General features: G+C 40.2%; 4 protein-coding genes across 7 annotated transcripts; 3 read left to right on the forward strand and 1 right to left on the reverse strand.

The window, feature by feature from the left end:
• Positions 1-1,965: 1,965 nt before the first annotated feature.
• On the forward strand, positions 1,966-60,838 carry PKIB (cAMP-dependent protein kinase inhibitor beta). Its single transcript, XM_068938170.1, has 3 exons — positions 1,966-2,149; positions 55,275-55,449; positions 59,958-60,838. Exons 2-3 carry the CDS (start codon positions 55,302-55,304, stop codon positions 60,041-60,043), a joined length of 234 nt encoding a protein of 77 aa, XP_068794271.1. The 5' UTR covers positions 1,966-2,149; positions 55,275-55,301; the 3' UTR covers positions 60,044-60,838.
• Positions 60,839-75,454: 14,616 nt separating this feature from the next.
• Positions 75,455-79,143, forward strand: FABP7 (fatty acid binding protein 7). The gene is made up of 4 exons (XM_068938171.1): positions 75,455-75,637; positions 76,389-76,561; positions 77,228-77,329; positions 78,875-79,143. Exons 1-4 carry the CDS (start codon positions 75,565-75,567, stop codon positions 78,923-78,925), a joined length of 399 nt encoding a protein of 132 aa, XP_068794272.1. The 5' UTR covers positions 75,455-75,564; the 3' UTR covers positions 78,926-79,143.
• Positions 79,144-81,051: 1,908 nt separating this feature from the next.
• Positions 81,052-108,651, forward strand: SMPDL3A (sphingomyelin phosphodiesterase acid like 3A). Of its 4 annotated transcripts, XR_011140187.1 has the most exons (9): positions 81,857-82,039; positions 83,684-83,897; positions 85,413-85,557; positions 88,372-88,468; positions 89,710-89,888; positions 91,091-91,271; positions 93,155-93,279; positions 98,547-98,687; positions 99,447-108,651. XR_011140187.1 is itself a non-coding variant. In XM_068938173.1 (8 exons), exons 2-8 carry the CDS (start codon positions 83,854-83,856, stop codon positions 94,769-94,771), a joined length of 1,083 nt encoding a protein of 360 aa, XP_068794274.1. In that variant the 5' UTR covers positions 81,052-81,557; positions 83,684-83,853; the 3' UTR covers positions 94,772-94,977. The 4 variants fall into 4 exon arrangements, 3 of the variants coding, with proteins under 3 accessions (XP_068794274.1, XP_068794273.1, XP_009676531.2); XM_068938173.1 differs by lacking the exons at positions 81,857-82,039; positions 98,547-98,687; positions 99,447-108,651 and adding exons at positions 81,052-81,557; positions 94,460-94,977; XM_068938172.1 differs by lacking the exons at positions 98,547-98,687; positions 99,447-108,651 and adding an exon at positions 94,460-94,977 and having other exon boundaries at positions 81,814-82,039.
• An 8,102-nt stretch (positions 108,652-116,753) lies between these two features.
• CCDC185 (coiled-coil domain containing 185) lies at positions 116,754-118,352 on the reverse strand. The gene has a single exon (XM_068936487.1). It carries the CDS (start codon positions 118,350-118,352, stop codon positions 116,754-116,756), a length of 1,599 nt encoding a protein of 532 aa, XP_068792588.1.
• Between the last annotated feature and the right edge of the window lie 25,827 nt (positions 118,353-144,179).

A 144,179-nucleotide genomic window follows, 5' to 3' on the forward strand; every position in this document is an offset into this window, starting at 1 on the left:
CTATGATTCTCCCAGGCATTCATGTTCAGTGTGATTCATAAGAAATGACCAAAGTGCCTTATACCAAAAGCCACACTTTAAATCCAGTATCCACATAAATCCAGTATTTAAATCCACATAGCAAGTGCTGGCTGTGTGAGGAAGGGAGGAGGTGAGCCGTGTCCCGTGCTACCTTGGAAAACGTACTGCACTACGTCAGTCTGAAGCAATACGTAGGTTGGCTTCTCCTCAGCAAATACCCAGATGGGCTAGAAAGGTGTCAAGGCCTTCTAGTATTATTAGCAAACTGAGTTCAGGACTACATTTTGGCACCATATCTGTAGTGGAGATATACACAATCGTTGAGCATATTCTTCTGTTTCCTGATGTGTCCCCACAGAAATCATGCACTGTAAGTAAACAGCATGCTGAATTCCAGTTTCAGCAGGAAAAATGAGCTGAAGAACCCAAATCTATACTATAAATGTTACCCTCATGTGAGAATGATTGCAGGTTCACTCTTCTGAATAAACTTTTTTCAGAATCCAGAAAATGGAAGATATTTGCCATTTGTTTCTCTCATTAGACTAAAAACAGAAGTCATGAAGTTTTTTGAGAAATCAAACCATATGCCCAAATTATAAAATAATTGACAAAGAGAGTAAATATTAAACAAGGAGATACAATATACCATATTCTAAGAAGAAATATTTTAGAGAGAGTTGTAGCATGGCTCCAAACGAGAGCTCTTCTACTTTAAGAGGACATTTGGAAAAGTCTAATAAAAATGCAAGATAATCAACCAATCTAAACCATCATCTGAGTTATTAGGTGTTTAAAGTTTCCATGGCGAACTGTATTACTGTAATAATATGGCTGAAATAGTCTTAGAAATAGATCCTAAGAATTCTAGATGATTCCAGAAAAACGTAAAAAGTGAAAGCAAGGCGTTTTAGGCTTGGGAACCCAAACTTTAGTTTCAAAATAGAATACAATTCTAATCTTCCCTCTCCCTTTATTTATTATCATAAATAAAGACCTTAACTTCTTTTGTAAACACTGAAAAGCCCAAGCATGATACCCAGCTTTAGCTGAATCTGTCCAGTTGTCAGGATATCCGGCATAAATAGAAAACAGCTGTGAGTGTTGCCTTATCATTTGAATATAACTGGATCTAGGTAAACGGTACGATGTCTTGGATAAATCTGCATGAGTTGTAGTGAGATTTTCAAAACAGTCTAAAGGGATTGCAAAGTAAATAGTCTAGAGTCCTGTTGATGCAATGTAAAAAACTATGTTCAAAATCAGTGCCTAACGTTTCTGTCTCATAGAAAGTTTTACAAGGCTGTTACGTATAATACGGCCATACACATCTGGTTGTACAGGATGTGATTGTGCTTCAGTATATTCTCAGATGCCAGACCTTAACTTTTGTGTTTTCCCTGAAACACAATAATTAAACACAGAACTTTCTATATTCCTCACAGGGCATCATTTTAGGAGAAAAACACAGTATCTGCTGATTTCAGGCCCAGACTGGATTTGTCAAGTTCCTGTGTAAAGCACGTCCCAGAGGCCGTAAGTTTTGCTGACAGACTTGTGCAGCTGCACCATGCGGTACAATAAAGCTCGTAGCCAACAGGGGTCACGTATGGCTGCATCCAGGTGCCAACTTTCTGCCTTGTTTTGACACCGGGATTTGCTGGACACTCTTCGGGTCAGGCAGGAGGACGTCCTGCGTTATTTTGCTGATGCGGCTGGGGGTGGAGGGGGAGGGATTGCAGCCAAAAAAAAAAAAAAAAAGTGAAATCTGAGGAGCGGAGATTAAAATGAGCAAGGATGCAGGTAACAGCTATGCTTTTCCACGGCGGGGCTGCGCGCACCGGGGCGGCGCGGGCTCCGTGTGGCGGCCCTGCGCGGGGGGGGGGGGGGGGGGGGAGAGGGGAGGCGGCCCTGCGCGGCGGGCGGCGCGCGGGGGCGGCCCTGCGCCCCGCGTGGGCTCCGCGGGCGGCGGAGGCGGCGGCGGGCAGGGAGCGCGGGCTCGGCGCTCGGGAGTCGGGATTTGCTCAGCCCTGAAAGAAAAGTAAACCCGCAGAGGGGCAGGTCGGGGGTCGGAGAGGCTGCGCCGCTGGGTGCTCTGCGCGTCCCTTCGGGTAGCGTCTAGTGCCAGGTACGTTCACGGGGCAAGGGGCTGGAAAATGCTACCGGAGAGGGAGTCTGGCAGGGGACAGGGGAGGCCGCTGTTAGGGGTGCTCCTGGGGACTTCGGGTCTAATGCCCTGCTGGGTCCCAAAGGTTCTGTATAGGCGGGGATAAATCAGGGAATCGCCGCGCCCCGCTTTCCCTGATAACGACAGTACAACTGATTGCTCAGGTTAATATGTGAAAAGTTTAAGCAGTGCTCAGAGGAAAGGATAATAGGTGTCGTAAACGGGTTACGTCTCATCAGGAAGAAAACTAGAGTGAGTTTTCCTTTGCGCAGAAAAGCATTCATCCGATCAGACGTGCTCCAGACACGGTTTTTACCTGTGTCACCTTTCTCAAATTGTACTTCTGTTGCCAATCCGTTACAAGAACATAGAAAACTAGAGAGTAAAAATGTATACTTTATTTGCAGAGTAGTACAGCTTAGTAACATTAAAATAAATTTCTGAAAAGTAAGTTATGTGCATGAAATCCAGAGTTAAAGTCGCATGGACAGTATAATGAATGAACTAGCATGTAGTTTGCTGATGCAAAAGATGGTCCTGGAAAATCAGTTGAATTACTGAGTTTCATCTTGCCATGATTGCAAGGAGTGTCCTTGTATTTCAGTCATTCACAAGACAGAAATTTTTCTCTCTGATGGCAACAAAATGTTGCCAGGAAGACAGTCTTTTCCCAATTCAGTTGTGATGGATACTCCTCTGGCTCCTCTGCATGTATTAAAAGTTTTTTTGTGGACTTGGAAAAGCAGGCAAGTGCTTTTTATAGAAGGAAGAAGTGAAACAGTATTCAAAATACTCCTGAAATGATACACAAAATGATCTACAGCATGCTATTTGCCTTGTTAGTAGAGATACATCCAATTCTTAAAGGTTTGGCTTGTGAAAAATAACGAGTTCTTAGCCATTCCAAGAAAATCCTGGCCTACTCTGGGGCCATTGCAGTTTTAATATAGGAATAATGAATGTGAAAATGTTCAGGGCATATTGACTTACCCGGTATAACTTTATCACCTTTTGTAGCTAGCAAAAAGCAGTTTGGATGAAACATTTAAGCACACCAGAGACCCTGAAAACAACTAAAGTAACGATCATGATTTTCATTGCTTATCTTTCTTCACTGAAGATGTCTTAAGGATGAAGATGATCTAGTTTTTTTTTTTCTTTTTTGGTTTCAGCTGATAATATTCCTTGTGAAAAAGCGAACCGATTCACTTGAATGTCTGTGCTATGATGTTAATGAAATGTTGCACTGTGGTTGATAAAAACTGCTTGTATGAAAGTAAAATAAGCTGAAACTTCCCCAGAAATGTCCAAAGAACTCCTAAAAGCAATGCCTTTACTGTACCATAAGAAGGAAGGTTTAGTTCTATAGCGTAGTTTGGAAATACACCCTGTTGGACCAGGGTACGTACCCAGTGGACGAGTCCACTTTATTTCAGCTTAGACATGTCACAACACTAACAAGTTCAAGCAAAGAAGCATAACATGCACCAGCATGCTATAAAAATATACATGAGCTTCAAAAATCACGACAAATTTAAAACTACGGATGCAAATTGTAAAACAGATCAAAAAACCCCATCTGGTCATGTTGTCAATCTACCTAGAAGTGCAAAATTGTTCCCTTGTGTCCATTTATTTATCTGTCCAAATTATATTTTCTGTTAGTATAATGAGTGTCATTAACAAATCATTCAGAACCCACCTGTTTTCTCTGATTTGTTTTTTTTAAATCCTGGGGAGAAAAACAGTGAGGCATTGTACGTGTACTTTTCTTATCTCCATCAACTCACAGATGACTCTCATGGGAGACTGTACATTCTCTTAACACCTACAGGGCTTTCTGCTGGACTTTATTGGTTTGTCCTTCTGTTGAAAATGCTCCAGGACCTAACTTAGTTCTCTGGACATGCCTCCGTCTTGACTGGCTTTGGGGGAAAAGTGAAGGAAATTTCTGTGCTCTCTCCATGTCTTTGTGGCTGAAGAGTCTTCGCTCTCTACAAAGTCTTCTTAAGCCATTCCTTACTCTCTTTACTTAAACAACTGTGTGAGCAGCGAAACAACGGAAGATTTACAATTTACAATTTACAGTTAGCTTACAGTGAAATGAGGTATCAGGATATAATTTCAGATTTGTCAAATGCCAGCAATTATCATTGTATCATGTTGACTCAACTCATATTTGAATTATCTCCGGCCGTGACTTATTTTCAGAAGATATGTCATGAAACTGTGGCATTCTAGGGAACAAGGCAGCACAAAAGAGTATCTGATATGCCATGAAGACTGTAGTAATCAGCCTAGTTGCTGATGACTTGATTTAGATGTGGTCATTCAGACCCATGGGATTGTTTTGCTCCCTGCTTGGCTGCCCACGCTGGAAGGGGAGAAGTCTCTTCTGGTACAAGTGTTTGGATAGACAAACATCTGTGTTGAAATGAATGAAGATCTGGCATTTGAATTTTTACAAGGACATGGAAAGCATCCAGATTTTCACTACTACCTATGAATATAGTATAGAATATATATAGTTTACAGTTTAGCATATATAGTATACATACTGTATATAGTGTATATAATAGAGTATATAGTAAATACTATTCCATAGTATTATTATATAGTATTATTATAGTATTATTATATAGTAGATACTATTCTATAGTATTTACTATAGAATAGTAAAAATCCTAGAAAGTCAGGAATGATCTGTTTGTGAAAAGCTGCAAAATCTGGCTTTCCGCACATGAAACAGTCTTTTGTACTTGACTTAACAATAATTCGGCCTTTAGAAATCTTTCCTGTTTGAGATTTCTGTATGTTATTTCATTCCCTCTCTCCTCACTATTTTCTTTTTTGACCTGGTTTCCTAAGGAGATGAAGCTTAAATAATCATGCTGTCTGATAGTTCCCCTCCTTTTTAACTTTTTACCCTAGGGATCAATTTCAACCGATTTAAATAGAAGAGCAGAGACTACAAAGCTCTGAAATTTGTCTCCTCACGCCAGCCTCACGACTGCTGGCGGCCAAGGAGATGAGAGAGATGATGTTGATGTCCCCACTGAGGGAAGAGCTGTAGCAAGCATTCAGCTTATTAGACATCAGAAGACTCATGTGGGTGCTCCATGGGATGCCAAGCTTCATAGCTTCTACTACTCACAAGCTTGGGGATTATATTTTTCAAATTCTCTGCTCCTTGGGCGTGCAGTCTTGGAGGTTTTGATCATGCTTCTTCTCTCCCAGAGTCAGCTCAAAATAAACTCTAATTTGTCAGAGGTGTTTCTGGTAATGTTATTATATAAGTGCTGTTGTTCCTCAGCTTCACAAGCTGACCTGTTGCTTTCCTAGCTCATAATTCAATACTTTGAGATACTGGGTTGATAGCTGACAGCTGCAGTACCTTTTTTTTTTTTTTTTTTAATCTTTGCTCAGCACAAACACTTGATTAGTGGGGTCGCCGTAAAATTTACATTCTTCCACAATGAATTTCTCCATATTATTTACAAGTTTGTGATTTGTCTCTGATTTGTTTTCAGCTGTCATTACTATTTCTTCTAGTTATAGCTGCCTTCCAAACTTCCTCTTCTGCGTTCTCTTCACAAAACAAGGCCGTAACGCTCTGTATGTTGGCGTGGGGGAAAGGGAACGGAGGGGAAATAGGAAAAGGCATTTTGAGTTTATCTAGCCTTTATGGCTTTATGGTTGGGTTTTACTGTCTTTTAAACAGTGGTCATTGTTCTTGGTGTTTGTTCTGTTACATAACTAAGGTTAAGAGCTATATTTATGGGATACTTATGGGTAATTGTCTTTTCTTACTCCTTCCTTGTCTTTTGAACATCAATACCAACGCAGCACTTCCCTTTCTCCTCTCTTGCAATACTTCCCTAGATAACGGCTTTGAGTTTTTTGTTTTTTGCTTTTTAATTTTTTTAGATAGCTTTAATAGTATAATAACCTGACTTCCTAGTTCTCTCCTATTGTAGAAATCGTATCAGCTGGTCACTGGCTGGGCATGAACATACATATATCTATTAAACAAATTTACTGAAGTGGTTAGTGGTTAATAGTGCTTAGTAGTTTCTTTTTATTCGTCTGCGTTAAAGTTGCGTTAAGCTCTGCTTTACATGTTTTAGAAATGGGTTAAATATTAAAATCTGCATTCTGCACTATATACAGGCTATGAGCAGTGCTTATATAGTAATTAAATTTGACTTTATCCTCCTAGTTTACACTAACAAGAGGAGGAATGAGGCCAATAAAAATGTCTTTTTCTCTAGGAACAAGAACATATGCTCATGTAGTATCGTGCCCTGCTTCATCTTTTTGCACTTAGATGGAGATGTACCACCTTCTTTCTCCTTTACGAGGAGCTGGAGCTTCTATCAGTTGTCCGTTTGAGCTGTACAGTGCTCTCCATTCATCCTTTAAGCTGTGACCAGAAATGCTGTTCTGGTTGCATCTCAGCTGGTTTAAGCAGTAACTGCCCACAGCTGTTTTTCACTCTCCTCCCATTGCCAGAAGTTATGGCGCTCTCTGAAACGCACACAGAGCAGCATATGTAGGTGCTCCCCAGTCTGCTTCAGTCAAAATGGATCCAAAGGATCTTAAAAATCCCTGTCAGTAAAAGCGCTTAACTTGAATCCTTTTAACAGATCTGGTAGGGTGTGAAAACACATGCAGTTACGTTGGCAAGTCTGAGAAGGGCAGTAACATCCGGCGGAGAAAGGAAAAAAGGCTGAGGGCAGTAGCCCCGTGTTTGGAGGCCAGGAGGGAGGGCTTGGATGTGAAAGCAAGCAGCTGGGCTGATAGCAATAGCCTTTGACTTGGCTCAGCTGCAGCCAAAGCAGCACGTTTACCTACAGCCTAAAAAAATAGTAGCAGTGAAGGAAGACAATAATTCTGCCAGTTCAGTGAGATTTCCACTGTGCCTGGGAGAACGTATACCCCTAGGGCAATCTTTGTGGAGCTGTGTCAGAGGCACCTTGGCTAAGTCGTTTAGACAGTAGGTATCTGGTCAGGATAGTGCTAGCTAGCTTGCCTTATAAGTGCTGAATATATATACAACCTTGCCATGGCATTAGAAGTGCTGAATGTATACAGCCTTGCCATAGCATTATAAGTGCTGAATATATACAGCAGAAGCTTTTTTACCATGTGCTTTCTTTACTATGTAGGGCAAATTTTTCCTTGCTGACCTCTGAGATACTGGTAATTCTCTGCTAGGCCATGCTGCAAGGACACGGTTCTTAATTAATAAAAAACTATCATTTCGCTGTGCTGCTCTTAGGAGTATCCCAGAGAAGCAATTACAGACTAGCGAGTGCTTCCTTTGTTTCTTCTTTCATCCAGATTAGCAGTATTTGCAGCATACCTAATGTTAGCAACACCTTATTTTTTCTCTCTACTGGTTAAGGCATGACCTTTCCCCTTCCTTCCCATTTATTCCATAGGAAAGAGGAAGATGAAGTGGGTTTGCAGTACACAGTACTGTTTATATTTGCAAATCTAAACACCTGCTGATGCAAAATAGGTGAGTAATTTATGCTGCTTTCTAGCCTGCATAGGCAAATGGGCTGAATCACCTTTTGTTAGTCTTTGAAAACAAACCATTTGACAGAATTCTGTGAGGAAACTACAGATTTGTCAACAGGCTCCCAAGTAACCTGAAAATATGTTTAGCAATGCAACCGTAGGGTTGCAGAAATGCCCTTGGAAGAAAGGCTGCATTCAACTCCTTTTGAGTGGAGGCAACCCCCTCTTGAGTCAAAATCGCTGGCTAGGAGTCAGGCTTGGACTGCCTTAACGTCATGCAGCTATGTTTGTTTCAAGAGAAGCTAGCAGGTCACTGGAAACAAGCATTAAAATTAACATTGCTGGAGTATGCGAGCAAAGCATTTTTACAAGGCAAAACCAAATGCCTTCAGGTTGCTGGACGGAGCAGACTGAATTGTTAAAGGGTAGACCATTGGGTTACTCTTCACAGTATTTTTTGTTAAGTATGAATTCAAAACTTTCAGTGCTGCCTGTGTGACAAGTCTTAAAAGAAAAGGAACTAACAAAAAAGAAAATGAGGAAGACCAGGGAGGAAGTTTCAGTTTGTGTGTCCAGAACCTTAAATAGTATTAGTTCTCTCTATTGTACCTTCAGGACAATATTGTATTAAAGCATGTAAATTTTTGCCGTGACATAACATATGCTGAATAGGAGACCACTTGGAGTCCTTGCAGAGAGTGTTTACCTGGAATCTGCGTGGATCAGAGTATATACATCTACACTACAGAAAATAACCGAAATGTGGTATCTCATGATGTCTGTGTGAAATGTAGTGACTGAAGCTGAGATTGAGGTACCAAACAGGTGTTAATAAAATCCATGCAACTTCACACTCTGTCTGGATGAAGTGTTCCCTTTTGTTCAGGCTTGACACCTCCTTTAGATTCGCTTTTGCCTAGTTTTGAGTCACGTGTTTTTTGTGTGACTAGCTGAGGACCTCACCCTTGGTTTTTAGGGTTTCTTCATTACAGAGTATCTGCTCAAACAGAATCTGAAGTTCTTGCCACTGTCACGTATTTCGTACTAACTAATGAAAGCCCCCTGTGACATACAACTGTGTGATGCCATAAAAATTATCCTTCAGGTGAGTATTCGCCCTCCCTCTGCCCCATCAACAACAGCTTTAATTCTTGGGCAACATGTGGTATGCTTTGTTCATGAGCAATTTTTAACTACGAAGCTGAATCTTATAGTCCTTGAAAGTGTTTCTGTTAAACAGGATTGTTAAAATTTGGCCTGTAAGTATATGGAGTGCTTAGAAGGTCTCCTGTCTGTTGTGGGTAGGCTTTGGGTTGATATGAGGAATAAAGGAAACAGAAGAAAGGAGGATATCTAAAATTCTGTCTGAGTGGACAGGCAGTTCTGAAAATAGTATTGTGAAATGTGGCTAGAATTTCCTCTGTGGTACCAAGTGTGCCTAAAACCTGAAGCCTATCTCTGTATTTCTCAGAGCTTAGCCAGTTGTGAATAGCTGTGTTAGACTTGGCAGATTATATGACATGACATTAAGCAATCATATGGTGCTTCAGTTTAATTTAAATCCAGGATTCAGTGGGAGTGCTGGAGCTTTCCAGCTTCTGTAAGAATAAAAATCTGGAGGATTGGCTTTATAAACTGTTCCATTTTTAGGGAAACCACTCTGGAATTGAGGAACAGAACATAGCCCCGTGTTTCTATTGCCAGATCTTGCAGAGATTAAATGGGATGCCATTACAGAGAATGAAAGATTTATTTGATGAAGGAAATGGAACAAGATTTGAGCATCCATGAGACGGGTGTTTGCTGTTCGGTAGCTTCTGTGTTCGAAGATCTGAATGGTTTATTTTTTGTAGCTATGTTTACCAGTTTTTATTTCTTCCTCTCTCTGTTAGTTTGTCTTTGATTTTGAAAGCTGTTTTGATGCATTTTTTAATTGAGGGAACAAATTAATTATGTGAATTAACTATTTTTTCCCTCATCCCCAACCAAGATTGAGTTAAATGCAAGTGCAAAATGAAAGTTGTAGTGTTAAAAGCTGGATTGAAACATATCCAAAAAAAAATAAAAAAAACCCAGAGATCTTGATACTAGGAGACATGTTGTCCCCTGAGCTGAACAGGGCAGTAGGCTCCTGGATCTCCTTTGGTTCTTCATTTGGCCTTGCTCAGTACCATATCATCCTTTATCCAAATTAATCCCACTTAAAGAAATCAGAGGTGATTGCTAACTAAATTGTACCTATTGTATTGAAAGATTCAAACGCTTAAAATACTTTCAGGTGAATAAAGTCCTATTTTAGCATTTTTTTTTGTTTTGAAATAGAAAAGAAAGAAAGAAAAGAAATCTCAAGAAGCTGTGTTTTTTTAGGCCACATAAGGTCTAGAGGTCAATCTAGTCAATCCACTTGATAATCTGTAAAGTTTTATCCAGCTGGAACATGAGATGACACGCTAGGTTAGCTATATACCTGCCTGCAGAAGACCACAGGAGTGCAGCTCCATCTCTGAAGCAAAGAGCCCACAAGATGCTGTGGAGTTCACAAGGGGTGTCACTTTGATGCACCTTTTTGTCTGTTTCCCTGTAAAATAAAATGCACATTCCTCTAGGGAAGAAACATTTTTCTAGATCATCAAGATCAGGGGCTGGAGCCCTTGTCCCATATGGGGAGGCTGAGGGACCGGGGCTTGCGCAGCTGGAGGGAAAGACGGAGGGCCTTCCCGTGCCTACGGGGAGGTGATGCAGGAGATGAAGCCGTGCTCTTCTCAGCCGTGCTAGGCAGGAGAACAAGAAACGCTAGGCATAAGCTAAAACAAGAGGAGTTTGAACGGGTTATATGGACAAGCCTTTTCCCCGTGAGGACAGGCCAGCAGAGGAGCCGGTTGCCCCGAGGGATTCTGCCAGCAATGTCCGTGGAGGTTTTCCAGACCTGACTGGACACAGCCCTGGGCAGCTGGATCTGACCATGCCGCTGGGCCAGCTTGAGCAGGGGCTGCACCGGAGACCTCCTGAGCTCCCTTCCGGCCTGAATCCTTTTTCATCCTGTGATCCTATGGCGTTAGGTTCAAAGTTGAGCCTCTGAAAAGTTGCTGTTAGGTTCTTGTTGCCGGCTATGCATGAAATATAACAGAGAAGGAGGACTCTTATTGCCCAGACTAAAACAAGGCCAATGACAGTACTTTTAATAATAAATAGTAAATAAATGCTTTCAACAGCATAGTGGTTGGCCATCCCTATCTTAAAAAATACATGCTACTATAATCCATTTTAAAAATGATTGCAAATTCATTAAAAAATTATGTAAAATCATTTATAAGCAGCCCATGTGCTGTTTCAGTCTTCCAGTCTGATTCAGTTAGTTGCAGCTTTTGTTGACCTAAGAAAAGCTTTCTCCAAGGCACAATATAGTAGTATAAACATGCAGAAGGTTGTATAAACATCTGTTTTGCTTCAGTGTTAGCATGTTATATTTGTTCAGTGTTCAGAGATGAAAAGCTAATCTTATATTGCTTTCTTGTAAGCCGGCATCACTTACAATGATATAATGTTGAAGTTTTAAAGAAAAGTCCCTCAGCAGGGATAGGGGTTCTTTATTATGTCTCTTTTGTTTTTCTTCTTGGAAACCTCAAATATTAGAAATTCTGCACCACCGTTGCTATGTTCTCTTTAAAAGTCTGCTTAGAAGAACTGGAGTGCAGTGAAACCTCATGATAATGAAGTCCCCAGAGAAGGCAGTCTTTCACCAATTTGTTTGTTAAGACTATGCCTTACTCCTGTTTTTTTTTCTTTGAAGTAAATTAAAAGCAATTGCTTCTAAAATAGATAGGCTCTCACTTAAGCAAACACCAAGCAAAAAACTCCTCTTACTATTGTCAAAGTTGCTTCACAAGCGATGTTAAACACTTGTTCTCTGAGCAAGGTAAGAGAGAGTTTGCATTAACAAGCCAGTAGTGCTTTCTGCCACCCCCTCACTCTTTCCCATCATTACTCAGAAACTGTCACTAAAAGTGCTTGCTGTTTACCTCAGGAGAGCTTAAAACAGGTTAAGAAGAGGAACATGTGAGGGTTGGAGGAATAATTTTTTTTTCTTTCCCCTTGAACCCTCATTTGTTTGCCGGAAAAGCTGGAGTTATGAAAGGAATTGAACTGAAAAATAAATCAAATCTCCCTCCTGCTTATGACTGGAAACTCTCTTGTATTGATGTGGCTGTAAGCTCTTCACCTGAACATGGAGGGTGCATAGTGTGGAGTCAGAGCACAATGCCTTTATGAAGAGGACTTACCGGAAGGAAGAAGCTAGCTTTCGCTGCTATGAATCCAGTAGTTTTATTTCTTCTTTTTGAAGAGAGTGTACGCACTCCCCATCCAGTTCCTCTTATTAATGGATTAACTCACTTTTACGTGCCCTCTTTACTTCCAGATTCTCCCTACTGTATGAAGCTTGAAATAGCATTTAAAAGGAAAACAGAAAAAATGGGATGATGAGTTTCGGAAACAGATTTTCCAGTAGAGTCAGTTTATTGTTTTTGGAGGTTTCTTTTTCTAGCAAGTTTTGAAAGTTAAATAAATAAATATTAATTCACTAAACTTTACTGATTATTAAAATCACTCCAAATGTTAAACTACTTGCTGTATTCACATTTAAGTAGAGACAGTCACTTGTTTTGAGTGAACTCATGAATCTTATTATGGAAATTGAATCTTATTACAGAAACCTAGCTATTTTGAATGGGAATCATAAAACATTCTACCGTTTATCCGCTACATTAATTAAGTGACTCGCTAACAAGCCAGCCTTTATAAAGAGTTAAATTATATCATAGAAAGGAGTGAACAAATAAATTTGGAGCCCCCTTTAGAGAGAAGTAGTAATTGGTAAAGTGTCTAAAGCCCGTAGAAGAAAGTTGAACAAATTTACCCAGCTGACCTACCTTGCAAGTTCACACTGAGTGATGTCTGCCATATCTGCTTCTCGATTCTGACTTCCAAAAAAATCGATTAAAAATTCACACCCTAATGATCTTAAAAGTTACTTGCTCTTTAAATTTATAGCAAACCTAGAACTTGAAGTTTGATGTCTTAGAATTACATAAAAATGTATAGTGTGGGAGAACTGAAGGATAAGATTCAGAGATGTACTTTTTTTAAAAGAGGGACATTTTAAATATACTTAGTTACTTGATCATTTCTTACTGTAAATGTTCTAATATTCTAACCGTAAGTTTCCTAAGCATGCATTCTGAAATGAAATAGTCATTTGTTTATTTATTTTTGTATCTTGGCCTCATTTCTGTACCTTTTTAAATAATTTTGTTGCCTAAAACTTAGGGAAAAATGTAAGATTGGAGGTGGATCAAAATACATCTTAAAAAAGGTTAATTCAGATTTTTTATTGCACAGCCTCTCTGTCCCCCAGTGTAGTTCTGTGTCTTGGCTCCGTTTTATTTAAACCACTAAAATGCAGGGATTTCCAAGCCAGACCTTTATGTAGACATACAATGAATACATTTTTCTGCACTATAGCTGGTGGGAGAGCTGGAGAACAGAGATAACAGCTGGTATTATATTATCTGGAATGAAGGACATTTCCTGAAATCTCAATTTTCTTGTTAAATCTTTCCAGTGTCAATATTTCATAAAGCAAGAAAAGTGAGACTGTCTGTCTCAACTTCCACCTGATGTGAGACATTTGATGTATAAATGGCAGCTGATTATTTAATTGTACGTATCACAAATGAGGCAGTCCAGCAATTTAAGCTTAGAAAACCAGGAGCTCATCAAAGGTGAGACATAATTAACATTTAACTCCCCTAAAAGGGGGATGTTTGTTCAGATGTCTTACCAGGAACTGGTTCCAATCTATCAGGTCGAAAGAACCCTTACCAAAGAGCAAATAAATACTGATACAGTCAATATATTCCAAAGCTAAGCGGTAGCTCGTGTCATTATTCAGTGTAGATGGAGTAGGACTGAGGTTTAAAGGGAAGGTAAAGGTGGTATTAAAGGAGGGATGAACGTGGGGGAAAGGTATTTAGTCCTATTGTCTTGGTGAGAGGAAAAGCTGTGTTGCTGAAAAGCAAGACTTTCAGCCTCTGTTGATGAGATGCTGGTAAGCTGGTTGGAAAGGCTGTAACTTTGTATTTACACCAGAAGTCACTGTGTATGAAAAAAGGTGTTGAGATTTCCAACAGGTAAAAATTAAAAACAACACAGGAGCTGAGCTAATAGATGGATCTAGTTTCATTCCTTTCTGTTCCTTCCCAAAATACTCCATCAGAAAATTAGCCAGTCTAGACAACTGAACAAAACCTATGCAGAATAAGACCTAGTTCTGATTTTCTGATATCCATGTTGACCATTTTTGGGCAAAGCCTTGCTAGAAGACAGAGACATGCTCTTTTGATAGAGACCTTTCAAAGGCTTGATCTCATGAGAGATAGTGTAGGGGTTCAAAAGCCTAAGTATAGATGCCTCATCGCTAAATGAGATGTGAGAGGGGGAAGACACAAAACCTCAGGCAATGTGGGGTCTAAAAACAGCCTCATGTTTTTGGAACTTGTGCAGTTTCAGCAGGAGTACAACAGCTAGCACAGTGAGTACTCTTATCTTTTAAGTGTTTGGAGTTGTTCTGGGCTTGTTCAGAGACACGAACCTCTGTGGGGGGGGATGCCGTTAAACTGAGGAGGGAATATTACAGTGTGAATGTCTGCTCTCTGTGCAAATTGCAAAAATTATTACCAAAATAAGCATATGGAGTGGAGCGTCTAAAAGGTACATAGGCTTTTTTTGAGTGAGGAACGTAGCAGACACTGTTCTCCATTTTACATCTCTTCAGAAAGTGTCTTTGCACATTTTCTTTGCTATTTGTGTCTCTGAATTTAGGAAGGAAGGGTGAGGAGGAGAGAAAGCTGAGAAGACAGCAATGTTGGGATTTGCAAGAGATTAGCACCATTTTGTTTGCAACTGGAAGATGTGGAAGAACTACAGTAATGTGTTATATTGTTAATTATGTGGAAGGCTGCTGCCTTGGAGAAAAAGTCATTTCCAATAACAGCTTTGGAATTGTAGTTCCAAAGAGAAATGCCACCCTGCATTAACATGGTTCTTAGTATTTGTTGGTGAACTGTGACATCTGAAATGATAGTTCTCTAGATAAAAACAGAGTTAACTGTGATAAACATTCAACAGCCAGTTACTGAGACTCCAAATTGTATGTTTAAACTGTGAAAAAAGTACCCGGAAAAAAGTATCACTAATTCTGTGGCATCTGCTTTCTGGAGGAAATTGTGCCCTCATTTTCTAAATTGGAGGAACAAAAATAACAGCTAATTTTTTTCTCAGATCATGCTGCATTTGGTAACAAATAGTTAGGGAAGTAGCTCATGAACTGCCTGCACTTTTCATTTCAGGAGCCAGGCTCGTGGGATGTGCATTGGAACATTTTCCTGCTGGTTATGGTATGCTAGAAAAATAAACAGCAAGTGGGCAGAATCCATGAGAGTAGGAAACACTGCCGCCGTGACAGGCCAACAAGTTGTTCAGGAAACAAGGTCTGCAGACCATGGAAGGGGCTGGAGAAACACGTGTTTTGTGCTGTTTAGACTTGGGGCTTTGTATGATGGCTTTGACAAGAGGAGTTCGTCATGTAGAGCAGAGAAGTTAAATACAAGGTCAGTTAACATAGATGTTTTTCATAGGTGTTTTGAAAAGAAGTAGTTGTCAGCACATGGAGGCCTAACGGGATGGGAGTGCTTCGCGGTAGCAAAAAGCCCCCAAAACTCAAGTTGGTCCTCTGCGGCCTGGGAACGAATGTGCTTGTCAGAGGGAAACATTGGTGGACGTCTTATGTGCAAGAGTGTTTCCGCCCTGCTTTTGCTCCTGTCACAGGCGGTGTCACTCCCTCAGGAGGTCCTCATGCCGCTCCTGAGCGAGGTGTCTTGGAGAGCCCTGGGGCCACGAGGCACCTTGTTTGGGTGGAAAGGAGGAGAAGGGATGCCAAGGATTTCATCTGCCCCGCGTGCAATGATTGTATTGCTTTATGCTTACTGTCCACTTCACTCTTGCAGGTGTTTTATTTTTCTTCTGTTTATTCTGTCAATATTACTTTGAAGAGGACTAACAGCAAACAGGAGTACTGGGACACGGACAACTATCAAGGCTTGTTTTATAACTAAAATAGGTAGGAGCAATCTAATCAGACCTCGCAAACACTTTCTCTCCTGTCTAATCAGGAGAACTTTGGCTCACTAAGTGAATGTGCCTTCGTGGCAACGGTTGTACCTAATTGTAATCATGTGTTTTGGGAGCCATGGCAAGTGTTCCAATGCAGACTATTTCCTTCTTCAATTTAGAGGACACTTTGAGTAAGTCTTTGAAATCTTGGATTTCCCTCTCCTCTATTAAAAAATGTAGAGATGCTATAAAAATACCAAAGTTAGAACGTTCCCTCTGGGCATAAATTTCCCACAGAAGGATTGCTCCATGTTCAACAGTTTAGTGCTGGGAGTGGTGCAATAGCTTGGATTTAATAAGGTTTATTGAAGTATCTTCACTATTTCAGGAAAAGGCTGAATAAAATTGTTTATTGTCTTTTTTTTGTTGTTGCACTATTTTGTGTTGTAGATGTAGTACTGAATTGTACTATATTAGACTTTTCCCCTTCTGTTTTGGTAGCGAGCACTCTTAATCTCTTCTCCACAATTCAGGAAGAACTCTGATGTTACAGTGTGCCATTTCTGGACAGAATATTTAATAAAATGCTATACATGCAAGGTGGATCTGTATGACCAGAAAAGAAGCCAGTAATGTAACACAGACATCTGGAGGAAAGGTAATTTCAGTTATCAGATGTGCCTGCCCTTTTCCCGTCTACCAGCTTCCCATTGTACTGGTTCTAGGGTGCCACAGATTTGTCATTATTCCTTGCTTTAAATCAGTTGAGATATGTAGGAATTGTTCAAGAATGTAAATTTTCAGATTAAAAAATTAAACAGTTGAAAAGAGTTTTTACTTTTAATTCAGAAATTCATTTAAATCCTTCTTTTTCTCTTTTACCACTTGATTTTGGAAAGGCATTTTTCACAAGTCCTCCAGATTTTTTGATCTGTGCTCTATATTTACTTCTCTAAAATTAGATTAGTGAGAGCAGCCATCCAGTTAATCCAGAACAGTCTTCAGCAAATCCTGGATGTAGACGCTGTTCTTTCTAACCAATGTAAGCAGAACTTTTCTCTTTGGAATACCTTGAATAGGTATTCCAAATACAGGCCTTGAATAGGATGGGTGACCTGGCTATCTAGGCCTAGTCTCTTCTAGAAGGGACCGGTTTAGCTAATTTCCTAACTCATACTCCCTTCATCCTTCCATCCTACCTAACATTGTCTCTTCATGTGAAGATTTCTTTCTTGTAAGGTAAATTTAGATTTAATTTTCCTCTTAGTCCCGAGATGGGTTTTTGGGGGGCAGTGCTGTGACTTGTGTTCTAATTTATTCAGTGTTTTTGTTAGGCCTCCTTTTGTTAACTTTATTGAGACTGCAAAACACCTACCTTTGAGTATAACCCTGATTGAACTGTAAAATGAGGTATTAAAGTGAATAGGAATGGTGCGAGAATCCCACCAAGAGGGATAAAATATCTGTGAGGAGCAGCCTTGAAGAAAGAGATGAGTTGAGCTCAGCCTTACCAGGGCACAGTGCACCTCAGAGACCCACCTTTGACTTGTCACCTTTTGCCTGGCCTCCAGGTGGGCAACAGAGAATAATTTTACTACAGTACTTGGTTTATGGCAGCTGACACTCAATGCAGTTGTGATGTCTCCATGTGTCCTCTCCCCACTGCTCTGTGAGGGCAGTTGCTGGCAGGTGGCACCAGCTGCCTCTGGCCCCCTTGGGCCCAAGGCATTCGGTGGCAGAGGAGAATTCCTCTGTCCCACACTCACAAGCAGAGCTTGCACCTGCAAGAGCTTTTAGTTACTCAAAAATATCTGGATGTTACCTGGCTACAGTAAACAAGTACCTCATTCTCCACATCCAAGAGCATGGGACGTGGGGAGAAAGGTCTGCAACTATTTATCTACCGCTTGTTGTATGTCACCTCTTGAGTATCCACACAGGTGGCTTCAGCCTCACACTCCCTCCTCAGCTTGGTGGTATCTCAGGCGCTGAACGGCACAGAGCTCTCTCAAGCTCTGCCTCGCTGCATCAGTTTTTGACCTGATCTCCAGGCTGCCAATGAGCTACATCTGGCACATGGCTGAGGAAGTCATCTCTGCCATAGTTTAGGTTGTACCACCTCACAGACCTTTCCAAGCTGTGGCTGAGCAGTGGGGGTCCTGCTTGGTATGTGGCATCACGCGCAGGAAGTGTCCCCAAGGGATTAGAGTGTGCGCTCCTGCGCATTGGAAAGCAAGATCCTTTGATTAGAAGTCTGCATTTAGTTGGGGGATCTGTGAAGTGGCAGCAGGTTTTCAATGGATCTCCAGCTTGTTCTTGTTACTGTACTCTTAGCTTTTCTTAGTGCAGCACATGGAGGATAGTGCACCCAGACCTGCAAGACTTTCCTTCACCTGCTTGCCTTGGTTTTTTTTTTTTTTTTCATTTTTTAATGCTGGAGAAGGAAAACAGAGGCCAGCACTACTGTTTCCAATCTCAAGAAAGAACATGTGTGTTCACAAATGCTTTTGCAGACTGGAGATCCTGTAAAGCAGACCACTAATGCATGTACCTACTCACTAAGAAATTTCAGATTGCCATCTATATCCTGTAACACTTCTGAGAATAAAATGGAAAAATGTTACCTTCTAAGTTGTGAAACAAAGCCTTCAAAATGCAGAACACTCAGCAGTGTCACCAAGAAAGATTCTTGAAAGACTGAGGAATTTATTTTCTTTAATGAAGCAAATGAGTGACGTACCCTGGATGCCGTTGTGCCAAGTGGATGATAATGGGAAATCATTGTATTGTAAAGAAGTTTATGATCCCAGAAACATTTTGTGGCACAGAAGTAAAACATTCTGCACAGTGCGAGTGTTCTGCCATCACACCGACAGAGCTCCATTATTCACTTGATTTATTTTTCCCTACAGTCATTTCCGTTGAACTATTTCAGGTCACTTTTAATAAGCAACCTGAAACCACAGTCTAATAAATGCAGCTCTTCTAGATATATAGGTTCAGCATCTTTTCTTGCTGCATAAAATCTCAAGAAGGCTATAGGCATATTCTGTCTTTGATATTTTAATACAGTCATTTACAATTTCAAATACAATTTCTGCTTGCACTGGTAAAAGACTTGGTGTGAATTTTCAGTTCATTGTCCTTCCACGAAGTTATTTATTATGTCCATGCCAATTTTTGATATCTAGTACCAATTTTTTAGCCTCCAGTTCGGTAGCTGAAAGACTGCACTTACAGGCGAGTAGTTTATTTGTAGATGTTGCTTCTTTTTTCTTCATACAGGTGTAATTTGCATATGTACGGTTACGTAGTCGGCTTCCAGATATGTTCAAAATGCTCATCTCTGCAGAAGCAAATGCTAGTTCATGGAATCTGATGAGCACAGAAACTGAGAGGACAGTATAAGACGGGCTGACCAATGCATTCTAAGAAGAATCCATGGTAGAGAGAGCCTCAGTGTTAAGCCTAAAAGTCTGTCTGACCCATGATATTTGTGGAAGAGTAGCTTTTGTACTTTTAGCAGATGTGATACTACTGCTAAACGCCTATTGTCTCCTCTTCTTCACGCTGCCCTAAGAATTCTCTGGAGAAGTAAGTATTTAATAAGGACAAATAGTGAAAGGAAACTCAGCATCTCGAACGAGAAGTTGGCTGTAGAGCTTTCACACGCTTTAGTGGGAATGGGCCTGCTTGAATTCCTGTATATGAAAAATTTTCTTATGTTGAATACAATCCTGAAAAGAATTTGTCTGAATACAGGAAACCTTGAGGACTATGCCATGCACTCCTTCATTTAGGTGAGATCTGTCCTACCCTGTGCAGCAGTATTTCTGTTGTTTTTTTTAACGCATTCCTTTGGAAGCAGTGCATCTTTTGAATAACTTCTTTGCAGCTGTTTCAGGAACAGTTTCATGCCTCAAGAGATGCTTTTAGCTAGCTTAGACCCACAGCTCATCAAGGGCTAAACAACGGACCACCCAGGTCTTGACGGGTGAAGGTTCATATTAGTGCCTGTCTGCCTTTTTGAGCTTGAGGGTAGATAAGGGCCAGTTTAGCTTCTGCCATAATTCAAAGTATCTGCTCTAAATGCTACATTAACCTCCTAAATACAGCACAGTGGTACAATGGCTCTGCTCCTTCTTTGGTGATATTGCCCTCTATATCAAGGGCAATTAGGTGGAATGCGTAGGTCTACCTACCTGTTTCTGTAAAGCTACATGGGTTTCCCTCTTCAGTCCATCTCCAATGTATGCCTTCTACCACATGTATCACTGCTGAATTCTGTGCAAAGGCGTCCTTAGGAATTGCACTAGCTTGCAGTAAGGACCGCGCATTTCCCTTAAGAATCACATCTGCACGGCACATGGCACATGGAGTTACAAGAATGAACATTCCAGCGTTTATAGATGTCTCAGGGTCTTGTCACATATGGTACCTAGATCATCTTACTTGGAAGCAGAAGCTACTCGGTTATCCTTATGACCTTTACAAGAGCGTGCTTCAGCTGGAGTTCTCACTCTTGTTCATTTGAACAGTTCTTCAGCTGAGGAGATGCTCAGTGGACCAGGTTTCTAGAAGCCAAACCCTTTTAGGGCTGTCATCATCCTCCAGATCTGCCACAACTTTCAAATCATATACATTATATATGCATTATATATACATTACACACACACACACACACTCTATATATACCTATTACATATAATATATACAGTGTGTGATGTGTCCCTGGGACCTCCTTCTCCCTCCCTCACCAAATGCCGTTCAGCCTTTGGCAAGCAGCCCTGGTGTGTTAGCCAGTTGCTTCAGCTGAATATTGCTAAGTGACCACAAGGTGCTGCTAATGTGGGTTTGGACTTCCAACGTCCTTTTCCTTCTAATCGAGTTTTTTAAAGAGGTGTTTAGTTTTGGAACTGCTGACTTCAGCTCTCACATCTGTGCTGATAGCTTTATTTATGGCTGGTACAGCACATAAATTGTCATGTCCTGACTGCCCAATGTCAGTGATATCTCTATAGACAGGAAAGCAGGTGGTATTTCTTTGGGGCATTTGACTTTTAAATTTCCTTAGCATCACCTTGCTTTGAAGAGCTGTTTTGGGAATTGATAGCTCCTGCTGCTGCCCTTTCGGAAGGGCAAGCTGCAACACTGCAGGGCTGCCTCTGCAGCCACCAGCAGCAAGTTGAAGCTTTTCAGGGATGATCGGTAGGGAAAAGGCTGTGTGTTCATCTCCTCATACTCTGTGAAACTTTCCATTTTACCATTCAAGCAGAGTTCAGCACAAGTGGAGAGGTCACACAATTTCAACAGGAACATGAAATTGATAATCTTATGCTCTTTTCCTGATTGAGCTTTCTTCAGTCTTTAGAGCTCTTTTTCATTCTCTAATGCTTTGCGATCAAAAGCTAAGCTGAATGAACAGTTAATAGGGTCCTTTCCCATTTTCACTTGAAATGCAGTATTCTATTAACCCAAAATACCCCTGTAATTCTCCACTTCCAGATTCTCCTTTCTGCCTCTCCAAAATCACCAGACCCATTAGACTTCTCTTTGCCACAGGAGGAACTTGTCCTTCCCCACTGAAGGGGTTTTCTGTGGGGCTAGCTGGGGTGAGGTTCTGGAGATGGAAATCAAAACTGAAAATGTTTTTTGACATCATCTCTTCCTTAAAAACTTGATGTTCTGCCTTCTCGTAGCACTGGGCAGCAGGCAGCGAACTAGACACCTCTCTGTGCTGTGGTACGCCACTACTCGGCTGTCCAAAAAGGAATGACAACAGGAGTGCAGCAAATCAATGTTGCATAAATGATTTGGACTCCTCTTTGGTGTGAAAGAGGATGGAAGTTTTCTGTTTGCTTTGAACTGACACAGTGGAGATTTCATTTGTGGGTGGTTTGTGTTTTTTTATTTTTTATTTTTTCTTCCAGAGCGTAAGAACAGTTGTACTGGATCATATTCAGTGGTTGTCTAGTTCATAGTGTCTTGCCTCTGAGAGAAATCAATAAGAAGTGCCTGGGAAAAAGACTATGAACATGTGGTAACATTTCCCCCTCTATATTCTCCCACTGTTCAGTCCTGAGCCAGATGCAGTATCTTTGCGCTTAATAGCTCTTGATAGATTTTGCTTTCCTTCATTTTTTCATGACCTTCTCCACATATTACTTCCCTCCTGGACCCTTCAATCATTTCTGTATATTGAACCCAGTTTTAGATCTGGGGTGGATTTGCAACAAACCTACAAAGATTGTTAGAAGATTGCTCCTTAAAGCCCCCCCGCATGACGTAAGCAAGTTCTGTCTTGGAAATAATCATGATTTGTCATGTACTGATTCTGAGGACATTTGAGGGGCTAAGATAACGTGTAATGGAAAGCAAACTACAAATTTGTGCAGGCGTAGGAATTTGCAGGTATTGCTTTGTGGCAGAGATCCTGGCCAAGCGACATATAATGACATCTAGAATGATAGTCCCAGGCTTTTTGAAGCCAAACCTCATTACTGCCATATTCTCCTTCCTTTGGCATGTCCGTGCTACCTCCTCATCACCCTCTGCCAGCGTCAAAACTGGCCTGTTTGCCTTCTTGTCCCTACCCCAACCGTAGCCATTGCTTTCTCATTCATTTCAGGCACATAGGGATGTTGCCAGTACTTTGCAGGAGAGTCACTTTTGAAGGCAGAAGCATTGCTCATGAGCCTGTCATCACACAAAGAGGTATTTAGGTGAGGAAGGGGTTATGTGCCGTGAACAAGTCATCCAGCTACTCTCTTGCTTTCAGAAGGTATATGCAGAAATATCACAGAGAAAGTAAACAAAACAAGACACAGTACGGAAAGAAACAAATAATCCCGTTGATTTTTAAGACCTGTTGAGAGGAATGCGGAACTCCTTAATGTGGTATTTGAAGATAAGAAGAAACCAGATATTCACAAAAACTTCTGACCTTGAGTAATTAAAATTAAAGCCTAATTAGCAAAGGTGATTTCTACAGTGCGTCATTCGCCCTAAGTTCTTAGAGCCATCTCATATTTCAGAACTAGATATTCACTAGTCCTGAAAATCAGTAAGTAATTCTGCAGGCACTTACAGCCTGGATTTTTAAGGGAAGGACTTAGGGCTCCTTAATGCAATCTGACTTTTTTTTGAAAATCAATTTCCCATTGCTGAAAATAAGCTTTTTTAGAGTGCTCATTCTTGAATCTTTGGAGCAGATTTTAAATATCCCAAGATTCTGAAATATTAATCAATAGGTAATAATAACCCTGGGTATTATAAAGGGGGAGTTTCTCTCTGCAACTGTGAAATTTCTCTTGAAAGGAGTAGAACATTCTTGCTCCCACAAGTAACTGGTAGAAGAAAGCACTACATCCATAAGTAGATATGTCTTAAGCATAAGGTTAACTTACCAATCAGCTATAGACATCTTTTTAAACTTATTAAAAATAGAACTCATGAAATGTCATTTTTTACTTATTTTACTGCAGATATGCCTGACGCAAGTTGCGTTGCTTAATAGTTTACAGCGTGGGATCAGAAATAAAATTAACCTCCTCTATCTGCTGTAATGTAAAGCCCACATATCTCTGTGTCTAGGAGTAGTAAAAATGTGCAAATTGATAAGCTTCATCCATTTTTGAAAGATAAACTTATTGAATGTGGATTTGCAATGTGGAAATCAATATCCTTCATGGTCAGCATGGGCTGGGCTGTATGAGGAGGATTAAGTGGTTGTGCATCCTCTCAAGGTTCAGAGACGCCTCCCTGAAGGCAGAATTCTTCCCTCGTAGTCCAACTCTATAAAAAGTAGACTCTGAGTCCTACCCAGCATCTGAGATCATGGCAAGTCTCCCACTGACTTCAGCATAAGTTGGTTCAATACTCAACCCATGTTCAGTTCACATCTTTATTTCTTTAATAGGAACACCTATTTTTGCTCCGTTGTGAGGGTCTCTACACAGATAAAGTACATCATTTACCACCTTTTATAGGCTATTTATTTCTGTGTGCAGTGAGACAGAGCCGTCTCCTCTGGTTTACTTTTCTGCAGTCCATCCTGCAGACAAGGAACAGATGTACCTGGGTGATAAACGCTTGGAGATGATTTCCCCCCTTATTCCAAAATAAGTGGGAGTTAGGAGTAGTTATGCCTTCCTGGCCTAGTCTGGATTCTGATGTGCTCTGAAACAGGAACGTCACAAAAAATCAAAAGAATAGCCGTAATATGATATTTCTTTCTTTTTGTTGATACGTCAGTAACCTTTTACATTTGTGTTAGGAATAACAGGGAAAGGCAAGTCTACCTTGGGAAAACAGTGGCAGATGAGTGCCTGGAGAGTACACTGATATTTGTCATGACTTCTATGATGCATTAAACAAACATCTGGGTCCTTAAAGCTATGCTCAAAAGTATTTGTCATTTGACAGCTCTCAGTAGAAGTCACATTCAAATCCCCTGAAAGTTTCGTTTTACTTTGAATAGGTCAAATTATTCGAAAAAAGTCAACAATCAGGATGGGGTTGGAGGAGGACTCCTTAACCATGTACCCCGAAGATCTCAAAAAGGAAGCTGGCTGTCCAAAAAGGGGTATCCCCACCACCTTAGAGTGGGCAAAGCAAAATGGGCCAAACATACCCCTTGCTGTCACTTGCCAGCTAGCCAGAGGCTTCTGTAAAATGCTCCTGTCTACATGTTCCTGTAAAACAGGGATTGGGAAGGAGCGCAGGTGAGGGAGGGCTCACGCGCCCTCCTAGCTGCGAGTCTCAGCTGCCGACAGGCAGCCTGTAGGCGCTGGGCAGGGTGTGAGCGCCCTGGCCGCTTGCCCCCCTCCTGTTTTCGGGAGGACGCAGCTGCTGCCAGGGACAAACTGCTGAAATCCTGCACACAGTCCTTCTGCACAAGAGCAGAAGAGGAGTATTGGGCTGTAGCAGGTAGCAGTTGCTTTTACATTTCACAGCTAATAACTAGTCGTCGTTCAGTCTAAACTCCAGGTAAATGAATACCATAAATCCTCTCCTAGGAGATGTGCCTGTGTCTTCAGTTATTTTTGAGTTGGTGCATTCGAGCAACTTCAGGCTGTGCTGCAGCAATGGGCTAAGTCTGTGCCCCTCTTCCTCACTGCTTTGGAGGGAGAATGTGGTTTCTGATGTTTTCAAGTTCAACTGAAAAAAAACCCCAAAATCCCAGTGCAGCATCAGCCTCATTTATCACAGTGTGGAGACAAATCCTGTCAGAGAATCCAGGCTTTATCTTTGCTTTTTGCTCTTTTCTGAGATTGCAGAAAGAGGAAGGAAAAAAGCTGTCAGATGCTTCTAGGTGTTTAGTACTGAGACACTGGAATGAATCTGGGCTGGGGGAATGAAATCTTGAGCATAGGTGTCAGGGATGCAATTTTGAATCTGAAAGAGCATAACTCAGAAGACAGACTTCCTGACTTGTTTTGCTTGTTTGTTCTGCTGTTCTGACTGTGTTTGATTTTATGAGCCAAATTTTTGTCATGCCATTTTTATTTCTTTTGTAGATTTAACACAGTCACTACAATTTCACACAAGTACAAAAGGAAAAATTGCTTTAAAGCACAGTGGTTTTGTGTTCATAGTTGTATAAATAAACCTTTAGCCAGCTATTTATTATAGTTATTTATACTCTACAGGATCAGGGGATAGAGAATGACTCAGAGTGTGAAAGTGCTTACATAAGGAGTGTGTTCCTGAAGGAGCGCGCTTCCTAGAAGTCACATGTGAGGCCCCCAGTCTGCTCTTTGGTATCTGAGGTTCTTATGCAACGGACAGTAGTAAAAGCAGGCAGCCTTAACAGAAAGTACCAGTTTAGCATACATTTCAAAACTGCAGCGGTAAAAGCTTCTACAGTTATGCCAATTCAGCTGCCTAAGAGTGAAAGATCTGGGATCTCAATGTCAGTGAAAGCATATGAAGCTCTGTTAGGGAAGGTAAATGGGAATATTCATAAGGTTTTTGACCTTCACTTGCTATGATGACCCTTGCTGTATAAATGAATATGGAAAACAAATGAATCATCATTTTGATGTGGCAAGTGTATTGCAATCCTCTGTTCCTTGACTGGCGTTTTTGTGTGTTAGGATGCCTTCCAGAATGAACTGCGCAGTTAAGTAGTGATTCATGGCAAAACTCTTCCAAGATAAGGGTAGACTGTCTTTGCGTGTTTCACCATAGGGTACATTACTGTCTTTAAAGTAATGATTTGGGAAGTGTGGGTTTTGTTTTAGTTCTTTCTTACAGGTTGGTAAAAGCACAGGAGGCCACCTGCAGCTTTCTCACGTGTTATAACAACTCACTTGGACTTTCCTGGTCTTCGCTTGCCCCTTACCTTTGCAAAAGGCACCTGAAAAAATCAAAGTATGGTTTCTAATCCTCACCAAAATTAGAGGATCCTATACAGTTTGAAAAGCAAAATTTGGCCCTGGGGTAGTTTGAATCTCAATAAACTTTTAGTAACTTCTTAATTTTGATTCTGAATCATTAAATTGCTATCTATTGGGGTCTGTTGCCCTGTCCAACAGTAATGCCGTTTACTGGGAAATATTTTGTCAGAAGTGCAGCTGAATAAATTTAACTTCCACGCTCTTGGAAAGTAGGTTTAAAGTCCAGCTTCCTTATGCATTATCGAACTTCACGACCGCTAGTTCTGGCTTCTGAAGTGTTATAGAGAGCACAGACACCTGTAACAGCTGTTAGGAGTTATCTGTATTGCATGACAACGTTTCGGGGAACCATTGCAAAACTTCATTTGTAGCAATGAACTGCAATGGTGATGGCTTTGCACCAAATTGGCACTTTAGCTTTAACAATATGTTATTACGCTTTCTGCCACAAATGTTTACATTTAATCAATTCCCTTTATTTTTCTAAATTCAAAACAGCATGCATCTTAGTTCTCTCCTTGTTCCCCCTTTTGCTCCTGGAACACAGCTGTAGGATGGAGGCCAATATTACGCTAAAGTGAGAGGGAACTGGAATTTATTTCTACCCAAGCAAAACAAATATTCTTTCTTTGTTTACGATTTAAATTTTTCACTTGTGATATTTATATGCAAAACGATACAAGTGCTTATCTTCACAGCTGCCTTATATAAGTCATAATCACCCAGTTACTGCACTTTATTATAAAATCACGATAACATTCTTCTTGAAATGAAGGGAGTACTAAGGTACTTGGTTCCAGCTGTTATCTAAGTGGTCATCTAAGATTTAAGATGTTACTCAGTCCTGGATATGACCATCTCTCTGGCAATAAATTGGGGGAGCATTTTCATGATCTATTTCAGTGTACAGTCACGCAGCTTAGCTCGGTTTATCTGCACCTCATCTGTTCCAGTGGGTCAGCAATGAGAGCAAGAGCAAGGGGTGGGCGGGAAACCACTTGAGCAGAAACGGTCATTTTCAAAGGAAAATTAAGAAGCAGTAGAAATTGAAATAATGAAAACAGTGATAATTTGGGATGTGATCAAATAGGAAATACTGAGACTATCGTGGAAATACTTCTGAGACTGGTTGAACATGGGTTCTATGCTGCAATTATTTTCACTGACCTTTAGCAGCGTCCTTGCTAGGATAACGAAAGGTGACAGGTCGTTGAAACAGGTACAGCAGCAGGCATAGCACAGATAGCCCAAAGGCTGCTAGGGATGAGGCTGAAGAAATGAGTTGAGCTGAAAAAAAAAAAAAAAAGAAAAGAAAAGATATCAGCAACTTCATCAGCTGTTTGGCTGCTCCCTGTGTCCGGAGGGTGCGTGACAGAACACACTTCAGAAGGCTGGGTGCGTTGGCAGGGCAGTCTTCCCTCAAAGGCAAATGCATAAATCATTTCCTTAACCATGCTCTTCTCCAGGAATTTTTCCACATATAGAGAAACACAACTCTAATCAATCAAATTTGCCTGAAGATTGGGAAAGAATAAGGGAGAAGGAGGTTGGAAAATTTCTAATTTTTTAAAGTTTGAGAAGAAATCTGGTATCCTGGGAGGGAGAAAAGGCATAAAGGTGGGAAGATTTATTTTTTATTTCAGCAATCAGACTATGACTATATTGTCAGAAGTTACGGTTAATGTTCTGGGGAGAAACGCAGGACATCGTTTACGTGCCAGCTCTACTTTGTTGTCTGTCACTTTTCTGCAAAGAACCCTCTTTATTTTCTATCACTTTTTAAACTGGTAAGTAGAGGATGGGATTGTATGGAGGGAACTTAAAGTGAGAAGATTATAATGCACAATTTCCATTTTTGCTATAAGAAAGAATTTTCTTAGTACCAGAAAGAAGCCTCCCATATTAGAGCCATCTGCAGTTTTCCAGGATGATGTTTCTTTAAAAAGAGGTTTTCCAGATTGATTGGTATCAGGTGTGCAGTGCCACGTGATTTAGGCGTTGCTATGGTGACCACTCTTTTTAGATAGGATGACAGAGACTATAATTACACTTAAAAAGGCCTGTGCACAGTATGATAACCTGCACAGAAAAAAGCTGTAGCCTCACTCAGACTTAGGTCTATCTGTGTGACTTTACAAAATAGCAGCTGTCAGCCACAGAAGATTACCTACTGGTGCTGGGAGGAGATTTTTCTTCCTCTCCTTTTCAGTGTGACATACAGGCAGGGTCAGCTCTACCAATGTAGGATGACAGACTAGATCCTTTCTCCTGTCCTCCCTTGCCCAGCTCCTTTCCCTTATATCCATGTTGTGCATGTGAACAACAAGGTTTGTTTTGCTTCCTTACTAGCATCTTTGTGATTATCCCTGTGGGCAATGCCAAACCCGAACCTCCTTCCCTGCCTTCCACAAATCCCGGAGCAGTGTTTAAAATGAAATTACTTGAAATTGAACTTTGTCTTGAAAATGCTGCTTGCGGACTTTTTGTATTTCATAGGTCCTAACACTGCAGCCACACATTTACCTTTTTACAGTGCAGACAGTAGTAACGTTACATTTGTTCATAAGCATTTGCAGGATTAGAGCCACATATTAATTGGCCCTCTATGCAACGATACTTATGTTGTTTGACCTTGAAATTAGAAAATAAGATTGAATTACCAATAATGGCCTCAGTTGTGCAGCGTGCTTAAGTATGTGCTTTTAAGCATGCAGCTACAAAAGCTGAACACCTGACTGAGCATTCTGATAAACTGAAGCTATGTGGTATAATGGTGTGTAGTAAAGTAGTGCTGCAACTTTGGAGTTAAAGTGTCATTTGATTGTATAGAGCAATGCAATGTATTGATTTGACATTAACCCCTATTGTATTTGAGAAGTCTTTTACTAGGCAACAAGTGGGCTCTACTACAATAAATAAATGCAGCATAGTTAAATAGCTAAAGGTGAGGGCAGTGAGCTGTCTTTTAACTCAGCTTTGTCGTGTCCCCAGTCTATGTATGTGCCCTTTAGCTGTGTTCATATCCTTTCAGAAGCCAGGATTACTGCAGGGGTCAAATTCTCAAACTGATTTTTTCCATTGACTCTTAATGACATTTGTCAATGAATTTGAGATCAGTGAGCTATAAGGAGCATTTCCAAATGTGGAAGCAAAACAGTGCCTAATGCAGGAATCAAAGAGTTGGAAAAATTCCGTATCAAAAGCAAATAAAGACCAACAGAAATCAGATTTGTTCATACAGGGCAGCGTAGAGCACAAATGCTGATATGGATAGCGAATGAAATCTGAGGGGATGGTAAACAAGAGCATCTGTCTTTTCAAAGATTGTGTTTGTTAATAAAGATGGATGTTAATTGGCTGCTTTGCATCTACCTGTGTAAGAGAGACTTGAAAACGCCAGCCAATGCCAGCTACTACAGATAGCAGGGTCAAACACTGAGTTGTTTGGCTTAAAAGGGAGAGTTTCCACAGCTATTTCCTTACTTGAGAAAACTGTGACACAGAAAGTGGTTTAACTTACTAATTATTGCATTATTCTTTGCTTATCTATTCCTGTTATCTTGATTTCTTGCTTCTCTGTGGGGAAAGGTTTTCCTTTCTGATTTAGCTATGTTCCTCTAAGCAGCAGAAACACACAACAAAAAACCCTCTGGAAACCAAACTCAGTGCCAGCCCCATTCAGAGTAACAAGGCCCATTTTTCTGATGCCTCATTTGCAGTACGCATGCTCTACTGTATATGTCTCATAGCCGACAGGAACCTATCGCCATGCCCAGTCTCAAAAAAATAGACATTCTCAGAATAGAGAGTCCTGCTGGTTCGAACACTTGATGGCTCCTCAACTTAAATTTTTAAACCCGTCGGGGTGAGCAGCTCAGCCTGGAAACTCCTAGTAACTGCGACGACCTTCTCTCCCTGCTTTGTGCACTGCCCACAAGAAGCTAAACATGACTTAGCAGAGCGTGCTGACAGCAAGAAAGGTTAACGACATACTGTGCTGTACTTGTTAGACCATGTCTAGAAGGTCGTGTCCAGTTTTGCCCTCTCTGGGCGCCTTCACCCCTCCTGCCCCCCAGTGCAAGAAGGATCTTGTTAAATTGGAGCAGGAGAGCCTCCCAACAGTCAGGGCTGGAGCACTTGTGACATGAGGAGAGGCTGAGGGACTGGGGTTTGCTCAGCTTAGAGAAGTCTTTGGGGCACCTAAAAGCAGGCTTCTGTCGCGGTTCGTTGTGATCTCTCAAAGTTACAGGATAGCGTAGTGCGTGAAACGAAGTTTATTTTCACAAGCTCGTTAGGTGAAAAAACAAGGAAACAAGGCCTTCATCCCTCTCTGTAGACAAGCCTAAATTGTTAATTCTCTAGTTACTTAATTTACTTGTTTGTTCATTCACGCACTTATGAGCAGAACAGTTGCCTAACCAGCAGTGAGAGTACTCATCCTTCCCCCTCTGTCATGATGCGGGTGTCCCCTGAATTACACCAGGAAGCACGAGAGCCTCAGCAGTCCAGCTGTTGGTGGATCCTCTTCAAAGGCTGTTCGGCTGAGCTGATGTGTTTGCTCCTTCCAGCCCAGATATTTGGTCTCTACCATCCCTACTGGTCGTTTCGGTTACTGGGCAAAAACTTGCTTAATTCTGGAGAGTTTTGGTCTTATCAGGTGTTAACAAGCAGTTACTTATAAACTACAGGGATAGCAGATGTTGTTCTTTCTGTTCTTGAGTATCTGGCACGTATGTTGTTCTTGCTTTTGCCTATTGGTGCTGCTCCCAGCACACACCAGGCCTTAGTGTGAGCCACGTGCTATGTCCAAAGCCTGAGCAGGAATTGAGTGAACAGTCACACCTTCCCATACCTACGAGAGGTTACTGGGAAGATGGAGCCGGGCTCTTCATGGAGTTATACGGCAGGAGGACAAGAGACAATGGTCATAAACTAGAGCAGAGCAGGTTCTGACATGACATAAGGAAAAACTTTTTCCCCATGAGGACAGTCAGGCCCTGAAACGGGTTTTCCAGAGAGGCTGTGAAGACTCGATCCTTGGAGATATTCAAAACCCAGCTGGAAGATGCCTTGAGCAACCTGGTCTGAATTCCACGCTGACCCTGCTTTGGGCAGGAGTTTGAAGTAGATGACCTCCTGAGGTCCTTTCCAACCTGAATTATTCTATGATTTTATATCACCGAGTTTTCAGCCCTGCTTCATTATCTGCTTCTAGCTGCATCGCAGACACGTCTCCTGGCTGCATAGCCTGTGCCACCCTCAGAGGCCTATAGGTAATGCACAATATCACTGCTGTTCTCCACCAAGTAAGCCTTGCCATGATGAAAAGTATGGTGGTTTTGAGACGCTGACAGACTTCTATTTGGGGGAAAAAACAAATCTTGTTTTCCTTAGGGAGTTCCTTAACCAGGACTTGTAAGCAACTGTCCAAACAAGAAAATTCTTTATTTCCTTTCATGCTTCCACCTGTTTTCTTTAGCATGGTGTTCTGTTGTCTTGAGCGTTGCTGCTAATCTAGAAGCTAGCTTTAACTTCTTGACATGACGGCTGGCAAGAAGACATAGCAGTAATTAGCAGGAAGGCAGAACTTGCATTCCAACAAACATCTACTGGGTTAGTTTAGTATAACAAAAATGAAGTTTTATTTCCGCTATGAAAAATGAAGAAATAATATTGTCTAGTCTTCTAGCCCCAAAAAAGTTCAAATAACTTGTATTCAGGGCCTAAAATAAATTGGAGCAATTTCTGAGAGCAGAAACAGGAAATCAGCCAAAGACAATGGATACATGTTTGTTTGTACAAAAATCCAGATGGAAAGAAACTTTTAAGCCCCATAGACCAACACTGTAGTCACTGGAAAGACCAATCTGCGTAACTTCCTGCATCAATGAAGCAGCTGTTAATAGGGAAAAAAGTGTTTCTTGCCCAGTCATCACCTCTACGGACTGTATACCAGTATTCACACCTACACTACTCTATCCCTGTGGCCTTGTAAATCTGCAATTTACGATTTACAGACTGTGTGGGGAAGATGATTTTGGTCAATGTTGGAAGTGTAAATGTATTGGTTTCCACTTGGTTGCCTCACCCATTTACTCCTGTCTGAACAGAATTTCATTTTGTTGACCTGTTTTCCCTGTGAGAGAGATGCTTGTTCCGTTCCTCGCTGGCTGACATTAGGATATCCCTCAGTTTATAGGTGTTTGATATTTGGAAGCAAGTATCAGGAGACCATGGCCTGCTGAGAATATCCACCAGAGTCTGCTTCCCTGCCGACCTTTCTTCATGTTTCATTCACCTCATCTGTTTCTCAAAGTCAAGTAGGATTCCTTGTTTTGATTTAATTAGGCTTTTGAGTTGTCCCAGAAGCACTGACCCTAATTCATTTTCATATGCTGAACTCTTTTTGGAACACCTGACAGGATAATGTTGAACTAGTTTTCCTAATTATATTACTTCTTCACTTCCCCTCCTCAGCTAAGTTTGCGAAAAGAATCAGAAAACTTATGTCTAACTTTCTTTGGCAGCACAGTCAGAATCCACGTAGAATGGAAAGATGCACGACACAGTCTAAAAAGTACCCCTGAGTAGCCTGAAAGTTGATTAGTAAAATGATGTGAAATAAAGCTGGGAAAATTGCAGAATTTATTTCCTTCTCTAAAATTAAATGGACACCAAGGTCAGATTTATAATGTGGACTAGTGTCACATAAAGCTTCTCAAATTGTGATAAAGTTGATAAAGTATGTAACAAAGACACTTTGTACTCAGGCCACTGTCAAATTTTTGATAAAGCTTCTTTTCCTCTAAAATGTTAATTTTGGAGCTGAAATTGGCTAGATTGGCTTAGAATAAGGAGAGCAAGGAGTTTCTCCCTGGAAATACAAACCAAGTTGACAATAGGGTAGGATCATCTGTCTTTTCTATAAAAAGTCCCTTCTTATCATCCAGTTACATCTGCCTTGAAAACTGTTCATCAGATCTTCACTGTTTTCTTAGAAATTGCTAAGAGTCTACTAACTTAGAATTGAGAATTTCTCTCCAAAACATTGAAGAGCTTGGGTAAACAAGCATTTGTAGAGCTTGAGTAAATAGGGTTTTTCTACTGGATAAGAGGAACAAAGAAAGGGGCCTTTTTGTTGTATGACAAAGTACTTGTTGACATCAGTTCAGACTTTACAGTATGCTGATCCAACTCTTGAAGTCAGTGTGACTTGTCTGGGGATTGAGATAGGAGATACACAGGTGAGAGAAATGCTAAACACAGGCAGCGATGCTCAGCATTTACAAAGATAAATACCTAATTATCTTCTGTTTATTTTAAACATGTAAGTGATCGACTCTTCTGCGGCACAGTGTGTCTGACGGCTTATGCTGGCTTCTTTTACTTTCTCCAGGACTCTCACTCCAGTGTTCCTGACAAACGTGTGTAAAGCATTTGAAATTCACTGAAGGCTGACATAATGTTTTCCTAGGTTTAGTTGCATAAGAATTATCTAAAAATTCTTCCAGAGTAAGTAATCACTGTTTGATAGGTGCAAATAATACGTATAATTGAAAATTGTCTCTTCAGCTTCCTTTTAATCCCATTCCTTTCTTTGTGGTGACTCTTCACAAACACGGACAAAGTGTAATAAACATCTCCCTAGGGAGATGAGAAAAGACAAGCTGTTAGCTATGGTGAGGTCACAGAGCATGTAGCAAGAAAGGCAATGGTTCCTGTCCTGTAACCGGATTAACAGGTTTGTGTAATGATTGATCTCATCTACTTCCACTTACAAGGACCATGCAGATAAAGTACATTTACTGTTAGGAACTGTTGTTCCTAAGAGAATCTAGACATCTCATTGGGATCCTCTTCAGGGCTTTCTTTATCACTATTTTACTAATGTAATATTAGCAAAGCAAGGAAAATTTTCTTTCGGAGAAATATTCGACACTTTTCTGAGGCATGATCAACGTTTCTAGTGTCAAGTCTGACTTAAACAAACATATAGTGCTTCAGTTGATTTCATTTCAGTTTTAATCATGTTTGCTTTAACCCCTTCCTAACAGCTCAGTGCTGTGAATGCTTTTTAGCCAGCCAGTTGGAAGCTAATTAGAGAAGAGGACAGATAACAGTTCAAGGTTTATGGGAACAAAATGGGCACTGTCATTGAGGTAGTCAGTTGGAAATGTTAAAATTGTGAATGCTGGACTCCAGGGACTGTTTCTTCATTTACATGAAATAGTCATTGCCTAAATTACAGAAGCAGTCTTTAGGTTTCAAGCATAATATTTTTCCTCTGGATTTCAAGTGGTGGCCTGACTGCTGCTAGTCCTGCCCCCAACTCTTGTGACATAGTTTTTTTCCTTTTTTCCTCGAAAAACACATTGCATTAGAGGTTGAAGTATGAAGACTATGGCAAAACTTACATTGACCTCAGTAAGGGCAGAATTTCAGTTACAGTATTTCCATTATCTTCTGCACAATGGAAAGTGCTGTTGCCCAGCTTAATCCCTTTCCTAGCAGAGCACTCTCTCAGGAGACAGCAGCTCAAGGCAGCTTTTCTTGTGATAACTAGGTGTTCCCCTCTGGACATGTTTTCAAAAGGAGAGCTGAGCCTTACTTGGTAATTTGAAGGAATCATGGCAGAAAGGATGATTTCTTCATCTGCTGAAGTGAAGGTGAGTGGGTGGAGGCACTTCCTGGCAATCCAGGGCAAGGCAAAGTCTTCAGAGATGGGTAGGATCCCTAGGCATGCCCTTCTCCTAAGTATTATCTGTCAGGTACTTCCAGATGACTGTCCTTTCATATGTGAGATCTAGAGGTTGAAACAGTTTTCTGAAGCATTGAACTTGATAGACGTAGCCTTTTGGTATCTTTGGTCCTGCAGTTTGGATTTTTTGTTTTACGGGACTGGTACCTAAAGCAATGGTGTCATGGCACCCATCTTGTACATACATATGCCCTTGGCTGAGGAGGGAAGAAGAATTCTGTCCCAGATGCTATGAAGAAATGTGGGTGTGTGGAACAGGAAAAGAAGCAAGATAAGGTCCAGGGGCAGTAGTGGGCCTTCATCATGACAATCCACTCAAAGCTTAACTTTGCGCATAGCTGCTTGCAGTAGCCTTGACTCTGTCTTTATTCACTTCAGAGAGAAGGGTTTTTGCATCGGCTTCAGTGTGAGCCTGAATGGTTCCATGTCCAATGGAAACCACAGAAGCTATAGTAACAGCAGTTAGAGAAAAAAGGATCTGGAGGACATATGTCCTCAGACATCAGTGAAGGATCTTGATGTCCGCAGAGGTATCCACACCTAATAATACAAACCAAATGCAAATTACAAAGACCCTGAAATGGCCTTTATATGCATAGGTAAGCATTTCATTTATAAAAATAAGACTGTTCTGGACATTAATCCAATACTATATCTCATGGTATAATTATCATTTATTTAAAAGCTTTGTACGAGATAACTTTGCTGGTCTCTAAAAAGAATGGTTCAGACTGAAAATTGGAATTCAAAACTCTCCTCGTAACTGAGGTTATCAAATGCAATGACCTCAAGCTGAGAAAACTTTCTTCATCCGTTAAAAAGATAAATAAATAGAAATTCCTACTATAAACAGTCAGAGAGGAAAGGTCTCAGCATTAATATTATTTGGGAAATAAATTTCATGAAATAAGAAATGCAAAATTGTTTCTAAATAAATGATGACGTGTCAGAATAGGCTTTCCACAACCCAAGCATTATGTTGTTGCTCTCAGTGCTGCAAGATCAATAAAGTTTTTCTGAACTCAGAGCAAATAATCTGACCTTCTATATGTAATGGGCAAACTTTCTTGAAAGAATCATGCTGTATATTAGGAAGCTGTTAGATCCGTAGCTTCTCTGGCACCAAGCCACATGTCAAACTTTTAGGTGTGAAAGTGTGGTTGCTGAGTCACAGTTTTAGAAGCTGCAGTAACAGTTTAGAAAATCTATCCTTTAGCTGGTGCAAATGGAAACCCTGGAGAGCTGCAAGGATGCGTTATACGTATGCTTTTGAACTTTAAATTAAAAAAGAGAGAACTGATCAACAGACCTTTTGTACGTCCATGTTGTTTTCTTCCTCTTCTCAGCACTTAGGTAACTATAAATCAGCTAAAATAAACACATAAAATGTCAGGTTTGAAAGAGCTTGTGTGAGAAAGCATTTCAGGCTAAGGATGTGGTTCAGAGCGCTGACTGTGCCAGCAGTTTGTCCACTAATACATCAGCTGAGGTAAAACAACATGATTCTTTGGACTTAAGAGGTGAGCAGCAGATTTTGAATGAGAGAACATTTTACCCTGAGAGGGCATTTACAATTTTGTGCTTCCCTAATGATATCAGGCATGATTAATTGAAGGGAGGGGAAAAAGAAGGAAAGAAAAGAGGTTGGAAAGGCAAATGGGGCCGTAGCCGTTACGTCACCCCAGCTGGGTTGTGTGTGTGCATCCGCATGATTGCAACCATATCCTTCCCTTTCCTGCATCTGCAGTAAAGTTAAGTGTGACCTTGATAACGTTTGCTGTCTCTCTGCATTCACACTAGTCTCTTCAGATGCTGATTCTTAATTAGACTTCTTTTCTTGCTTTGACTTTCCCAACTATACTTGTAAATTAAATGAAGCATATCTTGTAACCAATGGCCAAGAACAGTTATGCCCTTGAAGTTTTCTGGGTTATGTTAATTAAACAAAACCAATAAAATAGGCATAATCGACTAGCACAAGAGGAAAACTAATTTTACAAAGTCCGAAAAGCTTCCAGGAAGATTGCAGTTTCTTTCTGTAAAATTATGCTCTTTTTACTGTATCAGCTACTGTTGCAAAAATGTTGAGGGTGGAGGCTGAGAAATGGTACTATTAAATTGGCAACATTTTGAAATCTAGTGATCTCTCCATCCTGAGCTGATTTTTACTTCAAAATGCTGATCTTTGTTCTATTATCCTACTAACTTTCTGGAGAGTAATTTTCTATGATTAGTACCTGTGGAACAATTGGGTGTTTTCCAAGCCCTTTGCAAAATTCATGCTATGTTTCAGGAAGTATTATCACTTACTGTGAAAGTGCAGAGGAGAGTGTGCTCATCAAAGAGAGAATAAGAGGAAGAGAACATTATACTGGGCAGGCATTACATTGTTGGATAGATCAGTATATACTTTAGTAGGGTTTCACACTCTACGCAAATAAGTACATAGGTGATTTGAAGACTAAACTAATAAAATCACTTGAACAAATTTTTTAATTTTTTCTCTCCTTTTTATGTCTAGCTTAAACATTTGAAATGGAGATGACAGTGCAAAAACAGGAAAATATCTAGGCAAATTAATGTCTGTTTCTCCTAACTGACTTTTTGATTCCACTGACTTCCACTAAAATGTCCTCTTTTACACAAATTTCTTTCACATCAGTAACAAAATAACTGGATGGTATGGACAGCGTATAGGAAGGCTCTGATCTCAATTGTCCTGGTGTACGTGCAAAGGAACCTAACTCCTGTGACATTGCTCTGGATTTACAACAGTAAAATTTTACTCATTATGAGTCTTCTGTGCATGAAGAAAGTTACCCAATGACAAATAAAAACATTTCTTTCTCCCAAATGTCAGCTAGAAGCTTGTCTTGCCTCTGTATAAAATGTTTGAGTCACTTCCTCGGTTGAGAAGATCATTTTTCTTCAGTGTTCCTTTTCTTTTTTTTTTTTTTTTTTCACTTGCTGACGTAGTTTGCCCAGAAGAGCCTCTTTTGTTTGTATAGTTTCAAGCTGTTTCAGCCTTACTGATTTTTAAAAGCAGAAAGGCTTTTCCAGTGAAAATTTGCTTCTCTAGTAGTAGTGTGACTGCAGGTTATTTTTGAAGAGATTTTGAAAGCCAGAGCTGCTGTTACCTTCCTGGACGTTCCTCCCTGTTTGCTAACAGCTCTAGTGGTAGCTTTTTTCTTAAAGAAGGACCGTGCTGTGATCCTACCTGAACCATGAACATGAGGTACTTCTCATTCTGCGGGACAAAATTGGGCCAGATTGGCCAACTGACTGTAGTAGGTGGCGCACTTCCCTGCAAGCCAGTCAGTTCTCCACGCAAACCAGCTGAAAGTTAATACAAAGTGAAGCAGTATGGCTATTTCCAGGTTACCTTCTTGGCTGCTGTAAAACTCAGTGTAGATGCTGAAATATTAAATCTGTTGTAAAGATTTGCTGCAAGTTGGGTGGGAAATTATTATTTATCTCAAACCAGCGTGAAAGCAATTTTTATGCCATAATGTCATCATGACTGGTTATCGAGAGGTTCCATGTTACCGCTTCTGATAGCAGAGCGCCTTTGAATAGACACAGCTTGCTTTCCTACCCAGTGTCCAGGTAGTACCTGCCACCTCTGCGGTGACTGTAGGAGGGCAGCCAGTGCAGAGAGTCTCCCTCTGCTTTGCTGAAGCGTGGAGAGTTCACTCTAAGGCACTGTTGTTGAGGACTGAGTGTACAAATCTTGGCTTTGTACCAGAAATGCCCTAAATGGAAATGCTGAAGTCCAGAAGTCTACCTGTGAGGCGTGTGCTCCTGTATGTGAATGCATAATTTATTTATTTATTTGAAATGTGCTCAAGTGTTGTTTCTGTTGTGGCAACAATTCATCTTTCCCTTGGCGTTTTGCTCTAGTCAGCTGATAGCCAGACACTGAGATCATATTCTAGTTGATTCTCCATATCTCTGGTACTCATCAACCCCTTTTTGCTGTCTTGTAAGTAGCTTTTTTCTTACGTGTTCTTATACATCTACTGTATTCTGCCATTTGTGCTCTCTGTTTGTTTCAGTCTGTTGTTTGCACAGTCTTACAAGACTTCATAAGCGTGCTTCATTCCTAATGAACTTTAAAGAGTTATGCTTGTCTGCATACTGCTCTCGACAAACAAAGCAAAGAGAAAAGTATCCTTTTATTTAAATGTTCTTCACCTTGCTGACATTATCCTGCTTGCTGGGCTTTACATACCATCTTTTTGTGTGCGTCAGAAAGTTATCTTTGTCTTTCTAGGCCCTCTGAAACACTAGAGTAAGAATCTTGTTTGGAATAAAAAACAGCTTAGAATTTTTTTTTAGTTACCTGGAGAGTATATGTTCAAACTTTGTTCTTTGGCTGTGACAGTTTGTTCTTTGCAGACTTCTCTGCACCAGAAGACTTGCATCTCCTCTGTCTGTGCAGAAATGGGTGCAGTTTCTCAGTGGGCTGATCTCTTCCTTCTTGAGAGAGGAAGAGTGATTCATCAGGCGAAAGGGGGGAGAGACACTGTTCATGTGGACCATCAAATGCAGATTGTCAAATCTGCCCTGTAAAGCTCTTTGTTTCCAGAGCTCTGTGTGACCAGAAAGAGTCTGCGATAGAGCATTGGTCTCCAGTAGCTCTAAACTGGACATAAATAGCTGCTTGAATCTTCACTAGTCTTCACAAATTTGAGGGAATCTTTTCAGTTTAGGGATGAGTGCTATAGCTTCTAAAGCAGGCATGAACCTTGCCCTTTAGTCTTTATCACTGTAAAAGAGCTGGGCTCTCGAGAAGGGATATTTGCAGAGATTTCTGTCATCTTTTCCCAAATTTGTGTTTTGTTGAACAAATCTGTAATAGCTTCACTGATATTACAGGAAAAAGAACGTGACCCATAGTTTCAAAATGAATGCAGCATACAGGTCTGTTTGGTGAAAGGTTGTGTCTTTTTATCTTTAACTAAGAAAATTCAGAATTATTTCTGCATTTTTGAGAAAAATGTAAGATATGAATGAAACAAACCTTTCAATTGCTTATTTTTAAAGTGAGCCATAAAAGTGCAGCAAAATAGATTGGAGAAAAATGTTTCCCATGGCTACTATAGTCAGGAGTTCTTTGAGAAAAAATGATCATCTGCAGAAAAAAAACCCAGTCCCTTGAAGTCGCGCCATCTGCTATCCTCCCACCTAGATTAATGGGAGACTCCAGAGATGAAGGGCGGGGGGATCTACTCAGCTCCAATGTTGAGTGGAGTTTAGAAGAAAAGAGAGAGAAGAGCATATCTCTCTAAAAATAGACTTTCAGTAGGAAAGCATGCCAAGCATCATTCTTATTTTTGACCTTTCAAAGATACAGGTCTTAATGCAGAAGTAAATGCCTGTATATAAAACAAGGAGTAAAATTTTTGAGTACTATAAGAATATTAACAGAATCCCCATAGATCTATAAGTGTAAATTAGGATAATATCCAGATTTTTGCTTTGAAAAGCTTAGTTCAATAATTCTGCAACAAAAATTCCCATGGAATTTCCCTTAAGTAGTGCAGTTTGGTCTGTGTATTTGCAGGAAAGATACATCTTTGTAGAATATGTCCTCCAAAACTGCCTTTGTGTTGGTTCCAGTCTGTCTAAAAGCAGAAATATCAGTTCACAAAAGGATTCACTCACTGATAATGCCTGTTTTCCTCCTTATCTCCCTGTCTGTGCTTTATAAAACAAAATGGGGAAAAAATCCACTTCTGAGAGATTTGCACAAAAAAAAAAAGGAGAGAGATTAATTTACATGGCTGGATGTCAGGCTGTAATAGGATTATGCTGGCAAAGCTAAAAAAAGGAAATGTTCAGAGCTCATAGAAATTTTAGAGGAGGTCATTAGCTTTGCAGATGGAAAAAAATTGTTTCTGAGCATTCAGCAGTTCCTGAACTCACACATTTTAACACAGGTATACATGCTGGCCAGAGGCTGTGAAGGCTGCAAATCTTAAGAGTAGTTTGCCGTGGTAGTATTTCCAGTTTAACACAAAAACTTATGGGTAACGGTAGAGGCTGCAAAATGTCGGCTTTGAAAAATAATCTTTAACCAGCCCTAAACTGGTTCTTGCAGAAGCCTCGTTCCCCAGCGCTGGAGTGCCTTCAGCTAGTAAGTTAAAGGGGGCATTCAATGCTTGGGATTAGCTTCTTCTCTCCGGGTTGTAGTGTTTGTTCTCTCATCTTTCTGAGGTGGGATTCCCGTGTGGTGCTGCCCAGGGGAACTGCCTCCACAGGGATGGGGTAGGTGGTTGCTGCGGTCTGGCAATGTTGGGGTGAAGGAGGCAAAGAAAGAGGATAGAGCAGGTGCTTGGCATGGGAGGGTAGAAAAAGGGGATGCGGGGCTGACTGCATTCCTCAGAGGAAGCAAGGGAGGAATTAATGTGGGAGGATTCCCGATCTCCTGGACAGCCCCTGTGGCTGCCAGTGTTTGACCGTCTTGGCCGAAGTGCAAAATGAGAACGCACGGGAACCAGTCTGTGATAAAGCCGAGCAAGACCTGGGGTTTCCCGGCCTCCTGACGCTTTAGGAAATGTTCTGTGTGCTACCTTGGGCTGGGAGCAAAACCCTTCTAAAGGAGACGTTCCGTGAATCTGTGTGTGTGCGCGTTTGCATATAAAACCAGCAAGTAAGAATGTCAGATGCCATGAAACGATCAGTAGTCTAGTGATTAAAGCATCTGACATTCCTAATGCAGGAGGAATTCAAGTTGACTCTCTTCCTGTCATAGGAAGGGGCAGCCCCCTAACTACAGACTAGCAACTGTTCCCCAGCAGTCAGCAGACTCGGTTGCCTGGACCTAGCAAAACCCTTCATGGTAAAGATTCTGATATGGTTCGACAACACCATGGTTCCAACAGATCCCCTTCCAATGGAAATACAGTTTCCTTTACAATGGAAAACAGTTTGCAATAGGAAAATCCTATCCAGTTCTGCTCACAAGGAAAGCAAAGTAAAAACATTTGCTGGGACTTGTCTTGTTTGTTCCTTTTGATGCTCCTTGTGAGAGAATTGCTGAGTCTGATATGCCAAAATTCAATGCATCTCTAACTCAGAATATAGCAGACATTATTAAATTAGAAATAATAAAGACAAAGAAAAAGAAAGCTTATTGTTAAACTTTTAAACCAGATAATTAAGTGCATAGACCTGCCAACTAATGTTGTTTGTAGGACAGGCTGTTAGTCTTATTGTCAAGGACATAGAATGAGACTTGATTGATTGCTTCTTATATTTCTTATGTTGTTTTCCATCCCTCCACCTTTCCTTAAGCTTCAATGGCCCATGTAGATTAAGAGAGTTAATCAGAAGGACTATGTTTGGTTGCATTTCAGCTAAAAAGGAGCTTAAAAGATGTTGTTGTAAGCGAATCAAGACATTTTTTAAAAGTAAACTTTTTTCTTTCCTCCCTTTCATCTTTTAAAGGCCACTATTTACACTGGTTATTTTCACAGCCTTATCATTATTTTTCCTTGGTTCTTATTCACAGCACTTATCCAGGTGTTTTGATAGTAAGGCATGTTTACTGAAGGATCATTTACCCAAACAGAAAAGGCTCTTTGAAAGTCATCTACATTAATTAGAAGTAATTTTAATTGAATTACTTTCAAACACATTATTTCAACCATGTGGAGATTATCTGACTGCTAGCCCAGTACACGCCTTGGAAATGACTGCTTAGTTTATATGTGTCTGTGCTTGGACAACAGGCCATAATGTTCGGAGGTAGGGATTTGCTTTTTACAGTTTGCTTTTTTGAGAGCGAATTCTTCTCCTCAGTTGCCTAAGAAGCACAGGGAGCCCATAAAATCATTTCTTAAGTATATTTCACTAGAATTTTGACTGAAATACATCTATTTTACCAAAATATTCTGTGACTGAAGCTCTAAGATCAGAAGGCTGTTTAATGTTCTAGAGTAAGAGCACTGGAGGGTAATAGAAATGATTCATACTTTCATAAAATTGAAGTATATTGAAAGGTTAAAGAAATTAAACCAAATAAATCCCAGGTGTAATTCCACTGACTTGTTTAGGCTTGTAACTGGTATGAATTTTGCTTATTAGGCCTATTCTCTTGGTCAACAGAGACACTGAGACGGTATGAAAGTCAGGGAGGTTTATAAATCACTCTGATCAATTGTATCGATTCGGGAAAGACACAGAGGAGACAAATGGATTCAGAAGGAACAAGCAGAATACTGCAGTTAAACTCTTCACCTACAGGGTGAAATTCATCCAAGACAGGTTACAAGGGAGAGGTTCTTAGTGTGCACCATGGCTAATCACATAGCATACTTGTTTCCATCACTAGTCCTCAAGAGACGGTGGGTTCAAGAGTATTTTTTTCATGTATTTGAAATTCTGTTTCATCAGTGCTATTCAGTGGAGCAGGGTATATCAGTCTCATTCCCAGAAAATTTAGAGGCGAGTTGCTCTCAAATATTTGTGCTCCCATATTCTCTATTGTGTGGAAAATTTAGATAAGTTTCCCCTCCAACCTCTAAATTTTCTGGCAGATAAGTAAATGTGAGACTTGCCTCACTCTGATCTTTTGCGTCTGCACATATGCATAAATACTCTGAAATCTCCACATTAAGATTCAGTCATTTACTTACTGGTGCAGGCGAATTACCAGGGAACTGTACTGGCAGGTGTCTGATCCACTGGAGACAATTCTGATCTCCAGATCTGAGTGGGACAAATCCAACTCGGTGATTACTGAAGTGTTCACTCACTGAGCACTAAAGAGCACATTTTTAGTTCTATATCCTTTCTTTATTGTCAAATTTGAGCGGAAAGAGCAAGCCTTGCAGTGTTACATTGGTTCAAATGGGAGTTGCATGTAATCTTTAAATATGTGAAATATGTGCACAGTATTCACTCATTAAAGTGAAGCCCGTTCAGTCCGCTCATCTAGATAAAATTAACTACATGCATAACTGCAGGACCAAAATCTAAACTTATCCTATCAGGATATGTTTCAGTGAGTTGTAATGGATTGAATTAATTTTCTTATTTGTAATTGAAAGTATTCTGCAGATATAATTGGGAAGCCTTGTGAATCAAGGTCATTATTTAACTTAACTTATAAGGCTTAAGGAAGACACATTTCTCAAATCTCAGTCTGTTTTCTTGGGTGAGTCACCATAGGATGAAGCAGATCTTTCTATCTGTGATTTCATTAAAATCAGTGAATAGGACTACTACCAAGATTGAACAGGTATGCTCCCGGGGGATATAAGCTGAGTGGAATTGTATTAGAATAAACAAGATGAATGTAGGAAAACACAATGAAAAATGATTCATTTGATATTGAAGAAACCTTGTGTATGAAGCAAAATATATACCAAAACAGAAATAAAATATATATGCAACACACAAAGCAGAGGAAAGGGGTGGTATTGAGGGATCCAGATTTAAAATATAATTTTAGAACACAATGCAGAAAAGTAGTAGAACATAAATTCCCAAAATGTAGCCTTACGTCCTCCTTGTTTTTCATTTTTGTCACTGAGATGTCAAGCACAGCGGTAGGAAACTTCAGTAACTCATTTCAGTGCACCACGATGACTTGCGGTCCAGGGTTAGTTCCGTTTTGCTCATATTAGAATTAATGTGCCAAAAAGCTGTTTTCTGCTGGGGCTCCCTTAGAAGTTGTCAGATTGCTGTGAAAATCACAGTGAAAATTCCAGCTCATCTTCCTATAAGAGCAAACTGAACCAAAATAATTTGGTAGAACTTTCCAGCACCTGTGAGCCTAAGACACAGGCAAAGCAAAGATTTAAGGGAGAGAAAGTATCTTCTATTGTGAAGAAAAATGTCATTTGGAAAAAAGTAGAGAAACCTTTGGGTCAATCTCCTCCAAGTTGACATGGGTTTATAGAATCATCCCACAACAGCTCACTTATATTTGCAAAATCAAAGACCTTTCACTACCCTTGAGCTAATAAAATAATATTTTATTAACTAACTAAACATTTATTGAGTTGAGCAAAAGCAGTTTGCTTTCCAATATCCTATCTACTGAATAATGCCAAAGTATTTTGGTTTGATTTCCAGAAACATTTGTGGGTGAGGTAGAAAAAGAATAGTTCTGGAAACACAGATCATTTTTGGGATAGTAGAGCAAGGCATGGAATAAATAATTATAGAGGAAAATAATTACGCAGAGCCTCACTATGAAAGCAAAGATCTTGAGTTGGCTGAAAGCATGGGAAACATATAAACAGAAGAGAGTTTGCATGAAGTGTTGGGAGGTGGTGGCAGGATCTCCTAGCACCTATCAGGCTGGTATTTGCCCTGTGTGAGTAGGGTGGAGTAGGCATTAGCGACAACAGTAAATATTTTCCAATTATTCAAAGTTGTCAACAGCTTTGCCTTTCAGGCTGGTTGTTATGGAAGCTAGTCAAATAATACAGACCTGAAAAGTGTCAGATTTAGAAACTCTCTCATGACAAAGACAAGCAGGCTTTGCTGCAGCTTGCTGTCCTAAAGAAAATAAAATTAGCCATGTATTTTGATCACTCAATAAGAGCTGAAGATTTATTTGACTTGGCTTTTTAAGTGCTGCATTCAGACCTGTATGAGTAATTAGTAATGAATTGCTAAATTTCACTTCAGTTTGGGGGGTTTGTTTTTCTTTTCCTTAGAACAGGTTGCTGTGAGTAGTTCTGTGTCTACAGATAGTGACTTCTCTTTGTATGTGTTTGGCACTATGAAGCCAGAACGCGGAAATGAAGAATTTAAATACAAGATTTTGCTCCAGCTTAGAAGAATTGATATTTGGATCTAGTTACACTTTAGCTCTTCTGAAGGGTTCTTTAGACATGAAACAGCATAACGAGAGAGTATTCTCCCCTGTCTTAAGGCAAAGAAGCACTAAAGAGATGTGATTGCAAAACTGGCTACACATCCGTATTTCCGCATCACTAAGGTGCAATTGAACCTGAAGAGCCAAAAAGTCCACATATAGGAAGCACTGTTCTCCAGGAGTGATTCCAGGACAAGCTGAGATTGATTCTAGCAGACTGTATATTCACCTGCGTGCATTAAACCTCGTTTAAGCCAAGACGAATCTGTTAAAAGGAATTTCCCTGAGTTTCACTACAAAACAAAGAGCTAAATTTCACTTTATGTAATTTTTAAGTGCTTATAAATCAATTAAATCAGTTCTTCATATTTTTGTTGCTGTTTTTCAAAAAGCTAAAAATACAACTAAAATACAGGAGGAAGAATCATACAAATAAGTTATAATTAATATCTTAAAAACATAATTATGGAATATTATCTGGTCATGACAAAGATGATAAAATCAAAAGTCGGTTTTCATTTGCTTAACTAAAACAATAAAGTGCTTCTGAGAGCTTGTCCTTGTTTCTTAATTATCTAATTAAGATAAGGTCAAATGTTTTGAAGGCTTAGGGGCTTAGCAAGGTGGCTGGTGCTGTTCGCACATGACTCCTGCTTGCTGCCAGACTGTTATCACCTAATGGCTAGTTGGAGAGCAGCACTGCGTGAGCTGCTACTGAGTCTGTGAGTTTCTCAGTGGTGAGACAGCCCTTTGGTCAAACCTCCCTCTGCTTCTGGGACACCTGCTGGAAGCCTGGATATGAAGTAGACCAGGACTTTGCTCCCTGGAAGGGAGCTGCTGGCAAGGCAAATGAGAGGTACGTCTGCGCAGGAGCTTGTATTGTACCTGCTTGTTCCTTTGAGGAGTCACACAACATCATTCTGTAAGAGTCAGTCTACTCTTTGTCACAAAGGCTGTGTTCAGTTCAACAAGAGGTTGCAGTGTGTGTCATGCTCACAAAATAATTTATCCCCCTCCAAAAATTAAAAAAAGAAAAAAAATTCCTTGGTATAGTAAACTCTCCTTGTATTTCTTGTGCAGGCTCTTCAGGTTTCCTGTATGTGGGCATATTGGGATAATTATGTACCTAATCTTTTAAACAAAAAAAAATCTATATTACTGTTACTTAGGTAGTTTGCTGCTAATCCACAGGTTCTATTGGGAGAGCTCTGTAGTGCCCCATTACTCTGGCCAGCAGAGCTGGTCTCCTGAAATGCTGCCCAACCTTTCCCATGCCTCTCCCTCCCGCTTGCTGTCCAAATAAGCTCCCTGTTACGTGATTTCATTCCTTTGTCTCAGTAAAGTTCCAGAGCTCTCCTTTTTCCTGTATCTTTCTTTATCTGAGCTAGACCTTGTGTTAATCTTTCCTTCTCTCTACCTACAAGCACAGTTACAGGCCCCCCCGTGCCTTTTCTTCCTCTGTGACCCGTATGCTCCCTGACTTGCAGCTCTTCGTGCCCACACGTTGCCGCCAGGTGCTCCCGGCAGCTCCTGCTCTTTTGCAGGAATTCCCAAGCAGATCTCGGCTCCTAGGGACTTTCCTGTCCATACTGGTGTGCTCTGATTCACTCTGGGTTTGGTGGAAATGTTCCTCAGTCTTCTCAATAAGATTACGAAGAGACTATGGCCTTCCTCATTAAGAGGATTTGGGTGTGTACGTGTGTTCATTATGTGCATAGGATTGTCCTATTCTTAGATATATATGCTAAATTATAAATGAATCTTCTCTCAGTTGCCTTTTATATTATGGTGCACTAAGTGCCTTACTAGAGTGCATTATGTGAGTGGACTAAAACATGTCACAAGCTGTTTGCTATCTCAGTCTTTCCCTGTTGCTTTGAGTATTTTTCTTCCGCTGAAAGAGCAAGCAGAGATCGAAACTACTCTCAGAGTCTAAGAAAGAACACAGTAGTGATGTATGCATACACCAGATTGCATAGCTATTTATCTGTGTTTCGGGAAGCGTTCATGGGATTCTGGGGCAACATGTATCAAAGGAGAGAGACCAAGTCTTTTGATTCCTGCCCAAAGGATTCACAACACAGAGAGGAACAAAGAGATGGGAGTGAATGAAGTAAAGGCATGGTACATATATGACTATAGTAACAAAAGTAAGTAGTGCAGTAAGGATACTCACTTCCTTGTGTCCCTTTGGCGGTAGAAAACCCATCAACACAGCTTAACTGCAATATTGTAATAACCAGAGCCTCTGGTAAATTAGCCAGTTAAAAAAAGATGTCTAAGTAATTTCTAAACTACTCCTCAAGCATGTTCCTGCGGGTGGGCAAGTTTCTTTTGGACATCAGGCTGGACATAAATTTTCATACGTGACTTGGAAGGGTGGGGCTCTGTGGCTGCATATATGTGAGAAGAGCAGATATTTACACACTTTACAATAAGGAATGAAAACTATGTGAGGGCGAATGGCCAAAATATAGAAGGAGGAGTTTGGTTTGATTTTTTTTTTTTTTTTTCATTGAGCTTCAATTCTTATTCCATAGTAGGGGATGTGTTTCATTTCTCTCCAGCATAGCTGGTGCATCAGACTTTTTTCAGTGCTGCATTGTGTTTCCTGTGGAGTTGACTAAAGTTATGGCTGTCGCTGCTCTTGGTCAGCCTGAGACGCTGGAATGTGACATTTCTTCCACAGTATTGACTGCCTTCAGCTAGTGTCACTTCGTGTATTACTTGCTGCAGATAGATAGCTTCTGATTCAGTTGTCCATATCATGACCTTTTCCTTTCTCTCCCTACTTACCTTCACAATGGGAAATCTGTACCATTACTTGGTATTATTATTAATTTTATAATATTTTCTCACGTGAATCAGAGCACTGTATGTACTCAATGTCAAACACAGCTCACAGTAAACCTGTTTTATTCTATATAGGTTGATCCTATATGAATAAACCTCTGCATGGTATCTGTGTGTTCCCCAGAAGTATAAAAGCAGCATGAACAATAAATTATGCATTTTTTTTTCTCTTCTATTTCCCATGAGTATAGCACTAGATTTATGGAAGTGGTCAGAAAAGTCAGGCAGAAAATTGAGAAGTACCAGTATGAGGAGGAAGAAGAAGAAGATTTGAATGATCTGTCACTGTTCCATCGTGTTTCATCTATTTGTAGTGGTTTTACATCATACATACCTTGTAATGCTAGTGTGGCATACTGGTTTACACCAGTCCTTCCGCTTGCAATACACATGCAACTGCACACACATGTTTTCTAGATATTGTATAAAGGAGAAAGTTTTAAAAATATATCTTGCACATGAAGCAAAAGGTGGTGGTGTTTGTGATGGTCATTAATACTTAACAAAATTCATTCCCAGTCTTGGACCACTCTTGAAGAATGCACGGGCAAGATTTATCTAAAAATTCTACTGCAGAAAGGGGCTAAAATTGCCCCTTCCTTTTTTATCCTACAGCTTTGCCAGACCTTCAGATTCTGTACCCTAAACTACTGAGAACCTGGACAACATGATCAAGATCTTGGACTTGATTCAGTTCTTCTGAAATCCCCAAGGCAGGGAATAGAGGAATGATGTAGTCATGGTACCCCAAGTTGACCAGTTTGGGACTAAGTGATAAAAAGTACTGAAAATTGTGTGTGAAAGCCATTTTTGCACATTGTAACTAAGGATATTGCCCTGATGCAAAAGGTGAAATGGGCCACATATCCAGAAGAACCAATAAGAACACGGGTGTCTGTCTAGCTGCATACACTAGGAAGAAACAAAAAAGTGAAAACCTGTCATACAACATAACAAACTTTCAAACATCATCCCAAGAGCATCATGTTATGTGTGCTATAACATCCCAGACTGAAACAGAAGGTGTTGAAACACTCAGACATGCTTCTGCGTCGTGGGTTCACTGAGATAGGATATAATTTAGTTTCACTGTTTGGGAAAACAACGCATGAATTGCTGAGAGAACTTACAGTGGAGAGGCCATCTCCAGAAGTGTTGGAAAACCAAATGATCCTTCTGACATGAAAAAGTAGAAGGATCTCTTGTTCAAATTAAGTAATATATTAAAAAAATTAAAGCTAAAGAAATATGGGGTTTTTTCCTGAGTGTTCCTCTTTCAACTATTGTTAGTTATATTGCTTCTGCTTGCCGATTATTATGAAAAGTGTGGTCCCTCGCACTAAGTGCTGAACAGAGTCAAGACTCCTGGATTTGATTACAGATGTGGTAAAGACCACTTGCTTATACTTCTGTGTGATTCCCAGTGCTAGGCTTATGAGTATGTTACAAATTGTATTGATGTGCAAAACCATGTAACAGCGATTTTCTCACAAAAATTGTTGTGCAAGTGCTCAGCTTACTGTTAGTCATTATAGTGATCTCTGGAATGTATTCCTTAAAAGCATGAATGTGTGTGACTTTTTCCCTTTTAAGTAGTCCAGTACTGTTTCAGGAGAAGGCACAGGGATTACGTTAACCTTTGTAATGAGAATGTTATAATTCTAAGTGGCATATTTAGGAAGAGGATGTAGCTACAGCATAAGAGGATGTGAAAGCATGGCAGCTGCAGGGAGATGTGGTTTTCATTGCTTTTGCACTGCGGGAGGATCTAATTCAATAAGTTCTCTGATGTCTTTACTTGGAAACTCTTTTGAACCTATAGGCTTTTTGGGGAAAAGGTACTTGAAGAGCACCTGGAAAAAAAATATATAAAGTTCTTCTTGAATAAAATAAGAAGCTTAAATGAAGTTGACAATACAGTAACAGACCATCAAGACACAAAATCAATCAGTCTGGCTCTGGACAGTCTTATTTTGCTGTTCTGTTTTTCAGATGTTTGCGAGAGGTGTTCATGATTTCCAGTTTGTTCTTACTAATGGGCCTTCAAAAGGAACCGTGTTTGAAAAGTGTACGTTTCTCTCTGATAGTGCAGACAGAGACTATTCATAAGACCTAAGAGAAAATTTTTTGAAAGGACAGAAGTGTGTTGAGTGGCAAGGAGTGATGTGTTTGGTCTTTCAGTTTTCTGCGTGGAGTGGCAGCAGTACCAGTGTCAGGAAGGTCTTGACATTTCCTGAGGAAAAGTTTGTCCTTCCAAGCAGAGCAGCAGCAGTATTTTGTCGCTGTATAAGACAGTAAAAAGATCAGAAAGAAAAATAGCTTTCACAAATATGTATGGTGGTGATTTGTATACTTCCTAACAGATTGGGTAAGGGAGAAACAGCACTGACATTTAGCGTGAATTGTGGCACCAGTTACAACTGAGAACGGTGAGGCACTTTTTTCTTTATCCTCAACACAACCATCATGTTAGTTTCAAGATACTTCTTTGTTCTTTTCCTTTGTCATTTACTTTAAATAAGTTCTCATCAGCTTTATGACTCATTTTCCCCCAAGAGGCTGGCAAGGTGGCTATGTTGCTGACAAAAGAAGAGACAAAGAGTGACTAGCTATCTCTGTTAAAAATAGGGTAGTTTGCATGCTGTTGTTTTTTCTGAGGACGCTTCTTTGAATACCTCATAGATACGCTAACCAATTTCTACTTTGGATTGTAGTCAGTTTGCACAAACTGACTGTTTCCTTCCCCCCCATACAGCAAAATGGTCTATTGTGCCATGCTTGGTCCAACAACATTTTCAGGTGGTTGTATGAAAAGATTAGCTTAGTGCTCTCCAACACCACTTAGCACCATGTCATGACCCAGTACCGGGGTACAAGGCTAGTCTGGTCCCATGGAGTACCCATGGAGTACTATTTGGGATACCTTTTAGAATTTATCACACTAGTCAAAGTCTTTGGTCTCTTGTTTTAGTAGGAGAGGCTTTCTGGGAAGTCCATCTATCTTCCTACTGCTGACCCTTCGCAAACAGCCTGCTTCCCTGCTTGACTCTGTTTCTCACCAAGTCCTCTTCTCTCTTGCCTTTGGACTGCCTGTTTTTTGCTATGGAAAAAAGAGATAAGGAAGCAGGTAATCATCTGTGCAGGAAATGTGCCACTGTTCTGGTGAGGTACCATCACCAGTCTGGTGAGCAGTGATGAGGGAGGAAAATGACAAAAAAAATTTGGGAAGTCGAGAGAGGCAACTACATGCTGGCATTGGCAAGGTGTAACCATATTTAACTTGGATAAGACTTCAGCGAAATGAGTTCAGTGAAGCTGAAGGAGATGTTGCCAGCAGGAGGAGGGGTGGAATTGGGAAAACAGATGCTGTGCACACTGTGATTATTATTTAGCCTGTAAGGAAGCATGAAAAATGCGAGTCATAAAACATGTAAGAAGATGCCAGCCTCAAAAAGATAGTTATTTCCTGGTAGAAATGTTAAAAAAATTAAAGCTAGGAAACAGATGAAGAGTGGAGGAGCTGTACATCTTTACCTGGATGGAGGTCTTAGAAAATACTATTGCAAGAGAGCATTGGAATGAAATTGAACAAATTCTTTACAACGCTAAAGAAATAAATGTGCTTTATATATAGTACAGCAGTGAGTTATTTTGAATATGTTTGAGGGGCAGTTAGTGTCAAAATGGACTTAAGTTTTGGTTTATAATGTCAGTTCTAAGCCTGCTGCCTTATTAGGCCCTCTTCTTTCAGATGTTTGTAGAGAACATCCTATATCCTCTCCCTTAAAAATTTGAAGTGTGCTAGCTCAGCAAGTAGCACTTAACTTTTGAACTCGGTCCTCTTCTCCTCAACCTCAAATACCATAAATGTAGTACTGAAAAGACAAAAGTGAAAATGTAATGGTAACTGCTGCATTTACAAAGGATGGTGTACTTTTACTATTTTTAGATGGTACATTTGACTTGTGGCTACCAAATTGATGGATAATGATAGGCTGTTTTGCTACCTGACAAATGTCCCAAGATTTGTCTCTGAACAATTTTTTAATCAAATGTATAAATCAAAATTCAAGTACATGAAAGAATGTCAGACTGTGTCCTTCATCGTCTTCCAAAGTTGCCTAATATTATGTAATGAAAGGAGATTACATCAGGAGAGAAAGACATGAGGTAAAGAGAAAAGGGTGGGATTTGAAATAAGAGCACAAGGTCTGTGACATAAAAATGTGCTACAAAAGAAGGTAGTTGAATACGGCATGAGTTGTAGGGCAGATTTTCTACCTTGAAAAGTAACCCTTTGAGGACCAAGACATCTATGCTAAAGGGCAAAGAAAAAAAAAAAAAAAAAACAAGTCCACAAGATAGGTTTGAGAAAGTCTTTGATGGGTTGTGATATTAAGGTCAGTTTGCTGTAGACCTTTACGTGGATAAGAGTCAGCTCAGAACAGTACTGTCCCACTGAATTGCTGAACCTAGAAGTGCAGGAACTGCGACAGGTATTTTGGCACTAGGAACAGATGTTAACAGCTTTACCAAGCAGAGAGAGACCCTGGGTATTTTATGTTCTGTCCAGTATAATTTACAGTCTTTTTATTTGCTCTTGTGAGCATGTGGGGAACTATACTTAGAGCACCTACAGTAAATACAAACACCCACAAAAAGCCATTTACAGACTGTGTCTGTAAATTTTGATTCATTCTCCTTATTTTGGTATGTTGAGCTGTCTGTTTCAGAAGTGCTGACGTCACACATTTTAATGAATACATAATAGAATGTTATATCTCAACTAGAATTTCAGTACTCATAGCTTATATATTTTCTGAGAAGTGTTTTCTGGAATGTCCGTTTACAGTTTTTACAGTTTTACTACTTTGGGAAAAGTTTCATTTTGACTTGACCGGACTGTTTTCATATAAGATCAGAACTTTGTCAGGACTTTTCAGTTGCTGACTTCAGTTAAAGAAAGTGCTTTATTTACATGTTCAAGTTGTCCTTCACACTTGCAGATCTTATTCATGCTTTTGTTTCTTGGCAAGAGGGATTCATTTCTTTTATTATAGTGCATTTATAGATGTAAAGAAAATGTAAGAATATTTATTTTTGTAGCTGGAATGAGACAGTGGAAAGTAACTTTGAGGGAGAAAAGAAGAATATTCTTTTTGGCAAAAATACAAGGTCAGCATCAGTAGTCGAAGCTCTGCCCCACCCTTCCTGCACATCAGAACAGCTGCCTCAGTTTTTCTCTCCATGAAACAAGAGCACTTATATTTCTGTACCTTGGAAGAGTTTTATAAAGATGATTGTATGATACCTTGTTTTGTAAATGAAGAAAACTAAAATGATTCAGACTTTCCTTAACATATCTCATTCTAAGTATGGCCACTTGTCAATCAAAAGCTGATAGTCTTCCGTCAGGTGAGTCTCCAACCCCATCTGTGTCCCTTCCTGCGTGAAGTACTGACCGCTTTTACACAAAGAGACAGCACTCCAGTTCCCACCTTACACACAGAACCACGCTCATGCATGGCAAGTAAATATTTTTAATTGAGCAATTCTTGTCTCATTATTAGAAACGACTCTTTTAACTACCAGAAATTATTATGTATAATCATTCTATGACAGTCTTTTGTGATTCTTAATAATACAGTCACTAATTGCAGTTTTCACAGACTATCCATGTAGCTTCATGTAGCTAAGTATTACCTCCTCCTGCTCCAGGTGTTCTCACTTCAGCTGGAGCCCTGGGGTGTGATCCTGCAAACACATCTGTGCCTGATCCAAAGCCCATTTAGGTCTGCAGGAGTTTTCCTATTCAATTCAATGGGCTTTGAAACAGGCATTGAATGAATAGAGCACTGTTGGTTCTATTATTCCCAGGATTAAATTATTTATTAGAAAAAAGTCACGTGCACAAGCTGAGGTTAAACTAAGCCAACAAGTTATTTCTGTACGAGCAGAGGAAAGAAAATGATTTGATATTTTCAGGATAAAGAAATGTTATGGAGATTTTTATTTTTAGTCATCTGAGAAGTCCTTTTTGCATAATTTACTCCACTGTGGAAGGATTTTGTTTCAGCCTAAACAAGATTCATAATAAAGAAAAAATGTTGCTTCTCAGAGACAGTGTGATAAAATAGAGTTTCAGTTCCTAACCAAGTGATTATCTGGCACAAGCACTTAAAATGAGAGAGGAAGGGTCAGGTTCAAAAAGTCATACGAGTGGCTGGTAGAAAGGTCTGTGGTGGACTCTACAGGTTTCTTGTAGGTAGAGAGCAGTTCATTTTGCTAATCAGTGTTTGCGCTGGTGTGCAGATGGAAACATAAGGAAATGCACAGAGATTTTTTTTTTGTCTTTTTCTGGAGCACAGATGAAGCTTTGGCACCCAGTATTGCAGCATGTGACATTTACTAATAAAAGACCCATTGGGCAAAGCCTGTGGCTGCTGTATTGCGGAGCAGGTGATTAGCATCTCTCTTGAAGAAGCACGTCATGTTCTGTGCTAGGCTACAGCTGTTTTTGTTTTATGTTTGTTCTATATGCAGATGTTGCTATGAGGAAAGAAGTCAGCAATGACTGATGTGGAGCCTGTGGTCACAGATTTTGCAGCATCAGGAAGGGCAGGCCGCCGGAACGCTTTACCAGATATTCTGGGCTCTCCTGCTGGTGCTGGGACTTCAGACCTGCCACACAAACTGGCCGAGCTCTCCGTTTCAGAAGGTAATGCTTGCACATTCATGAACCAAATGTTTTTATGCAGTCATCCTTTGCTTTCTCCTTAAGACTTATACAATTGAGCAGTTTTTATGACAATGCTAATGTTTCTTTTTTTCATTTAGATGAAATTCAGCCTTCCAGAGCAGCTATCACTTTTATGTCCTAATGAGACAGATTATTTTTATCCCAGACTAAGTCTGCCATATCCCCCCTCAGATCCACTGTTGAGTAGGCTGGAGAACAGGTGTTGGGAGCTGAATTCCAGTTCCACTGAACAAGAGATGACACTGTTACGCTGCTGGGCAGCTTGTTAAACCATCATTCTAACTATAAATTACAGTCTTTTCATGCACTAAGATTACTTAGCGCAAGACAGCAAGCTATGTTGTTAATCCTATTACAACTGTCATCCTAACTCAGGCATCTAAATTAAGAGCAGCCTAGGGGCTGCACTGACTTACACCTGCTACTAGGCCTCCAACATTGCTGGCTGAGAGCAGTGCCATATTTCATCATGCTCAGGTCTTTCCATTAGTTTGATAAAGTGTTGTGGTGATTAACCTAGGTTCCGTCTACCCCAGCTTGACATTGAGTTCTTTTTATTTTCAGGGGCATTTTTAGATATCACTGCTCAAACAAACTGGATTGAAGGAAAATCTGGTCTCTAATGCCTATGAAATGAGAATTATCAGCTGACCCTTAATATATGTTGCCCCCACTTTTTTAGGTTCTGATTTGGAAATAACTTTTTCTTCTCGTGCTGTCACTGTTGCTGATATGATAAATGCCACTGCGACTGGTCCTCCCACTTCTGACGGCAGCGATGGTGTGAGGGCAGCACAGCAGGAGACATAGTGGATGGCCCAGGAATGCAAACCAGAAGTAGGTTACAGGATGGATTCCCAGGCCGCAAGGGTTCACGTTCTGTTCGTGTGTGGGTTAGCTGCAGATCAATTACTCAAAGCAATTAGAGGACATTGAGTACAGCTTCCTAAAGCCCCATAAATGTTGGGGGGGGGGGGGGGGGAGTACTTGCAGGAGGAGTAAGAAGGGATTGACTCACCACCTGTTGGCTTGAACATAGGAAAGAGAGGAAAATAAGAACCAGATGGGGGCTGGAGGGAGGCAATATTGTTGCAGAAGGAAAGGGCCAAGATTTAGGAAGGAAAGAAACATAAAGTGAAAAAGGGAAAGACAACACACGTGGTCAGATACGCTCAGGTATGGTGCTGCAGAGCACTAGTAAAGGGGACTAGGGGAATCTGGGAGAGTAGGTGGGAAGGACGGTGGGTGCTGTGTTAGAGTCCGTGCAAGGTAGTGCTCAGAGAGCTGTGTGAGTCCAGAGGCAATGAATGCAGGTGAAGCCGAGCTCAAATGTCTTGGCTTTGAGGAGAGATTCTCCTTAGGAACTTGAAAAGTGTATCCCTACAGATTTTTCTCATTCTTGTACGTGTGACTGGAGCACTGAAAATCCATTCCAGATTATGGAGAGACTTGCTTATGTTTAGTGTTTTCATTTTCAAATATTATGTTTTTTGTTTCCAAATAGCTCTTCCACCTGGCACAGTTTGTACACAGTGACCAAGGGTCAGGTTCCAGCAGGAGAGAACTGTTTTCCTTACCAAAAGGGGAGGTAGAGTGGAATTGAGACTGTTATTAGTGTCAAGGACTGTGGAAGTAAAGCTCTTAAATTAACTGCTCCAATCCACTGAAATATTCATTGCTGTATTACGTATAACTAACCTTTGTATTGTTTAAAGCAGTGAACCTTGAGGCAGATGTGCCTAACCATGTTAAACAAAGCACAACAGATAAAACAGCTGTTGCTAAGTTCTTCATGTTTGTTTCATTTTGGCCTTTAGAAATTTTCCATGTGTTAAAAAGTATATTATTTCAAACTAAACTTTCCATCTTCAATCTTTCCCCTCTCCCCCAGATAGATAAAAATAAACATGAAAGAGTGGAAGTCTTGTTAAAAGAAATGTTACAACACAGCATAAACTACGTACTTAGCCTTCCAGACAGAATAACCCCCCTCTACTGGTGCCCATTCAATGCGTTATGAAGAGGAAATAAAACACAGCTACAGTAGTTTTAGTAAAATGTACTGATTTTTTTTTTCTTTTTTTTTTTTTACAAGTACAAGGACCAGCACTGAATTTGAAGAACAATTAAGAGCATAGAATCATCCTTTGCTTTTCTCATTGGCACATAGCTGTACCAGAGCATGTCTGGAAGGTGCAGTTTCTCTTATCAGTTGCAGTAGTGATAATAGGAAGTGAATACAGGACACAAGTCAGCCCACTAAGGTGCTTTTGAGGGTTGGGAATTGGGAATTCCGCAAGTATCAAATGGGGATTATAGTCCCATTTTGTTGTAAGTTATGCTTCCAATGACAGCAACCAAAACTTCAGCGAAATGGAAAGAAGCTTGGAGGTTCAAATACTGTGACTGGGAAACAGTTTGTGAAATATTTGTGGTTTTAACAGGCAACTGTTTTGCCTATTCTTGGTTGTAACAGTAAGTTGTTTTTAGAAAAAAGGAAAGCTGTTTCCAGCTTAGACTGAAGAGGCTGGAGGTTAGATAAATGAGAAAAGTGGAACGAGAATTAAATGTGTTTATATAAAGCATGCCTTATTTTTTTCTACTCTCAAGGATTCAGCTGAGGTTATGGGAAATGATATGGAGTATTCTCTCCATCTTAGTTCAGACTTAACTAATGCTCACTGGATCATACATGTCCTTTCTTGCTGAGATGTCACTGTACTAGTGAAAGGTTAGGAACAGGATGTGCTAATATCTTTTGTTTGGCATAAAAGAGAATATATGCCTGTTTGCATATATTCTTTATAAACGTACACAAGATCTTAACTGTGTGATATAAATTGGTGTGTACTATAAAAGTTACACAAGTTAATGTTCTCATTGTGAGGTACAGGAGAGATTTTGGCACCAGCTCAGAGCCTAAATCCAAAATTAAGATCCTCTGTATCCTGTCTGCCTCTGCTGGTGCCTAAGTTTTGCAGGCCTGAGACTTTCCAAATGTGATCCTGTTGAATGCCATAGTTGAGCCACATTAAACAATTTTTTGGTATCACTGGTGATCCGAAGATTACAGACGAGTCTGCAAGAAGTTTGGGGGCAAAGAGATTATACTGGCTTCCCACATTTGGTAATCCACTTTAGGAGGCTGTTCGGCCAGTAAATTCTATTGTTGCCTGAATTTTTGTAGATGACTATGTGCATAACTTTCTAAATCTTGATATACTCAGCAGCTTGGCACCTATTACACACCTATGTGCTCTCAAGTGTGAGATTACGTTTCCTCTAACAAACTACCTTCTCCTCTACCCTGTCTGCAAGGCTCCACTTATATTAGATATCCAGCCCCACACAGAACTACCCAATAGAGAAGATCACTCTATCTCCCTTTCCAAAAAAAGGCAGTGCTGCCTAATTTTGAAGGCTGTGAAATAACTCAGCTGTTAATTTCCACCAGTTTCAAAGGACTCTGAAGGCTCCAAACCTCTGAGGAGGCTTGCAACATCAAGCTGTCATCGCTGAGAGCTTTAATTGATGAATTGTGTGCAGTGGTATATATTTGCTGTGGTATGCAGAGACCAAGATATGCAAGTCTTTTGCCTGTTCATGGTATTTTATGACAAGTCTCCAGGGAAAATTGTTGCAAATGTGCCCCTCACATTATGAATATTAGGGTGGGTAAGACCTGGAAGACAGCACAACTGGATACTCTGAGCAGACCCTTCCTTGCCACCAAAAGCCACAGACTGTCATAGCTGAGTACACAAACCGCTTTGATAGCATTGGTAATGCCATGTGGGACTTGAAGATAGTGTAAAAATGATTATGCCTTGTTAGGAAAACAAGGCAAGATGAGTTCTCATTTCTCAGTGGGAGAACTTAAGTATCAAAAATGACAGCATGGAACTCTGTTCATCTGACGAACACTCATGCCAGGGTGCTTTCACTTAGATTAGACTGGAATGATTACAGGACTACTATGGAAGAGTAAGCTTCCAAATCACAAGAACAAAAAACCCTTCAATTTGTGAAGGCAAGGTGAATTCTCCTAGGCATTTCATGGCAAAGGAGACCAGCCAGATAGTAACTGGCATCTTCATTTGCTGTAATGTTATCTACCTGAAACAAAGCAATGCTCAGAGGAATGTGATATTCTAACTTGACTTTGGAAATGAACCACAAAAAGGAATAATAGTAAAAAATTATCTCCAATCTGATTCTAGCAACCAAATGCACAGTGCTTAGCATGTGCAAGAAGCAGGCAGATCAGCACCAATAGGAAATTGCTTTTGGAAGATGCCTGTACAAGTTCTTTATCTTTTGATCTAACCTCTCTTTCTAAAGCACCTATCAGTGTGGTAATAAAGAGCCAATCCAAACAGTAATGCTCAGTAAACCCAAATATTTGGCTGCAGTTAAAATGCTGTGAGAATGTGTGCGATATATATGTTTTATTCTGTCTTTTTTAGATGAAGGAGCAGAGGGTGAAGAAGTACCATCATCCAAAGCCTCACTGGAAAGTCAAGAGTCAGAAGGAAAAAGCAGTAATTCCTAACACCTAAGGACTGCTGGATTAATGAAACCCATCAACAGACTTTCTAGAGTTTCCCTGTGTCACCAGTTCTGAAGTGTGGTAGCAACTGTGGCAACATAAACAACATTTTGCAGCACACTTGTACCTAAATGACCTTAACATGGAACTAATGTTTTTTTTTTCTACTGTAGTCCATCAAAAACAATGTTCTACAAATCTAAATGGGTTGAGAACTAAAGAATGTATCTGTTGTTTTGGGTTTTTTTAATAGTTGTAGTATTCATCCTAACCAATCTTCTTTGGCAGTTTTAATGAGTATAATTAGTAGATGTACGAAGTAATGACTGCTTCAAAATAAAATTTCCATTTCTTAATTTTCCAAAATAACATATTTCTATTCACTCATCACCTTAAGATGATCTTAAGTATGTACTAGATTACAGACATCTATCTGTAATTTATTTCCTGAGACTTTTGTTCTCTTTAGAGATATATAGATAGGGAACAGAAACATGAAAAAATATATAAATATATATGCATTAAATTTCTCTCCTCCTCCTGATTCCAAAAGGTTTTGTATTACTACTTAATCCACCAGTGTATATTTTTAAACTCTCCTGCATTTATTCAATTATGGCATACCATATCTCAGTTCTCCCTGTCCCAACAGTCTCGCTGCTTCTGTCATTTCTGTTCTCACGCTTAATATTGTAGCTGTTCATGTGTATCTAAAATAAAATAGCCACATTTGTAAGTGATTAAAACTGTTTAATCTCACTGTGGAAAATAAATAGTTATCCTGTTTTCTGCCTTCTGTTGAATCTTTGATGTCTTTTCTTTTATGATAAACTGTGGGAGGTTTGAGTCTTTTCTTATAATGTTTTTCCTTCACCTGCTTGTTGGTTTATTGTTTGCTGATGATGGAGATGTTTCAATCATTGTGACTTTTACAAAGATATTTTTTAAACAAAGAGTTTTTCCCTCTACTGAAAGGCTTTGTTTTGTTACGGAGATCATACTGCTGATAATGCTCAGCATTCATCCCTTTGTTGCAGGAGAGCTGAGATTCACGTAAAGACCTGCAGCTTTACTGCAGTCTGAGGCAGCAGCTTCCTGATTTCATCTGCCCACTCAGTCTCTCCACTGGATCGTAGTCAGATGGAGGAAGCATTTCTAATAGGTATGTTCCACATCCCACCTACAGTCCATCTATAAAGAACTTGTGTATTTACAGCTGCCAGAGAACTTGTAAGAGGCCTCTGCAAAGCTGCCACTAATACCAAGCATTTACGCATGGGCTGTCTTTTGTTGACAAACAAGGATAGGATAGATCTCATTCAACTGAACAGACCATCAGTTCCCACCTCTTACCTTTATTCACTCAACAAGTGCAGTATCTCAGAGTTACTTTCAAGCTTAAAAAAAGGTCAAATAGCCTACTCCACCGGAACAAAACAGGTGGCCTACGAGGACTGAGAGACTGAACTAGCTGACACTGGAGGACTAGAGTTGAAAACCACAGGGGAGAGAGATTCACTGTATCTGAGGGATTCACTGTATCTGTGCTACACGCTTTTGTTGTGGGTTCCAGTCCCATTGGCAGTCCTTTATTGCATCTTGGTACATAAACTTGTTCAAACTTAAGCAGTTAATATGATCCCATGGAAATATAGCAGTTGAGTGTTACTAAAACACAATTCCTTATATGCTGTAAGTGGAGCATGTGCTAAAGTGCTCTTCTGGGTCATGGCCTATTTTGAATTCTCCTCTTCTTCACAGTTGCAGCACTGGATATATTTAGAATCTTCTCTTACAATCTATTGACACTGAAATTTGGGTTACAGGAATTGGTATTTAAACAAGGATTTTGACTAGCCTAAAATGTTTTAAAGTTGTTTTCTATTAAAATTCCAATCATGTGATCCAGTTAGATTTAGCAAATTATTAATGGCCTTAACTGTGTATAAAAATCATTCCACAGCTATGCATATATGGAGTTAACTGTTCACAGACTTAGAGCTTAGAACCTTAATCAGGGTGCTCAATACTCTGCAAAATTGGTGCTTACTTTGTACTTGAGCTGTATGAATGTGTCTTTGAGAAAAAAAACTGCACAGAAACAATTTTCGTAATCTTCTCTTAAAATTCTATAAGAAATAAACAGGAAGGTTTTAAATGCAACTCAGTTCAAAGCAGGATGAACATATTAGATCTATAACATGTTGGGATTGCAAATGATTGCTTCAGTCAGTTCTCATTTGCCAGCGTATTATGTAGTTGTAGAATAACCAAGTTACAGATGCAGAAATACTCCTTTTTTGCCATATGCATGGATAGTTTGTTTCTAGCAGAGATTATTAGCCTAGGTGCGTGAGAGAACTCTTTTATAGTTCAGATACAGAAGATGGATAGATAGTTATGGCTAAGATTTTGGCAAATGAGCCTTCCCAGTTCCAAGCCAGCTGTGTATTTCTGGCTAGTATGTGCAGAAACACAAACACTGGTTCGTGTGAAAGACACTGTACAGCATAAACTCTGGTCTAGAAGAATGTGTTAGTTCTGGCTTGTTCTTGACTCAGCCAGACAGGAGTTAGCTAGCTCCTTTAGAGCTGTTTGGGGGTCTCTCTGCCATGCTCTCCAGTAGTGTGGGGTTTGGCAGGGTTACTGGTTTAAGCACAGCTAAAGTGTGGGCCAGCTCTGGTTCATTTTCTTGTCACATGTTGAAGATAGATAACAAGTCCTGCTGAACTTTTGCTGAGCCTGTAAACAGCCAATTCATTTCTTCTGCACATGTTTCCCAGTGAGTAAGTTTATCTAGTTTTTATCATTTTCCGGGATACACCAGACGGACAATTAATGATAGTATATTCACTTAATTCACATAGTAACAAAAGTTATGGCCCTGAATCAGCAGAATATTGAAAAATATGCTTAACTTGAAATGCAGACTAGTCTCACTGAAGTCAATAGGACTTCTCAGGGTCTAAAATTGGGTATATACGTAATTACCTTGATAAATTACAGCAGCAAATCTCTGTTATGGCTTATCTGTTATTATAATGCATTAATCCCAATTTCCATGCCAGCAAGTGTGGCATAGGTAACAGCATCTTTTTCATCAGCATACGACATTATTCTGGCCATTTGTAGAGCATGAAAAAATGTATTTTAGTACCAATAAAAAAGGTAACATTACTGTCTTCCAATTTTAGAACATCATGAAGCAATTTATTCATTCTCAGCCACTCTGCATATTAAAAAGAAGAGCAGAAAAAAACTCTCTGTAACTTCATTGTGCGTATAAAATAATTTGAACATACAGAAAATTGGCCTCAAAGTTTTCCAGATGTCGTTAAGAAGGTAATTTTCTTTGGGTCAAGCCTTAATCAGAAGATCTGCCTAATAGATGGGTAAATGTGCTAAGATAAGTCTAATGTTGTTAAAAATCAAGAAAGTTCAATTCATTTTCTGAAAGGCTATAAAGGAGCAATTAGATTTTGGGGTGAAGGGCTGATTATTGGAATGCCCATATTTAGAAATATTAAGATGAGTAGTTAAATTAATGTTTAAAATTAAGCTTATTTGTCATGATTCCTCAAATAAGTATCTCCACCTGTGCTGTATGCTATCATATTGGTATAATACTGCATAGGCTGAGTTTAAAAAAGAGATGTTGCATGAAATGGGTGGCAAAGCAGTTGCCGTTTGTATGGGGATATATTTTAAAAGAGATTCCCAAATCATTGATATTACTGCTATCTATAGGCCAGATTCAAACACCATTGAAGACAAAGTTTATTTCACACTAATTATAGTGTGAGTTGTCTCTAAGTTTATTTTTAATTTGGGTATTTCTAAATATACAGAAAACTGCTCCAGCTCAGGAAGTCCCTTGGCACAAACGTTTGAAGGCAAGGAGACTACTCAGTGGAAACCTCATGTATCTTTGCATTGTCTAAGACATGGTATTTTCTGATAGGGACCTGTGGTCTGACCCATACTGGCCCCTGTTGTGAAGCTTTCATCATCTCTTGAGTCTTAATAGAGCAGTAATGACTTAAATCACACCTGACTTTTACATACATAATATGGTTCCAAATTGAGCCTGGCAGAAAAAAGGGTTATGTGGTTATGTTCTTCATGTTTACCAAACAGTCCAGTAAATCTTGAAACATACTTCAAAAGAAATTGGTATGGTTATACTAACTTGATGGATGCTAGTAATAAATGTATGCAAATAAATGACAGGTCATGTACTGTATACAGATGTACCATCTGGTTCAGCACTTGGGATCCATAGTTTGTATAGAGATCACTTATTAAATAGTATTTGGCTACTGCTGTGTAAGAATCATGTATCAAACTACTCTCTAATGGTTTCATTATTTTCAGTTTTTATCCTAGCATATTCACAGCTATGTCACGATGACCTACTGTCTGACACACATATATAGTGAGAAGACACACAGTTATGACACATCTAATAAATCTGATGATGATCAGAGTAATAATCTCCAGTGCATTAGTTAGAAACAACACAACCATAGCTAGAAGATGTTTAAATCATACTTTGCCGTCACATATTCCAAATATCCTTCATGTATCACACACAGAAAGAGGAATATTGCAAGATTTAGCACAGTACCTAGGACTGCTCTATTCTCTCAACGGCTGCTCTATGCACGATAAAACCCACGAAAAGGAATAAAAAGGAGTGTCAGAAATTTTTGCACCAATTCCTCCATCCATTTAGCACAGGCCATGTTTGCTATGCTCAGGGAGCATGAACCCCAGACCCACTGTGGAGCAGGTGGGTTCCTCCAGGTCCACGCAGCACTCCAGAGCTGCACAGGCCAGGAAGGCTGGGTTACTTGCCCAAAAGCAGCTTAGGTAGAAATACTCAGGGCTTAACTGTCCTGCCACCTAGTGGGATCCTCAGCCTGTTAGGAAGCTCATTCAAAGGCACGGAGGGAGTCAGTTGTCAAATATGTCTCAACTGCCTGAGGGCGAAGTGCAAAGAGGGTGACAGCTGACCTAGCTAGAGAAAGACTGTTTCCAGTTTATCTGAGACCCTTCTATCAAAGCTTTTGCTAAGGGTCCAAATATGGCATTAGCTGTATGGTAGAGTCAGTAACGCAGCAGCTCTATATGTTCAGTAACTTAGGTGCAAAGCTCCAGTGGTTTATATATGCCTGAGAAAACAATCCCAGCTACAATTTCCCAGCTACATAGTATTCTTATTAATAGGTATGCAGCACTCCTTCCCACCCTCCCTTCTCCTTCTATACAGTGACTAAATTATTTTCTTGCACAGTCAGCAAGAGTGTATGACATTTCCAATTCAAAGGCTCAGCTCTCTGCGTGAAAACTCGCTTGAACTGCATGCACAAAGGAAAGATACTGAGCTTAGGCACTAAAGGGTGAGCTGCCCAAAAGCATTCTCAATGTGTAAACTCTCTTGTAGACCAGATGTCTTAAGTCTGGCTTGCAGCCTACCCAGTTTTAAACTCCTGCTCTGCAATTTGGATTAGGGTGTCAATACCATGATGTGTAACTGGTTTTCCTTTTTTTTTTTAAGGAGAATGCAGTTTCACCTTCCCCAGTTGAAGATGTTCTACTTTGTAAAATAATTAGCACGACTTTTGAGATTTTACTTTTGTTTTGCTTTCCCTCTTCTGCCCTGTGGGGACCAATGCGCATCCCACGACGATCAGGGAGCGACCCAGGACACGTAGGCAATGCTCGCGAATGTACCCACGCTCGTCCTGTGCCACTTCAAAACTGTAGATCTCTGGCCTTTAATGCAAGTCTTACATTTTCTAGGTGGTGATGCAAAGCATGTGTACTGTGGGAGTTTTTTGCTTGTTTGTTTGTTTTTTCTGGATTAAACATATACTCAGCAATTACCTGCAATTTCAAAGGACTGAATTCAATGACTTAGGCGAGCTGTACGAGTCCTACCTGAGAATCCACACTGCAGCGACTGACCCTGTAAGGCCAGTCAATATAATATAAAGAAAATACAATATAAAGAAAAGTAAATCTAAATTTGTTAGGGAATGGTTTTAAATCTTCCTAGATTTTAGGGTTTTTTTGTTTTTTTCCTCTGGCTACCTTGAGCACCCTGGGCACAGCTGGAACTGGATACCTCTGCAGGGAGAATTAAAAAAAAAAAAAAAAACAACCAAAAATGAAGAGCACACCATCTGCTTTTAACTCCCAGAAGTGTTCCGGAGACAGTCTTCTCGTAACGCATGCCGTTTCCACAGGCGACGGGATCACCTGCTGCCTGCGAGGCTTCTCGGCAGCGCCCGCCCAGCTCCGCACCCCGCGGCCGGGGCAGGCGGCCCCGAGGCAGCTCCCGCCGGCCAGGGCCGCGCCCGGCGGGCCACGAGATGGCGCCCGAGCCCGCGCCAGGCCAACGGCCGCGCCCTCCCGGCTCCCTCTCGGCCGCCCCCCCCCCGCGCCGCGCATCGCCTCAGGAATGATAATTTGAGGCCGGCTCCCTGGGGCGTGACCTGAAACGTAACGCTGCGGCGAGCAAACCAGGGCAACCGTGGGCACGCCTTGCTAGCCCGGCTCTCGCCCGCACGCCGGAGCCGCGTTGGCCGGTGCCGCCGGCAGAGGGCGCCGCCCGCCCGCCGGCCCGCCCGCAGGTGCGGTGGCCGTCCCGCTCCGGGCGCGCCTCGCCGCCAGAGCTGAAGTTTAGTCCTCCGCCTGCCCTCCCTTTCTGTTCAGACGAGAAATCATCATCTGAACGCTTTTTAAAATCAGAAATGTTTCCTGCGTTTTCACAGCGGAGCCGTGACGGGCGGATGAGGTTGGAAACGGGCCGCCCCCCCCGCCCACCGCCGGCCACGCACGCCCCACACCTGCGGGGCTCCAGACGTGTTTTGAGGCGGGCTGCGCCAGTAACTCGTCCACGAAATAAGACCTGGATCCATAGTCATCCGTCTACTCAATTCCTTTCTTCAGTGCTCTCCCCTTGCTTTGCTCACCCAAGCCTACTTAGGCCCTGCCTAAGTTAGCGCTTCAGATGTCGCGTATAAGAAACTAAGCTCTTTAATTGCCTCCTTATTCAATGAAATGAGGCAGCAGAAGGGCAACTTGGCATTACACAGAGAGGGACGCAGAAACAAACGAACAGGACGGCGGGCAACTGCGTACCACAACCGTAGGATCTTAGCAGCGAGATCATCACTACTGTTCCCAGCAAGCACTAGGTAGAAACCTGATGTATCACACAGACTCACGGAGGAGCCCCGAGCCAGCCCCTGAATGCCCTGTGTCTTAAGCGCTGAGAGAGGAAGAGCTTCTCTAGAAGAGACAGCATGTGATCAGGCAATTAAAGGTGGTGTTGCAATGTAAGATGCTGAAATAGGTTTCTTTCAGGCGTGTTCTTTCAGATAGCCTTTGAACTCTTGATTTTGCAACTTCTCTTTGTTTTTAAAGTGGACTGTTCTGAGTGGAAATTCCTGGGTATATTTTTGAAGGATAAAATAAAATGCTGATATTTAAGGAGGAGTGTAAGGGTAGGGAAGATGAAGGACAGTGAGAAGGGGGTCAAAGGGGTGAAAGTTGTGTCATATGCTTCCTCTCCACAGCTCCACTTTTGCCATAGCAGCCGAGCCAGTCTTAGCGTAAGGAAGTCGGCTTCCTACGTGCTCAGTTGCTTCTGAACTTGACTGCCGCATAGCTCTGCTGTTCAACAGTGTTTCAAAGGGTCTGGGGGAAGATGCTATCACAGGCCTTGTTTAACTATTAAGAGATTAGCTAAGGAGCTTATGATACATATAGACTCTGGATTATGTTTACCACATCCGCACCTAGGGGAAAATCTTTTGAAACATGTACACATAGATGGATAGAATTAAAGAAACAGTGGATGCACGTACACCTCCCTACTGCCGCTTGCAACAGTACAGTCAGGACATGAATCCAAAGGTTGTCCAGATGGGGACTACATAACCTACTTTCTTTTCCATGCATCCCTGCATCTTTGCTAGAGTGGAGCCTAGATTTAACGAAAACATGAACCCACACTAAGGGAGTTGGATGTATTTTCAGGTTTCCTTTTCTAGTTTAGACTTGCCCATTTTGACCATCTCATGTGATTTCTTGCATAATACAGGACATGATACTTCTCTGAATTACTTCCTGCATCATGCCTAATAGCTGTAGTTGTTAGTACATTTTACAATTTGCAGGGACAAAGAGTCTATGAAGGCACTTTAAAAGTTGTTCTAGTGGTTAAGTCTCCTCACAGCTAATATGCACTTCATTTTTAATATAGAATTCTCTAGGCTTAACTTTTAGTGATTGGAGTTTTCATATCCTTGTATGTGCACTGCAGAGGCCACTCTTATTTCTCTTTCTCAGTGCCTGTCTCCAAACAGCAGGGGTGACTGAAGTTATCTCCAAGTTTGTCGTGTTACTAGTCTCTATTTAAAGCTGGTTTGAACTACCTTAACCCTACAATGTTGTAAGTTGCTCTACAATTATGCGTTCCAGGATGTTTATGTGTTTAGACTCATGAAGACTCAGAAATGACTCAATACTTTTCCCCAAACCAGTGTGCAAAGCAGGGCTGTGATTATGGTTGCATTCAGTGAATGAACTGACAAGCTAGGCGCGTAGTTCTCGCTAGATCACCCACCATGAGGTAACATTTCAAAAGTACCTCTGCCTTAACCTGTCAGAAATCTTTCTGTTAACAGTAGGCCCATAAATTGATAATCTAATTAAATCACTTATCAAGACTGTGGAACGCAGAAATATCTCAGGGGTGCGTGAGCACTCCCTGGGACCCTTTGTAAGTTTAGGAGTTTGGGGGAAGGAGCTTGCTCCAGATAACAGATTCTCATTCAGAGGAGACAGTCCCACAGGAATATTGTTTGAGCTTCATCTGAGGAATCCGTTTGGGCTTTAGTAAGCTGTGACTCTGTCCTGTCAGTCCTTAGCTGAATGGAGCGGAAGGGGACTCTGGGAATTTATCCAAATGCAGGTCGTTAATGAGGCACATTATTGTTTTGCATCTGCTTTCCAAATCTGGTAGTTATTTACTTAAATTTGTAATTTAGTCAAATAAAACTTATTTCACTTTTTTTTTAAATCTCAGCTGAAATTGCGTGTGATTTCTGGATATCACAGCAAATGAGATGCTTCAATAGGGGCAAACAGAGCAAAAGTACTCCAAGAACAAGAGCTACTCCAAAAGTTTCTGAAATTCAACTCTATAGACTGCAGAATTTTCTTTTGTTATGCTGCAAGGATTTGGCTTGAGAGAGATTATACTGAATGCCAAATAGTCTCACTTAGTAAGTGTTAGACAGACTCCAGGGCATATTCTAAGGCTATAGAAAAAGAATATGACACTTAGACATCATCTGCATCTTTAATACTGTGAAAGTTTGGATTCATGATGATAAAAATCATTCCCTGTATTTGTTACAACAAATTGGGCTGCTCTGAACACCAAATCTGCACGAGTCTTCCAGAATCCGTTGCAACAAGTCAAATGCAAGATATCTAATCTCCTTAGACCTATGTGCTATTCTTCTGTTTATGCACATAAGGATTGTTTTGACTTAGTGTGTTCTGCTTATTCATATGCCTTCCAAGTTTTTCTCAGAGTTATTATTGCCCAGAAAATAGTCAGTTCATTATTTAGAAGACTATGTTTCTTTCTTCCTCAATATAGGACTTTACATTTGGCCATGCTGAAATTGTAAGAGCTTGGAAAGCTGTTGTCTTGTATTGATTTTACAATAACTGGAACAGCTATTGTAAGTGATACTTAATATTAGACACTTTTGTTACATTTTTTGATTTTTTTTTAATAATTTTTCTCTTACGCACAGAAGAAAACAAAGGCAAACATTAACAAAACTAAAGGACCAATGATGCAAAGTTAAAGCAATTGCCTCTTCAATAAGTAGAGCTGGGAGCCGGGAAGGTAGCTGGTTTTAGCGCAGCCTCATTCTGTAAGGAGAGCCTCAGACTTTAGAGTTCTCTAAAGGGTAGCTATCGTAATCACAAACAACTGCCAAAATACCTTAAGGAGCAGAGAAGATTCTGGAGATATTTAGTAGTATTTGCTTCCTTCTTTAAACCGTCGCACTCAAGCTGTCTTACCGGCTTAACTAATCAAAATAAAAGTCTGATCGTTCATAATGAGGTATTCATGGGTAGTCAGGACTCTCCTAATCTCACGTCACACCAATTTTTTAACCTAAGGGAGAGTCTGCAAGAATGAAGTGCACAGTCACAAACCACTTTGTTTTCATCAGTTAACAAGAGACACCAGAATTAAGTCTTAACATAACTAATGCTTTGATGTTAGCAGGTCTTGGCATTATTTTATTTGAGCTTCTATAGCGGGCAGAAAGTCTGCTGAACATGCTCCTGAGCTTTGCCTAAGGTGTGCCTTGCTCTTAGAAGGCATCTAGTGTAAACGTGTCTCCTCTGCTCCTGCCTATATTACCTTGCCTGTCATCTGGTCCTCAGTTCCAGCAAAGCCCTTGTCGTGGCATTTATGCAGTACAAAACTTCATTTGCACCATTGCTTTGTAGGTAGGGCCATTCGATACCACTTGTGCAGCTGCACAAGTGCCTTGCCCCTGTGACATTTATCACCTTTATTTAAGCTGGGATTTCTAAAGAGCAGCACACCAATAGACCAAATGTAGTTATTTTCTATGACTTACCAAGAACACCGAAATAGTTTATCATTAGTAGTGGGATTGGCAACTGTCTTAGACAACTAGAGGACACTTGAGGTAATTTTAATTGAGGACACCATACTGCCCTTTTTGACATTAGATTTTTCTGCAGCACCATGAAATCAGATCACACTCAGCCCTAAAGTAACATCATCCCGTCTGAAACAATAGCAACTAAAATCTGGCCATTTCTGTATTACACTGAGATCAGAGCTGCACTGAGATTCACAGCAGAGATTCAAAACAGGTTAAACTGTGCTGAGAATGCCTTAGTCAGTTGCTCATAAATGGAGGAAATTTCTTCTGTTTTCAACAACAAATTATTTTGGGGTTGCTTAATTCAAAATTAATATATTAATTATATTAATTAATTTATTAAAATTAATATTTAAATATACGGTGAGACTATTAAGAGGTCAGATTATCAAAAGTCGCATGGGTAAAATTCCCAGTGTGCCCAAGTAATGCAGGAACCTGAATCACTTTCAAGTTTTCAATGGGATTTAATACCTAAAATGCTTTTGAGTGATATCAGGGCAGTTAGGCTTTTGTGTCACTTCTATTCTTTGTTGCATACATGGGTATAGGATGCTCTGCAGTTCCAGATATTTGTACAATTTACAGTTTTTGTTGCTCTGTCTTCGGTTTTGTATGAGGGATGGTTGCCGAAGTAACAGTGAAACTGAGCTCCTAACTCCCAGTAGCATCCTATGTTGATGTCTCACTACAGCTATCAATTACCCCTTCTTTAAGAAGCATACTCTGAATTTTTTGAAAAGTCCAACCATAGAAGGTTTTCTGAAATCCTGCATAGCAGAAAGAAGTCTGAAGTGGTATCTTGACAAAGACAAAAGGAGAGAAAAACAGAACGTGTTCCATTCTCTTGAATGCACTATATTTTAACCTTGCTTGAAGCACATTTCTTTGTCCCAGGATTCCTTATTTAGTCCTACAGTGATGGGCATTGTTAATCAGTAGCAGATGTTAAACAAGAAAAATTGAGTTAGTTTTATTTAAACAACAGAAGCATTTGAATAAAGGAGTTATTACTAAATCATATGAAAGTCTTATAGAATCTGCTTAGCTAGTGATCAAACTCTACAGACTCTGGTATTTTATTTCTGGCTATTCTATTACAGGCATGGTGAAAGGACAGGTTTAACTGAATTGTTGTAGCAGAAGTGCCCTTCCTGTATTGGATCGACAGAGGTACATAGCAGAAATAAGTCTGACTTCAAATGTTAGCTGCACCAATTTCACTGCATTTCCATAACCAAAGCATTAAGGCCTTAGTAACTGGCCATCCTGATAAGAATCTCAACAGTTCCCAACACTGATTATGAGGAATCCACGTGAGAGCGCCTCTTGGTCAATCTTTTCTATGATAAAAGCTTAGCAGCCATTTTGTGCAGCCCATTTCTTTCTCAACAAGCGCATTATTTTTCAAAGGCTGACAAGTAAGAGGAGGAGACAAAGTCAGCCTGAGGCTGAGAGCTTCATTCTCTGAATGCTGAAGGGCACGTGAAGCGGGAATATAATGGTTGGAGAAAGGTAGCTAGAAGAAGCAAATGTGTTTTATGTTTGAAGGCAGAAAGTTAGAGCACCCTGGATTGCCACATTCACCCTAGATGGCCTTTGGAAGCAAGAATTATCTATTACACCATGTCGTCTTGCCATAGCCGTGACCTGCTCATTTACATCTTTCAGGCAAGTCCTTACAGAGACCTGAAGTGTGCCAAGTTATGCTGCTGAAGTGGTGTAAAGAGAGAATGAGGCCCAGGGTGCCCAGAGAGGAATCTCCAGTGACATCGTTCATCACACCAGCTCTTCTACTGGCGGGTACAGAATCTGTTAAAACCTTCAGACTCTGCTGACAGTGTAAAAGAGACTGCAGCAAACTAAAATTCTCACCAGGTCAGTGTATTTCACGCTGCTCTCCCTGTTCCAGCCAGCGAAGCTTTTACATAGCTCAAAAAGATGACTTGTACTAGCTGTTGAAATTAACACAGCTCTCACATAAGGACACACAAGCAAATATGGGCCATGAGACGCAATGGAAACCATTTTTGGTGGGGTGGCTTGTCACCCCACAAAGGTGTCAATAATGGAACATTTCCTAGTGGAACATTTCCTAGCGCTGATTTATCCTGCTTCCAATTCATCACTAACACAGAAAGCTGGGATCTCACCATCATAAAACCTGGTGTGACGACTTAGGCAATCTGTCTAAGCAGCGGAAGGAACATGGACGTTTCAGCACACCCTCTTTTACACCCAAAGCACGGTGCGAAATGTTATGGAATATGTTTTGCTTACGACTGTGTACTTCTGTTAGCTAAGTATGTTCAGAAATCCTGGTAGAACTAAGCCATAAGTGTAAGTGTGAAGGCTTAAATTATGAAAAATTCTGAAGTGGCTACCTTCCAAGGCCAGGTTGCAGTACTGTGTTGAAGAAGGTGTAAGACGGACGTGCCCTTAAGGAGTCCAGCCACCAGCAGTGAAGTTAATTCAGGAGTTTTGCATCACACAAAGTCCATGAGGCTGGTACTAAGCAACATGACCCAGGGAGCGTAGAGAGGAAGGGAGCTCTACCAGGACTGTACGCACACAGGATCTGCACCAGGAGGATCAGCAGAGGCTCCAGGACTTCTGCAGATAGTGTCTACATAAACAGGAGATTAACTCCATCCTATCAGTATCGGTCCATGGGACCTGTCAGTTCAGGAGGATATTGGTGAAATCATTTAGGAAGGATTTGACTATGGTGCCTATCAGATGAAACAGATGAGTGACTAGGTCAGTTTGCATGTACCCACACGTCAACTGCCTGGGTGACAGTGATGAAGCTCTGTGAGGCCATGACTGCTATGGTTTGCCCACCGGTGGTGAACATTGCTAACTTCTTGAAAACGTAGCTGTGTTGAGAAAACACAGTTCCCAAACTGAACTGGAGTCATAGATGGTATCTGTGCAGAACGTTGACTCTGTGTGCCCTGTACCATGACAATGCTAGCGACTAAGGGTACATCGCATTCATTATTGAGGCTCTGGTTGACCACAGACGTTAGATTTGTATGAGATGTACCAGTAAGGCTGGTATTCTATGCATATTTTGGAGATGCAGCATTTATTTACTAGGACAAAAAAGGGACTTGTTTCCTTCCAGTCTTATGAACAACAACTGGGGGTCTGTTCTTTCAAGTGACCTTCTTACTGTCCCTGGGTTTCTGAGCACTAGTCAAAGAGTCTCTCAGAAGTACAGATCAGAAAAGCAGGCCAGACATAAACTGGGCAGCTGCAGGAGGACATAGATGACCATCGGCACTTTCTGTGCCTGTCTGCCTTTCAAAGCAGGTGGATGGGAGCTGAGGCTAAAAGAGAAAGAGATGCACCAGTCCATATCCCTTATTAGGTTATCAGGACCATCCAAAACTGTGTTATGTGTTAAAAGGAAATAGGATTATGTCCCTAGCAAGAGAGAGCGGTTAGGTCTTTATGAGGAAAAATCAAAGGGTAACAAATTAAAATAAAAATCCGCCAGAAGCATTCATTGCCCTACGCTCAAAGAGTACGTCATACAGAAAGGGCCTACAGGAAATGCGAATGGCAGTCAAAAACTAATGAAAAAATATGAAGAAAATACAACTATTCATGCTTCATATAGCTAGACCAGGTAGAAAATTGCCAGTTTGTTCCTAAGTTACAGAAAATCTCTTTTACTTAGTTCCTGAGTTTTGTTATGAGAGCTAGATTCATGCTTCTGGAATCTATCTAAGCTATAGGTCTGGAAAAGCTGACATCAAGGCTTGTCCCACAGAGCCAGGCTACTTTCTGAAAAACACTCGAGAGACAAGGTCACTACCTAGTGCCTTGAATGAATTTCAAAGAACAATTTAAAGAATAAAAACATTTCCCCTCTGGCAGAAAAAAGTCTTGCAGGTGAAATAGTTTTATGCTACTTTCTTTCTTTATCTTTTCTAAAAGTCTCCAGATGCTGTCAGTTTTGGAGGCAGGAGGTAATTTGCAGTCAACAATAGCAGATAGCAAATTCAGACAGCATTGGGATAAATGCCATATGATGGTGGAGGAATGTGATCTCTTCTTATCCAGTACCAAACTGTGTTTCAAAAATCCTCACGGGAAAGCCTTTAAAGAAGGAGGTGTTTTGCCGTAGCGTTGTGATCCTCTGTTTTTATTCAGTGGAGCATTTCGTGTTTGGTATCTACTTCTCTTTTGTTAGTGGTCACCTGAGTGGGGATAAGGTGGGTCTATGGAGCGTCCCGCACAAGGTGATCCGGCGCACATAATACCGTGCCGTCCATGAACGCAATGCTCTCCCTTTTCCGTTTTTACTCGGGGCGGGAAGGAGAGAGCCCTTTTGCAGCAGCTGGGACCGCCACACTCCTCTTTCACGCTCGCCTCTTTCCAAGCAGAGGCGCCGGGCTCCCTCGCCGTGAGGCTGGGACGTGGCCTTCGCCTCACCGCAGTCTCCCTTTCTTTGGGGCTGCCAGCCGCTCGCCCGTGCCGCGGAAACGGGGCCTCAATGCCCCTTTGTGCATCCTTTCTCCGGAGCCCGCCCGCCCTTGCCAAGGCCCCCCGGCGGCCCCCGGCGGCCCCGCAGGCGCGGGGGGCCAGGGGGCCCGGGCGGAGCGCCCTCCCCCGGCGGGGCGGGGAGGCGCCGGCCCCACCGCCCCCGGCCCGGCCCCGGGGCGGACCGCGGCTGCCCGCCGCCCCCGCGGGGCCGCGCCGGCTATATCTGGGGCTGAGCGGCGGCGCGGCCGCAGCGGCGCTGCCCCGGCACCTGCATCCTCCCCGGCCGCCATGGTCGAGGCTTTCTGTGCGACGTGGAAGCTGGTGGACAGCCAAAATTTCGATGAGTACATGAAGGCGCTGGGTAGGTACGCCGCCGGCTGCCGAGCCCGCTGCTGCAGCGGCGCTGCGCGCGGCGGTGAGGTTTTGAGGAGACCAGGCGTTTGGACTTTTCGCACCACGCTGGAAAAAAAAACCCAAAATATATATACCCACCAACGCACACACACCTATATGTATATAAGCTATCTGCAGAGCAGAAGCCAGGGGAGAGGGGGAGGCTGCGTGCTCCCCCGGTGCGGGCTGCGGCTGGCAAGGGGAAGGTGTGGGTGCCTTTCCCACCGACTGCTGGTTCCTGTCACCGCTCCCCCCCGGAGCGAAGTGAATCTGATGTCGGTCATTCGCACGGGGCGGGGGTGCAGTGTCTTCGTGCGGGTTATCCTGCTTGCGGGAGATGCCGCAGATTTAGAGAGAGCGTGTGAAATTCGTAAGGGCAAGTGTTGCCTGCGGGTAAGCTAAAAGGAAACAAGGAGCATGATGCGGGCATGACAAGGAGTTTCATCTGCAGAAGTAGATTCACTGGCAATGTTTCGGCGTGCTGTGCTCCTGAGTAAACAGCCTCTGGAGGTAGCGGGAGATACAGAGCTCCGTCTATGTGGAGGGAGTACAGAATGGATAGTTGAGGTCTAAGGAGAAAAGTGAAGCAGAAAGCAGCTTTTTAGTGCGATAGCTTAAAGGTGCAGAGCAGGGGAAGAAGCTTCTGTACCTCAATGAATGGCAGAAAAGATGTGAAAACCCAATGTCTGATGGATTTCTATTTTCCCTTGATGGTTTAGGAGTGGGGTTTGCTACTCGGCAGGTGGGGAATGTGACTAAACCCACTGTGATTATCAGCAGCGAGGGGGACAAAGTAGTGATCAGGACGCAGAGCACTTTCAAAAACACAGAAATCAGCTTTAAACTTGGAGAGGAATTTGATGAAACTACTCCAGATGATAGAAACTGCAAAGTAAGTGAACTTTCAGGCTGCCGTTGTTTCTTTTCCTTTTCTTTTCACCCTCTTCCCCCCCCCCCCCCCCCGAAGGTCTTATCTCTCAGCATGGTAGGGTCAGAGGAAGAAAATGTAACTTCTGTTACAGCCAGTTGTAGCTCTGTGAAGGACAGGGGAAAAAAAAGACAAGACTGCATCTTACTCGCCTGTGTGCACAACTTCTTGTCTGAAGCCATATCCTATGTCTCCAGCTCACTTTCTACCTTCCGGGCTGGAGGAATTCTGTTAGCTCTTCATTCATCTCTGTACCAAAGTAACTTAAATCTAAAGCTCATTTGGAATAACTTTTTCCAGCTGCAATGAAGGAATGACTTCTCCCTGCATCTTTTGGGGGCTTAAACTAAGTAAAGCGTATCTGAGACGATGGTTCATGTGGGACTGGAATTTACAGGAAATAGCTCATTGCATCCTTTGATACAAACAAGAATTGTAAGGAGCTCTTGTTTGAAACAAGGACGATTGATGGGGTTTGGGTTTAAAACGGCTAGGACTGCTTTATCGTTCTAGATCCACATGCATCTGTTGAAGAGAACTGAGTAGAATACTGCGCGCTTCTTCATATGTGGGTAGAATCGCAAATACTCCAAATAAATGAGTGTCCTTATATTTTCTGATATCTCACAGTCAGTTGTGACCCTGGATGGAGACAAACTAGTGCATGTACAGAAATGGGATGGCAAAGAGACAAACTTTGTTAGAGAAATAAAGGATGGCAAAATGGTAATGGTAAGTATAAAAATGACTGAGTATTTACATACACTGCTAACACTCCTTACTTACATTTGTCTCAAGCTTTGTGAACCGATAGTGTTACTTATACTCATAACTTGAAACTGATTGTTGAGGAAAGCTGGCAGAGCATTTTCAAATGTTTATTTTGTTTGTTTTGCATTTTGTTTTGACAACTGAAAGAATGCTAATGGTTTCGGCTAGGCCAAGTTATTGATTTCCAAGGTGGATCAGTCTTTTCTAGAATTTATGTAAACGCCCGAGCAAAACAAAATGCAGTTCTGGTGAGCTGCAAAATATATGATGTTCTTGATTATATAGGCAAAAAACCATTTTGGATGAGTGCTAATATGGATTTCTTAAAACACTCGTTTTATATACGTATGTGTAAATAATATTTAATTACATAGAGTAAGTGTTTCCCTAGGATAATATAAGTTAAATATTGTATGAGGTAATAGCATTTTTGTATTTAATAGTAAAGGGATTATTCCTCCCAGCTTATTTAAAAACTATGACTAAAATAGCAATTTTGCATGGAGAATAATCTCTCTTCTTTTAAATTCACATCCTCCTCTGACTTTCCGGGAAGAGTATGGCATGAAAACAATGGTACTGAAGTTGCTGAATCTAATGTCTAGGCTGACATTTCTCATGCTTATTTTTGGCATAGAGATGTAACTTTCAAAAATAAAATCTCTTCAGCCATATTAATTTATGTGACTTTTCTATTGGAGGAAAACAGTTAGGTCTGTTTTCTAAATGTTTCAGAGAGGGCCTGTGTAGATGATTGAAACCATATTTGGTTTTAATTATTTGAGCTTCCAAATAATTAAAACTTTAGAGCATACAGTTAGTGCAACACAATGTGACAGGTGGTTCAAGGAAAAATATATAGCTGTTTCCAAAAACAAAACATACAAATACGCAGAAAACCATTCCATGTGGAATCTGAATACAGTGGGGCGCAATATTCCACCTCAGAACATGGCTCCAATGCTCACACACTATAGTTACTGCTTTTACAAAACTGCAGTAACTAAAATAATTAGTAGTTTTAGCTACATACATTTACAGAAAGCATTTATTTTAATATGAGAGTCTCCTTAAGTATATGCCTAAACATAATTGTATAGAATATGGATACAGAGGTTTTGAATCTCAGATTGCACACTTTGCAATGTGATCAGCTATGAGAAAATGAATGTTAAATCTGTGTTGCAGCAATGCTATATTTAAGAAATTGTATTCACAAAATTAGAGAAATTAAAGGGTCACTTCTAACCTCACTTTAGTTGACCTGTAGAATGTACATTCTGTTTCTTGGGTTTGAAAGTAGCAAGGAGAAAGTTACTGTTACTGTAGGAACCATAACTTTGAGTTTTTGCCTCTTGTTCATGTAAAATATTGATAATCTAGACCAAATTGTTTTTGTAAAAATTACATAATGTCTTGTCCTACTATGGACTTCTTGACGTGCGTTACGTAATTACGGAAAATGATCCAGCATCTAACATGTCTGTGTTTTCCTTGGACTTGCAGACTCTCACCTTTGGTGATGTGGTTGCTGTTCGCCACTATGAGAAAGCGTAGAGTTTACCTGACCTCTGTCCACATGTTACTTCTGCTGGATGGATTAACGTACTGTCCATAACTGAACGTAGCTAAAAAGCACATTCCTGGCATGAAAGGTTAATAAAAGGGTTTGAGGGGGTTGTTTTTTTTAGAAAGAACTTTTATACTATCAAATTGGCAAGCTTGTTTTGTAAAGTGCAACAGGTTAAACTTTGCATTAAATCTCTGAAACAATCGCCTCTCTCTCTCTCTCTCTTTTTTTTTTTTTACAATAAATAGAACATGCTTGATTTGTTTTGAAATGGAGACAAATTAAAATGTCAAACAAATGAAAATGTTTTTTAAATCTCTGCTCCTTTTGCATTTAATGGGCTAGTATTCCAGTGCTTTGAAGGGAAATGTCTTAAATTTCTTTTTCTAAGTAAACTAGCAGTGGGTGAAAAAAACTCTGTCAGTCTCTGCATTTGATATAGAGTACACAGGAAACAAAAAATTGCCTTCATTCTATTTAAGTAGCTTATTTTTGCTGGAGAAATCTACAGCCCCTATCTTTATATGTGTAGGCAGATAGGTGAGAGAGAGCATACATGAGCACTGCTTTCCCAGTTCAAGCCATCTTCAGTACTTCTCTTCACTTGACACTTTATCTTGGGTCTGCTAAGGCAGACAATAGAGAGACTGCCTTCAGTTTCAATGAGGTTCTTGCATTTTTGTTTTTAACTGAGTTATGAGTATTTTGGAGTTCGGGTGTTTTTTTTTTTTTTGGCTGATATTCAAGAGACTGAAGTAAATTGGAGTGCAAAGATGGGAGTGAATCACAGGATGGGAGGAAAGTACCAATATGATAGGTCAGAACCAGGGCAACCTGCAGTACAGAGCTTATGTTCCATCAGTTGCCACAGGGGTGGGAGGAGAACACAGGGAAAATAGTACAAGACAAGCTATGTTTCATAGCTAATCTGTACTGGAGGTCATAATTTGTACAATGAGCAATATAAAATAAAATGCTGCTTAAAAGAGATTAAAAAGAAGAAAGAAATTAAGACTTTATTAATGAAAAACCTTGGAACAGGGTAAGACTGCCCTCCACTTCAGCTTAGTTCTTAAAGCAGGACAAAGAAAATTGCAACAGGTTGCTGGCACCCTGGAAGAAAATGTTTCAGAGGTCCCACGTTCTCTGCTGAGACACTGACTCAGCGCACCAGGCCAGCGTGTGATTAGCTAAAGCCTTTTAAACAAATGAGGCGGAGTTTAGCTGTGGCGTTTAGCGGGGTGGTCCTCGAGCGGTGTTTGACTCCAGAGGGAGTTCGAGGAAAGGAATTCTGCTGAATTTCCCAGGCATAATACTTTGCTGTCCCATTCTGCAGATTTCCTACTTGCTTTAATGGGAAATCGCTCTGGCTTCTTGCTTCCTTGCATAGTTTTCTTCCCTAAGGGCTAAGATACCATGGATAGCTTATCTCACTCATCCGATAAAAGTTCAGATACAAGTTTGGCCGCTAAGCAACAAGAATACAAGATAATTTTCTATTATTAGGCTTACTTTTTCGCAAAGAAGCTTCCTGCAAGGAACATCCAAATCTATTTTCTCTTTTGGAGAATGCTATCGATCTTTGAGAAAACGGCTTCCTTAGTTAGGAGCCATCGTAAGTATGTTTTATTTGGTGGATATGGATCATTTAAAAAAAATCTATGAACTACTTTTTTTCCATCAGAGAAATGAAAAGTAGGACTGACTTCAGTGGTACGTGGAACAGGATTCTGCATGTTTTGGGCTGCTTCAGCCTCTATCATACAAGCATGTTTAAACTGTTTCTTCTCTCCTCAGCTTTTATTGGCTCATTTAAATTTTGGCTTCAGCGCCTAATATAGTTTGTGTCGGTCTCCCCTCCATTATAGCTTATTCCCTCATATATTCATTGTATGGCTGTGTTTCCCAGCCACCCCTTCCCGGAAAACTGGCAGCAGGTACTTTTACTTCATCATCAGGGAAAGTAGACTTGGGTCTCCGTTAATGGCGTTCATTTTCATGAGAAGTGATTGACAGGGCCATGAAGTAAAACAAATTAAAGTTTTTTTATTAAATATGAGGAAAGCAGAGATAGATTGGCAAGACCTGGTTTACACATAAACCCTGAATGGTAAATCTTTTACACCACAGTCGCTTTTAAACAGTTACTTTTCCTGCACCCGTATGCTCTATATAAAACATACATCCATCATAGAAGCTCACTGGCAGGGGACTTTTGCCATCCGAAAGATAAACAGTATTAATGCCAGATTAAACGAGGGATAAGCAAAGTGTTACGTGTGAAATGCCTGCGGCCCTATCCAGAGGGGAAAGTGATTTTCATCACCACAGATGTTTCACATCCCTGGGCCCAGGGGAGCAAAGCTGCGCGGCTGCCCAGGTGCGCGTGTGAGCGCCCAGCTCTGCTGGTCCGTGACAGCGCCAGCGGTTGGGCCCTGCAAGACCGCGTTCAGCCACAGCTCCCAAGCCCTTACAAGGGGGAAGCCCCTTGCTGCCGGTCCCGAGGGAGGCACAGAGGCGGCAGAGGACACAACAGGCCGGCGCCCGAGTGACCCGCTTCCTTGCCGGCTGCGACCTCCCACCCACGGCGCCACCGCTTTCCTCCGAGGGCCGCCTGAGGTGCGGCGGGAGCGGGAGCTCAGCCCTGCTCGCAGCCCGGCTGCCTGCCCTCGGGGCCTCTGTCCCGGCCCCTGAAGGTGCCGACAGCGGGCCGGGCCGGTAGCGGCCGCTCCGCTCCCCTCCCTCCGCCTCCCTGAGGCGCCGCAACCGCCACCGGGGCGCGCGCGGGCAGCTCCGGCCGCCGCCCCGGCCCCCGGCCTGGGGGGCTCGGCCCCAGCGCGGCCGCGCAGGCGAGGCGGCGGCAGCTTCCGGGCAGCGGCGGGGAGGTTGCCGAGGGCAGGGGCTCGCCCCTTTCCTCCTTGCGGGGCGGTCCCGTCAGCGGCCGTTGGCGGGCGGGCGAGTCGGTCCTGGCGCCGGCACCATGGAGGCGCGGGGGGGACGCGCGGCCCGCCTGGCCCTAGCCCTGGGCCTGGCGCTGCTCTGCTCCTCGCTGGACGCGGCCGCGGCAGCGCCGGCGGGCGCGCCGCCCCCCGCCGCAGTGGGTGAGTCCGCCCGGAGGGCGGCGGCGGCTGCGCGGGCCGTCCCCGCGCGCGGTGAGGGGCGCCCGGGCGAGGGCTCGGTCGCCTCAGAGGACGCAGGAGGGGTGTGGGGGGGAAGCCCCTGCCCGCCCCTGGCGGGGAAGGCGCAGCCGGCTCCCTCCTTGCCGCTAGCCCTCGGGGCGCGGGGAGGCCCGGCTGCCCTCCGCCCGTCGCGGCTCGGCGGCCCCGTGAGCGGCCGTCCCCGCCGCGGGGATACGCCCGCCTCCTTGCCCTCTCTTACCCAGACGTAGGCTGCTGCGTTTGGGGGCCCGCGTCAGGGCTAGCTTGCTTCAAGTGACTTCTAGACAAGTAAACGCGTTGCCCTCTCAGGTGCGCCAGGGTTAAAGAGGGCTCGTGTTTAGGTAGCGGGGTGCGCTGGCGCTGCCGGCCCCGGCGGGTAGGGGCAGCCCTACCCGGCCTGTGGGCTAGCAAACGTGCGCTGCAAACCCCGACCTGCTTTCGGTGCTGTCGGCAGAGGAGCGCACGCTCCGCGCTGCATTGCTTGCCCTTCTGGTACCAGAGCGTGTACAAGTGAGTGCTGTGAAGTCCTTTTCACAGGTTTTTTTAGTTGTTTTGACTCATACACGTCCCCACCCAAAGGCAGGGTGGCCGTTCCTGGGAGTTCCCATGTCTCGTGTTAGTAGTAAGTCGCAATGTGGTAGCTTTTGAGAGCCCTGGCTCTTAGCTTCCTGAAATAAATCCCACAAAAAGTCCGGTCATGTGTTGCCTGCTCTGCCACAGAGTGAGCGTGTGACCTTGGGAAAATCAGTTTACGTCTTTTCCAGTTTCACAGCCAATACACCAGATACACATGTTCCTCTTTCAAATGAAATTACTCTTAGTCACATACAAACTTAACTCATTCTGTCCAACGTATTCCTCTGCCTTTTGGTTCTTTTTTCTGTTCGGTGCTAACTAACAGTGGCTGAGAATGTGTCAGCACAGACTAGCCTGGAATATACTGAGCAAGTAAGGTACAGATACCTTCTCTTTGGTATCTGGTAAAGCCCAGTCTCTTTGCTACTGCAGCTGCTGGGTAGAAAAAGAGCTCTGAATTTTTTTCTCACATACAGTATCTTGTCTTTCTTTCTAGACTCTCATCTTTTATAGTAGTTTCCAGCTAGAGAAGGTCTGGAAAAAATAATTAAAATTGTAACTCCCTCTCTTTTCAGGTGGTGGAAGGGAGAAGGTCCTCTGTCTCTTCCTCTACTTTCCAGATTGCCATAAATGAGAAGGAGCTCCATTTTCCAGCCCACACCAACCTTCGTGTTAGGGTCTTTTTCTGATGGCTAGCTTAAGCCTATGCTTGTGCTTCTGTTTACAGTTGTCCTAAGCAGGTTTTATGAGTGGCTCCTGTCAAGAATACACCATTTTTCAGACAGGCTGATCAGAACCTTGTTAAATATATTCTCCTTATCAAAACTTGGAATAGCAGTAGACTTGCCTTCTTCAGAAATTGATGGCTGAGATTCCTGGGCAGCTTTAGTTTCAGCTGATAAATAGATTTTTTGTTTTTATTATTACTTTCCAGGCTACGCGAGCAGTGAGATTCTTAGCAGCCTGGTGGAAAATAATGTGTATTCATTAATCTTTATTTTCTGAAAACAGGGCAATTCTGGCATGTATCGGACTTGCATTTAGACCCGACTTACCACATCACCCCAGATCACACCAAAGTTTGTTCTTCTTCCAAAGGAGCCAATGCTTCTGACCCAGGCCCTTTTGGAGACTTTTTGTGTGATTCTCCATATCAGCTTATTTTGTCAGCATTTGCGTTCATGAAGGATTCTAAACAACAAATTTCATTTATGATTTGGACAGGGTAAGTGTTCAAGTCGCTGTGCAGTTAAAGCTTTTAATAGCTCGGTAACCATATAGCGCAGTAACTCACATGTTCACATTTGCACTAGCACATCTGAGTTTAATATCTCATAAATACTACTTCTGCATAACCTCTTTAGTGGTCTGAATGATTAAAAATGGAAGATGGGGTGAATATACAAGGCCGCAGTAATAAATATGGATCACCTCTGTAAACACTGTGGATACCGTTGAACTGTTCATTGGGACATTTACCACACAACTGTGTTACTGTAACTTAACTGAAGTGGTATGGGAAGGGTGGGAAGTGGTGGTGGGGAAGGGAAGGCCAGAAGAATACCTGGCTGTTTGGAATTAATTATCACGGGAGCTATTGGATTTTGTAGATCTTGAGGTCATTAAGTCAAGAGTGGATGCCGTTTTAGAAGATACCCTTTAACTAAACATTAGGTATTGAGTTTGTAAGAGGTACCTAGGATCAAGCGATATTGCAGATTGGGACTTCTAATATTAAACTCAGTGAATCAGTTTTTCAAAAAAGAATATAAAAGGTTACAGTACAGATTTAATTCCTGTATGGATCCTAGATTAGGCGCTAGTGGGGGGAGGGATAACAAACAATATAACAGATTATATCTCTGTCTTCATTACAATCACTCTTAGCTGCACATGCTTCTAATGAAGTTATTGCAGTCCCTCACTGCAATATTCAGGATGTGCTGAGTCCTGTCTTGTGTAAGACATTTCCTTCTTCTGTGCCTTTGTTCCATATTATTAAATGTACATAACAATACTCTCTTTCTTACACAAGTGTTATCTGTGAGGCTTTTAGGTGCTCTAGCAGTGGAATAGGGGAAAGAAGTGTAAAAGAGAAGCATATAGGTAGCTCTACGGTACCATGTTCTGTTATTTTCTAGGTATTGATAAAAGATGGCATTAATTTACCCTCATGTCGTAGCCAAATTCTGCATTCTACCATCACATAATTTTCTTATGTTAATGGATAATTACAGGGATTGGTATCTTTGTGGGTGTTTGGGAGAGAACTTGTCTATCTGGCAAGGTCCTTTTTGCTAGAGAGGTTGTATGTGTTATGCCACTTCATTTTGCTGGGGGGAGGGTGTTAAGAAATATAACTATGTAAAGACAAGGGAATAAATTTAACTTCCTGTACTTCATTTTCAACAGGTGTTGTTGAAGGAGGAAAAACAAACTTTCAAGGCTGTATAGATGATGAAAGATATATCATCCAAACTGCACAGTAGCTTAAAATATGGAGTTGAATTGGTTTAATTTATAGCAAGTCTTAATTTTGATGAATACGAATCATATAATAAACATTAGACTATTTGTAACAAGAAATGGCTTTGCAGAGAACCTTTCAGGCAATGCTATGATTTTGTTTAAGAGGTCTACAGTAATACTGCAGGACAGAATGTAAGCGTATGTACAGAATTTTGTGCCTTTCCTTGTTTTGCTAATAAATCTTTGCTAATAGTGCCTTCTCTGTTTTCAGAGATAGTCCTCCTCATGTTCCAGTGAAAGAACTCTCCACAAAGTTGGTCATTAACATCATCGGCAATATGAGTTCTACAATACGTAATTTCTTTCCAGATCTTCAGGTTTTCCCAGCCTTGGGCAATCACGACTACTGGCCACAGGTAAAACAAGTTTTTAGAAATTTGTTTCTGTACCGGACTGAGTGGATTTCTAAGCTCTCAGATAGCAAGTGTAAAACTGGAATAAGACTGACATTTTCATAATTATTGTTCTGGAAAGTATTCTACAGTTCTCAGATTAGCATCTAAAATCATAAATAGTTCCCATCAAGAATACAAAGTACATCTCTCCTTGTGTTAAGTTACCCAAACGAATACTGATGTTGAGTGAAATCTGCACGTTGCCCGAGATGTTGCAAATTTACTGTTAATCTTCTCCCATGGCTTAGAACCACCAGTTCTCATCATAGTTTATATACACTTATTTTTTCTTGCCTTTGTAAGTCATGCATGTGTGTACAGTAGCTTAGTCAAACAGAGATGATATTCTTAATGGTTCTGTCAGTGTATGGTAAGATTCGAGGCCTACTGGCAGGCCCATTGGGAATCTGTACACTGACATCACTTTCTTTTTTTACTTTTATTTTTTATTATTTTTCAGTTTTTACCAAAATTCTGCCAGGGGTCTGATAATGGTCCCGTACTTTTACAACTGTTATTAAAAAATGCATCTTTTTTTCTTTCCTTACTGGACACTTATTCCCAATGCTGATTTACTGGATATGCGGGCCATTGCAGGTGCGAACAGTGCTTTTTTTACTTTAAGTGTCTTGCAAATATTGTTCTTGGCATAGCTCAAAAATAAACAGGTACTGCATGTGTCCTTTAGGGTGCATTGCAAGTTGATCTGGCAGTTCACAGGACTGAGAACCGAATTCTGTTATTGAATCTGAGGGGAACAGAAGGGATGTTGAGCAGGTCAACTAAAACACTTTTTTTTGAAATGTGTAATGAAAATTCAGTGACACCCCCTTCAAATCCTCAAAAACTTTTGTTCCAGAGTAGCTTTCTGTGTTATTCATTAGGCTTACTGTGGGATATTTTGGCATAGTAGATTATGGCATTGTTATCCGTAATACATTGGAGTTAGTGATTCTCAAATCAGGATGCAGTAGAGGTGCCCAGAAAGAGGAAAGGGGAATATGAGAGGGAAAGCAAGAGCTGCGTACCTATCATATCTTGGAGCTGTAAGTGACCAAACCAAGCTGTGAACTTAGTCTCCCGTTCTTGTTCTGGTAGTATAGCTTTTGCCTGTTACGTGCATTGACAAGGGGCTAGGTTGGTTCATTGGAAGCCACTGGTAAAATATTTTGGTACGTACCACCTTAACAGAAGTTTAACTCAGGGCATTGTTTTTGTTTTTGTTTTAAAAGTCTTAACAGACAGTAGCTGTCCTTTGATATACAGGAAAAAAACTGTATACAATAATCTTGTAGACAGTAAGGTAAATCCACATGGCGTTACCCTATTGACATTTTGATATAGTATCTTTTCCCATGGACGTGAGTTTCGTTCATGAAATTAAGTTCAGAAATAAAATGATGGTCAACTGAGACCGATGGACAGCAAATAGTGTTTTGAAGCTAATTGGAATAAACATTCTAATTCTCTCCACAGAAGAATACACATAGGTGTATCTTTGATACTTTGTTTGAAATGGCAGACTTCACTAATGCACAGAAATGACATAGTTTTTGGTTATTGATTAAGAAAGATCATGGGATCAGAAATTACCTCCTGTGAGGTCATTTCAGGTTGCTGGATTTTTTTTTCTCTTGATGACTTTTCTCTTTCTCTTGTGGACGTATTTGGCAATGCATACCCTACACCAGAATTGATGCAGAGGGAACCACGCACCACTGTAGGCTGTCCCAAAGTAACTGTGAAGGCTATGCGCTTACTACGCATCGAAGAATTTTATTGCTCTCTCTTTTGTTATGACCTATCCATCACAACGATGTAATGATCTTGGGTGATTTTCCTTGCAGAGGCTGTTTAAAATGCCATTCAGGCTAATAAAGCATTGGGATACCTTTCAGATTGTATGTTGTGACCTTGATCTTTCTGAGTGGACCTGTTTCACATCCTTGCCCCTGCTTAAAACAAATTCCCAAACTGCTGTCTAATCCACACATTCACAGAATACTAACTTGCCTTTTAGAGCCTGGGTCCAACCCGCCTTCGGTCCGTAACGTGGCCTCTTATCTAAGATTAGTAGTTGCTATATCTGTTAGTGAATGTTAACTCTGGCTGATCTGGTTTGCTTTCTGAAAGCTTTCTTAGTAACTAGTATCTGTACATCGCAAGCAACGAATGTCTGGACTGACTTCTGATTGCAGTACTCCTAGACAGAGATTTAGTAGTTAAACCTCTAATAAATTAGGCTGAGTTTCAAAGACCTTAGGAAGGTTAAGTTTTACGTTTAAGAAAACATACACTGTAATACTGTTCCTGCTTTTTGATGCTCCCCCCCCACCCCCACCCCCAGCACTAAGAATCCACACAGATATTTTAGGAAAGGCGAGGAGAGGCTGGAATCTTCCTGTCAGGGTTAGATGAGAGCGTGGCTCTAATCACGTTCTGGTACTTGGGCATTGCTTGGCTCAGACTGATAGTGCTAGAGTCCTAATTAGAGCTGGTGGGAGAAAACATTGACAAAACTTTATTTTATAGAGTTTTAAATGCTTTGTCATCAGAACTGGAATTCTGTGGAATTTTGGGGAGCTAATATGAATCCCAAGTAGTTTGAAAAACTTACTTGCTATGTAGGGAACCTAGGTTCACGCTTCTCCTCTAAGAAACCTTATTTTTCAGAATACAGACAGACTTTGAACATTTGGTTTATATGTTTGTTTAGTGATTTTTCTGTCTATTTGTCTCTATGTTAAGACTTAGGCAGGTTCTGTTCTTTCACAGGATCAGCTTCCTGTAACTACCAGTGAAGTTTATAATGCTGTAGCAGATTTCTGGAAACCTTGGCTAACTGATGAAGCAATCAGTACCTTCAGAAAAGGTAAAATATGGCAGCAATATATGGTAAAGCTAGGGCTTAGAGAGCTAATGCTTCTGTAGATTTATTCCCTTTATTTAGCTCAGTCTCACAGGATGAATCATCACAATAGATTACCTGAAATGATTCTCCTGGAAGAAGTTATTTATCTTTATGAATAGCAATGCTTATCTTCAGGGTATGTTTACTCTCTGATACAATAATTATTACTGCTTCTTGTAGCAAGTACAATGTTGTTGACTTTGTACAAATATGTATGAAGTATCTTATTGCCTTCAAGACGTCATAATAAAAATACTTAAAGGTATACCACTGTTAAATTTGTTGGTGAAAAAATGCAAGAAATGTTTCTATTCTGAGACTATTCAGAACAAGGTTAGGCACATACTTGTGCAAATTATGGTAGCAAATAGTTATGGTGATTATGCTGTTAATTATGTCATATTTGTGTCCAATATACTAAATTAAGAAAATATGGATATCCTTTTTTTTTAAAAAAAAAAAAAAAAGTAAAAGGCTGAAAAGCTCAGCCCAATTTCAGTCCGCTCACATGTTAGGGATTTGGAAGTTTAATCGATGTCTTGCATCCTGAATAAGAAAAGACCTTGGAGGAGGAGGAGGAAAAACACTAATAGCAAAATAAACGACTAAGGGGCAGATCTTAAGCTAAGGTATATTGCTGTAGCTCCATTATCTTTATTGTTATGGCTTTACTGAAGTCCCTAAACTATGAAGTTGCATCCATGGAAGAAGCAGATATTCCATGGAGGATTTTAGGAGCTTAGATTGATAGAAAAGCATGATCTTTACTTTTAATCATATCCCAGTCTGAAGTTAAATGGCCTTCAAAATACGAGACAAAACAAATAGCTCTCAAACAGTTCTTCCTGGAGGGACCTACATATTTCCAGTGTTTTAAGAAATGTGAACTTTTAACAATTGTTGTATCTCTCAGTGTGGAAGAAATGATACAGGACACTTCTTGCATGTGAGTTGGATAATTGCATGTGAAAACTGCCAAACAAACACAGAAGCAATTAGAAAATTCACAGTATTCAGCATCAACTTTTCTCACTAAAGTGTTACTGAAAACAGTTAAGGTGCTACGCATTTTGAATAAATAGGTCATACTCTAGCTTATTCAAAAGACTAAGACTGGATGGAAACTTTGTAAGTGCTGTGCTTTCATTCTGAGGTTGTGGCTTGAAGACTTTTTTCACGTGATGTTGATGTTATTTTCACAGGTGGCTTCTACACTCAGCTGTTTGAATCCAGTGTTAGCTCTCAGCCACTGAGGATAATCAGTTTGAACACAAATTTGTATTATAGCCCCAACAGTGTAACTGTGAATATCACCGACCCAGCCAACCAGTTAGCCTGGCTGGAGGGAATACTAGAAACCTCTTTGCAAAAGAAGGAAAAGGTAGGGACCATAAACAGAATGCATGAGCATTATTTTTCTTTGAAAAGAAAAAAGTAGCAGCAAGCAGGGAGAACAAAAATATAAACGTGATTCCAGAAGAATGTTAACGCTACCAAAGATACTGCAAAATCGGTTTCATTTCTATTGTTAGGTCTTCCCTGTATATGCACATTATGTACATTATGTTGCATTTAATTAAATTATTGAATAATATTTCCCAAATTTTGCAGCAAAATACCTTTTTTTTCCCACAGTATGAAATGTTCTAGAAGATAGAATGAGAATGCTTAAAGAAATAAGCATCTTACACTTTTGTTTCTTGGAAGGGACTGTGTCTTTCTACTCTTAAGCTTTTATTAGAAAATGGGCACAGTTAGATTTCACTTAATATTTTTGTATAATTGAGTGCCAAAAATAGAAGAGAGTTTGTCAACAACAACACTTAGCCACGCTGCAGCAGTTGCTATGATTTTGGTACTGTAATAATAATAAATTACCTTATCGTACTCAATTTTTGAAGTGAAGTTACAAAGGTATTGCCTCGCGTTTGATTGGTGGGGGGGGACTGGATCAGCAGCTAGACAGGAAAAGTGTCTAATTGGAAACCTATTTGTCTTCTTTTCTTTTTTACTAACAAGGAAAATGGTGTAGTAAATTTTTAAACATTGCATTACAATGGGGAGAAAGGAGAGACTTCCCTTCCCTGCAAAACCTCGCATCAGCATTTGTGGTTGGAACTTGGTTTCTTTTTCAGTCAGTAGTGGGTTTTTAACCAGTTCTTCCATGTTTCTGGTGAATGTCCGACCACATAGGCTCTATGATATTTTGAAGTAAGATTTTCTTACTCTCCCTTTGAGATGCTAAATTATAATTCTCGCACTAGTAATATATATTTTTCATTTGAAATTATTCATCAGATTTTCCTTTGGCCTAAAATTATGCATAGATATATCAGAACTTTTTTTTCCCCAAGAGGGTGCTGAATTGACTTAAAAAAAAATGCATTCCTCTCTTTCATTACGACTGTCAGCAAATTTCTGTTTGCATTTTGTGAAACAAAACTACTGCGATATATAGCTTTCAGAATGGCATTTCCAGGATAGCATTGATATGGAATTGTGTTCACTATTTCTAAGTTTTAGCTAAAAGTGCTAAGTTTCAAATTAAGGTACTAATTGTGTTTTCTGTATCTAATCCTTTAGGTGTATATAATAGGACATGTGCCAGTCGGATACTTGCCGTTTGTAAGGAATACTACGGCTATCAGGGAGTATTACAATGAGAGGCTGGTAAAGATTTTTCGCAAATACAGTGGTGTTATTGCTGGTCAGTTTTTTGGACACACACACAGAGATAGTATAATGGTCCTCCTGGATGAAGAAGGTAATGATGCTTGTAGACTCCTACATCTTTTTCTTCTTGGTTAAAAGCAAATTAATATTGTCTTGCATGTTGTTACCAGTCAGCCTCTGTAAATAATTTGAAAAGGGCTTTGGGAAGTACTGCTCTTTATCTCTATGAGTTCAAGCCACGCACAGTCCCAGATTTTTTCCAAAGAGAACCTAGTCTGCGAGGCAGACTATCTTTTTTTTGCTGAGGTCAGAAAAGACTTCCTAAGCTTCCTATTTGTTTAATGAATGCTTATGCCTAGACAAGAATTTCTAGTCTTTCCTCTTTACTTTTTCAGTCACATGGGCAAATTGTACTAGCCAGCTGCTATTGTGTAATGTGTCAAAGGGAATGTTCTCAGGCCAACTAGACATGCTCTATGTTCTTGTGTTTCCTGCATCATTACTGTGCCGCTCTGCTGAGTTCCCTGCTGCTTCAAAGTTAATTAAGATAAGGGGAAGCGGGAGGCAGGGGCAAGAAAATCTCTGCCTGTTGCATCTCTTAGATCAGCTAGTTTCCCTTCAAGGAAAGCATCCAGGTTTGAAATTTTTTTTTATTGCTCGGAAATACCTCAATTTTAAGCACAGCTATGGCTGTATGAAGCACTTTAACATGCCTAACAGAAGATCTCTAGCAAAAATAACCAGAAATGGTCAAATATTTTTGTCTGTTCCATAGAAGTGTGAGTGGTCCACTGCCTTGGTTTACGTAAAATATCTAAATATTAATTGGCTCCTGATTTATATTTGTTTTATATGGGCCCATAAAAGCAATGTCGGAAATGCCGACTGGGGTAAGTGTTCTAAATCATTTACCTCTTTATGTGGCATTTATCATGGAACTGATCTCCAGTAAAAAGGAATTCAACCAAAATGAAAGAACTGCTTTTTAACGATTTTGTTTTAAAAAGATATTCAAGACAGTACTATACCTATATGTTTTTGTATCATGTCCCATTTCTCTGAGGACAGCCTGATCTTGATGCCTTGTCATTGCAGTTTACAGTGTGTAAGTAACTGTGCTCCCCGATTTTGTTGTGTAGCCAGTGAACATTTCATGTAGCTAACTACAGTTGTACGCTGTCTTCTATTCACATCACTTTTTTCTTGAAAATATTTCAGGGAGTTCAAGACGCATCTAATTCTGTAGCCGACATCCATGTATTGACATACAGAGCTCCATTTTACCTCTTCCAGAAAAATCTGCTGATTTTCAAGCTTTCTAAGCTTCTGCTCATTTGTGGAGACTGACCTTGTGATTTCTCTGCTGTGATGCTGGCAGAGAAAGGAATAGTTAGAGTTTTGATTTTTGTTCCACAGATAAACTCTAAACAAACTTACCTGCATTTTCTGTCTATTAAAACCCTTTTTTGTCCTCATATTCCAGTTACTGTAAAGCTCAGCGTTGCCATAGTAGGTGCTGGGCTAGTCTAGTTGAGTGAACCTCAGAGGATCAATTAATGATATCCTTGTGTTTCTCGTAGTACCAAAAATACATACAAAAAATACATAAAGCAACATGCAAAATCAAGCATGGAAGCAGCAGCTCAAAGGTTTGAGTATTTCTTCAGCCAAAATATGCAAAATACAGAGACCTTACATATAGGCAAGACTATTTTGTATTGAGGTAGTTGTGGGAAGCCTCCAGTATGGATCAACAGAACTGATACACAGTGTATTGTTGTAATTTACCCCGATTCGATCTGTCCAGTGGAAGGATAGAAGTTCACAGTGATGTAGCTACTGTAGGGAGAAAAAACGGTTAACTTACCAAAGCCAGTCACTGCGATTCTTGCTGTGCTAGTTCTCCAAAAAAAATCTGTTTTAGAAAGAAATTAATGAAAGGAAACTGTTTCCCCATCTTCCCTTTTCCTACAGAACAACCTGTAAACTCCTTGTTTGTGGCACCTGCTGTAACCCCAGTGAAGAATGTGTGGCAACTGGAGTCCAATAACCCTGGTGTCAGATTGTATCAATATGATCTTCTTAATTATAGCTTACTGGTAAGTAAATATTTTATTGTTTAAAGGTTAAATATTTAAATACAGCCTCATTAAAAATTACAGCAAGATGTCAGTTGTTTCAGTATTATGATTGTTGCTGGTACTGTGACCCTAGTTGTTATTTTTCTGTCTGGGCAAAGAACAGGAAATCTAAAAGAGAGCTCAGTCAGTCTTTCTGTGGCTGCAGGACTACCCAGTATTTCTAATTATCTAAGGAATATTCTTAAGATGTAGACTTAAAGACATTATCTGGGCAGCATCCTAAAATTATTTGCAGGGAGCTCTGCAGCAGTGAAAAATGTTCCCGTGAATCCGGGGTTTATTTACACACCCATGTTATTTGCTAGTGATTTCCTGTGCTTGGGAGGCAGTCTATGAAACGGTCCTAAACAATGTAGAAGAGCAGATGAAGAAAGGTTCTTTTAACCATGTGATGCCTTTCATAATTATGCATCTTCCTATAAAGGGTTTACACTTTATAGGTGTCTGTAAATAAATGTAGAAGGAAAAATATAAACTGTTTCTATTCTATCGACTTGTAGTTTTTCTGGAGGTAGAGAAAGCAAATCCTGGATAGTTATTTTGGCTCTGGAGGACTCAGATATTCTCTCTGTAATTCAGGGTACAATTTTGACCTTGCTGAGTTCAATGACAGCACATCTGGTGACTTGACTGGGACTGGGGTTTCTGTCTGGAGATCTGTGTTAACATCGGATGCTCCTTTCTTGTGCAGATTTCACTCCTTCATCTTTGTCTCTCCCTTTCCCCGAGTTCTTCCTGGGCTATTTTTTCTTTGTCTGTTCTGCCTTTCCAACAATGCCCATAGAAAAGAAAATTCTGGCTTTCACCCTTTTGCCCCATGCCTATACCAGGCATGAGCATAGTGGAGTTTGGTTTACAGTTTGGACAGCAAAAAACTCTTAACAGTGCAACTACTGCTGCTTGTCACTCCTTTTTCTTCTCCCCATCCCCCCACCATTATCGCATGGCAAGTACCGGCTTTGGGTGTAAGCCCAGCTCTTGGGCTCTTGGGGTGGGACATGACCTTCTATTCAGTTGTGAATAATGAGGAGTGACAGCTTCCTAATCAATATATCACTCTAGAGGCTTAATGAAGCAGGGAAGAAAGCAATACGGCCATGCTTTTTTTTTTTTTTTTTTTTTTTTTTTTAAACTGTAGGATCTTTGGCAGTTTTACTTGGACCTCAGAGACGCCAACAAGAAAAATGAATCAAACTGGAAATTAGAATACATCCTGACTAAAGCTTACGGTGTTGAAGACTTGAAGCCAGAAAGCTTATATGAAATAGCCAAACAGTTATCTGTGCCACACAGCAGACTGTTTGAGCAGTATTACAGTAACTTCATTGTGAGTTATGACAAAACCATTGTCTGTGAAGGGGGATGCAAAACGTGCCAGATATGTGCAATCCAATATTTGGATTATTCCTCATACGCAGATTGTATCAACCGGGAAGCACTGTGGAGATGAAGTCTCCAGTGCAATCTGTGCTGATACCAACTTTAGCCTGTGATTTTAAAGAACCTGCTCATCCTCTCACTCAAGGACTGACATGCTGATATGGAGCCTGTGGATCTTCACTGAATTTCAGGGGAACAATAAATCTCCCCATTTTTTTTCCTTCTTTTAAATATATTTTCCTTCCACATCTAAATAAAAGCTGATTGATGAAGTAATAGCGGCCAGATATTTTGCTGTTGTTCAAGGTTCCTCTGCCCTCTGTATCAGGCATCACAGTATATGGGAACAGCAGTTACTCAGTTCTTTGAAAATCCGGGTCTCACTTATCAGAGCATGTCAAGGTAGGCAACGTACCCCATTTCAGACATGGGATTTGTATGGGGGTGTATTTCAGCCATATGCTGTCAAGAGTTACAAACTGAAACCTGCAAAACCCACGCTTACTGACACTGGAGTACATGATGTTAGTGTGATAGCAGTATTGGGCATTTTCCTGTCCCTTACCAGGTTTCCTTTTCCCTTTTAACCCTCTAAATCCATGTCTCTATAGGGGTATATTCTAATGATAGCATGAATGTGGCTTAATGAATCACAAACCTCCGTCCTGTAAATACTTAGTGTACTTTCAGAATGTGCGTGATTGCCCAGCACTAAGCACTGCTTTCTTATGATAAAGCTGTGTATGCTGGTACTACTGCTATCAAATTTACATTCCTTTAAACAAACGTTTAAAGGAATGTAATATGCAGTAAGAGATTTTGCAACAGACCGCAAATCAGGTTTTAATTGATTGACTTCACTAAATAGATAGCATATACATTCTGTATACGATACAGGGAAGCATACACTTCTCCTGAGGTTTCTCAGATATTTTTTTTCATAAAGCAATCTACTTAATGCGAAGATTATCATGCATACCAATTTACAATTGCACAGACTACCTCTTCCTCATTTTGTGATTAGTTGTGTACAAAAGATGATACTGTTAAGAAGGCAGTTTATCTTAGTCTATATAACCAAGAGCAACCATTGCCCATTTTCTGTCACATCAAGAGCTATAGTGTGAGAACCTTTAGTCAATGTAAAGCCATATAGATCTTACTCTAGACAATATTATTCCAGAGTTACTGGAGCTATAACAGTGATTATGAGACAAATTCAGTTATTAACTTCTTATTTTCTTGAGATTAAAGCCTTTATTGTAGCTGTTGAGGAACTTTCTGGTTTTGTTTCCACTCGAGCTTGAAATGTTTAGTTGATGATTTCAAGAGAATTTTTCTAACTCTACAGTGTTCATAACTGTAGATACAGATGACTCAGATTTGTCATACATCAGTCATCAAAAGAGGAGATGGCTGATTTGCTGAGTTTGTGTTCAGAAACAAATCTTCCTACTCATGTCTAGAAATGTGAAATGTCTATTAATAAAGTGAAATAGGCAATCCTAGGTGTTTTAAATTTTGTGGGGAGAGGGTACGTGGACATGTAAACTGTTTACATCTGTGAGCTATCAACTCTGGCTAATCTCAGAGGTGTTAGAATAACCTCAGTTAATTTCAGCTATCCGAATAACTTAAGCTAACATGGGTTCTGCGTAGACTGTGAGAAGGATCCAGAATGTTTCAGTGGTGAAAGCTGATGATGCCCTGAATGTTGGATGCATTTCTAATGTTGGGTTTCTCATGATTTTGTTCATTAAAATATTTTTATGTAGCCAGTATCTTTTTCCCAAAGGCAAGCAAACATGTAAGTGGACAAAGTAAGAGCAACTGAGGTGATAGGATAGCTGAGGTTACTCCACTTTTTCCAATCAGTTTTGTTCAGTTCTTTGAACAACTGTTTCTTTTTCCATACTGGTTTGCATCTGTGATTAAGCCTGATGGCCACAAACCATCCCAGAAAATGCTATAAAAAAACCCAAGTTGTATTTTCCCACTACAGAATTTTTTTATTGCTTAACCTTAGGGAGAGCTGAAACATTGTAGCAGATTAGTAGCCACAGAACTCCTTAGGAAATTTAGTATACTGCTGATGAGTTCTTGGGTTTCTTGGTTCCTGGATGTCTTTTTTTTTCCCCAAGGTTCTGAGATTTTTTTTTTTATCACAGTAGATATTATTTAGTGAGCATGAGTGAATAAATGCCTACAAATTTCTAAATAGCAAGTTATGATTCAGTGGTTTTTTTTTTTTTTAATAGATAAAAGCTGAATTTATTTGGACTTTAGTTCAAGTTACAGTTGAATGGCACCAGTCAAGGAGGTTGTTTTTGTTTCAGCTAGCAGGATATATCCACTAGAGAGGTACGTTTAGCCAATTATCCTCCAAGATATACCCTGTTAAGCATGCTGGCATTCTCTGCTTCTCCTCTTGCAGCTATAGCCATGGGAGTGCAAGCATAACTGGTTGAGAAAGATGGAGGAATGCGTCTAGCTGTCTCATTTTGAAACTCGGACGTCAAACAAGGAGAGAACTTTTCAGAATGTTATACTGTAAAAATCAACAAATAAACGACCTTGACAGTTTAGGTAGCATTAGGGTATAAGGGGGGAATAGAGGAAGGCCAAGATACTTTTGTATCTGGTCCCTACTTTATTGCTTTCTCGATCTAAGAATGTTCTAGAGATAAGTTATCTTTTCCTGACAGAATCTTTTTAGAGGAAATATAATAATTAAACACCAAAGAGGGATGACCATATTAAATTTGTGACCTAGTGACACTTCTGACTCCAGTAGATCAGATTCCTGTTTCATACAATATTTTGTGTCCCCATCTTGAATGAAGGATTTAGAAGAATATTTTTAAGGTCACATTGGACAGACAGACAAATTACACCACCTGGTGGAGTAAAAAGCTTTGCATTTAACTAGACCTAAACTTGAGGACCTAAAAATAAGAAGAGTCATTTCTCAATTACCTGTATAGCATGTACTGCCATGTAGCACAGTTTATCTTGGGTATTAGATGATGCGGGACTCCTAGGGGCTTGTCACTTCAGGGAGCCTGAACCCTGAGGTGGGTGCAGATCTTTGTCCAGATCTGTGAAGAAGTGGAGACTAAGGAAGTGATCCTTAGAAGTCTGCTTGGCTAGCCAGGAGAAGAGGGATGTGCTGTAACCAAAGATGTATCCCTAAGCAAGCTGGGGATTCCTTCCGCTTAGTTTCTGTGCTGAATTCTTTCCTGAAGTTAGCTGTCTGCAGCCTATGTCTGCTTTAGCAAGTACTGCAGCCTAATAGGAGCTCCTTCATCAACAGGAGAGTTGGTGCCGAGGAGCTAAGGTCAGCACTGCCAGTTTCATTAGAGTTTGGAAAACATTAAGTACGTTCCTGAAGCACAGCTGCTAATTGAGTTTTAGCTGAAAGGAATCCAGTTTTGGCCTCCAAGAGCACTCTGCAAGGTGACTAAAACCCTGGTAAGTGGGGATGATCAGTAAATTCTGCTCAGAAGTGTGCTCCTGATCCAAACCAAAATGTTGATGCATCCGGAGGCCAAGTTTTATTGCTTTACATCGGGACACTGAGTTGTATCTGGATGTGATCTCATCACTTCTGTTGTTTTTCACTTCCTAATCAGAGGAAATTGAGACGTTTAGGGCAGATGGGCAATTAGTGAACTTACTGCTAGTAAAATTGAAATGGTGAACTTAAGTTGTCTAAAGAGAGAAATGGGTAACTCACTGCATGCAGTCCTTTGCGACTCATTTCCTAAATGGACAAGTGATGAGCGCATAGTATCTTGCAGAGTGAACATCTCGTTTAACGCAGTTCCCTTTTTTATCTCTACAAGGTCACTTGTCACATCTATCTAAGAATGAAATCTCTTTGAATTCTCTCTCATGCCCAGTCAAGAGGAACTATGGCAGTATCAATGAAGAAAGGGACTGTAACTGTATAAGCAAGGTTACTTGCTTTCCAGCTTCACTTTCTGGTAAGATGGAGACTAATTTTTATCTGCTTAACATGACAGCTTTCTGCAAGAGAATGCTGCTTTAGATAATTCGCTAGTCATCTGTCAGCTCCAGCTTTCTTGTTCTGCTGGAGGAATATCCTGCTTATGAATTATATCCAGTTTTGTTATTTGCTGGTCTGCAAAGAACCCTGGTATGAAATGAATGTTGTTCTCGTATGAATGTGTATGTGAAAGATTACAGCTGTAGAAGTTCAAAGAAAACGTGTAATGAAAAATTAACCAAAAATGTGACCCACTGTACATATGTTTAGCTAGCTCCTGATGGGTGGAAATGGCAGAGGCACTGTACTGAATGAAAGTTGCCAGTGCATTACTAGACACCTTGCATTGATTCCTGTGCAAAATGCGGTTCTCAGGGCTGCCCCTGCAGATATCAGGAGAGTGGTCGCGAATAGCTGTAGTTGTCTGGCTGAAATCGCAAGAAGGGAGTCACTTTAGCCAAAAACACTGAAAGCAAAACACCCAGAAATGTGATAAACTCCAGCTCAAGACGTGTAATGAAGCACTGGAAAGAGCACTGATGTTATTAAATGCTTGCTTATAGGTTTGGGCAGTTAGAGATATTGAAGTCCAACTAATGTTGCCTTCAGTTGTAGACCTATATTTAAAGAGTGTTCAGAAAATTCCTTCTAGTGTTTGCATTTCTATCTAGTTGTGCTCTGAATCTAGCTGTCAAATGTGTTAAACACTGGAATATTCCTCTGTCATGTTTTCCAGCTTGCAGTGGGTAAAAATACGGACACTGTTTTCTCAAACTGGATAAATTCCTTGCTGGATTTTGAAGTAACCACTTGGACAACAGGAATAATCAGCTGGAGAGATTTCAAGTGTGGATCCCGGTTTAAAAAAAAAAAAAAAGTTTTCCCTATTCTGAAAAACCTTCAGAGATTACAGTATTTCCCACTGGAATAAAACCAATACCGTTTTGAGATTTTGGGTAGGGAGATATGCAAAGTGTGGATTTGTACCTGGGCCTGCCACCTTCCCCCTGAAACACTTGCTGTGCATCTGTCTTTGTGTAGACTATGCTTTCTCCTTATGCCAGGAACTGAAGAACTTTCTAATTAAAAGTTTCATTGGAGCTGTTACTTCAAAAAATTCTGATACTGGCACAGCATGTTCCCCTGATAACTCTTAAGCAGTTCCTAAGAACTTCTCCCACACGTAATATAGTTTGATTGCTACCAAGCTACATTCTTTATGTCATATAAGTACATGACTGACTTAAGCATAAAAACCCAAATCAAAAGAGTGGAATTTGTGCTCCTAAGTCTTCTGATCTGATGCGTGCTGATTACTGTATTTCTAGGGAGGTGGGGTACTACTCATTTTTTAGATTTTGAGGTTTACAAGATAATTTAGAAATGCCTAAGGCTGCTAAATGATGGCAGTGCCATTAGGCTTTTTTACAGGCATCAAACTTTCCCAAACCTCCACTGTTCAGTGTAGCAGGATCTTCCTTCTGTATATTACCTCTATTATTGGCATGCCCCTCCTATGGGGTGGTGGTAAAAGCCTATAGTTGTGTTGCTCAAAATGCGTGGAGAGAGACTCTTCTTCCAGATGGGTATGGCACTTCAAAGCTCTTGCATGCTGCTCTGGCTTTTTTATACCCTATAAGATAGAAAGTGTTCATTTTTAGATACTTTTGAAAAGTCATCCCTGGCTGACTTCTCATTTCTATTTTGCTGGACTTTTCTGGATGAACTTGTCTCATGTATTAGAATATTTCATACCTATGAAAACTGCCACCTGCCACAAAGTTTGTTTGTTTGTTTGTTTTTAAACTAGTTGAAACCGGAGAGTTCAGTGAAATATCCTGTTCGAAGAGTCTGATGTTGTTGCAGCTGATGGTAGCGAAGCGTGCTTTTTACCTAGCCTTAATTGAGACACTGCAAAGAACATTTAACTTAGCCTCACAGGAGGGGATATTTGGTGTTGTTTTTACATCAACCTAGCTGAAACCTTCCAACATTTCTAACAGACTTTGTTGATAGCTAACCAGACCTATTTCAAGCTGTCTGTTCTTACCGAAGTCTCCTCATTTGTCTTTTTAAAAAAAATAGTTGAAAGTATTTATTCAGAGCTTGAAATTCTAGACAGGCACAGGATTTTGCTTGGAATCATTGCCAGTGTACCATGGAGGACTTGTCTCTAGTATTTTTTGTGTTTCTCCCCCTTCCAGTCCCCTGGCCAAAGCAAATTGCTGCTAAGCAGTGTCAAGAAACCATAGCAACTATCTTGTGACAGATCTAAGGAGGTTTTGTTCTTTAGAGGATCCATTAATCACTTCTATTGCCCCCAGCCCACAATTCCCTCCAATGTGATTCTGAGAATTTCATGCTGAAAACTGTTGCTAAATATTTGTATGGGTTAAGCCTTCCCCTCAAAGCTATCCCTATGGGAAGTGTTGTGGGTTATTCATAGCGTGTGTGGCAGTGTAAGGCTTCAGGAATGCGTGGATTCTTATTACTAGGAGAAAGGAGTTTTTGCTTAAATCTCAGCAGGGGGAGGAGGAGCAGGAGCAGGGGAGTTTGCTTCTAGTGCAAAGGCAGCAGAGCTGGCAGAGCAGCAGGGGAGAGCAGAGCGTGTTTAGTGTGCTCATTAGGGCACATATCTGGGCCACCAGGCTGTGTGCGCTGGCACTGGAGACCTGTTCGTTGCTCAGTAGCTTCCTGTGCCAGCAGCGCAGGTTCCCTGATCTGAGTAGCTATTTGAATGGTCATCACTTGTCCCCTTTTGATCTCAGCTGAGCTCTGTACTAATTCTGTTAAATGTCAGATATTGCTTGTTGCTTTTTTGCGTAGGATCAGTTCAAATCAAAACAAATTTTCAGTGGAGCTCATTGTTCAGGATATGTCAACAGTTAAGCTTTGACTCATCAGAGCAAACAAAGAGTTCCCACTTGTTTCTTTCATTTACTTCAATGCCATATCTTGTGACCACAGCAGAAATCTAGCCCATTGGAGTCCACATTCTTGAATTTATCAGTTGCATAGATGACAAAGCAGTCACTTCAAACAGTATTGGGAATTCAGAGTCCAGACAAATCAATAATTAGAGAATCTGAATTTGGCCCTTCCTGTATCCTGATTTTCAGTATTTACCCCAGATATACAAACAGTAAGAGCCTTAGAAAAGAAAGTATTTCCATACATTAATAGTATTTGCTATTTTCATATGATTATATTAAAAAAAAAAAAAAAGCAATTGCTGTGTGGTCTGACAAGTAGGGGCAAAGTCTATTTTTTCATGTAGATTTTTCTACATGAAGGACAGGTGGTTTTCAGCTCTCCTAGTGTTCTGGAGTGCTATTTGGATGGAAAATTGTCTTACCTAATGATTTATGTGAAAACATGTCAGTGCTTCTCAATGCCTCACAGAGGTGTTTTCCCACACAAATTTGCATCTCTGCTTTAGTGTTGTCTTCATGTCTTTACACTAGGCTATATTTTGCAGCCAGTTCTCTTCACGGGATGCAAATAACGTAAACGGTCTGAGTCTCATGGAATGCCATTTCCTTTGCAGATACTTTGATTCTCTTTTGAGAGCCTTTACTGCATTCAAAGCCTTTTTGCTTTGCTTTCCCTCCCAAAGGATTTCTAAGACTGTTAGAGAGAGGCCTTGTGCTTTTTTTCTGTAGCTGGGGTGAGTTCTATCAGTGCCAGCAGAGGTGAAAATCTGTTGCTTCAGCTGTAGTTAGAAGACCGTTACTATATTGCTGCTAAATGAAACCTCGAGACAGATGCTTTTGGACACTGTCTCTGAAACCCTTCTTCTTAGATTTGTTTTCAGATGATAAATTTTTCTAAGACCTTGCATGTGTGTAGGTTGGGATGAGAGAACAATGTTAAATTACGAAGAGTCCAGCTCTGTATACTCCTGTTGCGTGTTCAGCTTGAAGAATGAACTCCACTCGTTTCCTTTGTTTAGGCATAAAAAGCACCTTTAGTTTGTACTAGCAGAGGTAAAGAGTGTTTAGCGCTTAAAAAATGTGACTTCAGGAATTTTGTTTTGTTCACATGTATGTTAGAATGTGCTCTTGAAGACAATTCCTGGAAATCAAGGTAAGGTGCAACAAGAAACATAAATTAACTGATGCTGATTGGCTAGATGGCAAATCCTCAGAATTTGATATGAATCCAGTGAAGTCAGAATGAGGTCTGAGTCTGTATAGTTTTAGCTAGGATATGGAGAGAGCAATTATATATAGACTGCATATTATGCTTTCCATTCTTTTGTTGGGTGCAAAATGCCTTTGTGTGTGTGTGTGTGTGTGTGTGTGTGTGTGTGTGTGTGTAATGTATGCCAAATACATATAAGAACTAGAAATAGTAATTTTACTTTAGACATTTTCATTGTGGAACTAGACTGGCCCTATACTTGTTAAATTCATTGCATCATTCTGTGCCTACTGTTGTGGTTTTCAGTGTCTGGCCAATTTTTATTTCAAGAATATCTTCATATTTTTGTCTGTCCAAAGTTAGTGAGACTTTGTCACTCACTGGTATGCAAAATTATAAACCACTTGAATTTAGTGGTTAGGGAATATATTTTCAGCTTTACATATACTGTATGCAATGCACAGCATTATTTGAAGAATCACATAAAATCATGAAAAATATCTTCTCTTTTCCAGTGCACGTCTCCAGGTTCTGAGAACTAGTAAGAATTTCTGTTTCCCTGTAAAGATGATAGGAATTAACTTGATCTCACTTTTTTATTCTCACTCTCTCTATTCTCCACTTATTTATCTTCCAGTTGTGAATTGCTAGCATTATGAAGAAGGCACACTCTTCATTTTGCTGGATGCTGTAAAATATCCACTAGAATCATATAAGAATTTGTACTGCTACTGCTCCTGGCGGAAAGCAGTTCTATAAACAGTGCGGTCCTTTGTTTGCCAGAAGCATAGTAACAAATGGATTATGTGTAACAGGCATCTATAGTGCCTTTATTTCATCTCCATTCATTCCCTACGTGTTTTGCACTGCTTTTAATGAGGCTGCCTGAACTATGGTAACCCCATGGTACATTTGTAAGCAAGAGATATTAGATGAATCAACCCCTTCTAGGACTGCATTATGAGGTAATCTGCTTTCATTACAGGATTTATTTTATAGGTGGTAGACCTCAGTGAGAAGACACTTTAGGCACAGGCAGCACTCTTCTGCTCTCTGAGGCCAAGTTCAGGGTCTGCGTGGATATGAAGCTGCTTTCCCACAGTCAAATCTCCATTCGTTGCATGGCTTGAAACATAACCTTTTTTGTGCATGACCTTTCCTTTGCTCCCCTTCTGATTCAGTCTCATACTGGAATGATTGATTGTCCTTTATAAAATACTTCATAGAGAACTATTTTACTTCCACATCAGCATGAAGGCTTGGGTCCCTACATATGAAACAAGTACAAAAACAAGCACCTCACATCAGAATGAATAGCTTCTTCTTCCTTCAACCTTTCTGAAGTGTGAAGATTTCCTCTCTGGAACTGGAAAAGTTTGTTCCCCTGGTAATACAACCCACTGTTGCAAAAAACAACCAAGCACACATTCATATATGTACAGATAGATGCCTTCTTTTTTTCTTCTGGAGGCCCCCATGAGAGTTTTACTTCTTTTTCTTTTTTTTAATATTGTTTGCAAATTTTACCATGAGAAAACAGGATTCACAAGTGTTAGTGCCCTATTTAAGTCTTTTGTAGGTTGTATGAGTGTAATCTGTTCTCAGGATCTTCTCTTTGTTCTGGCACTCTTCAGTTACTCTTAGAATCAAAAAGGTGTAGTTTTTGCATAGGGAATGTTGTTATAATAATGGAGATACTTGTATGAACAACAATGAAGTGGTTAAAAGAAAGCCACCTGAAAGCTCGTCTTCTCCCTCTCTGGAGACATTTTCTGTATGTTGCATGAAGTATTTAGTTGTTAAAAACAGTAGTTCAAGCTACGCTTGACTTTGTAAACAGGGAAGACGGTGAACAAATTCAGGGCAGTGGAAGAGATACAAGAGATGCTATTGCTTTGGATAACCTGCAGAATAACACAAAATGTTTAAGTGCTGAAGAAGTCACTGTTGTTAAGTTTTCAGATCTCATGCCTGGAAGGGTGGCTTTGCCAAGTAACGGTTGGTAGTAAAGTAAACTCAAGTTGAACTATGAATTGCTTAGTCTTAAGGAGATGCTTAAAAGCAGAGGGCTGCAAGGAACACCTTAAACTAACTGTCGTATTTGTTAGCTAGCACTAGTAAATAGCACAGCCCTGAAGTTAGAATCACCATGAAGAAAAAGGAAGAGGTCTTACAAGACAGCTTGATTTTATAGGAAAGAAAAAAAAAGTCTATTGATGAGGGCAAATTAGTTAGCCAAGAAAGCTGCTTGGAGGAAGACTTTTAATATTTTCTTTTTTTTTCCCTTTCAAATCAACCCCAAACATTTCTCTCCCTGACTCCATTTTAGATCAAATATACAGTGACAGGGTTCAGGGAAATGAAACATTCTCCAGTTATTCTGTTTTTATTTTTACTTTTTAGTAGAAAAATCATCTCCATTTTCATCTCCATTTTCCAAGCACTTTTAATACCTGTTTTTACTGGTACAGTTACAGTCACTCTACTGTTTGCATTTCCTTGCTGCCATACATGCATGTGTTTGCATGTATGAGCTATACCTGGGTAAAGAGAGACAGGCGTTCAGAGTAATAGCGGATGGATGGGTTTGCTCTACGTAATAATATCTCAGTTTTGGCTTCATCTTTTTTTTTTTTTTTTTTTTTTTTTTGCATCAGTCTCCAAGTGCCAATACTTGGAAATGAGAGACTGATTTGCCCAGAAGGCAACTCCTGAAGTCCTGAATGAAAGTGTTCATTACACTTTATGTGCCTGCAGTGTCATGGAGCTGTGGAAATAAGCAGCACCTGAATATTCTTGAGAAAGAGACTGTAAAAGAAAGAAGAACACAAATGTATTATGGAAGCACTTACAAAGGCCGATGAAAAACTTGGGTGGAGGGCTTTTTTAAATTAATATTTGTGTTGCTGGATGATAAGCATGGGTTTACTTGGTAGTGCTTTTCTGTTTATTTACTGTTGTTGTAGTTTGACTCTACATTTTAATGAGTACGAAGGCACTCAGATCAAGCGTCTGGGTACTTATTTCCATTATCATTAACAATTAATGAATTAATTTCCAGCATTTAATGAGATTGAATTTAAATATAGCACGTTTCAAGCTCAAGACCCTGGAAAGCATTTAAAAGGATGAAACTGCATGCTGTCAGATACCTATTACGAAAGTTTAAATGATACTATATCTTGGTAAGTTGTATCTGAAAAGTAAGTTGAATTGTACTGTGGAAGCTGATCTTCTCTTCTTAAGGTGAAGGATATTTCAGATAACATAGAGTGCTCAATTCTTTCCATCCACCCTCTTCTCTTTTCCTTTTAGGTCTAGTAATTTTTTTTGGAAAAATCTGGTTTTATGCTTCCAGTGTCTTGCCCCTTTGAAAATGAGTGGCAGAACTTCCATTGCTTTTCATTCACTCCAGGTCTGTCAAGAGACTATTGTGACGAATAAAATGTTTGACTATGTCACCACAAGAGTCAATCTTTGATGGGCTGAGTGAAGAGAGACTAAAGACCGGAAGAGTAAAGTTAGTTAACAAGTTAGTTAACAAACATAAATCCTGTATTGACTGCCTTCTACTGTGAAGGAACCTCAAATCTTTAAAAAGACCTTCCTGTGTCAAGAGTCTGGCAAGATTGCACAACAATAGCATGAGAACTGTGGAGCGTCTTTTTGTGATAACTTTTCTCTGATTATAAGAATTTAACTAACTTTCAAAGTTAAAACTGAGAAGTCTATCATGAGCAATCACCAAATTTTTGAATAAAGGATTTTTTTTGTGCTTGAGTACGATAAATATTTTTAAGCCAAAATGAAATGAGACATAAGATAGTTTTAAGCCCACTGCCTAAATGTTTTTATTTGGATTTTAGTAGGCCTTTAGATTACTAATTGTCATGCAAGAAACTGTGCGACAGTTGCAGAATTGAACTGTCTTCAGTTATCAGACAGCATGGACCGTGTTTTGTGCTGATACAAATTTTAAATAGTGCCCCTGAAGGCAATGAGACTATTCTGATTTACGTCAGTTGAGACTGGACTCAAACTCTACAAAATAAAAATGGTTTAGTGTTCTTTTCCCCTTCTGTGCTTACTCCCCCTGCTATTCACAAATTAACACAATATTATTCCACCAGCTGAAAGCTCAGTGATCCTAGGCTGGTCTCCCTCCATGAGCCATGATCAACACAAACTCCAAGCAGGCATTCGAGTGAAAGCTGGAAGCAGTCGCTGTGCGGAGTGGGAGATTCCCTTCAGTTTCATGCTTCACTGGCGCTTTGTTACTCTTTGAATGCTTTGCCCTTGGAGCCTTTGTGAAGAGGGCAGGGGCTGAGGTGGGTTTTAGTCGCAAGCCGATTGCTGCTCCATGTGTGGACAGAGCATGACCAGTTTGGCTGCAGCCAGTCACTGCAGGGCTTGGCCATTACATCACCGTCAGCCCATGGCTAAGCCAGACAGAGCCGAACAGGCTCTCGTTGTTTTTCTTCTTTTAATGGAAAAGAAGAAAGCCTGGGAAAAGAGCAGAGATCCCAGACCTTCCTTGAGAACAGCTGAATATTGTCTGCATAGTAATGAAGGGAACAGAACAACAGAACACGCACAACCTTTCTTCCCCCCTAAGACAGCACTCACAAAAGCAGAGTGTATAATCCAAAGACATGAAACAGGGCAGCAAAGCATGGTGAGGAAATAACCTGAAGTCTCACAACTCTTTGGTACAATTTATCAGCAGCAGAACCTGCTGAGGTTTCTGGGAATGTCAGAGAGCCAAAGCGTTTCTTGTTTCTGTTTTTCATAGCAATGTCCTTGCAATTGATTTGAGGAGTTTACATCAATAGAGCAACACAGTAGGAGGATCTCCATTAAAAAATGGTTATAACACATGGTGTGTATCTGTGAAGTCAGTTTTCCATTCTACCCACAAATTCAAGATGGGTACATACAGGTAGTTCATCCGTGTTTTCACAAGTTCCTGATACTACCTAAGAAAAAGTGACATCTTGTTTGTTCTATTTTGAAACTCAAAAGGCGTGTAATTTTTCCGTTTCTGATGACATTCTCGGTTGTTGCTTCTTTCAAAAGTGGAAAAATAGACTAAGGAAAATAAAGTGAAGAGTTTGCATCTGTTTTGGACACCATGAGCACTGGTGCCATTCCTCTCTGCTGGGAAACTGGTTCCATCACCTCAGTCCAGCTCCTGTGCAATGTCTGCACTCAACACACACCTGTCCGTTGGCAGCCAGGCTTACTGCAGCTATGGAGGAACACAGTTGTCATGGGAGACTGTGAGCATGAAGAAAGAAATGAGTTTCAGGAGCCACTGGGGAATTTGTCTGTCTATACTACGAAGGTTCACCCACCTGCATTGTGCTTGTTCTTCTCAGGAAACCAGAGCTGAGCACAGCTGTGGGGCAATGAGCAGCTCATGGTAGGTTTGTGCTGCGTGACTATTCTACCGCACCTCCGCTTGGCTGGAGTCTGCTTGAACTAGCAGGTTTGTTCCCCCAGCCCCAACTTTGTTGCCTAATTCCATTCCTGCTGCATTTGATACTCTTCTAAGAAGTCATCTAGGAGGATGTCACGTGCATGGCTAGCAGGGACTCCATTTGTGCTGAAGCTCCAGCGTTACTGTCGTGGAGCTGCACTAGTGATGATGGAAACATGTATCTGGGAATTCACATCTTACGCTACATACCTCAGAATTGTTGAGAAGCCTTCCTCTAGTTTGCAGCCACATTTTCTTTATTGACAGTCTTTGACCTTATGTTTTTGTGACAACATTGTTACATAAATTAAATAAGTCTTTCCTTTTCCCGGTGTTTAGTCTTCTATTTTACTTATGGAAAGCAATCCACACTTCCTGGGTTTCTCTTGGATACATTCAAAAAGCCAACCTCTTTCTAAAACATTGTTTAATGTGGCTCTTGTCTAGCCTAGGCATTTGGATTTCCTTTTAGGGAAAACTATGATATGGAGAAGCGTTTGGATGCACATCCAGATCATGCCTAAGGATGGATGGAGTGTGTATGTGTTCATAGCATGTGTTAGAAGGATGGAGTGTGTATGTGTTCATAGCATGTGTTAGAAGGATGGAGTGTATATGTGTTCATAGCATGTGTTCGATCCAGCAGCTCAAGTGTATTAGAGCTTGTTAGTAGTCTTCCTCTGATCTGCTCCATTTTTATCTGATCTTTCTGGTCAGAGCTGGCCTAGAACTGTGGATAATCTCGTATCAGTGCTCTGCACAGTGGCATTCAGGCTTCTCTGTCTGTTATATGGCCTATTACGTGTTATCTCGTGCCCTAAAGCTAACAAGCACTGCATACCATTGCATCGTACCTATATTGTGATTGACTAACACACCCAGGTTTTCTCCTTCTTTATTTCATGTTGCATAGAATGAAAGATGTTGCAAAAAGGTCACCAGAGAAATACAGAACTTTGACATCTCTACAGTATCCATTCATAAAGCCTTCCTGGTCTCTGCAGCGATATATTTTTCCACTAATGCATGAGATCTGATTACAGCCTGCATCAACACAAATGTTATCACTGGTTACCAAATTATCCAATACTTAAAAAGATGTTGCTATAATTAAAACAAAGTCTCCATTCAGATATGTTTTTGCAAAGAAGGACCTCAGTACATGGTCTCAGTTGTGATAGTTCACCTCTGACAGGCAGAAAATGGGAAGAATTGTCTCAGCGTCGTAAGGCTTTCTGAGCTTGATGTTAATTAATTATGTAAATGGCTGTGCCCTGTTCATTTTTGTTGACAAAACAGATTCCCTCTGCACATGAAAATGAATTGTTGGCTCCTATAAGGAGCCAAGTCCTGATTCTTTAGAAATCAGGCAAGTGTAGGAAATTTGCTAATAACCTTGCAGTAGATTTTTTGAAAGTGCTGTGAAGGTTACAGTCCATTATCCAAATGCGTCTGTTCTTTAGCAGTATTAGCTCAGTTAGACCAAGGACTGCGCTAAGATTTTTGTTTTGTTTTGTTTTTTTTACTTTAAAACTTAATTTGACTAAACTGGAGACAAGTAAAACAAAAGTCTAAACGTACTATATTCTGGTTCACACTGTGGCTCTACCTTTCTCAGAGACCACCTTACTCTTATAAAACTATTGATAAAGATATGCTTTCTCTACTTGGCAGAAAGACACACACACAAAGAAAGGCTTGGCTTCAGGAGATTTTCCCAATGATTAAGCAAGTGGTTCAGTCATCTGAAATAGGCTGCATCAAAGCTTGTTTGTCATTTAAGAAAAACACACAATCAGAATCAGTTTTTGTAAAGGTATACTTGATGAGTCTGAAATCATTTTAAGTGCCCATTTACATGTTGGGGTAAGCATTTCTTCAGCCTTCAGATCTATGTGTAACTCTTTAGTGCCCTCCCCTGTCTCAGTTTGGAAATGCCTAGGTCTTGTGGAAAAACTGAATTATTTATGGTTAAGTAAATAACATTGTGACTTTATTCCTAAAATGAAGTACTACTGTAGGCTATTTTCCCTCCAACTTCAATCTTTTTTGGTTTAGAAGTGAGGAACAGAGCATCTTATTCAGCTGGAGGAAAAAAAAAAATCAAAGAGCACTAAGGGAGCGTGGCTGTGCTGTCTTTTTAGCTTGCTCATTTTTTCCCCATTGCCCATAATGGCAGTGATTTTTCAGTGGAACTCATGAGTGAGGGAGGCAAATGGAACAAAATCAAGATTGTGATTAAAACTCGCCACTCTAGATCACTCGGAAGTTCTTTTATCTGGGGCTCTGTAGCATTGAACATGCTGTGCACTTTACAATGGAAGAGCGATGGGAGAGCAGCCTGACCTAGAGGATCAGTCCGCACCCTCCAAGCACGCTATCTAAATAGCCACATTAATCAAAGAAAGAAAGAATGAATGTAACAGTATTATTAAGAGAGGTGGTGGCAGCATTCAGAAAAATGAGCAAAAAGATCCATTGTGTCTGAGGATTCAGCTCACTTACCTCATCATTTCTTTAAGATGGCTTCACTGACATTGTGGACAGCCAGGGCAGCGTCTCCCCAGCCTGCGCAGTGAGTAAATGTTGGGGCAGCAGTACATGCCACTGACATGCCAGTCCCACACAAAGTCAAAAAGGTCTGAAGTACAAGAGATTCAGGTTTTCTCAGACTTTTGGGAGAGGTGGTCTGAACTAGTTCTGGTCCTAGGGTGTAAAAGGATTATTGCTTTGCATTCCTGACATAGGGCTTCAGTAAGATTAATTTAAATGATGTTCATCTCATTTCTGGAGAACCATGCCCTCTAAATAAAGGAGAGAGACCTTCTGGTAAAAAACAGTTTCTCCATGTGTTCCAGATTTTCACATCTGCCTGTCACATCCTCCCTTCACGAGGCAGAATTCACTGGTAAATTAAGCTGTTAAATTCTGGTCTTTCCTTTCTCCTTGATTAAATTCATACTTTGGTTAATATTTTAACCCATGCTGATCTGAGAGGTATTATAGCATAAGCAGCAAAGCAGCATAAGGGTCTTTTTTTTTTGGCTCTCTTTTCTTGTTGCCTTATTATTTTCTGGGATAATTCTGTGATGGTAATTCTCTGAAGGAGAGAGAAATTTAAGTCCTGCTTTCCACTCTTTTCTTTCTGCCATGCAACGTGTGCTAAAATAAGAACCTGTCCATCTGCCTTCCTCTGGTCCACAAGTATTTTTTTTTTTTCCTGGCTCAAATTGGATCTTATATCCCACAAGACATTTATGTGGGTTAGCTTCTCTTAATATGCTGTAAAGACAAGGAAATGGAGGAAAGAAAGACAGTGGCTAGAATATATAGGTCAAAGAGTTCTTCATCCTTCAGATAATCCAATCTTTTTAAAAAGAAGCAGAAAATAATCCTAAAAGCTGAGCTTATCTGAAGCTATTATAAACATTGCTCCAAAATCCCATGTGCATTTTACTTTATATTTTAAAATATTTTTTGTAAATATTACATATCACAGTTAAAAAAAAAAAAAAAAGCTTGCTTGTTGACTACTGGAAGTGAATGCTTCCAAATGGTGATTTGTAAATGTTCTATTTGCAGGTGTTCAGATTGACTGTGCCAAGACTGAGTTAAGAGTTGCAGCATTTGTCAGAAAATTCAAAACAATTGGTAGCTACTTTGAATTTTGGCTTTGACTATACAGGGATCATCCTTACAGGAGAATCTGTGTAGAGTTCATTTTAAGATCAAGGCTTCAGGATATCCACCGGTAGTGCAGGCATACTCACAGACATCTACACTGATGTCTGTTTGTAGCAGTTCAAAACTGTAAAATGTATTAGGTTCTCTTCTCAGATGAGGCCAATTAGGCAAACAAGTGTTCTATTACAGAACAAAGAAAACACTATTTCAGCAAAGCATCTTGAAAGAAATGTAATACCACATTTCAAGGTTTTGCTAAGCATGAATCTATACTATTATTTGTTGTGTATTTTATTATATTCAACCACTGAGGAATTTTCCAGGATGGTGTGATTTGGTATGCTTGCCTGTGCTTTTCTTCAGCACCCATATCATCCAGCAGTGCTGTGTTCTCACGACCATCATGAGGCAAGTCTTTTTTTATCATTAGACCACTGTGAAGTTGAAGAACTAAGAAAATGAGTGCTATTATGTTTCTGTTTCTTATCTCCAAAGACCAGGATAATTTACCTTTATTTGCCTTTTACTGAAGATAAGTGTTGGGACAGGAGGCCGTACATGACATCAGTGTTGCCAAGACCTCAAAATCCAGATATTGTAGCTGGCTAAACTACATTAAAAGCTTCTGGTTTTAACAATAGCTCTTTGTGAGGGATAAAGGTAAGAAATGATTAAGCTCCTGTAAGGAATAAGAGAGCTGAAATGAAAACAGCTTCCACCTAAAACAAAGACACTGAAAGGGTTTTGTTATATGATGATTTTCAGATCTGTGGGATGCAAAACAAATCAAATAGCTGGGAAAAGAATCTACAAGGGGCAATTACAGACGAGCAGAGGTGAAAATGGAGAGAGAATTTTTGGTCTAAGTGTTGGTCAGAAAGTGGTGCTGACCTATGTGCTAAGAAACTCGGCCTTGCTGTTTAATTTCTCTTGCATTCAGGGAAGGTGACTTTCGGCATAATAAACTCATTTGTATCTAAGATATGCTAGACTCTGCCAGTTGAAATATTTGGCAGCTAATACATAAATATATTAGCAGCTGATAGAGCCTGGCCCTCTTGTAGCCACTGCTGAAACATATCGTTATTTTTATTTTATTTTTTTTAAGAGGGGGTGTGAAATTTCAAATAACTCTGTTTGAAATAACTGACAAACCCCAGACTCTTAGCTACCTGCTCAGGTCAAAAAGAGATAACAACATCTTTTCTTTGAAAGGTAAGAGCAATTTCAGTTACAATGCTAAGCTTGTTTATCATGAAATACTATGAATCACATTGTGCTAAAATGCCCCTAATTGAGCCTGGAGTGAGTTTCCAGTGTTACCATGCACATTAAGTGGGTAAAAAGCAGCTCATGAGTCGGTTGCCTGTGCCTCACTAGAGAGCCAGTGCAGCAAAGTTAGAAGCATCTGTATTATCCTATCTAATTCCGGCTGAAAGTAGGAAAGTTTAACCAAAAATCTTCCTGCAGATGACTTGTATTGTATTCTAAAGCAGCGCAGAAAATATTGTTGATTTCTAAGTGTATAAATATCTTGCTATTATCATTTACAGATTAGATTCCTTAATTCTATCAGGAGCAGGCATGTTCCTAACTGTAAGGTTCTAATGTAGTACTAGACAGGATATCTCGCTTCTACAACCTATTTACATTTTCAGTGGAAACAAGTTTTCAAATCATAGTTTATTTATTCTGGTGAAATACATTTTTACTTTATTTTCTGGCAAGAAGTGCTTTTGCCTTGTTGGACTGCAGCCTGAAGCTAGGAAATTTCACACCCTCTCTTAAAAAAGACTTATTTAATAGTATGTTTCATCAGCAGCTGTGAAAGGGCCAGGCTCTATCAGCTGCTAAATTTCTCTGTCTTGCTCAAATAAAATACTTTTTCTAGCAGAGACATTTTTTTTTTGAACCACCTGCCTAGGAAAATCCAGCCTTGGTTCCACAGGGTAGAAGCCACCAAAGATCTCTGATGATATTCAGATCAATGCTTGTCCTCAAACTCGGTCTATTCCCTCTTCATCATTTGTTATTTGTATAGTTCACATCAGCTGAAAGAATTGGGAACGCTCAGCTGCTCTTCCTTGGACCTTATAAAGGTGTAGAGCCTAATGCCACTATGTTTCACTCTTCCTTTTTTCTAGATTTTACCAGATGACATTGCTACTTATCCTAGTTTGTTGACCAACGGGGTATTCAACAACATAACTACAGACTGAAAACAGTTTGAAACAAATAGGACTATGTTGTAGCCTTTAGAATATACTAGAGTATATTTTTGTCAGTGAAATGAACAGGATTTCCTCCTCATCCCCCTGCAAAAAGCAATCTTTCTTGTTTTTCTTAATTATTCAAAGTTCTACACCACAGGCATTGCTTGGATTTTATATTTAGCATGCTGTGAATGTTATAGTAATTCAACTTTTATAAGTGAAAGTTAAACGCAAAATATAACAATTTACTGAAAGCCAACATAAATTATATAATGAGAAAATGTCATTGCAATGAATGATTTGATTCACTGACCCAACAGTTTTATAAAACTAAATTTCACTTCAGAGTGTGTACTAGCTAGCTACATATTGGATTAAAGATAATCGTATTTTTGTTTTAGGAAGTCTAACTATTTTAGTTTGAGAAAGAGCTTGAGAATGTTTTTATGTTATAGTAATTCTGACTTAGTAGTATATGTTGCATAACTAAGGCAAAAACTGAGCACACCTGCATGACAGATATAAGTGATTCATTCTCTTCAAAAGAGCAAAAATTAATGAGGGGCAAGAATCACTTGTGAGAGAGATCTATTTATTAGATATATAAACAAGCAACCTGTTCATTTCTGAACTACCTCAAGTTATTTAGTGCAACTTCATTAAATATATTTTACATTTATTTTCATTATATATTTTTAATTTATATATTTCATTATGATTTATAAATTCATGGGAATGTCATGCAAAACAGTGAAGTGTAGTTTCAGTGGTTTCCTTTCAGTGTTTCTATTAAAAAGACTTATCATTCTTAAGCACAGCATAAGACCACACAAGTGCTTACAAGACTCTGATATAAAAATCAAATAATCCACTGTCAGATTCTAGAAGGTCAAAGTATATAATCAGCCTTTATTTTAAAATACCTGATATGTTTTATATTCTTGGTTCCATTTAATTACTTTCTTGTCTGGGATCTTTTACAATATTATTCTTGCATTAATCTATTAACTGAATAACACAAGAATAAGATAATCAGAAACAGACATTTCCAACTTTTTTTTTTTTGTAATTTAGATGTTATTTACAGCATCTTACCATGTTTTTCTCCTTTTATGTTCAGCTGTGTAAATACAAGCTTGGGAGCAAAAGTCTGACAAGTGATGATTTTATTAAGGTAGTCATTTATAGGGACTGTCAACCTCAAACTAGGGTTTTTACTGATTTAAGTAAAACTGTATCCAAATTAGTACAGTGCTTGAAAAGTCCAGAGAAGGGGGAGCAGAGTGTGTCAGGGAAAGACGAAAAAAAGAACAGGTTAGAGACTATTCAGATAATTTTTGACAAGTTGGGTCATCTTCAACCTGTAGTGAAATTGGCTGGAATAACTGCAGAGCCATTAGTGGCAGAACACACTGAGGATAAATGATATTTCAAAAGACTGGAAAAAAGACTATGTAGCACCTATCTTTGGGAGACAGGAAAGGGGAGAGATATGGATTGCAATCTGCTTAACTTCATCAACAGGGAAAATACTGTTAGTGTTAGAAACTGATGGTTAGCACCCAGAAACTCATAACTCAAAGAAGTCATTGTTTCATCAGAAAGAAATTGCATCAAATCAGAGTAATTTCCTTCTACACTGTCACATATGAAAGAATAGGTCTTTAGAATAGGCAGTAGAGGATGCCATACAATTTCTCTTTGGTAAAGCTTTGGACATTATATCATACAGCAGTTTCACAGTAAACCTTAAAAGTATGTTTTTGAGAAAAATCAGTGAAAACTGTCTGCAAAACTGATCTAAAAATTCCAGATAGCATAGGTAAGAGAATGATCAGACTCTGAACAGCAGCCAGTCATGTCCAGCTGCATCACTGTCAATCCTTGCTATTTCAGCATTCAGTTTATTTTGTTGAAAAAATGTTTTGTTCTAGCTAAGAACCTCCTACTGAGCCAAAAGAGTGCATCTGAATTTAAACAAGTAAAAGCGCAATCTTATTTTAGTTCATTTGAATAAATGTCTGATTCCACAATTTCACCATATAGTTTCCATACCAATTTGTAAGACTCCAGTGAATGCACAGATGGGTCACTTTAGATGGTCACAGATACGCGTAATTTCAACTAAAAGATCCCAGGTACACTCCAAGTACCTTTCATGTAGAGAGAACAACTAGAACCATTCTGACATTTGCAGCTCGAGGTGTAGCCAGCCTTGGAAATAGGGCTGAGCTGAAAGGGAGCCCCTGAGCCCTTGGGCAGGGGAGGTGGATGGGGAGCTGCAGGTGTGCCAGGCCAGGGCCATTAAGACCTCCTGGTGCTCTCAGGGTGCTGACAAAAATGAGCAGTGCATTTATGAGTTGCAGCAAGGTTAAGGTGAAACCGTTGTAGTGTAATACGATCCAGAGCTCTTGCCAAATCACAGAATGAATAAACTACAAATCATCTTTTTGGCACATAAATGGTTGCAATCTTTCTTTAAAGTTTTAAGAATACCTGCATTGTAACAGTCATCTAAAGCCATCTAGTCATATGCACGGCTATTCATCAGTTCTCTTACTTTTTGTCCCAGGCCATAAGATGTTGTGGGTATTCTTCTAGCTTTTCCTGAAGCAGATTCCTTATCTCTTAATATTTGATCACTCTTCTGATCTCGCCTTCTAATGGCTTCTTCTATTTCCTGTAGTCGACATTTTTCATCATCTTCAATTTTTTGCCTTTGAGAGTGATGGTTTCTTTCTTTTAAGCAGTTAATTTGCTTGCTGCGTTGTACTTTCTGTTGGATAGTTTTGGCCAGCATTTCTTGAGCTTGCTGAATTTTCATCTCAGCTATTTGCAGCAACATACTTTTACGTCTTCTCCTTTCTTCCTCTGTCTCTTTTGCTCTAAATTTGGCCATAACACTTCGTTTTTCTTCCTTTAGAGCTTTTTGTTTTGATTCCCTATTCCTTTCCTCCATCAGCTGATCAAGGATTTCTTTAGATCTTTGAAGTTTTTGCTCTATAGCGTGTCTCTTGCAAAGTTCATCAGCTTTGACTTGGTGATCAACTTGATCTTTCAGGCGTCTGTGTCTTGTCATTTCATACTGGTTCAACTCTTGTCTCTTCTTCTTCCTTTCAATTTCTTTTGAAAGCCTTTTCTCACAAGCCCGTGACATTTTGTCTCGGAGCAGATTATACTTCAAGTCTCTAGTATCCTGCTCCAGGATCTTTTTCTCTCTTAGCTGCTTTTCTTGACAATATTTCCTGTACTCAGCTTGCAGCTTTGATCTTTCAAGTTTTGCCTTGCGCTTGGTTTCTTCCTCCTGCGCCAGTCTCTTCCATTTATTCTCTCGCAACATCATTTCTTTCTGCCTGGCCTCCAAGAGTCGTTTCTCATCCAGCCTGCGTTTGGCCTTCCTTTGATCCTGGTCTCTCTGCCATCTCTTCAGGTTTTCCGCCATCAGCTGTTGCCTCTCCTCCCGTCTGGATCTGAGTTTCTTCTCCTGCCTTCTCACCTCATCCCAAACCTCAGAGGCCGGCAGCTGCCTCACCTTCGTGTCCTGCTCCTCCTGGCATCTGCACAGCGTCAGGGCACTCGCTGTCTTCTCCTTTTCAGGGATAAAATCGTACTTCTCGTCACCCAGACCGCGGAGCCTCTGGGGGGATGCGCCACTTCTTGGCCTCCGCTGGTAGTGGCCATCAGGGTAAAGGTTTTCCGCCTGCCCGTTGTCATCCTCACCGCTGCACCCCTCGGTGACGGTCTGCACCCGGTCCTGCAGGCTGCTGCTGCTCTCGCAGGCCTTGGGCCAAGCCCCGGCCTCAGCCCCCCTCTTCCCGGCCTTTCCGCTGACACTCTGCAGCTGGTCCAGGGAGAAGGAGGACGAGCAGGGGGAGGCCCCCGGGTGGTCGCAGCACCGCCGAGGCCCTGCTGCCCTGCGCCGGCCCCTGCCAGGCCCCGCCGAGGAGACGGTCGCAGGACGTGGTGCCCCTTGTCCCGGCCGTGGGCCCCGGCGGAGGCCGCCACGGGGCAGCATGGGGGCGGCAGGCAGGCGGGGACCACCGAGGCCGCTGCATCCTTCCCCGCCGGCCGCTGCCGGGCCGCGCAGGTGCCGGGTGCGGAGCGTCGCGCGCCGGTCCGCCATGTCCTGCCGGCAGCGGCGCAGGCCGCGGGGCGCCTCTGGGGCCCGCCCGCGCGCGCCGCCCCCGCCTTGTGGCCACCTCACGGCCACCTCGGCGTGGTGTCACAGTGGGGCAGTGTGGGCCCCGGCGGCGCCTGTGCTGCGGCTCGCTCTGGGGCCCGGCCCTGGCTGAAGCGGGCGGCGAGGCATGGGGGAGCCACCGGCAGGGCGGTGGGGCCAAAGGAGCTCGTGTAGGGGGTTTTCTTAGCTCTGTGCCCCAGATACGTCTCTGGAGCCGGGTATAAGGATGGGTTGGTACCGTGTAACTCTTAAAAGTGCTTTTTTGATGATGCTTTTTTGGTGGGTTCTTCACACGAAACACCAAACTTGCAGTCAGCCAGGGAGGACACCGCCGTAGCGGGGGAGAGTCACGGGTGGGACTGGACTTTTGGCCCTTCCACAGGGTCACCGCCTAAAGGCCTGGACTACTTCACCAGCGCTACAACCCCCTTCCCCGCCCCCAGCGTTGAAAACAGAAAGAGTGGGGTTGAGGAAAACGTGTTATTTAGGACAGTAAGACGAACCCCTTTGTCACACAGAGTGGCAAAGTATAGCATTCGTCTCGCAGGCGTACAATTGAAACAGATGGGTGGGCAGAGCTTAGAAGCGGAGGAAGCTAGCGAACTTTTTAGGCCCAAGGCCAATCTTAATATGGTGACTACATTCTTAATATACCTCTTTTAGAGGGACTGACTGAGGCGAGGTTTGTTTTACAACAGACAGCTCAAGGAGCCCATCCAACGTTACGGGAGAATCTTGTGGGGGTTTGTGAGCCTGGACCTAGTGTTAGTCACAGATGCTGTGAATGCTAGTGCTGCTTAAGAGCTGGACTTGAGGACCTGAAGAGGAATTTCAGTTTCTAAATCCCTTTGTGAATATAGCTTCTAGTTCTGCCAGCGTGATGAACACTTCTTCCAGCAAGGAGCTCTTGGACCAGTTGCTGAGTAAGGTCTCCAGATGGTTCAGCCCTATACCACAGAATGTCTCTTGGCTTCTTTGTTCCCTTTGGAGTCATACTACAGAGCGGCATGCTAGGGGGCTATGTTCTTTGCGGCTAATACCAATAAAATAGATGGCTGTGATTTAAATCAGCTGAAGCTCTTTTTAGTCTCAGCATGTGCGTTAGGCAGTACAATGATAAGTATTAATCCACCCTGGATGTTTTGAAGATGTAGATGGCTGTGAATAAGTCTTTTATCAATAATTAAGAGGCACAGTCCTTCTCAGAGACAGTTTTCTTTTAAGCTCCCAATGGAAGAAGCTGTATTTTTATCAGCCCTATAGATGACTTTTAATTGACTTTAACAACTGTGAGCACTTTATTTTCAGTATTACTGTAATGTAGTAATAAGTAAAAATCATTTTTAGTTAGTCTGCTATCTTCTGACAATCAATACATTGCATAAATTTTTTCAGCATATTTACTTTATTTCTTAGCTTTTTCAACACAAATTATGTTTGGTGGCTTCTTACTGGGCATTTTCTTAAACCTCTCTTTAAGAACTGTATGCCTTAAGTGAAGGTTTGGTTTATGTTTGCTTAGGTAATACTTCATTCTTTAAAATTAGACTCAGGAATCTTAATTATTTCACTACTCTGATACACTTATTTTGCACATGAAGTTTCTTGAATATGAGAATAACCCCCCCAAAACCTTGAATGAACAATAATGCATGCTCGTCATCCCACCTTGTGTATATCTGCCACTCTCCTGTATTGCAACAGATTGAATGTTTCATAATAAAAAGAGTTCTTATCCTCCTTTAAAGTGACAGAGATAATTTGGTCTTGGGATTATTATTTAAGTAGCTACTAAACATAATATACCTCAAAGCAGAGAGCACATGGAGAATGATGCAAATGAAAGCAGACGGCCTTCTCAAACTATTTGACTCTGAGTTCATAAAATGATTTATGAAAATGCGACTTATGGAGATGAATTACTGAAGGACCAGATGCATTAATTGTAAAAATTATGCCTGCGGAAATAAGGGCAAGAAAATAAAATTCTCCTACAAACCAAAGTACTACAAACATGCTGAAAATTGGAGCATCTTTATGCTAAAATATTCTACAGCATTCCTCGTAGAAAAACTATTTCAGGTAAATACCTAAAAAAATGAATCTATCAAGGATATTTAGGCAAATAGTATTAATATTGTTTCTAAGGGTGTCACAGATGCCATGAAGTAAAAAAAGTACTATTGTCCTCATCTTAGAGAGGAGGAACTGAAGAGAAAAAAATAGGAACACAGGGAATCTCTATTGAGCAAACAATTGAACCTGTCTTTTCTGACAGGTTGGCGCTAATCTATTCTTCCTCTCTAATATGCTGTCTACATCTGCATGCACTTGCAGTATAGTTTTGACATATATTGACGTAACTGAACTTGGAGTTGCTTATCATGCAAATCAATTACATTATCAGAGATGGCTCTTACCCAGAATTTTACAGTACTTAGCTTCCATTTCTTCATGTTGTGACAGGTGGCTGGCAAATTGGGCTTAAGAATGACTTAAGCTGTACATATTTTCTTTGCACAAGAGTTTTGTCTGAAATGATGGAGAATCAGTGTCTTACTGAGGAAACACCTTTAAAAAAGGTGAACATCAGCTCCTTGGTAGCTAACACAATTCAGAGAGGAAGCTGGTCTGACGTACAATGACGCCTGGCCATTTGTGAGAGAGCACAAAAGCTCCTCTGCATCTCTTTCTGGAGTTATGACATATGCTCCACTGGCGCTGCCAGACATTTAGGCCGGTTTACTGGTTGTATCGTTTCACTAAATTTACAACCCTACATATAATAGGCAAGAACATGGTATTTCAAGGTGGTATTATTACTGGGAATAATATATAATAATAATAACATTCATTAGGGCATATAAGTGCCGCTGTGTTGCGTATTTAGTCCCTCGGAGTATAAAAGGTAAAAGGCTTTATTACTAGTGATCAAAATGTATTTCTAAATGTATTTCTAAAAGTTCATTAAACTGCTGTCTTTGTAGTCTCCTTTTTTTGACGGCATCAGACTTTTGAAGTGCAGAATGATTAGTGCAGTCAGCCATACAATCAATCTTTTAAGTACTTGAATACCAAAATAACACTATAAATAAAATAGCCGTATAAATAAAAAACACTCAAATATTTTATTATTTCATTCCTTCTACCATGTTGACTAGGTAACTAGGGAGATTTAGTTTTTCTCTCACCTACCCATGACTTGCATCCATTTAAATGAATCTATCACTGAATAGCATTAGCAATATATGTATAGTAATATATATATAATATATAGAGCTGGAAAACTGTTTTATTGTGAACCACTGTCATTCTCTCTTACTCCTGCAGTTTCGTATAACTCTTAGCTGAGCATATTGCATGTTTGTTTTGTAGGGTCTGAAGTAGAGGTTGAGGGGTCATACTTTGGGTCACATTTAGCTGACCATAAAATTTCTTTATGAAAAATAGGCCACAGCAGGAATACATCTTTCACGCTACAGTCAGATGCAGACAGGAGGGCTAAAGGAGGTAAATGAATTAAGGACGTGGAAATACATTTTTTCTCTTCTTAGTGAAATACATTAAGCATAGGAAACAATAACCATCTGTTATGAGAAATGCTGGAGGTGAAAGGTTTCCAAGCTTCCTCCCGAGATAGAAGTTCAGGGTGGATCGCTCATGTCACATACAGTAAAGAACAGATAACTGCAAATGCAATCGAAGAAAACAAATATTTGACATCCTTATATTAAAAAAAAAACAAAAACAATTCTTCAGCTAGCTGGGATAGAAAGGCATCTCTCCATTGATTCTGACAGAGATTTACTTGTTTATACATGGCTTATCCTGAGAAATTATTTCTTTGATAATTACTGGGTGTAGGAGATATTACACATAGAGATGGAGCTCATCAATAGAATAGATATTTAGCCTTCCTCAAAATATTTACAGGTTGGATATTGGTTCAACTTATGTCAGAGAAGAAGCTAGCTTTAATCTTCAGGTCCTGATATCTGAGAAGTCTGAGTCTGCTATTATAAATGGTAGACAATAGCAAGCTTTCCTGTGTTAGCCTAGTTCATGGAAGAGAAGAAGCTGCCTACCAGAGGAAAATGAAACTTTCGCCCCTTGACGGTGAATGGACATGAACTGTGATAGCAGATGAGCTTATTGCTACTGCTTATGTTTGTTTTAATTAAGTTAGAAATTCTAAATGCCAAAAATAATCAAAATCCTGCAAGAGAAGATGGAAGGGCTTGTTGTAGCAGCAATTTCTGTTTTCTAGTCTGAGCAGGTCAGCCCACGTGAAGTTTGCCACTTTACCCATGTGTTTGCCATTAAAGCTGCTCCAAGAAAGCAGGAAGCATTCTTTAGGGAGTCCAGTAGGGTGCACTAAGAGGCTATTACACATGCAGCTAGTGGGAAATTGCACTGAGATCAAACAACTTGGGCATCAGTTTGTTTCTGTTGTTTTTTTTTTCTTTTAAAGGTGACTATATTAATTTGGAAAACAACAGTACCTTTCATGAATGATCAAAGCTGTCATGTAAGAAATTGCAGGAAACTTAACATATTCAAGCCATCACTGAGCAATATTGTCCTGCTTTCCTGAGAGAGGTGCTTTAAATTCAATTTCATTTTGAGAACACTCTACAATTGCAGTAGAACCATTCATAACATGATTGAGGTCAGCGATTTTATCTCAGAGTAGGTCCCACTAATCGCTTGGTTTCATATGTTATTGGTTGTGAGGAAGATTCTAATTATGTTTCTACCCTGTGAAGGACTGGTTAATACAAAGAAATCTCATCTCCTTTTATGATGTGTTCAGCCTAGCAGTTACTTTTGTTCTAAATTGGGCCTGGCAGCCTCTAGGGTGAATGATTGACACGTCAATGTGTTAACAGAAGCCAGAACCAATTCTCTTGTCTGACACCTCCTCTCCTCCTCTGAATATTAATGACGAGCGACCCAGCTGAATGAATGAAAAGTGCACGTGTCCCTCGTGGCCCTGTGCAGATGCTCAGAGATGACAACAGGACTTGCCCAGGAGAGGACACAAAACCATAAAGCCATCTGGTATTATGTAGTGAGCTTAATCTGTTCACTGGTTTGGCCAAATGCTAGTAAATCAAAAGTTGACAGGAAAGAATTCATAATATTTATGCTTAAAATATAGTCAAAGCAACACAAAGAAAAATAGCATTCCTAGATGAATTTCTAGATGAATACAGAGGGCATAGCTCAGATTTGGAGATGGGAAGATGGGCAAGAAAAGTATAAACTTGTTTTAGTTAAATAAAAAGAGTCATGAACTAGTATTTTGCTTTAATGGTACCTTCAGTTACCTTATGATTGCTTTCAAATAACACAGGGTATTGGTGATCACAAAAGGTTTTTATAGTACTTTAGTTCAATTCCCTAAAACACCCAAATGAGCCAATCTTGGAAGCCATTGCAGTATAATACCCAATCACTCAATATTGATCAGCTCAAAACTGAAATTTGGTTGAATCGGGTGTACTGTTCTTTCATAGTCTGGATTATGTGATATTTATTGTTATATTACAGATTGCTAGTATTAAATGTACAGTGAGATTGTTAGGACTAAGAGCTATAACGCATAATCAGCGAGCAGATTTCTTTATTCCATCATCTTAGACACCTGCATTTTATTTATTCCTTCAATAAAATGTATTCCCCTAAATAGAGTACCATTAAAGATTTCGCGCTTAAATATTTGCAATATCTCAGTCAGCAATTCTGCAACAATGGGCAACCAGAATAAAATGTATACTAACATAAAATAGATTATTTCTCATTGTGAGGTCTCTATCCAACAGACAGAAAAAATATCAGTATATTTTCTCACCACTCTTTGCATATCATATCTTTTATCTCCACCACAGCAAAAATACAACCTGTTTTCTTCTTCAGTGTCTTTCTCATTTTTTGGTGACACTGTGATTGAATACCCTTTGTATTTTCACAGTATCTCAAGGATTGGCAATTCTTTTGCATCCTTACAGGATACTGTACTATTCACACACTGAGCAACTTATGCACTAATTATTACATACATTTCCTCTAGCCACTTTCTCCATTACCTTCCATACCCTACAAAACTCCAGTCAAACTTACCTGGTTGCTGCAAAAAATCTTTTTGTCCTGTACTTAAAACCCCTTTTTTGTGGTCCTATTTGATTACCTAATTAGATTCTTCCACATCTTCCAAATTCTTTCCTGTCGCCCAGAAGGCGTTCTGCAGTTCATCTCCCTACTTCTCAGTTGTTGAAGTCATCTGCTAACCGCTTACTTTCACTGCCTCCCTTTTCACTTTGCACAGCATACACCTCACCTGACTTTGCTGCCTAAAAGAAAGACATCTTGTCTAAACCAGTTGCCTAAGTTCCCTTATTGTCAGTGGAGAGAAAAGATACCTTCAGAGCATATTTATTTCATTCTAGTCTAGGTGTCTAAGTTAAGTGAGATGAATTACCCCCCAAGAATGTCTCCATATACAGGGAGTATAGACAACCATTTTGGCCAGTGTCTTATGAAGTAGGTAAAATGAATCTGTTTTATGCAATTTGCCCAGAGTATTTCCTAAGTACCCTATTCCCTTCTACCTGAATGGCTTCTTTCTTTGGACCTTATTACCATCCCAGGAATTCATCTGTCACTATTTTCTTTACTTAAGTGTGCTGTTAAAAACTAGGTCTCAAATGAAGTATGTGAACTGTTACTGTGGATACATGTTAAAAAATATGTTTTAAAAAAATGTTTTTGTTGACTTCTCAGTACTTCATAGACTGATGTCTATGAAGTTTCTAGGGTGTGATCATGCTTCTCTGAATTCTAGGGATTATTCAGGTAAGGGTCTTCAAACTTACAAATTAAAACAACAGTTTCTAACAAATATTTGAATTTGAACAGATATCACTTTGAAATTATATCTGTTACAACAGCCCAAGGAGACAGGGTAAGTCTAGTGGCCAGCTCTGTTGCATGCAGATTGATTCAGTCCCTGAGTCTGGCTATGAATTTGTTTAGATGCAACATCGGAAACATAGTGTTTTTTAAAATTAATTGTATGTTTGAACAGCACTCTCTCACTACATTATGGCACTAAAATCAGTAATGAAAAACGGGCTGTAACATTTGATTTTCTATTATTTTACACCAAAATATTTGACAAAATACTTTGAATTAATAAAAATTGTACTTTGTTTCTTTAATATTGCACCTTAAAAATAGGCAAGTAGTTAATTTCTAGACATTCACAGGGTATCAGTCTTGGATTAGACCTTCATAGGACAAAATTCAGCTGCGAGCAGTTTTTCATTTTTATTTTTTGAGTCACAAATAAAAAACTAAATCATAATTGTGGAATCATAGGAACATTAATCCAAGGTTTAAAAAGAATGTGGAGCTACACTGCACAGATTTATGACAACTCAGTGATCAATCTCATTGAAAAACAAGGAAGGCTTTTTCAACTGCTGTTACTGTCTAAAGGGTTGTGCCCTTCCAGCTTAAGGAAGGCAAGATGATGGAATCTTTTAAATAAAGAGAAAATAATTGTTAAATTCCTTTGTTAATATATATTCTTCCTCTAGCACTAAAAATATGTCACGTATCTTATTGCAATGGACAAAGGCATTATTCTCGCCAGTAACAATGTTTGCTTTCTCTTGTTTATACCAAATTCTGCTTTGAAACTCATAGAGAGGGCTTTATTTCTTCATAAAATTTGTTTGTAGATTCCCTTCTTTAACTTACTGGATTCCTAGCTTCTTATCTGCCCTTCTGTCACAGTGTCCCCAAACAAATCCATGTAGGTAATGGATAGGTCTCCAAGGCCTGGATCCAGGAAGGCAGTTACATACTTTTTGCACAGTTAGAGGATTATGTCTGTGGAAAACAATTTTACTAGACCATGCTGTAAAAAGGAAGTGTTTGCTGAATTATTTACATGTTTTATTTTGGCTTTTTTAACTGATTATAATCAGTAAGGTTTTGTAGTCTGTGCCCCTTGACTTTCAGCTAAGACAGTATTGATGCTAGAAACCTGATGGCAGACCACTGAATTTTCTCACATTCATATGTGTAAATTGTGTCTATGAAAAAGCATAGTAGGTGTGTGTACATTATCAATTCTTCTGTCTAAGCCACTTTCAAAAAGGAAAACTAAATATAAAACCTGGCAGGAGAACAAAGTTCAGTCCAGCAAAGCTTTTATCACAACAGAAATTCTAAGCGCCTCCAACAAGGAGATGGTATTAAATCAGTGCCAAATTACTGAAGGCCTGGCTGCATCATTCCCATATTGAATGCTAAAAGACTTTTCTTCTATTAGGATTAAATCTGGGGGTTGGGGGTGGAGAGATACAGATTCCAGCTGCCAGGGCTCACACAGAGAAGTTGTGCAGCTGGGATAGGTCTCAGCTGAATGGCAGGGGCATGTTGATTTGTGATGGATATATTTACATTGCAAGATGCAATCTACTTAGCATGTATCCTTGGATGTTTAGCGTCCACTGCCAGGGAAACAAATCTGTCACTGTGAGTCAGGAGGTACCACCCAGAATTGAATTAACAACAATTTCAAACGGTCTGGACCATCCTAAAGAGGAGAACAAACACTTCTTCTACTAAACGAGATCTTAATTTGAACAAACTGTTAACTGGTCTACTAAATGTGAACCTCAAACAAATGATTGCAGGACCAGCAGGAACAGTACAGCAATGCAGCTTGGGCCAAGGCTCCTCATGTCAGCTCATACTTAACTTTCAGAACATATGAGGAACTTTCTCATATCCCCAGAATGCTCATGGCTTTCAAGATAATGCCTACTCAGTGGCATCTGCAGAGGATCAGAGGATCTGTATGTGTCATGCCTAAAGAAAAGGGAATCATGACAAATATACATCCAAATGCAGATAAAGGACTGAGAAAATGGAAAACAGAAAGAACAAATAGGCTTTATACATGCTAGAAAGAAATGATTTCTTCCGTACAATCTTCCACTGCTTAGTAAATATTAATTAGGTTTTACAGTCTGGGGCCCTTTCAGGATTCAGATGAATACATTGGTTACTGACAGCTATGAAAAGACTATTTGGAGTTATAAATGAGAATAATCTATTTATTGGCATATTGGAGTCTGGAAACCTTCAATGAAAGACAGCAATTAAGAGATATAGTACTAAAACCAAAGAGAAGGGGAGAAAAGAAGAAATATTACTGAGAAAAAAAAGTCTTTTAATTCTATTTTTAACAGGGGTGAGCATGAATGATCAAAAATCCAGCATGGGTTTAAGGTTAGGGATGAAAGGGAGATAAGGAGCTTAAACCACTTCCATTAACACTAACTGGTGTTGTGCGTACACTGCTGTGACGAATGATGTAGCTGTGCTTGTGTAACTGCAGAGCCCTGCCGTTGAGTTGGAGCTGCAAAAGAACCAGGCACCAGAGGGAGAAAGAAGATAATCAGTTCATCAGCTGGGCAAACTGCAAATTCTGGCTTACCAGTTTGTACTACAGGTTAAGGTATGCTCCAGTAAAACAAATGAGAGCTTGTCAGTGACCTGAGCAGACAAAAGGCCAAGCGTCATCCCTTTTCTGGCAGAATTAACTGTTCTACTGGTCCTGCCTTAACTTATCTAAGAGCTTTTTTTTTTTTTTCAGTTGAATTAATGAAATAAGTACAAGAAGCACTCAGAATATTATTGTTCAGGTGGAAAGCATATTATCTGAATTATTTAATTTATTTAATTTATATCTATTTCTAAATAAAATACAACATACTTCAACCAAGAAAACCCCTATATAAGCACTGAAAAAAATTTGTTAAAAACCACTATTTTGGCTACACTGGTACAATTTTGGGAACAGATAGGGTCTCATTCAAGGAGGCATGTCTTAATATCTAGTGTCCTCATGCTAGCAAAATTTTTAATAATGAATTCCTAATAATATGAATTTTGTTTGAGTAATGTTTATAGGAGGAGGCTCTGGGTTTTTCTGCTGACTGAGCAAGCAAGAGTGTCAGCTGTGATTTTGGTTCTTGTAACATGGATTAGATCCAAGCTGAGTTTGATTTTTTCCCAAGCCAATTACGAGTTATCTGAGAACCAAAGCAGCCAAATGAAATTGCTCTGAACTTGGAAAAAAATTAAATCATTTGTATATTTAAGGAAGAAAATAATTTTGCTATTTTTTAAGACATGGGAAAAAAATTTATTTTGTGATTATGTTTATTAATCGGAAGATGCTCAGATACTGTGGTAAAAAGGGTCAGCTAGATAAAGAAGGATGGAGGTGAGAGGAAGAAAATAGGCAGCTGAAACTTTTGAGAGGTGTTTCAAGACATGTACTACAAACATGTTTCCTTATGCAAAAAAAAAAAGAGTACTACTCTGAAAAGGATATTTTGTGGCCTTGAGATATGAAAGAGATGAGTAGTTTGGGTTTACCATAGAAGTATAAAGGAACTTTTGAGTCTTCTTTTTTGCGTCTTTCCTAGCTCTACTTTTCTCCGTGGCACTCTATTTTCCTGCCTCAGGTTTTGCTATCTGTGCAACTGGAATAAATAGTGTATAAGGCTTAGAGTGAACAGATTCTAAGCACCTGCGTCTCTGACTAAAATAGTTTTTATCTCAGCCAGCTACATCAGTAGAATGAGAAGAAACAATGATAGATAAGCCTGCATCCTACCTATACTACAACTTCCATTGTCTCTATGACAGTGACACTGCAAAGTGGGTGAAATCGGCATACAGTATTTTCTAGACTGTACATAGTCAAAGTGACTGAAATTGTGTATGGAGATTAGTACATGAATTATATCATGTTCATATATTTTATATAACCGCAGAGATAAGGACCCAGTTATAGCAATAGCTAAGCATTGCTGATGATATTCTAGCCCAGCTGAAATAGTGCTACAAGTCCCTTTGACTTTATTGGGGTAAGACTTTTACTTTATATGCTTTTAATGAATTTATGAAGATTTTGTTTTGTTTTTATTCTTTCAGTGGAAACAAAAATCTGAGGGAAACAAACAAACTATATTACATCTTTAGTTTAGGTTAGGAATCCATTGCATCTACTGTATCTTCATTTGTATTTCCTTTATATGATACATGTAAGCAGAGTTGTATTGATCTCCTTTTTATCATTCTTTCTATATTATCCTAGGAATAGATCTGCTTGTAAATCAGGTTGATATTGCAACTGTCATCAAATATTTAATGATTTTTCCAATCCCTGTGTCTTGAAATAGTTCTGAAAAAGATTTATTTGTCCATTAGTACGATATTGTTTACTCAGTGGCAAAGGTGAAGTTTAAATAATGCAAGTGTGGTAGAATATTAAGAGAATTTTAAAACTGAAATTTGTCACAAGTTGAATTGCTAAAATGTTATTTCATAAAGCCATATTTATTATAATCTCCCCCTTACTTATTGAACTATGATGCACATTATTTCTCTCATTTGTTATGCACAAAATGCCAACAAAGTTTATTACTATGATGTGTTTTGTTTTTAACATCAAGAAAATATTACTCTATTTCACTTCTACCCTCTATATAACCATGTTGTGTTCTCATCAGACTTCCCTAGTATTCATGGAAAATCTCCTAATATTAAAATAACAGGATTTTCTTCTATTAAGCAGTTTATGTCACATTAAATTGATAGAAAATACAGATCAGGAAGGCTGCATTAAACTAAATCATCCCTGTCCACAGTATGCTTCCTACTAATAGCTACTCATTTACAAATTCATTCTCTGCATTAAAGAAGAACTAATTATGCCAGTAATATCCAGGTAAAGGTGCCAGGTTTATGGCAGCAATCACACTATTAGGAAAGGGAGAGGCAGTGCTATCTAGCAGCAGCGTTGATTTATGTGCAGATATCAACTTTATCTTCAATGTGGCGTGTTGCAGAGAACAGCCAGATTTCTTAGCCCAAATCTAACCGGTTCCATCATTGATAGGAATTTTATGTCTAGGTCTTGAAAGACTGCTTTCTCTTTGAATTCCTTGTGCAATAAAAGATTTGATCCATTTCAGGACTCACAAAATTCACCTGTTCCATAAAGATGAGAAATCTGTATGGGAGGGGATCAAACTATTTGAAAATTGTGGGTTATTTCTTAAGGGAGATAAAAGAGTCCATAAATGAGGGTAGATTCCTATTGGAACAAACTTTTTGATTTTGTCTTTAATGTTATCCGTTCACAGTCTCTGTGTCAGTGAGAGCTTCTCAAAGATAGTAAAAATAAAGCATGAATTCTTTTGATTTCTGTTTTTCTCTTCCTCCATGTTCATGGCTGTTGACTGAATTTGGTTTGGTGAGGCCAGCCTTGTCTTTTCCAATAACAGCAATGAAGATGTAATAGTAGTAATCTTCATTTTGAAGGAAAGATTTGTTGTTTTTTTGCAGTGCATTGTGAGCGTGTGCCAAGGGAATCCTTGTGAGTTAACTAAGAAACTTCTATTATTTTGGTTTGGGAGGTAATGAACTTTGCAACTTGCCTTGAAAGTTTTTCTTCATAGTGCCTCAGTCTTAGTAATATGATTATCAATTTACGATAGCTGAGAAGACCAAACATGGGCTTGTGCTGTTGAGTCCTCGTTCTGCTGAGATATCTGTGTAATGATTTTTAGGACCTCAAAGATTCGGTGAAGAAGCTTTACACACAGTCTGCACATCACAATTGTATGTGCTTTCCTATTCCTGTTATCCTAACAGGAAGCTAGTCTGTAGCCGTGAAGATACCCAGAACAAGCAAACACAGGCAGTGCTTGGCAATCCTGACTAAGATTTATGGAGGATGAAGCAGGCACGTTTCTGAGTCAAAAGATCCCACCGTAATAACTTTTCGGCTCCTAAAGGGAGCATGAAAGGCCTGTACAAAAGCCAGTCTGTCACTGCCAGACAAGAGGAACCCAAGAGACACAATGAGGACTCGATAGCTAGTGTCCCTTGCCCTCAATGCTGCACATAAGTAATGCTGGACAGACAGCCTGGACCCAGGCATCTTCCTGCCCGTGAGAGTGTGTGTTTGAGAATATGAGCGAGTGAAACCTGTGAGAGAATGAGTGGGAGTAACTGAAACCCGCTTTATTTAAACAAATATCATTTTCCTTTCCATAAGGTCACATCTTGAGTCCTGATACATTAATTTCCCACTTTGGCACTAGGTATTTGGGCTGAGGGTGCTTTCTAATGTCATTCTCCAAGGTTTCTATTTAATCTTTTGGAGCAAGGCTTCCAAGATGATCATAAACATAACCTAGGAAAATAGTTTGTGGAGAGGTGATGGTGAGGAGGTCTTGCTCCAAACCTGAGGAATTGCTTCAGAACAATTTTATGTCTTTTTTCTAAGCTTTGTGTTTGGAACTGAATAGGCTATTTTTTACTGAAGTTTTATAAAAACAACCCTGAAGCAGAGAAGTACTAAGGTTAATGATGTGGAGTGTTAAAACTTGGCAAAATTAGTAGCAACGATAACAGACATTGAGCTTCCTTAATGTTTCATTATGACTACTCTCACTACTAGGCAATGAACGATACTTGTTAGCTCATTCATATGAGAAGTCTATGTGTTTAAACTGGGTTCCAAAATGTTCTTCCAAGCTGTTGCTCTTATTTTTAGACAGCAGTGTGCTAAGCAAGAGCCTCTGCAGGATAACCTTTACAAATTGACTAGACTGTACCCATTCACTGAGCGAACATTAATTTGAATATTCCATGTATGTGTTTTGGTTAGATCAAATTCAAGATCAAAGCTAGTAATAGCATGTTCTTCTCAATGTTTCTGTTTCAATTTAGCCTCCTAAAGAGGCTATGGGAAATAGGTTCAAGTAAGAACATATGATGTATGGCAACTTAAAAGCTTACTTAGATAATATAAGTCATATTTAATCAATTAGTTAAAACTACAAAATTAACTGCCAAAACATACTACAAGGTATATAATATATATATACACCTTTCAAAAAAAAGTATACGGTGTAAGAGTCAGCACCTCCATATCTTTAACGGAGCTATTGATACTATTTCTAATTCATTACCATTAAACATTATAGAGCATTAAAATGAGTGCTATCAAAAATGTCTGTAAATGCACTTGAAATGCTGATAATGCAGTATGTAAACGTTCCTTTTGTCACAAAATGCAGTTTGTGTATGTGAACTATGTTCCACAGAAATTCTTTGTGTCAGCAGATGTGAAAGTCTAGTTTGAGTTAGCAACAAAAAAATCCATTGCACTGACCACAAAGAAGAAAATTTCCAAAGCCAGGGCACAGGTTACTCTCCATTCTTCCCAGCTCTGTACCATTTCTTTACTCAGGCTTGAGCAAAGGAATGATATGTACAAAATGATATTAGAAATCAGTACTCAGATGCAACTTCAGGGGAGTAGTCAAGAAAACTGTAAGAGACTGTCTTGAAATAAACATTTTGGAATATATCAAATAACCAAGTTTTGTACTGTCTCTGCTTCATCACTTTTGCCTACTAGGTCATGATTCTCTTGAGATTCAAAGTGATCCTGAGAGATCTCAAATCCATTGACTAGCTTGGCACCAACAAGCACAGGTGAGGGAGGGATGGAAGAAAGGAAGGAATGAAGAGAGGAGGGACAGATGGATGGACAGACTCTAATGCTTTTTCATATTCTCCTAGGATACAATGAAACACATCTTTACTCTACCCTTTGCTGTTAGGCTTTTCTGTGTTCTTTCCTACCCACTGCCCAGTTTTTTTTTCCAAACACGATCAATCCTTTTTGCTTCATTGTTTCCCCTGGAAGCATACACATTCCTCCAAACAAAGGCACAGGTAGTCTAAGGGACCTAGAGATTTTCTAAATCTCTTGTTGCAATAGTTCCTATGTGAAGCTTATTTCCAAACCCAAGATTTACTTTCCATCCCTGTCAGACAGTCTTGATTACAGAGTTACAGAAATTGATTCATGAGGAAAGGTTAAGGAGCTAAATACAAATAGCTTGGCTGCATAATGGCTAAGACAGATGGGACCATCATAACAGCCTGCAGAGTACTATTGGACTGAGAAGGAAAGGCCTCTGGGGAAAGGCATAAAAACATAATCTGGCTCATTTTGAATCTTCAGTTGTCACCAAAACCATTCTGGTGAAAAGGGAAGCAGGTGGCCGTTTTACATACTGTTTTGAATTTAAACAAGTCACAACAGAAGCACTTTGTCAGTTATGGGTTATCATAAGAGTGCAATATTTGCCCTGCTCCTTTAAATCAAAGCTATATCCAACTGAGAATCCTGTCTCCCGTAATTCCCTGTAGCAGATGCTCTGGAGCTCAGCAAATGTACAGTGTCCCTTCCTGTGGTGTTCTCCCAGTTTCCAGCAGTTCAACTATATGTTTTTAAGAAACAATGGCCAGGGGTGCAGCCAGTACTCAAGATGTGAGCCCATAATGAATTGTGATCGTCTCTTTGTGGGATTTTTTGACCGCTGCTGAGCAGGGATGACATATTGTCAGCACTGTGCTGTGACCCAGGATCTCTTTCCTCAGTGGTGGTAATAAATCATATTGTGTTTGTATCCTTGTCGTTATTTTGTCCCGGGCATGTTGCTTAGACCACTGTATGTGGAAAGTAGGTTATCCTCTTTCCCAGTCTAACATTTGTACATGTGCAGCAGGGAGAGACAATTATTTTACTTCCCTCTCACCAAATACAAGGAAAAAAGTTTTTCTTTCCTCCTTCCAAAGTTGAGGTGATACAGAGGTGGTGGGGTTTCAAAACTATTTCTTTTCTTTGTCTAAGAGCCAAAGCCACAGAAGTCCCGGACAGACAAGAATTCTTATTGCCTACATTCCCTCTCTGTGTGAAACAACTTGCTGCATTCAGGAACGCTTGTAATGTGAGAAAATATATTTAGCTGCGTAAATATGACCGAAACTCTTTTTCTGGATTTGAAGCGTCAAATATAGCTGAATGAGAATCCGCTATTGTTAGCTGTTGTTGCATCAATCTATCTCCACTACTGACCTGTATTTGAAATGCAAGCTACATCTTGAGCTTGAGGAAAAGAAGGGTAGTTGATTTATATGGGTGGAAGAAGGGAGAGAAACAGTTTATTTGCACAGAAGATGAAAGGCAGATCACTGCAGCAATACTTTTGGTGAAATACCCACACGTTATTTTAGATTACGTAGAATACGCAAAGCACTGATAGAATTAGAAGCTATTCAACATAGGTTTAAAATAAAGCTCAGTTAACCTTATATACATATTTCTCGAGTCTGCTAAAAGCTTTGCCAATAAGTGCACAGACCTTTCTTTTGTAATAAATGTATCTTTACCTATGGAGTTGAAAATACGATTTCTAAAATCTTGCTGATAAAGCTGCTTTGGAACTGAAAGGAATTCAGGTTCCATTTATGTCAATACCTTCCTAAATAAGCAGAACCTGCATTAGAGAGAATATGTTCTCTCTAAAATCTTTTATGTTCAAAGATATTGGTGAGATTAGAAGAATATAGGAATCTGAGAAAAAGGGTACTTGTATACAGTCACAGTTTGTCCTGTTCAGTGGCTGTCATAACATATTTAAAGCTGATGTTCAAGCAATTAACATATTAATACTACCACCTCAAACTATAATTTAAGTGAAGCTTTATGGCTGAGACACAATAAAGATATGAAAAAGGCAAGCTCTCACTGTTCTTTAGGACATGCAAAAGGAGGATGCAACTTGAATATGTCACAGTGTTTTTTTCTCATTATAATCTTCCAGAAGCTTTACAGCAAAACTCAAATATCTATATTTTGACCTTCATGTATGTACAAGAACATCTCCAATCTTTGTGAGCTGTAAACCCATATCTGTGAGCAAAAGTTTTGCTGATAAAACACAAAACATTGCCCAGTGAAAAATTTGTAAAATGATTCAGGAAAATCACATTTCTTGTGAAACCCTAAATATGCATCATGATTTTGAACCAAATCATCACACAGATACAAGCCCTCACACAGAAAAAATGCACCTTTACTAGCGTTTATTTTACAATGGACAGAGCATGTAACATTTTCAAAATTAGTGACAAGTGCCATTGGGTTGTTTTGTAAAGATTACTTTTTGTGATAGAAATGCACATTAGCATTTATGAAATAGTTATAAAATTGGAGTTTGCCTATATATTCCATTTTTTAATGAAGAAAGACGTTGTAAAAGAGATTTTTAACTTACAGTAATGCCAGCCTGCCAAGTGTTTAGTTGCAGAGTGTCAGCTAACTCTTCTAACCAACTGCTTTCTCTCAGTCTCTGTTTTCCTGTAATCAAATTACAAACAGAGGCCATGATTTGTTCATAATATGTCATTGGAGTCACATAAAGAGATTTGCAGTAATTTAATATGCACCTAAATCCTGTACTTTCTTCCACTGCCTGGCCTAAAGGGGAAAATGCAGACGTATGGAATATCAACCCCACCATTTCCAGCTTTGTCCTTTGTTTTAGAAGGAAGTTTACCTCTGCAGACCTGGATGTCTTTGGCATTATAATTTAAATTGGAAATGCTGGATTAAGAAACTGATGAACATGAATCTTTTTCCAGATTAAAGAAATAACTCACCAGATATTGTGTTTTGGTCTATAGGAGCAGCTTCTAAGCAATTTCTCCTGTTTCATGTGCAACATTCTGAAAATGTATAGCATTTTTATCTTGTATATTACTGAAGTTACAAGAAACGATGACATATAAGTAATATTGGGGTATATATGTGTATGCTGAAGTTGTGAATATCTTAACTTTTTAGCTTGTCTTTTATGTTTGAAGTTCTTGCTAATTCTTTTCTGTATAATACTGGAGTATCAGCCAATAAATGAGATACAAAGAGTCAGACAAAGAATTTTGGCTCCAGACAAAATTGCACAGTATACTACTTCTTCTCTTGTACATCAGGTGTACAAGAGGTACTCTTCTTTACATCTAGGCCCTCCAAAGTGTACACTTGTCCATTTGTCATACGCTATTTGGAATAAAAATGTAAATGACTGCTTCCATTTACCCATGATTCAAGCCTCCATAACTTGCTTTTTAATTTTACATACAAGTATCGTGTGCTGCCCTTTTTCTTGGAATGATATATTTTTGGGGTATTCGGAATGTAGTTGGAATTTTTAAAATATTTTTTTCAAATATATCTGCCAAGCATCTTTGCTGTTTTCCTTCAGGCTGTCCTTTGCTACTATGTCTACCAAAACCCACAAGAACAATTAAACTACTAGCAGTCTGAGTGCACTGCTTCTTCGATGGAGCAGTGCTGGGAACAGAAATGTTCAACCTCTTTGAGAATGTCAGAAGTTCAGACTGGTTGACGATGAAAAGCAAAAATCAGTGTCTGAGCAAATTGACACTTTTTCTTTAAGAATGAAGCACAAAATTGGAGTAAGAGCAAATTTTGGTGAATACCAGATTAAAAGAGTCTAAGGGAAGTACCTTGGAGCACTTTTTTTAAAGCGAGGCTGGTGGACATGTTAGGTTCTCTGTGAAATCTGGGGAGCTGAACAGAGAATGTGCTGCTAGAGTACTAACCTGGAGACTGGAAGATCTGAATTATCCTTGAGCTTGGAGGATCTTGCAGGACTAGCAGGCACTAGCTGTGACAAAAGGCATGTGTTTTTAAAGTAAAATAAAGGAAGCTTATTCTTTCCAGGACCTTCTCATGTAGTGCTTAAAGCCTGAGCACTGTTTTCAGGGTCCAGCTGTACCCCAAGCAAGGCCAGGCGGATCCACTGCCGCTTACCGTGTGCTATTTTTTGCTGCAGCTTCAGAGAACAGGGATTAGTTTTGCTGTGGTTAAAGCAACTCAGTCAACTCCCCTTTTCTTACATATAGATATGCAGATTTTCTTAAATAAAGGGAAGTTACTTGTCCTTATTTACCTGCACCATATGTTTTCCTGGAGTGATCAAAGCAGCAGCTGCTGAGAACAAAAATCCTCACAGTTCACAATGCCTAAAAGAATGAATTTGGCTTTGGATTTTAGAATATTTATGTCTGACCACATTTGAAGCAAAGTGTGTAATTCATAATCTGGAGTGAAAAAAATCTGACAGCCATTTTGGTAGTCAGAGAAGCCAGAGGACACTACATGAATAACTGGATGGATGAGCAGTGGTAAGCTTCAGCACCTGTGGCTGCTGCTTTTGAGGGAGCTAATCCAAAGAACGGTACGGTCAGTTTGATTTCAAAATCAGTGTCCTTTTCCCACTGACTGATGGAAATCCAAGTCAATATCTGGGAAAAATCCCACCAAAAAGATGATTCAATTGGCCTTCCAATTTGTACTTGCATTAACGGTGACTACCACACGGAGCAATGTGAAAAGCCTGGGAAAGGTGAGACCGTGTGGAAGGGGGATTCATTTCACCTAATGGTAGCTAATCTAAAAGGTCAGTCTAAAGCAGCTGTCTGGGCTCCTAGTCAATAGGAAAAGTAGAAAGAAAGAGAATGATAATCTATCCTACAGGCCTTAGACATCCATCTCAGGAGGGAGTGGGTGAATTGCCCCTAGAGATACCTCTCTGTTTTCAGTGGTTAGACTGCTGTCCTAGGCAAGATTTCTAATTTCTAAATGGCTAAATTTAAGTAAGCTGAATCCCAATTTATCTCTCTAAGCAGCAGAATATATTTTGTTGTGTATCCTAGTTATGTATACGTAATCACTTCTTGTAACATGTATTTTGGTTATATCTTTACTTGCACAATATTTTAGAATTTATTCTTACACTTGGTCAATTTTTCAAATTAAAATAATAGAAAATAAAATCATAATATTGATTGTTAATATAATGTTAATATTAATATAATATTGTTAACTATATATATCTTCTAAGCTTGCTTTTACAGTGTGTTTTCGTGTAGATCAAAGTTTAACAGAAAGCATGAAATATTGCAGTGTGCAGAAGCAAGCAAATTGTGTTGCAGGTGTCAAAAGATACAGAAAGTTTATTTACAGAGGTAAAGAAACCGTTACTCTTTTTGAGTAACACATCTTTATTTCCTGTCTTCTCCAATAATTGCAAAGACGCTGGAAGTCTTTGGGCATTTTGCAAGCAATAAGAGGCGTACAAAGCATTACAGAATAGTTTTTCCAGTTTTCTTTGTCTTTTCTCAACAAAGCACATCTGTTTCTTTTTTAATTAGGTGTGATCCTCCCTTAGGGTGACCATATTGTGGTCAGGGTGGGTTTTGCCATTACCTGCAACAGGATATGATTCTAGTTAATCGGTAGAGGCAGTGGGTATGCAGAAGGGTGGCTTGTTGCAGGCAGCCTAATATGGGGCCCAAGACTGTGAAATTAAATTTACTTCTCCCTTCTGAGTGCTGGCACATCCAGTCATGCAGACAGACAAGTGATGCATACCTAGATTAGGCAGTGGGAGAGAGCAGAGTGTCTGTGCTGCAGCTGGTTGATGGATGGGGTAGTGTTTGGGAATGGTTACCAGCAACTGGTACCCTCAGCGATGCTACTCCCATGCTCGTCTTACCTAAAGCTGCCTGCTTGGCGGATGATTTGTCCAAACGCGTGTATGTAAGGAGTTATGTCACTTTGTAGAAGCCATGAAGCTAGTGCCAGAATAGCTTTTCCTTTCATGTCTATTCCCTTAATGCTGTTCAAAACCAGAGAAAGTGAGGAAGAAATTGTTGAAGGACAGTCTGGTTTATGTACGCTAATTACTGGGGCTTTTGCTTCTAAGTTCAGATGTGTATACATTTTTCCCCAGAAGTATGTATCCTTATAGGCAAGGTAAACAAACAAAGAAACAAACAAAAACCAAAGGCCAATGGAGACAATGTGCAAGGCCTGCTTAGGCTTCTGTGTATTTTATGCCTTCTAAAGAGTCAAACTGTAAGGAGCCAGTCTCCCATGGGGCAGGTTTTGGGGGAGTGAATAAACTATGCCTGATGTACAAGGAGTTAGTACTGGGACCTGGCAATTTGACTGGGGTTTGCAGCTCCAAGGAGGCCAGCAGGGAAGTCTCTGGTCCTGAGGGCCCACAGACAGGAGAAGTGGTTGGTTTGTGCTAAGGTGTGGAGGCCTGGGCTACTTCCATATCTGGATGTCTTGACAGAAATGTGGTAAGTGGCCTAGAGGAGGTGTTCAATCGTATCAAATCACATCATACATTTTTTGAGATATTTTATACCTCAAGAACTTAATTCATTGATATTCCAAAGGGCTTCTCTGAAGAATTCAGTGGTGCCATAGGCATGTTGCAGATCAGGACATGGAAGCAGGGAAGCTACGCTTCAACCGAGAGGTGGTATGCCCCATAGAAAACTATGAACACCTGGATTTTTGAACATCCAGGCTGAGGGCCTTGAACAGAGCGTGTTGTTGTCTCCAGTCCCGTGCTCAGCTCTTTCTGACATGACTTTTTATAAGCATCCAATTGATCCAAGACACAGCATTCCAGATGTGGCCTCATCAGTGCTGAGCAGTGTGGAAGTATCACCTCCCTTAACCTATTGGCAACGCTCTTCCTAATGCAGCCCATCATACTGTTGGCCTTCTTTGCCACAAGGGCACATTGCTGGCTAATGTTTTGTTGTCCACAAGGGCTCCCAGGGACTTTTCTGCAAATTGGTACCCAGCTTCTACTGGTACATGGGGTTGTTCCTTCCACAGGTGCAGCAGGACTTTGCATTTCCCTTTATAGGATTATTTGCTCCATCACCTTCCCAGGGATTGATATGAGGCTGACCAGCTTGCAGTTCCCTGGATCCTCCTTCCTGGCCTTCTTGAAGACAGGAACGACATTTGTTTTATTCCAGTCCTCAGGAACCTCCACCAGTCACCATGACTTTTTGAAGATAATTAAGACAACGCAACAACATTGGCCAGCTCTCTCAGCACTCAGGGGTGTATCCTGTCAGGTCCCACGGATTCGTGTAGTCCAGTTTCTTCAAATGTTTCCTAACCTGATCCTTCTCTACGCCTTCTCTATGCCTCTTCTCTAAGCCTTCCTTGCTCCAGGCTTTCCCTCTGGTCTCAAGGGCCTGGGATTACTGAGGACTGGTCTTACCAGTAAAGACTGAGGTGAAGAAGGCATTGAGCACCTCGGCCTTTTCTGCATCTCTTGTTACCAGGTTCCCTTCTCCATTCAGCAGCAGGCCCACATTTTCCCTGGTCTTCCCTTTGCTTCTTATGTACTTCTAGAAGCCTTTCTTGTTTCTCTTCATGACCCTCACCAGATTCAATTCCAGATGGTCTTTAACTTTCCTAACCCCATCCCTGCACACTCAGACACTGTCTTTATATTTCTTCTGGATAACCTGACCCTGGTTTCACCTCTTGCACACTTGTTTTTTGTTTGAGTTTTGTCAGGAGCTCCTTGTTCATCCATGCAGGCCTCCTGCTGCCTTTGCTTGATTTCCTGTGCATCAGGATGGGCCGTTCTTGAGCTTGTTGGAGCTGATCCTTGAAAATCAACCGTGCCTCTTGGACTCTTCTTCTCTCCAGGGCTATAAATCATGGGATTCTTCTAGTAGATCCATGAGGAGGTTGAAGTCTGCTCTCCTGAAGTTCAGGGTTGTGATCCTCCTTGTTGTCTTGTTTCTTCCTTTCTGGAGCCTGAACTCCACCATCTCAGGGTTACTGCAGCTGAGGTTGCCTCCAGCTTTCACATCTCTGACCAGTTCTTCTTTGTTTGAAAGTGTGAAGTCCATCAGAGCACCTCTCCTCATCAGTTCCTTGACTACCCGTGTCAGGAAGTTGTCATAGAGGCACTCCAGAAACCTCCTGGAAAGCTTGTGCCCTGCTGTTTTGTTCCTCCAGCAGATAATGGGGTTGTTGAAGTCCCCCATGAGGACAAGGGCCTGTGAACATGAGACTTCTTCCAGTTCTCTGAAGACCTCAGACCTTCCTGATCAGGCAATCTGCCTCAGGCACCGACCACGACATTGCCCATGTTGATCTTCCCGCTAATGCTGACCCATAAGCTCTCAACTATCACACCACCTGTCTCCAGACAGAGCTCCAGGCACTCTCCCTGCTCTCTCACAAGTCTCCCTCCTAACTGTCCCAGCCTGTCCTTCCTAAAGAGCCTGTATCCATCCTTCGCAGCACAGCACGCATGTGAGTTTATGCGAGTCTCAAGATCCCATTCAGACTGTAGCCCTGTGACTGTGCACAGATTTGTAATTCCTCCTGTTTGTTCCCCTTGCTGCATGCATGACTGTACAGGCATTTCAGAGGGGAATACAGTCATGCTGATTTCCCAGAAAAGCCTCCCCCATAATTTTCCCCATAATCCTCAAGGTATATCTACATGGCTAGACACAAATTGACCTCGGTTCTTTTGCTCCCCTTCTCAGCTGAGCAGATACAAGAGAGCTATGGTACCAACACTGTTTAGTTATTTTAGAGATATATTTTCTTGTATATTAATAATTGTAATTGTATAATATGTACGTTAGCCCCATACAAACCCAGCTATTCAGCCTGCAGGCTGACATAGGTTGAAGAGTATTTCCATCTTTGTGTCTATCCACGTAGACTAGATTGCTGGAAAACTGAAAAATATTGAAATCAGAGTTTGGCCAATAGAGTTTCTATTCTTGTGAACAGAAAAAATAAGTTTAGGATTTTCCCCACAGTTTTTTTTTTTTTTTGAAGCAGATTAATAAAAGATTGCTAGTAAGGTACATCTCCATCATTCTGATAAAGGAAAAGTCCAAAAAAGCTGTATTGAATAAGTTAATTTCAGAAAAATGTCAAGGTCGTAATCCCAGCTTGATCCAGCTACCTGAGAGACAAGGTGATGAAACAGCTAGTTTCTTGGAGGTCTCAGCAGAGTAAATAAACTAACTGTAAATTAACTGTAAGTTTGATGCCATTGATGCAGTCAATTTTCCTTACCAGACCATTATATAAACATTTTGGGTTTAGTTGCTACAATTCATATAAATGAACTTACTTGTGTTAACGAAGAGGTTCTGGTGAATTATCCTTTGTTTCTTCAAATAATACTGTCAGCTATACCACTGTACTGTGCTATTGACTACAAAATTAGAAGCCCCCAGCATCTCTTGAGCAGTTCTTAACATCATCTTTGTCAGCTTTGGTGTTTTGTATACTTGCTCCTTGCATTTCATCCTTTTTGACTATCAGGAATATTGCAATTTACTTCCATACTGCATGGATAAAAGCAACTTCTACCTTTTTACGCAGCTTAAGGCATCCTGGTAGCAGACATCTGATGCCTTGGCCACTATGTTCTGGCAGATGTTGGACTATACCGTATAGCTATACAGTATAGCTTACCCAAACAGAAATTATTCTTTTCTAGAAATGACAATTGTTTTAATGTACAGGTACTTGCAGTTTAATACGCTGTTTCCTTTCTTGTCCTTTCTAGGAAAAGAGATAGCTAAAGACCTGTGTACACCTCCCTTCTTAGCAAATCACAGACATTTGAAATGGGAATCTAGACAGAGACATTGCTTTCCATTTCATTTCCAGCAATCAAAAGTTCAATAATTTTCTTACTTCTTACCCTATAGTGGTATTTCAGAGATGTCAATATCAGTCAAAAAAGTAGTAAGAGGGGACCTTAAATCTCCACCACCAGAAGGGTTTGATTCCAGATGAAATGCTACTAATCTCCCTGAAAAAAAAAAAAAAAAAAGTTGTATGCAGCTTATTTTCTCTGTGTTTTTGCACTGCAATGCAGTCTTAGTATGGCATTTGTGAGTCAGTTTGAGCACATAAAATGTTTTTATTATGTTACATATCCTGGTGGTTACAACCACAAATGGATAAACATTTCTCAGATTGATGAAGATCGTGGACTGTTTACTTTCTCTAGTTTCTTGCAAAAAATAAAGTAAACCTCACCTAAAGTTCCATTTGTTAGATTGAGACAAAATTTTTGGAAGAATGTGGTGCAGTGTTACTACAATTGTTTTTACATTGTGCATTCATCTTCCTCTGCTTACATCAGCATTATAGTCTCCCATTTACCTTGAGTATAAAGTTAAGAAACTTCATTAGGGACTGTGTCAGCACCTTGCCCTTGCAATGTGTGTTGCCTTGAAAATGGTGGTTGCTGAGAAAAGCCCAAGGCTTCTATACAAATGGAGAATGTTACAGTTTTCAAAGTGGTAAATCCTTCTCTTGCTTGTTTTGGAGCTTGGGATAACCTACACAGGTTGCCTTCTGGGACTGTATAACCATTACCTGCACTAGTAGGAAAAGGGAGGAATGAGGCTTGTTTGCTATAAACTGATTAATTTATGAATAGATATGGAGATAAACTCTTTAAAACCTCTAATTATGAAGATCAATCATGCTGGTTAGTAACCTTTCTACTCATACCGTACACTGCCAAAATGGAAATAAGTACTTTATTTTTGACCTCCAGAATACAAAAGCTGGAGACTGATGATTGTCAAAACATAGTCCATGAACTATTGATAATTAATGGAATATTTGCTGTTGGGCTGTAGAGAGCTATCTGGTTATTGGATCTCCTTTTTTTCTAAGTTATTAGCTGCATGAAAAAATAGCTGACATCTATAGGGATGAATTTTGTAGTAATATATTTCCATACAGCCCATTGTTCTAATTAGCATGTGTGTGTTCGGTAAGAGCAGAGAGGATGGGAGGGCAAGTTTTCACACCTGAGAGTGTGGGACTTAATGACTGACAAGTATTTGTAGATGTGCACCATAACCCCCCTCCCAAACCTTTAAAATACAGTTTAGAAACCGGTA

The sequence above is a fragment of the Struthio camelus genome, chromosome 3 (assembly GCF_040807025.1).
Source record: "Struthio camelus isolate bStrCam1 chromosome 3, bStrCam1.hap1, whole genome shotgun sequence".
NCBI classification, from domain to species: domain Eukaryota; kingdom Metazoa; phylum Chordata; class Aves; order Struthioniformes; family Struthionidae; genus Struthio; species Struthio camelus.

What these genes read in the sequence shown, in the direction of transcription:
- PKIB (XM_068938170.1), top strand. Translation starts at nt 55,302, where the DNA reads ATGACTGATGTGGAGCCTGTGGTCACAGATTTTGCAGCATCAGGAAGG. An exon ending in CGAGCTCTCCGTTTCAGAAG is followed by an intron (nt 55,450 to 59,957) that starts GTAATGCTTGCA and finishes TGTCTTTTTTAG; the next exon opens with ATGAAGGAGCAGAGGGTGAA.
- FABP7 (XM_068938171.1), top strand. Translation starts at nt 75,565, where the DNA reads ATGGTCGAGGCTTTCTGTGCGACGTGGAAGCTGGTGGACAGCCAAAAT. An exon ending in TGAGTACATGAAGGCGCTGG is followed by an intron (nt 75,638 to 76,388) that starts GTAGGTACGCCG and finishes TTGATGGTTTAG; the next exon opens with GAGTGGGGTTTGCTACTCGG. An exon ending in AGGATGGCAAAATGGTAATG is followed by an intron (nt 77,330 to 78,874) that starts GTAAGTATAAAA and finishes TTGGACTTGCAG; the next exon opens with ACTCTCACCTTTGGTGATGT.
- SMPDL3A (XM_068938172.1), top strand. Translation starts at nt 81,919, where the DNA reads ATGGAGGCGCGGGGGGGACGCGCGGCCCGCCTGGCCCTAGCCCTGGGC. An exon ending in TCATTTATGATTTGGACAGG is followed by an intron (nt 83,898 to 85,412) that starts GTAAGTGTTCAA and finishes CTCTGTTTTCAG; the next exon opens with AGATAGTCCTCCTCATGTTC. An exon ending in TTCTTAATTATAGCTTACTG is followed by an intron (nt 93,280 to 94,459) that starts GTAAGTAAATAT and finishes TTTAAACTGTAG; the next exon opens with GATCTTTGGCAGTTTTACTT.
- CCDC185 (XM_068936487.1), bottom strand. Translation starts at nt 118,352, where the DNA reads ATGGCGGACCGGCGCGCGACGCTCCGCACCCGGCACCTGCGCGGCCCG.